The sequence below is a fragment of the Cavia porcellus genome, unplaced genomic scaffold (genome assembly GCF_034190915.1).
Source record: "Cavia porcellus strain 051 isolate PalLab524CR breed Dunkin Hartley unplaced genomic scaffold, mCavPor4.1 scaffold_18, whole genome shotgun sequence".
In the NCBI taxonomy this organism is placed as follows: Eukaryota; Metazoa; Chordata; class Mammalia; order Rodentia; family Caviidae; genus Cavia; species Cavia porcellus.
In genome coordinates, this window is record NW_026947501.1 from 28,546,192 (window position 1) to 28,690,370 (window position 144,179).

At 43.6% G+C, this 144,179-nt stretch overlaps 1 protein-coding gene across 1 annotated transcript; it reads left to right on the forward strand.

The window, feature by feature from the left end:
- Window positions 1-34,127: 34,127 nt before the first annotated feature.
- Hk2 (hexokinase 2) lies at window positions 34,128-97,311 on the forward strand. The gene is made up of 18 exons (XM_003468966.5): window positions 34,128-34,642; window positions 51,280-51,442; window positions 75,017-75,165; window positions 77,649-77,768; window positions 78,287-78,382; window positions 79,040-79,139; window positions 79,345-79,528; window positions 81,514-81,669; window positions 83,038-83,271; window positions 84,458-84,762; window positions 86,049-86,197; window positions 86,442-86,561; window positions 89,229-89,324; window positions 89,772-89,871; window positions 89,961-90,144; window positions 91,158-91,313; window positions 92,424-92,657; window positions 94,855-97,311. The coding sequence occupies exons 1-18, from the start codon at window positions 34,580-34,582 to the stop codon at window positions 94,997-94,999; spliced, it is 2,754 nt and encodes a 917-aa protein (XP_003469014.1). The 5' UTR covers window positions 34,128-34,579; the 3' UTR covers window positions 95,000-97,311.
- The last annotated feature ends 46,868 nt before the right edge of the window (window positions 97,312-144,179 follow it).

A 144,179-nucleotide genomic window follows, 5' to 3' on the forward strand; every position in this document is an offset into this window, starting at 1 on the left:
AACAAAAACCTGAGATATTCATCTCATGGGAGAAAGGCTTATTGTGGTTCGTGGTTTAGAGATCTTAGCCCAGGACTGGATGGCCCTATGGGAGCAGCATATCATGGCAGGAGGGCATGACCAGAAGTTCACCAGGAAATGAGAGAGAAGAAGAGGAAGAGACTGGTCACTTTGAGCACCTGCTTCTAGTGACAGGGAGGTTGCACTTCTTAAAGCCTTGCTGCCTCCCAAATGGTGCCACCCTGGGGACCATGCTTTTAACACACGGACCTCTGAGGGCCTATAGATCAAAACTATAGTAGCAATAGAGTGCGGTCAGTTAAATGTAATTAATTAATTAATCTTGAGGCAGGAATTTGCTCTGCTGCCCAGGCTGGTCTTGAACTTGTAGGCTCAAGAAATTCTCCTGCCTTGGCCTCCTGAATAGCTTGGACTATGTATGCTGCCATCCATGGGTTGAGTGGAATATTTTTTTGGTTTTGCTTTTGAGATGGGGTCTCCCTTGTAGTGCAGGCTGGCCTTGTCGTCATTATGCACCTCAGGCTGGTCTCCAACTCATTGCGATCCTCCTGCCTCTGCCTCTCACCTGCTGGGATTAGAGGTATGCACCACTAACCCTGATGTTTGAGTGGAATTTTTAAAGGAACTGATGGAGGAGGAGAATAATGTGTCAGACAATGAGCTAATAATTCCAAAGGGGCTTTAATGTTCAAGGAACTCACCTAAATTCCTGTTTCATTGTGGCTGGGACTATGGATTTGATTCAGGACAAACTTACAATCAAAGTAAACTTTTAAAGCAAAGACTGTCACAATGGGACTGACACATATTTTCCTGGTCCTGAGATCTAAGGGAAACATCTCATAGGGGTCCTAAAAAATAGACCTTTGATAAAGTTCCTTGGAGTCATTCGATGAAACTCATGCTCTGAGGGTTAAAACAAAATAGACCCGTGTGTGCTCTGGGCTTTTCTGGCCTGAAGACAAGACAAATCACAAGCATTATCTCCCTGGGAATGGATGATTCACACATCCTTCCACCTAGGGGTTAACAATCTTTACATGAAAAGGACAAGATACTAAGTTTTTTAGGATTGGTAGGCAATTAGATCTCAGCTACAACTACTCAAACACTGTTGTAGCATAAAGGCAGACATAGAGAGTCCATAAACCAACGAATGTGGCTGGGTTCCAGTAAAACTTTATTTTTTTATGAATACAATATAGGTTTGATGTATAAAATAATTATCTTCAGCATGGAGACTTATTATGTACATATAACATATTTTAATTCTTTTTTAAAAAATCTCCTTCTCCTTCCAATAAAATTTTATTAGGTGACACTAACATTTGAATTTCTTATAACGTCCATGTGTCATAAAATATAATTTTTTTGAGTTTTTATTTCAACCAATTTAAAGTGTAAAAATCCAAGCTTAGCTGCAAACTATAGATGTGCATAACCAGGTGGCACGTTGCGTTTGGGTCACAGGCTTTCTCTGCTTCAGGTTATCCTCCGTTAAAAAAAAAAAATTATGTTAATTAAAATTTTTTTCTTTTTGTCTCCTTTTTTTTTTTCTTTGTCTTTTTTTTTTGAGACAGGGTCTTGCTATGCAGTACAGGCTGGCCTTGAGTTCACTTTGTAGCCCAGGCTGATCTCGAACTCGCAATGATCCTCCCACCTCAGCCTCTGCAGCCTCCCAAGTGCTGGGATTACAGGTGTGAGTCACCACGTCCAGCTTTTTCCTGTCTTCCTGAGACAGGGTTTTGCAATGCAGTTCTGGCTGACCTTGGATTTACTTTGTAACGGGCTGGTCTCCAACTCTTAGCAATCCTCCTGTCTCAGCCTCCTGAGTGCTGGGATTACCGACATGTGCTACCATGCCTGGCTGGACAAATTTTTATATCTAGTTATGAAAGTGGGTGAGGGTTTCTCAGGCCACTTGGGGAAGTGTGTGAAAAATACTGTAAATGAGTACCTTATAAACAGCAGAATGGTTTTGCTTACAGTTCTGCAGACTGGACAGTCCGAGGTCAGTGCACATGTGGTGTGTGATAAGGGCTTGTTCTCTAGTTCATGCATGATGGCCTCTTCCTGCACCCTCATGTGGCCAAAGGGGCAGACCAGCTCCCCTGGGCCTTTTATAGAAGGTCACTAATCCCACAGTAGAGCCTCATGACTAAAACTGTCTTCAGAGGTTGCTAAATGTCTCCAGAGTAAGAAGTATGAAATAACTGACCAACTAATCATTATCCAAAGGCTTCAGTTCCAAATATCATCCCCCTGGGCTAATTTAGGATGTCTTTTCTTTCTTGTTTTGATTTTTTTGAGTGAGGGTGTTCAGGCTAGACTTGAACTCACTATATAGCCCAAACTACCCTCAAGCTTTTGATGATCGATCCTCTGGCCTCCTGAATGCTGGGATTATAGGCGTGTGCCATTACACCTGGCAAGGGGCTTTGGTTTCTTTGGGGTGAGGGAGACACAAGCACTCAGATCCTGGTGAAGAGGTTTGAGGTTGGTTTGGGAAACACTAGCCACCAAAAGAGACAAAATCCAAAATTTCTATGACTTGCCATGAGCGTATTTCTGTTTCTGTAAAATCCACATAGGTCCTGATGGAGAAGTGGCTCCCTTCCGAAGGAGCTCTGGGTTCTGTGTATGTTGATACCTAGCTGAGGTGATGGTGAACTTGTTTCTCAACCCTATCAGTCCAGAAGTGATAGACACACATACCTGGGTCACATTTAGATGTTAGGGGGTAGGTAGGGGGCACCCTGAGAAATACATTACCTGGCACATCTGCCAGTTTCTGGCACTGATGCTTTCCTAGAGAAGGAGGCTCAAAACTGTGTTGGGTCCCTAGATGTCCCTGCCATGTGATGTTCTCCAAAAGAACTGGAGAGTAGATAATGATACTGGTCAAGGTAATTCTGCGGGCCAAGCTAAGTGAAGGGAGGACATTCCTCTATAAAAATTAAAGCTACTGCCCAGGCCACATACCTGAGATCAGGGAGGACCCACGATTCTCTCTGGTAACCACTAGTGTATTAGACATATAGCAATTCAAGCTCCAACACATAGGTGGTAGAAACTTCGGCATTCTTCACTCAAAAGCATGATGTAATGCATTTGATCTGGAATACTTCAAAGAGCTGTGATCAATATCCCAATATGGGTACAAATATCAATTTAAAAAGAGCCCAGGGAATATATAATATGAAGCAATGTGACCTCCTATTGAAGCTTCCAGAATATACTCATCTTGAAATGTCAGCCTTAGCACTAGTTACAGTTCAGGCTCTTCACAGTTAATGCACTCTGGCAAGTCACGGTTCTGCACTGTGGTGGGCTGCCCTGTACAGAGGATGTCAGTAGCGTTCTCTGCCCACCTAGTTTGCCAAGGTACAGATGTTGCCAGATGCCTGCTGTGGGACACAAGGGCCCCAGGTTGAGAACTGCATAGCTGAATGACCGAAGCTGTTGAATAACATTCTCAAATATGGCTAAATGTTGCAGAATCAAAGCCATAACTGATGCTGCTCTAGAATGGCTAATCCTGGGCAATCCCTTCTGACAATGTGGAGTTGGTACTGGTCGTTTAAAAACTTCTCGTGGTAAATGATATTAACACTTCTTGAACAGTATAAACAAGCCAGCCACCCCTTTTTAAAATTTTTTTCCAATTCTCCATAGCAGAAGGGCATTCAGCTATGCATCTGAAAATGGTTTCATGTCAATGAACTTAAAGTAAATAAATAAAGAGTATGATACTGGGGCTGAAGGACACCAGAATTAACTTGCTGGAGACGATTCCCTAATTTGTCAGACTGTTCCTATGCATCTTGACTTTGGAAGGCCTTCTAAGTGGCAGGTTCTGAACATATGTACACTGTTCAGAGCCTTTATCATGAGTGTTTTCTAGGCTGAGGCATCACTGACAAGAGCTGAAACCAGATCATTCCTGGATGCTTGGCCCACAATGTGATGAGAGTGCAAATGGCCTCAAAACTGGAACAAAATAAACAGCAAATGTTAGCTGTTGTATTACTCACGGTTCTCCAGACAGACAGAACCAAGACGGTACACAGGTAGGAGGGTGAGTAGGTTGGTAGGTAGGAAGATGGACAGACAGACAGACGAGAGATGAGAGGGGATTTATTAGGGAAATTGTTATGATTATGGAGGCTGAGAAGTCCTATGGTGGCTTCTCTGAGGGCTCAGATCAGGGAAGCCGGTAGCACCCCTCCTTTTAAGTCTGAAGGCCTCAGAACCAGAGAAGCTGAGTGTGTCATTCTCAGTCTGGGAATCTGGGGATACTGGTATGAGTTTCAGGGTCCAAAGCCCAGAGAACCTAAAGTTCTGATGACAAGGGCAGGAGAAGGAAGCTGTTTCAGTTCTAGAAGAGTGAATGCGAGCAAACCTGGCTTTAATTTGCCTTTGTGTTTTATCCTGGACCCGTCGATTGGGTTGTGGGTCCAGGAACCAGTAGTCATTTACAGCCCCACCCCAACGGCTTTGATGGGCCGACAGATCTGTAAGTTATGACTATGACCTGGGTTTAAATCTCACCCAGCTTCAAAGCTAGACAGATTCCAGGTGAGATAAGGCAGGGCTGTAAAATGTGTGCTTTCCCTGCACGGGTGGATGGGCTGGCACTGCGGGAGCAATGTGGGCTGAGGCCTAGACTTGACGAAAGTGAGGAGCACGGTATAAGGTCCAGGAAGTCGGAGTCCAGTAGGGAAAATGAATGAAGAGAATCCACTCCAGGACAGTCTCCTAAGCACAGGGATGAGCTCAAATCCTTAGGGTCTGCATGCTCAGAGGAGAAGTGAAATCTCATAACTGGTGGTGCTGGTGGTGGTGTGAGTTCTTTAAGTGTTGTTCAAATTCCCTTTAAGGTTCCGAATTTGCCCATGATGTCCAATGTTTAGGGCAGTGGTGGCGAACCCCTGGCACACATGCTGCAGTGGGCCGTTTACAGCATTGAAAGCTCTAAAAGGTTCACCATCCTGGCTTACGATGTGCATATTTCACCCTGTTCAAAAATTCTTCTGCATGCTGACTTTTAATATTTAAGAAGCACTAGAGATAATGACACAATGTTGTATACCACTGAATTGTTTACTCAAACATGGTTGAAAAACTTTATTTTCTATCTGTGCGTGTGTGTGTGTGTGTGGTGCTGAGATTGAACCCAGGGCCTTGCATGTGCTAGATAAATACTTTATTACTGAGCTGCTTCCAGCCCCTATGTAATGTATGTTTTACTAAAAGGAAAAATAAAGAAAAACATGAAAGAGCATATTTTATATTTGTTTTACTACCACAAAAGAAAGAAGGAAGGAAGGGAGGGCGAGAAGCAGGGAGAGAGAAAGAAAAAAAAAATAACAGAAAGAAAGAAAGGACAAAAGAAAAGGAAAAAAGGAGGGAAGAAAGGGAAAGGAAGGGGAGGAAGAATCATGGAGCAGGGCTAGAAGATGAAATAAAGGCAGCTATATGTACGAATGCAGAGTGTTTAAAGAATTTTCTTGTAATTCGCTAAAAGGAGAATTAGAAAATGCTGCTCTGCAGGATTTATTCTATTCTGGCTTTTTTTCTTTTTAAACTTTTTATTATGGAACTCTAAATCATACTTAATAGTGACAACAATCAACAGTGAATCACTTTTGAATCCAGCATCCAGCTGCAACAATGTTTATGTTTTCTGTTCTTGTTTATGTATCCCTCAATTTTTTTGATCCTCTCAGTCCATTCAGGTCTTCTCAGGGAAGCTCTGGGAAAGCTCCAGCAGGTGTCCAAGGCAGGGGCAGGTGACGTCGATTCTCAGGGAGACAAACGTAAAGTGACCTGAGATGTGACCAGGCTGAACACAGGCAGTCAGTGGGCAGTGGAATCCGGTGGGGAAAGTTTGGGGAACAAGTGGAGGCCTGAGGCTGGAAGGTGGGGTGTTTAGGGAAATGGCAGGAGCTGGGGCAAGAGCTTGATAACCCAGTAAAAGAGGTGGTGTCTGGGGAATCCTTCCTCTCCAAGCCTTTAGCCTCGGCTTGCCTGGGAGCTTGTTGAAAATGCAAATTCCCAGTCTTGCTCCAGACATCTTGAATGAAAACTCTTAGATAAGGCCCAGCTCTGTGTTTGAGCAAAACCAGCACGTGCTTCTGTGTATGCTGAAGCCTGAAAGTCACCACTTAAAGGATTTCCAAGTTGGGTCACTTCCCGTTTCCCCAGGGGATAGCAGAATGATCTGTTGATTCATCCTCTTGTGGGTCCCCTGGGTTGTTTCTCTAAGCTCTGGAGAAGCCCCTTTCTCAGTCACAGTGGTGGCCAGGTGGAAAATAGTTATTTATAGGCTAAGAAGCTCAACAAGGGGCAGGCAGGACTCATGGAGTTTGCTCAAGTACAGCTGCTTCTCTGTCAAGTTAAAAACAAATTTTTGAAGTAACCCAAAAGAGGTGCTTAGGAGGCACTGGAGCAGCTAGTGCTAGGATTGTTACAATGTGTTCTTTGCTGTTTGCTCTCCTCTGTTTGTTCCCATTATTCAAGGACAGAGCCTCCCACCCTGCTTTTCCCACAAAACTAAAATGTCTTGGGTGCATTAAATTGCTGGGAAGCCCTCAGGGCCAGATCTACCACGTTTGATCCACACCACCTTCAAATCCTTCACCTGGAACAGCTTCTTTCTCCTGGACTTTCTCTGCTCCCCAAATCTACCTAGAATTATAAATAGTCCTTACATTCTTTGCTGCCTAACTGTAAGGAGCCCAATAACTGTAAGGAGCACAGCTATTATTATTGCTATTATTTTCTATTAAATGGGGAGACAAGAGAGGAAAAGCATCCTAGGAAGAGGGAACGTCAGGCCAGCCTACACTAATTTGTGGGTTGCGGTGCAAAATGAAAGGTGAATCCTGTCTAGAAGTGGGGGCGGGGTCCTGGGAAATCAAACTCCCCTCAGGCCCTTCTCTTGACTTATGTCTGACAGATGACCCACGAGTGATTGCAGTCTCTGTGTGAGGACCTGCTTAGAACTGGAGTAGGTGACAGGCCACTTGCCATTCACATCCCCACCAGGCCCCAGGGCAGGCCTGGGTGCCACCATATCCTATGAGAACCAGGCCCACCTCTGACCTTCTCTACTGAAGCACTTGGCCCTGGCTGGGGCTGGAAGGCAATGAAGGAATGGTCTGGGTGACACTCATGCAGTGGGTAGCAGCTGTCATAGCAGGAGAAGGGGGTACAGGGTTCCTGGTTTCAGGGGCAGTGACCAAGAACTCATCTAAGGGAAGCAGTGGGAGGCAAGACCACACACGAGACACCTGACCACATCACCTTTGCATCTTGAGCCAGCTTACGAGTGTGTGACCTGCACAGTCACATGAGCATGCTCAGAAGGGACCTGTGGTTGGTTTAACGCTTGTTGTTGTCTTCTTATAATTCTTAACAATTTGAATTTTGAGTTTGGGTTTAGTTAAGTGAAGTCTGGTAGGACCATAGCTGCATGTCCATGAACAGAGGCCAGGCCTGGCTGCCACATCTGCTGACAGCACTCGCAAGGTCCCATGGGTACAGGACTCGGTGGGGATTCAGTGAGGCTGAGGAAGATCGCTTGACTACAACGAGGTAAACATCGTACATCTACAGCAAGTAAGTGGGTACCTCAATGGCCACAGGAGCCATTTTTCATGCCATCTAGAAATTTCTTCAAATGTAGAAATAATGGATTTTGAAAGACAAAAACAACCAACAAAACTATCAGATCTTTCCTTACTGTGCTCCCCCTGCACTTGTGCTCAAGAAGACAGGGAAGGAAAGGAAACCTTGCACAGCTCAGCTTCCTTTCTTTTCAAACCTCCTTTACTGAGCAGCAAGGCAAAAGCAGACAGTGTTGGTGCATATATCTGGAAGTAAAAAAAAAAAGTGTTGAATTAGATTTGTGTGGCGTTTCCACGGTTCTGGCATGGAAACACATGCATGTCTTCAAAGTATGAAGTATAAAATGTGTAATTCTGATGGTTTCCAAATGTGTTCCACCTTTAAAACGAATGTTGCATAATAAATATATATATATATATATATATATATATATATATATATATATATTTGGTACCAGAAATCAAACTTAAGGCCTTGTGCTTGCTAGGCAGGTGCTTATGTCATGGAGCTATATCCTTGGCTTAGTATGGTATAATGTGACAGTATAATATAACCGTAAAATCCATGATAATGTAAAATTGTAGCTAATCTGTATTTAGGATGACACTAAATAGCAAACAGCAACATAAACTGAGAAAAAGAGAAACTCTTACATTGTAACACATTTGACCAAGGAATCCTGCATTTGCATTTTGCTCTGGGACTTGCAAGTGATGTAGCTGACTACACCTCTCATCTGGGGCTCACCTTTGTGGTCCTCATGATTCTTCTCCACCCTAGAATGTAGAATGGATCAACCTCATTGCTGAAACTTCCAGGGTAGTGCAAATTGTGGATTGAAAGTGAAGGAGACAACCAAGCTGTGTCTTGACACAAACTGGAGTCGAGCAGCAGTGCAGGGAGACAGCACAGGCATTCCAGGGCGATGAGGTGGGCAAGAAACAGCACACAGGATGAGTCAACAATCAGAGACAGCAACAGCGCAGCGGAAATGTGTTTTTCCTCAAGTGGAAAACAGAAGGAAAAGCCCCTTCAGGTCCATGAAGCACCCGCATTTATCAGGGATCTGCCACTCCCAAGCACTGAGGATGCATGTGAGTGCAGGGAGAGAGAGCTCAGTGGGGTGAGGTGCTCTGGCATCAAGGAATGATAAATATGTCGGGGACACATGCACATCGATGAGTGCTTTCCCACAGGCTTTGTCCATTGTAGTGACGCCTATTCAGGGTGGAAAGTGGAGGAAAACTCAGGTGGAGGGGATTCCCAGCAGACAGAAAGGGCGCGTACATGAGTAAAAGAAGGTCCAAAGAAGGCTCACTGAAACCCAGTTTTCACTATGCTGGGGAGAGACCAGACTCGCTGCAGGGAGAGTTTGTGTCAGGAAGGAGCCAGGGCAGGGTGGAACAGGGAGAGTGATGAATAACAATTTAGGCAGCTTGCACTTAATCCTGTGGGTGTCGGGGCTTGATCAAAGCAGGAACGTGGCAAGAGATGTAGGTGCATAGGATGGTGATATGGACGCAGGAAGGTGGCTGAAGCCTACGGCTCCTGAGAGTAGTGGGAAGACTGGTTCTTGAGCAATAGTATGAAGGACTTGGGATGATAAGCTAAAGGGATTGAAGTTTATCTTTCAAACTAGTTTGTGGAAATTTTTTGCTTGTTTGTTTGTTTTTTTGACAAGTTCTTGCTACATAGTTCAGTGGGGTTTGAAGTCATTGTGTAGCCTGAACTGGCCTTGAACTCAGGGTGATCCTCCTGCCTCAGCCTCCTGAATTCTGGGGTGTGCCACCCTGCTCTGCTCAAAAAAAATATTTTAACCTTCAATTTCCTCTCCCTTTTGTTTGTTCAAATAATCTCAGCGGAAGTCCAACACACCAAACAGATACAAGCAATTGTCAGGCATGTCCAGTTTGGAAGCCTTTGCTGGTGGTGATAGGGGTTCAAGGAAATTATAATGGTAAATTCTGATGGCTGGGTCAGGGATGTAGCTCAGTGGCACAGTGCCTGCCTGACAAGGGTAAGGACCTGAGTTTGATTCCTGGCACCTAAGGTAAGTTCTTGGCTCCAATCAGGGAGGAGATGTTGAAAATGCCTGGCCCAGTTTTGTGTGGCCTCTGTTACAGATGGTTGCTTTGTTTGTACGGTTCTGGGACTCTATGGAAATACTTCTGGAAGAAGATCTGGATTTTTTCAGATGGTTTTCTCCCACTAACAAAGCATCTGAGACACTCAATTTGATGAGGAAATGGTTTATTTTGGCTCATGGTTTCAGAGGCTCTGGCCTAAACGGTTAGCCCCATTGCTTTTGGGTCTGTGGTCAGGGAGCTGGTCAAGGCAGGAGTGTGCTGCAGAGGAAAGCTTTGAGGAAGCAAAGCAAGAGGCCCTAGGAAGGGGCTGGCCAGGGTCCAGGGTCTCCTTCAAGGGCTCACCCTCATCCTCAGTGACCTAATTTCCTCCCACAATGTCCAGCCTCTGAAAGTGCCAACCTCTCCCAATAGCGCCCTGGGCTGGGCACCATATTGTAACACATAGGCCTTTGGTGGGTGTTCCAGATCCAAGTTATTGCACACAGTCTAACAAGCTGAAGAAGTAAAGGAGCTCTTCTGTCTGGGCTATCAGCAAGATTTTGTTTAAAAATTTCCTGCACAATTGTTGATAATGCTAACCCTGTTCTTGAATTTATGTTAAAATAGAGGATCGTGACCACCAAGAATTGTGACCAGAAGTCAGAGGTAGTGGCACATGTCTGTAATCCCAGCACCCATGAGGCTGAGGCAGATGGTCACCTAAATTAGAGGCCAGCATGGGCTGCATAGTGAGTTTAAGGCCAGCTTCTACTACCAATAGAGACCCTGTTTCAACAAACAAACAACAACAACAATGAAAAAAAAAACCTCCAACAAAACAAAATAAAAATAAGCCAAGACTGCTGGTCAGAGACAAAGGATGGTTATTACTCTGAGTAATAGCAGTAGGCAGAGGACCACCATTTTTTGAATTGGTTCCTCAAATCTCAGTTTCCACAGAGTGATATGAAAGAGTCAGGAAATTGTGCACGTAGAAGGTTACATTATAAGAGGAACCCCAAGCTTAGAGAACTTGTTATTTATAATCTACAATAGATCTTCCTAGGTTTTATGTTGAAGAAAAATACTCTTTTTATTATACCAAGACAGGAACAAAATTGCCCCCTGCTCTGGAGGTAGATATTGTCTCTATCTTCCAAGGCTGTTTGTCACACAGACATCCCGAGAAGCTAGTCTGGAATAAAAGTGGGAAGAATATGCCAAAATGCTGAGACCTATGAAGAATTATCTCCTCACATGACAAGACATGAGTCCTTAGTTTTTTGTTTTGTGGGATCTATAATACATTTGTGACTTTTTAGATCTAAAAGGTCAAATTGACAGGTTTTCCTTTAATGTGGCAAAGAAGCAAGGGCAGAAAAAGAAAAAAGGACAAAAGGAAAAACTGGCCTTTACTGCAGCACGGGAGGGCTACAGAGGAGGGCAAGTTCACTTGGGACAGACAAGCTGCAAGCATTTATTCGGTTAGACAGGCGGTGGAGTTTGAAGGGGCGGGCAGAGTGATGTTTCGACAGCTGATTGGGGGAACCTCCCAAGAGAAAAAAACAGGGACTTCAATTCTCCGGTTTGCAAGAAGAATGCGGAAGTGTTTTGAAGGGAGGCACCGCGCCATGTTGAGCAGGGGCCCCCCTGAGCCTGGTAGCGTTTCACACGGTGGAACCCATTATAAACATTCTATCAGATTGCCACTCTTCAAAGACCTGACTACTAAGATCTGAAGTCTACCCTAGAGGGAAGTTCTACTTGTCTGCACATGACTAGTTCAAGAATCCTGTGCGGACCAGGTTTTTATGCTACTTTGATTCTTCTTACATCAAATTTCTTATATGCCTTACAACTTGAAGTGTTGCAGAGCTGGACCAACTCTGTTTACCTAGATCAAACGATGAGCTCATGATTAAAAAATGTTGAGAAACTGTCCTAAAAGATTTTATCAAGTTCAAGAAAAATAAAATGCAATAGAATTTTTCATAAAGGAGCTGCAAACCACAACAACCAATATATGTCCGTGAAAGGCATTTATTGACAATAAACTTACATATTCTGAGATTCTTTTAGGATACCAGTCTTGTTTTGTAATCTCACCAGACTGAAGTGTTATACTGTGGTACCTTTAGAGGAGGATGAGTTACCATAGTTCTGCTGACAGACTTAAGAACCATCGTTCCTTCAAGCCACACCTCTAAAGAAGGATGTACCTTATTTGGCCCTTCTTGAGGCTAGAAGCTGTGGGTGGAGACTGCATCATGCAGCAGTGGCCCAGCCATGTCTGTTGAGTGAAACTAACTTTGTGTCCACTTCAATAATTGCATTGCATATCAGAACTCAATTCATTGTGAGGTGGCTTGGAGAAAAACTCCTCTCACTATGGTAAACCCATGCTGGATGGGACAGACAAGCACAAACAAATCCTCTGTATTGAATACTATAAATGTCACATATACAAAGAGATGCTGGCAGAGCCTTAGTAAATAAAGCTACTGGTGTCTCAGTTCTTCTTGAGGCCTGCTTGTCATCCAAATTTGGAATATATTGGAACTCAGACAAATTGAAGAAATAAAAATAAATAGATCTCGGGCTGGGGGATTTAGCTCCGTAGCATAAGCGCCTGCCTGGCAAGTGCGAGGTTGTGAGTTTGATCCCTAGTGCCACACACACACACACACACACAAAATAGATCTCGCATGCCCCTCATTTTTGTTCCTAACCTATCCTTGAAATGTTATATAGTAACATTGTTATGCCTTAAAACAATAAAAACCTTTTAAATCAATGTGTGAACAGATCTAATATTAGAGGTAAAGAGGTCGAGAATAAATCCCACATTGGGAGGTTTGAGTCTCTGGACTCAGACCCTGGGAGAAAAAAGCATCATGCTTAGCACTGCACAATTACTGAGGTGCTCAAAGACCTGCTGGAAGGAGAGACATTTAGCATCACTGCTGTAGATCTAAAAACAGAGGTGAAGATTTGCTTCCAGCTGATTCAGAAAACTAGTGTATATTGTAGTCCACAATGTTTGAGAGATTGCCACATTTCATACCCATTAGAAATAGTAGCTTCTTTGTCTGGGCTCCCTTAGTCAGGGAGTTCATCCTTTCTCATGGCTCTAAATATAGTCTTAGGCTGACAACTCGCAAATTTTATCTCTAGTCACATTTCTAATATGAACTGAAACTCACATAAATGGTTATCTATTTGTTGTCTACACTTTGAATTATACCAGCGTTTCAGTTGGAATTCTGGATCTAATCTTGAATCCTATTCTTTCCCATATTTTCCTGTCTCTCAATAAATGGTTCTACCCATTTGCTTAAACCAGAGATCTGGAGTCATTCCTTACTACTCACATGCAACCCACCAGTAAATGGAGTTAGTTCTGTCTCCGTAATATGCCTTAACTCCATCCACTCTTTTTCCTTTGGGTAGCCTGCATGCTGGTTGGCTGGCATCGGCCACATTTTCCTGCTTAGAACATGTTTCATACTTTGTAGTACATGCTTATGTATTATGTGACATTTTACTTTTGAATGCATCTCCTCCCTAGACTCTAAGCTCCATTCAAGGCAAGGATCATACCTGATATATATTTGTAGCTCTGGGCTTGGTGCAGGACTTAGGATTTACCTTAGCTATTTTTCTCATTGCTGAGACAAAATAACTGACTCACAAGTTAAAGGAGGAAAGGTTTGTTTCGCTCATAGTTTGTAGACGTTTCAATCCATAGTGGGCTAGCTCTAAGGCATAGTGGCATGGTGAGGAGTATTGCAGCGGAGAAACAATTCGTGACAAGGAAGGCAACAGGGCAGCAGAAGTGAAGCAAATCTCCCTTTTCCTTTTATTTCATCCAGGCTTCAAGCCTTTTGGGTTGTGCCACCTACAACCATGGTGAACTTTTCTATTATTCATACCCAGAACTATGCTGAACCAATCAATCGACTAATTTAGTACCACACATCCTTAATCCCAGCATCACATACACCAATTAATAATGGCAAACATTTCAGAATTTTCAGTGCTACAAAAGCCTGCAGTGGTATATGTATCATAGGTTCAGTGCTACTATCCTAAATCCAACCAGCTCTAAAAAACCCCACCTGCTGGATGTGGTAATACACACCTGCAATACTAGGACTCGGTAAATTGAAGCAGGAGGATCATCATGAGTTTGAGGCCATCCTGGGATTCATAAGTGAATTCAAGGTCAGTCTGCACTACATAGCAAGACTCTGTCAAAAAAAAAAAAACCTACAACAAAAACAAAACAAGTGCCACCTATGAGTGCATGAGGCTTTGGGAGAACAGTTGCGGTAACATTCCTTCCTGGTCCCCAAAAGACTCATATGCATCCCTTTCTGCAAAAAGTATTTAGTGCATCTCTAAGAGTTAACAAAGTCCTTACAGTTCCAGCACTGCTAAAAGTCCAAATATCCTCTGAGATTTAAGGCAAGCGCTTAGCTGTGAGCCCTTATATAAATGAAAAGAAATTTAAACACTTCCAACACACAATGACATAAGATAAGATACAAATAGGGAGAATGGAAAGGAATGGGATCAAGGCAATTCCAAAATCCAGTAGGGTAAATATTAAGTCTATAGCTCCATGTCCAGGATCCTGGACAATCTGTGGCGAGATAAAACTCCAAAGGGCTTGGGTGGTTCCACTCCCATACCACTGCCTGTAGTTACGGCTTCTCTCTTATGCCAACTCAGCTCACTTGAATTTTCCTCTGATAATCCACATTCCTGGCTTCTCCAGTCTTCTGGGTCTCCATTACACCTTGGGCTTCACACTTCACACACTGCCCTCTCAGGGGCACACTGCCTGGCTCCCAGGCCTTCTGAAATATGAGTGGAAGCTTCTCTGACCCTACAACTCTTGCATTCTGCATGTGCCTAAAACCAGCAGTATGTGGATGGCACCAAGGCCTGCTGCCTGCTTCAGCAGTAGCCCGGACTTCTTTCTCTTTTGATGATAGGGGTTGAGTATGTAGATTGCTGAGCTCTGTAAACCAAACCTAGAGGAACAACTTCCATAGGCTGCTGCCATTCTGGAAACTGGTCCTTTGGCACTCTCTTCTCAGTGCAGTATTTTACTTTTGCAATTTTGAGGCTGCAGTGGATGGAGTCCTGCATGTTCTCAGCCCATTTTTCCTGTTGTCTTTTTCTAAAATACTTGGCATTTTGTTGCTAATTTCTTCACCAGTCAAAGTCTCTTTCATTCCTCCACTACAGCTTTACTGGAGTTTCCTTTCTGGCCAACCTCAAAATATTTTAAACCATTCTTCTGGGCTGTTTACTCTTGATTCTGAAGGTACAGCCAGCCAGAAGCCCCAAATAGTAGTCATGCCACTGCCTCAACATTAGATGGCCTTGAAATTTCTTCTGCCAAATTAATTATTCTGCTGCCCCTAATCTCACTTTCAGGCAAAGTTTCTGGACAAAAGCAAAATCCAGACAAATTTTCTGCCAAAGCATAATATACATGTTCTGGCCTCTAATAGCTAGTTTAGTCCTTGTTCCTAACTGAAACCTCTAATCCTGGCCTTTACCATATGCATATATTTTAGTTTTCTAGTGTAATCTCTGAGCTCTCACCAGAATCTCACATTAAGTTCAGTTTACAACATATCAAAGCAGCTTCTTCAGGGATCATATCCACACCTTTCCATATTCTTCCCCTAACCAACTGTAAAGACTCCTAAGTCACATGACCAGATAATGTCATAGCAACAATCCTATTCTCAGTACCAAATCTGTTTTTTGGTAAACCCATTCAGCCACACTCAGAACTATGCTAAATCAATCAGTGGATTAATTTAGTACTACACACCCTAAATTCTAATATCACATACCCTAAATCTAGCCCATTCTGCAAAACCCCACTGTGAGCACACGAGGTTTTGAGACTATGTTATTCACTTTTCTCTTTGCTGAGGCAAAACACCCCACGTCCAAAGTTAAAGGAGGAAAAGTTTATTTTAGCTTACAGTTTGTAGAGGTTTCAGGCCATAATTGGCTGGCTCCAAGACAGGGTGGCATGACAGAGGGGCACCAAAGAGATGAAACAGTTCATGGCATGGAAGGCAGGGAACAGCAAAAGCAGCAAGCAGTGGGTGACAAGTGATTCCAGTAGCTCTCCTTCTATCTTTGTATCCTATCCCTTAATCCTAGGATCCCACCATGAATCAATCCCACATGACTTCCTTGATCCCAGGATCACACACTTTAGATCAGCCCCCTCCCAAAAGCCCCACCTATGATCACATGCAGCTTTGTGAAGGGACATCTAGCTACAGGCCATAACAGCATTGTAGGTGCTCATTATATTCTTGCTGAATGAATGAGTCCAGTGCAAGGGTGATAGGGTCGTATGGGGCTGGGTATGGATGAATCAATCAGGAGCTGGACACCAATCCTGATAGTACTCCAGGCTTATTTGTGATATGTTGGTGCTGCTCTAAGAGACTCCTGTGTCAAAGTCCTTAGAGCTGTGTGTGTGTGCTGATCAAGGTTTTCAGTGGTTCAAGGGGGATAGCCAGGTGCAGAGGTCCTATAATCCAGGGAGCCTGAGGCAGAAGGCTCACTGGGAGTTTCAAGGCCAGTCTTGGCTACACAAGGCCAAGTTCAAGGCCAGTCTGTACTACACTGCAAGACTCTGTCTCAAAAATAACTAACTAAATAATAAAGTGGAGGTAAATATTAACACATCATAATTGTTTGGAATGTGAGCTTAATCTGTGTATGACTTGCTGGAGGCCCTATCTTTGATGTGACCACCAGAATTCAAAGACAAATGAGTATTTTCTGTCTTTTTATTTGAGTATATGCCTTTTCCATAATCTGATTATCTTTGACCTTTCAAGTTTCTAGGTTCTCTCTTATGTCTGCCTATCTATCTATTAATCATCTCTCTATTGATCATCTCTCTATGAATCAATCTTTCTTGCTTTCTCATACCCAGAAAGCAGCCATTTCTTTTTGGCCTCTGTGTTCCAGAAGGGTTTGGAACATTCTAGCTCTTGGCTGTGGGGCATGACTGCTGGACCAACCAGACCCTCTGCTCAACTCTGGATTGGAGAGGCCCCACTGCTTGCTTGACTCACTGCCCAGCACAGAACCCTGTCCCTGACCCTGCCACCTCTGCGATCCAACACCCACTCTCGGACACTCCTTGCAGCTCTTTCTCAAGAGCAAGGGAGAGCCACTTCCTATGCCCTTGTGTTTGAGGAAACAAATATTTCTTCATCATGAAGTGCTTAGAAAAACATTCTTCTAAAACAGTTCCCTGTCTCTGTGGCCTCTTTCTAGTTCCCTTTTCAACTTCCCCTTTTCAGGGAGAGGAGGTTATGTACACGTTACACAGAAATTAAAACTGTAAGTCAGTGGACACTGCAGTTACTGCTGAAAAACTACTGGTAGCCTTTTTCCTGTGTGTGTATCAGTTCCAAATTTGTTATATCACACTCTAAAATCCAGTGGCAATAAAAGATGACCATGCAATGGAAATGTACAGTCTCCCTAATGTGCCTACCTTTCCCCGCTCTGTAAGTGCCTGGCATCTCCTTCCAAAGATGTTCAGTGCAAACACACAGGCAGGCAGCTTCACTGTCCTTCTCCCAATTTTGCATCTTGGTCTGTTCTAAAAGCAATATGTTCTGTATTAAGAATCAAAAACCTTACTAACTTTTTATAGGTGAGTAGTATTTGGATGAATCATAATTTACACTGAGAAAATGAAGTATGTATTTAACACATATTCAAGCATATGTGTGAATAAATTCTTAGACAAAAGGTATTTTGATTTGCTAAAGACTGTCAAATTGCCCTCTAGAGTGATTTATAAGAGTGGTATCTTGCCAGATGTGATGGGGCACACTTTTAATCACAGAACTTAGGAGGCTGAGGTAGGCACTGCTGTGAATTCAAAACCAGCTTGGACTTGGACTACATAGTGAACTAGTGAGCTAAGCCCAGCCAGAACCATAGAAAAAGATGTTATCTAAAAAGAGAGAGAGAGAGAGAGAGAGAGAGAGAGAGAGAGAGCGCGAGCTGGGCAGGGTAATGCACACCTGTAACCCCAGCACTCAGGAGGCTGAGGAAGATTGTTGCAAGTTTGAAACTAGCCTGGATTAAAAAGTAAGCTCAAGGCCTGCCTGAATTGCATGGTGAAACCCTATTTCAACCCTCTCCCCCACAAAAGATTCTCTGTCAAAAAACAAAAAAAAAGAGCTAGGTGTGGAAGCACACGCCTATGAGGTCAAGGCCATTCTGAACTGCATAGAGAAATCCTGTTTCAAAAAAGACAAAAAACAAAATAAAAAAAAAGAGAGATCTTTATTGGTAGTTTACAAATGTTTTATCTCTGAAACTGAAAAATGCATTGTTATTATAACTTTAATTTGCACTTTATTTAATCTCAACCACGTATTTGGATGTGTAGAGAATTTGTTTTTTTCTCTATGAAGGCTTCATATTTTTGCCCATTTTCCTAAATGTGAAGATCATCTTTTTCTTAGTGATGTGAACAAGTTATTTATATTTTAAGAAAGTTCATTCATGTCTTGAAGAATTAAAAATTTTTAACGTAGCTAAATTCGCCTTTTTTAAAAAAGACATTTAGGTTTGTTTATAGAGTTTAGAAAGACTTTATTCAGAGATTATTATAAAAGTTCTCTCATTTTTTCCCTAATGATTCAATTTTTAAATATATAACCTTATGTTCCTTCTGGAATTTATTTTGTTCTAAGCAGTAATACAAGAATCCAAATTCAAACTGGATGTGGTGCTGCCTGTCTGTAATCCCAGCACTTGGGAGGCTGAGGCAGGAGGATTATTGTGAGTTCCAGACCAGCCTATGCCTACAAAGCAAGCTCAAGGCCACCTGAACTGCATAATGAGATTGTCTCAAAAAGACCAAAAAAAAAAAAAAAAAAAAAAAAGAGAGAATCCAAGTTCATTCTTCTTCCCACGTGGTCACTTTGATGTTCTATCACTTACTGGTTAAAACATCTTTTCTCCACTTATTTGAAAACCCAAAACTTTATCACATTCTAAACCTCTACAAATCCCTGGGTCTGCTTCTGAGTCTTTTCTTCTGTCTGCTGGGTCTGCTCTAATCATGTCTGGCCTCATGTGTTAAACTCTTTTACTTTTATTTCAAAGGGGTCAAAACAGTTTTTAGGACTAGTGTGAGGGGCAGAGTTAGAGTCTAGCAAAGCTACTCAGCCCATGTAGAGACGGAGTCCCTACCTTTGTCCTACAGAAGTCTTTTTTTTTTTTTTTTTTAATCTTTTTGAGACAGGGTCTGTCTATGCAGTTCAGGTTGGCCTTGAACTCGCTTTGTAGCCCAGGCTGGTCTTGAACTCGCAATGATCCTCCTGCCTCAGCCTCCCGAGTGCTGGGATTACAGGCGTGAACCACCATGCCTGGCTTTCTACATAATTCTTTGCTTATCCCGGGGCCAACTACTCCAAGGCAGGTGCTGACACTTGAGCACTGGGCTGGGGCTGTCTGGGCACCACACATCCTGCTTTCATTTAAGCCTCACAAAGACCATATGAGGTAGTGTGTTCTTTGGTTATTTTGGTTGCAAGAAACAGAGGCCTTTTCAAATAATAAGGGTTATTGTGTATATATGTGAATCTCAGCCACCTCATCAGGAGAAACCACACAACAAGACCTCACAGGAAGGCTTCTTCTGTTGTTTTAATTGCACATCATTTATGTAACTGACAAACACAAGCATACAAAACTCATTTTGTGAGTTTGATTGTGTGTATATTTAAGGACCTGCTTGACATAGTTGAATGCTGGCCAGTGAAAAGTCCTGGGAAGGGAAAAGGGTAGAAATATTGGGACTGAAGTGGACAAAGAAGTAAACCACAAATACTGTAAAAGGATCATTTACTGAGTAATGAGAATGTATTATGTACTTAAAATATGTGCTTTGACAATTAAAAGTAAAAAAATTAAAAATCAAAATGTAAGAGCTCAGATGTTGGAAACTTGGAATGAGAAATAGCAAATTAAATGGAGGAGAACAAACTTGGGGCAATACAGGTGGGGATGTAGGAGAAAGCAGATGATTGGAGGAGAGAATATTGCATTTATTTATTTGAGATAGGGTCTTTCTATGCAGTTCTGGCTGGTCTTGAACTTACTATATAGCCAAGCTGGCCTTGAACTAGAGGGGATCCTTCTGCCTCAGCCTCCCATGTGCTGGGATTATAGACATGTGCATCATATTTATCAACGATGTTTTAATATTGTATCAGTCAGGATAAAATAGGTTACACTGCAGTAACAAATGACTCTAAAATTCAGTAAGTCAGCGCTTGTGCCACTGAGCTAAACTCTCAGCTAAAAGGTAATTTTCTTACTTAAACTACTTATCCATTACAGATTGGTAGGGATTCTGCTACATGTCATTTTTAAGCTAGTAGAAGCTCTATGTCTTTTGGGGACAAAGCTCAATTTGTGTGTGTGTATGTAGGTGTGTATGTGTGCAGTTGCTGAATTTTTCATTAGCCCAAGTAAGTCACACAGTCTCATTTAACCTTAAAGGGACAGGGTTATGCAATCCTACCAGGAACTTAGAGGGAGAAGTAGACATACTTGGTAAATAGAACTACTGTGTTGCCCTGAAAATAATCAGCCTTGAAAACTAGAGATCAAAAATGTCAGCTCCTCAAAAATACTGGTGGGGCTGTGGGGAAAGGGAACCCTTCTCCAATGTTAGTGGGAGTGTAGACTGGTTAGCATGAAGATTTCGCAAAAAGCTTGGACTAGAGATTCAACTCACCAGCTATTCCTTTTCTGGGCAGCTTCCTGAAAGAGTTAAAAAGCATCACAACACAATAGTACACGCACACCTAAGTTATAGAAGCACTGTTTGTAACAGTTAAATCTTAGAAACAGCCCAAATGCCCATCAGCTGATAAATAAAGAAGATGTGGGGTTTTTATATAACAGAGTACTACTCAGCTGTAAAGAAGGATATGTTTCTAGGTAAATGAGTGCACCTTGAGACCATACTCTTAAGTAAAATAAATTGGACACACGCGTTGTCAGATTTTTGCTGGTGTGAGAAACTAAAAGTGTAAATAAGGACCAACGTATATAGTAGATATTGTGAAATAGGAAGAAAATGTTCACATGGGAAGGGGAGCTACAGAGTGGGGAAAGGGGAAAAGAAGAAAGGGAAAAGAAAAAATGTGAAGAAGGAAAAAATGGAAACAAAACTTTTGTAAATAGGGAGGGCAAGAGGGGTTGCAAGAATGGGGAAAAAATCAAGATATAGCATATCAGTACAAATTCCCTGTGATGAATGTGATCATTATGTGTGCCTGATATGTACCAATAAACTTAATTAATTTTAAAGCATGCTGCCAGGCGTGGTGGTGCATGCCTGTAAATTCCAGCACTTGGGAGGCTGAGCCAGGAGGATCATCGTGAGTTGGAGGCCAGCCTGAGCTACAAAGTGAGTTCAACAAAACAAAACAAAGCACAAAGTGAGTTCAAGGCCAGGCTGAACTGCATAGTGAAACCCTGTCTCAGAAAGATAAAAAAAAAAGCTAGCTCCGATCAGCATATCCTTGTCTTTCCTGCCTTACAGAGAAGCCACCAAGCAAAAGAATGGCAATGGCAGGAAAGGCAGGAATAGACTGTTTGGGGCTGGCATTTTTGTCTCTAGTTTTCAAGGCTAACTATTTTCCAGCAATGTCTTATTTTGGGCGAATGGATAGAGATTACACAGGTAGCAATGACAGCAAACCTATAGCACACGTGCCTCAGTGGCACTCAAACCCTTCTCTGTTAGTGTACAAGCCAAGTGGGTCCAGCAGCCCAGCACTGGATAACAGTTGTTTTTTCTATACTAAAATCTCTGTATTCAGGTTTAATTGCGGTGTTGGCACTTTGTGATAAACAAGTAGGTTTTAGGCTGCAGTTTGGGCACTCAATCTCTATAAAAGATTTTCCACTGCCGGGTTAAAAGGGTGCAAGCCATGGTGGGTTATGTTTGGAACTAAAATGCTCTCACAAAGTCCAGATAATGGTTTGGGGGAAGTGATTGGATCATAGATGCACAAACATCATTAATGGATAAGCCATTGACGAGTTCACAGGAGAATGAGCTCTTTGGAGATAGGGGTAATTCAAAGTAATAGACTGTAGAAATTGGGGGACTATATCTTGTCTCTGATGCCACCCTCTCTGCTCCTTCCCTCTCTGTCTCCCAGCTCCCATGAGGTGAGCTACTTTCCTCTGATGTGATAATTCAGCTTCTTCCACAGGCCCAAAGCAAAGAAGTCAATTGGCCATGAACTGAAACTTCTAAAACCATGAACCAAAGTAAACTGTCCCTCCTTTAAGTTGATTTTCTCAAGTATCTTGTCACAGCAACAAAAAGTTAACGTACAAGGTGAACTGACCCAATTGTAAATTTTGATAAAAACTCTAGAGTCACATTGGCTTGCAAATCATCTGGTATCCACCGGTGAGTAGCTGCAGCCACATCTGTACTGTTTTTATTTACTTATTTAAATTTGTTTGTTTATTTTATTTTAAAATTTTAAAATTTTGGCTTTTGAAATAGGGTCTCCCTACATAGCCGAGGTGAGCCTCGAACTCGAGGTGATCCTCCCACCTTAACTTCGGAGTGCTGGGCACACACCTGTACTGTAAGCACGAGTAAATGCTGGAGATTTTTCTAAAGGATTAGCAATTAGAAATATGTACAACTCTATATAATTCCTAGGATGGTATGCATACCCTGATCTTTGCTCTAGAAACTTGTCCTCTAATTAATATTTATTTTTCTACTTCCAAAGAGATATTGGATAAAAAATAGTGTCAGAAGAAAAAAAAAAACCAACAGAGATATATTGTTCTTCTGGATGTTTTAGCTGATACTTTAATCTTGACTCCCTGAACTCCCATGTCTCCTTGGAATACTAACCAGTGTTTCAAACAGGAGCAGCTAACTCTACATTTTCCCCGATGGTTCAAACGCTACCATTTTCCTCTCTGATTTAGGGAAGCAATTTTGTAGTATCCTTGGACTGACTAGTAAGTAAGTGTCCTGTAACCATTTTGCATGCCAGATTTTTATCTCTTCAGAAATATAAATCTTATCAAGAATGTTAGCTTCACTGGGTTCCAAGACTGTATACCCATTTAATCTATACAGTGAGGCCACCATTTTTTTTTTGAGACAAGATTTTGCTATGTATTTTAGACTTGAACTCACTGTGAAACCCAGACTGTTCTCAAACTTGCAGCGATCCTCCTACCTCAGTCTCCCAAGTTCTGGGATTACAGATGTGCACCACCATACCTGGTTGAGACCACCAATTTTTAAATTTCCAATTTAGGTTACTCTGTAGGAGACAGGTACTAGCCTGGCACTCGTAAATCAATGAATAGAGAAAACTGTTAGCTGCCTATCATGTTCTTCCTTCTTTCTGAACAGGTAGTATTATTTGAGATCCATCCAGTAACCAAGAGAAGTGACCCTATCTTCAGCAATAGGGGTGGGTCTTGGTTAGCCCAAGCTAGGTTATTTTAGTCTTGCCACTACTAAGATTTTAGGCTGGTGATTCATTGTTGTGGGGCCTGTTGTATGCTTCAGAATGCTTATCAGCATCTTACTGGTGGCATTCTTCACTCCAGCTATGACAACCAAGAATGTCTCTAGACATTGTCAAGGGTTTCCTGGGTCTCACTGGCTGTGGATGAAAGCTGGACACCATGCAGACATGAAGCCAATTTGGGGAGCAAGGCAGAGCCGAGAGATTCTCAGAAAAGTAGGGCCAGATCCCTGCTGCACGGGCTTGGCACCTGGCCCACGGCTGGGCAGCTTTTTATTTGCAACAACAGATATGCTTATTGTTGGAGGCAGAGTGTTCTGTTACTTGCATCTGAAACCATCCTAACAGAAATCACTGGGAGCGGAAGGTGCAGAGAGAGGCATTGTCAGTTTTGCCAAGGGGGCCTTGGCTCTGCCTGCTGGGACAAGAACCTGCTTAATTAGAAGCAACGCATTTCCCATCACTGCTGTGACAGGAGGTGAGGGAGTTTTCTTGGAGTTTTTTGAGAGTTCATTCTCAGTAGAAAACTGAGAGCTCAGGGACCAGGCGCCTACAAAGATAAGGATGAGATGCTGCTGGGGCAGGAAGAGATAGGAGCCTCTGAGACTGGCAAAGGGGTCAAACTGGTGTTGAGGGCCCGAAGGAGTTAGATTTAGACGTTGAGACTGACACAGATTCAGCTGACCTCCAAACCCTGAAATCAAAGCACCCAGAGTCCCGATAGAGCTCTGGTTTCCCTGCTTGGCTACACACAGGGGTCACTGGGGGAGTTTTAAAAAAATACTGATGCCTGATTCCCATGCCAAATGTTCTTGATATAGTTGGACTGCACTGTGGTCTGGGCATCATTAATATATTTTCAAAATTTTAGCTTTTTGATAGATTCAGCTGTTTTTATCCCCAATTTTCTGTTCAATTGTACTGCCTTCACACTAGTAAGGTTTTTTCCCTCCCTTAATGTAATGCCATTTTTTGGTGACTGGATAGTGCTTGTACCTGATACAAAACTGCACAGGAAAATCTGCCTGCTCGCTCTCCCAGTCACCCAGTTTCTGCAACTTGGTCATTTATGCTAAACACAGGTAGCATTTATTTTATGCACCAGTGGTACCTTTCTACAATATTGTTCCTCAGCCTGCTTTTTTTGACTTGGTTGCACCCTGTAGATTATTCTCAATTACCTCTTGCAGAGCTTTCTTGCTTTTGTTTTATATGGTGGGCAAGTGCTCCCATTGTGGAAATGTGCTCTAATGCATTGAACCAGTCCTCAAATAATAAAATAAAGACTGGGTGGATCCTGATCTTTCTATGGCAAATGGAGTTGCAGTGAAGACATTTTTCCAGCGTGCATGGATAAACCTGTAAGATATGGAATTACAGGGCCCTTACATTGGTAAGAAGTCAAATTGGTCTCATGGATGCTAAGTTCTCCCACTGATGTGTTCTTTCTTCACAACAGTGAAGGAAGCTCCAACTGCATGAACTCAAAAGACTAGCACGAGAAGTTTAATGGTGCTCCATAAATTTCATTTCCTTCTAGAGAAATTTCTTCATGTTAATGAGTGTTTCTTGAAAGTGGTTTGATGTGATTAGGTCTGTTATGATTTGATTTTTTTCTACCCTAAAAGTAAAGAAAGAAAAGCACATCAGAGTAAATTTGCATTTACTATTGTGGGTGATATTAATCTTCTTTTCATATGTCAAACAGCTATTTGTTCTTTTCCTGTGACCTCTTTAACTGTGTCCTTCACACAAGGGTTGGATTTTTTTCCTTAATAATTTGAAGAAGCTTTTTTTATGGTAGGAAAATGAGCCTTTCGTATGTGATAAATATTTTTGTCTAGCCATCTTTCAACTTTTTTTTTTGTCTTTTTTGAGACAGGGTCTCTCAATGCAGTTCAGGCTGGCCTTGAGCTCACTTTGTAGTCTAGGCAACAATCCTCCTGCCTCAGCCTCCCAAGTGCTGCGATTATAGACATGAACCACCACACCTAACTAATTTTTTTTTGACACAGGGTCTCCCTAGGCAATTCAGGCTATTCTTAACTCATTATATAGCGTTGGCTGGCCTTGAACATGCAGCTATCTTCCTGCCTCAGCCTCTTGAGCGCTGGGATTACAGACCTGTGCTACCACACCCAGTTTGAGTTTTTTTTTAAAAAAATGGTATTTGGTTTTTAGTCTTTCCTCTAAATGGTTTCATCATTATTCATTTAAAAAGTGAGTGACCTGGACCTGGTGTCACACATCTGTAATGTCAGTATTTGGGAGGCTGAGGCAGGAGGATTGCCAGGAGTTCAAAGCTAGTCTGGGCTACACAGTCACAGGTCAGTCTGAACTACATAGGGAGACTGTCTTTTTTTTTTTGGTCTTTTTGAAACAGGGTCTCACTATGCAGTTCAGGCCAGCCTTGGGCTCACTTTGTAGCCCAGGCTGGTCTTGAATTTGCAATGATTCTCCTAGCTCAGCCTCGAAAGTGCTGGGATTACAGGAGTGTGCCACCACGTCCGGTTTAGGGAGGCTGTTTTAAAGAACTAAACAGTGAATGAAAGCAGGGCATGTGTGATCCATATCAGTAAAACCCTATGATTTAAGAGGGTGAGGCAGAAGCATTACCATGAGTTTGAGGCTGGCCTGGGTTACACTGTGAGCCCCTGTCTAAAAACAAACAAACAAACAAAAAACTTCTAAAAAGTGAATGAATTAAAACTGGGCATGGTGGCATGTCCCCATAATCCTAGCACTTGGGAGGATGAGACAGGAGGATCATTGCAAATTGTAGACCAGCCTAGGCTACAAAATGAGCTCAAGACCAGCCTGAGCTGCATAGGGAGACCCTGTCTCAAAGAGACAAAAACAAAAACAAAAACAAAAGTGAATGAACTAGCTTCCTTCATGATTTGCAGCAACTTTCTGAGTAGTCTTATTTACTTTTTCACATGGATGTTTGAATAAGCATTTTTAAAAAGTTCATTATTTTAGATGTAGTGTGCTTACAATTTACAGAATAATCTAAGAGAAAGTGAAATTCATATAAAATTATTAGGTCTCCCTATTTATGCTAGTCTTCTAAGTTCCTTGTATAGTTTAAGTTGCTCAGATTTTGACTTTTGCTTCAGTATTCTAATGGAAGGAAAGATGTCACTAACATCTGTTGTTAATTTGGCATCAGTGTTATTTAAAACTCTCTAGGATATCTGGACCTAATAGGTATACCAGGAACAAGAGTGAGGGGTTCCCTAGGATCTGTTGGTTGGAATCTGGAAAGGAGTATTGTGTCACCAAACTGTTTAGAATTGTCAGCAACTGTGATAATACAAAACCAGTTGGTTTTATCCTCCCTTACAATTTCTTTATGCCTCCCCCATCACAGGCAGGGCTCCCCCCGTGCCTTGCTGAGCCCTGTTCCAAATAACACACAAGGCTGCGAATAGCTTGGAGTCTTCCAGCTCTGCCTACCCCTCACATTCAATCACTTACACATGTCCTATTCAGGCAAATGCTTACATTTTTCTCACTTCTTTCACTGCTTCTCTGTCTTTCTGCTGTGAGTTTAATAGAAACCTCTAAACAGCATCGTTTCTCAGGCTCTGGGGAAGCCCTACCAGTCTGCGTCCAGCTCATATGCTGGGTCATCAGCTGCTGGTGGGATCCTTTTGCCCCCTCCTTTCCACTGAGCCCTGTCTACCTGCCCAGGTGCCCTCTGGCCATCTCCTCTGGAACCACCTCCAAGATCAGAGTTCTGTATTTCCATTTGGAACAAACCAATCTTTCCCATTTCCTGAGTGTACTTACTACCACGTGGGCTGTATTTTTGCTCTGAGTTCTTATTTCCTACAGAACATGGTATGAATGATGCATTTAGAAAACTCGTATTCAGGTTCTGCTAGGTAATAGGCTTTGTGCTTTCTAGTTCATGATTTCTAAAGATGGGAAAACTAGAGTTCAGGAAACCCAAGATTATACAGGATTCCCATGCCAGTCTCTCGTGCCCTCATGGCCTTCTCATTGCCCTGTGCCCATCAGGAGGAGACAGTCAGACATGTCACCCTCAAGTTAGGGATGGCCTTGGAGAAGGCCTCTGATGATGTACCCTAGAGGCTGTGCTCACATCTACTTGACACTGAATGCGCTGGTGTACAAGTACTGGGCTACAACTTGCATGTGCAGGGGTTAATCATCAAGCTCCATGCCAGTTCATTCACAGTCAGTTTTTCTGATCTTAATTTGTATACAGACTACTTTTCCCCAGTTTAACTGATGAGGTAAAGTTATCCTACATTTTCAATGGCTTTGATGTGTCTTGGACTTTAAGAAGGCAGTTTGTCAAAGGGTTTTGCTCTGGAGAGATGATTCCAGAGAGGAATGGTAGGAGCGAGGCTGGGGAGGTTGACAGGGCTCAGCTGAAAGGAAGGAGGTTAACAGATTTCCATCAGTGCCAGAAGACACACTGCATGGGCTAGCAACAAAGAGGAGGGTAGATGAGTGGGAACTGACTCCAGAGTCCTGAGAAAAGTTGCTGGAGGCCCCTATCAGGCTCAGAGCAAACATACAGAAAATCAGTGACAGAAATGAGACAAATATAAGAGGTAGCATGACTGGGTATTTTACACTTTGCTCTGTAGCACATTCAGTAGTTGTTGTTACAAGCAACTGAGCTAGTTAGAAATATTATAGGCAGGCAGACAGGGCTAGGCCCTTGAGGAAGCCGGCACAGAGGAAAAAATGTCTGGTGATCCTGGAAGAGACACACACCTCTTGCTGTGGGCCAGATCTCTAGACATAATGCAAAACAAATGCAATCACACTCTAAGCATAAACATCAGAGATTAGGTACAGATCACCTTGAAAAGTCAGGAGTCACGATCCCAATCCCCCGTGGTAGAGTCACTGATCCCTAAGAATGCTGGCTTGCTATGTGATTCGCTTCCCTATTTGTCCCTAATTTGGTCAATTCTACCTGAACAATTAATCTGATTGGTTGACTGTAGTTCTGTCCCACCTCATGCCCATCTGCCTCCTAAGTTCCAAGTTTTCCCTATTTTAGATCCACCTCACCTCAAGGTTTCTCTAAAAATCCCTAGAAAAGACAGAATCTTTGCAACCCACCCTGGGACTCTTTGTCTCTCTCTTGGACAGAGAACCCTTTCTTTCTCTGAATAAATATTTCTGCTCTTAACCTCCATTGTTCCTAAAAGTTCATTCTTTGATTTTAGAGAACATGAACTTGTACTAGACATATAGTTGGTTGGGGATTTCATTCCCCTATATCAGTTGGGTGTGTAGATATTTGTGAAGTTTGGTATTGGGCCCTGACCTAGATCCCCAATCTCTCAAATGAGTGTACCGCAAAGGCTTAAATAAAATGAGACAAGTGATATGATTTTAGGGCTCCAGGAGGGTCAGAACCCTTTACCTGAGTTCAAGATTATGAGGGCTAAACCGAAGACATCTCTGGACTGCCCATTTTTATGAGGTCCAACAACAAAGGGTGGGGAAACTGAGGAAAGTGCAGGCAATGAGCAGGACCTTGGGAGTCAGTCACTTCAAGGATGTCTTGAAGTAATGAATCAAGTCTATTCAGTAGAACTGTCTTATCAGGAAGACATGGTAGAAGTGAGACTGTAGGAGTAATTTCTGCAGCTGTAGTCTCTATCTACTTAAATGATGTTTGAGCCAAGTGTCCGCAAATGTGGCTTTATCTTGCCCATTTAGGTATCTCTGGCCTCACAGACCACTATGGGCCTCAGCCAGGGCCAATGATTCATAGAGGTTATTTACTATGAATCAGCTCCCATCATCAGGTAAGGGGCTCAGGCCTAGGACAGACTCACAGATAAACATAGAAAGCCAGTTAGTTAATTTTAAATCCTACTCAGAGCTGCTTCATAGTGGTCTCCAACAGTTTTGGGGTTTCCCATCTTTCCAGTGTCTTTTTTCTGTTTTGGGGGAATTCTCTACATTAGGACTTCTGAGTCCCTGAACCACTTTCTCAGCTTCCCTTGCAGGTGAGGTATGAGCACATGACTCAAGCGTTGCTAACCAGGTGCACAATAGCAAGTTGAAAGTAAATACCATAAAGATGGAGCTACTCTGCAGAGCTCTTTCAAGCAGTGATGCCAGGAGACAGACATCCTGCTGTTGAAAGCAGCTGTGACACAAGTTGGCTATAATATTCTATGCCTAGTAACAGGAGTGTGGGCAGAGACACAAGCCCAATGGCTATAGCAATACCATTCCCACCAGTATGTTTCATGGTCTATAAGTTGGGTATCACTCTCAGTAGACTAAGCCTCTATGCCTCATTCTCTGGCCCTTCTGAAGATCAGCATAGCTCTTAAACTTCTTCAACAAATTTCTCCTTTTCCTTCCTCTTTTTTTATCTTTTTGAGGCAGGGTGTTTTTCAGGTTGACTTCGAGCTCACAGTGACCCTCCAGCCTCAGCAAGGTGCTGGAATTATAGGTGTGCACCCCCATGGCCAGCAATACTCCTTTTTGCTTAAACTAGCTTGGGTGGGTTCTGTTTGAAATTCTGACAGATAACCTAAAGTTGTAAGCTTTCATTTCTCTATTTTTAAATGCTTTCAAGGGTTCCAGGTGTAGCTCAACAGTAGAGGACCTGCCTAGCATGCCAGAGACTCTGAATTCAATTCTGTGCTAAAAACAAACCAACAAACTCTTAAATGCCTTTCTTTCCCAAATTTATATATAACTGTGTAACTGAACTATGAAATACAAGAGATTATTCATACCATTAGGGCCCAATATTAGAGATAATAAGATTTGAGGAGTTGTATTTACATTCAGGTCCTCTCCATGCTGTTTTAAATTTCTCTGCCTATTCCCATCACTCAGAATGTGCTGCAAACCTGGTGAATCTTAATTTAAAAAAGAAAAATATTTGGTAGTCATAAGTCTTCTGGCAAAGTGGTGTCTTCCCCGGACAGTTCCCTGATGCCCAGTGGCCAGGCTTAGGTCAGTCCTGTGTGGGGCTAGTGCCAGCACCAGCCTTGGCTTGCAGCTAGAAAGCTGGCCCTCGCATCTACCAGATCTCCACTGACTGACTCTGGCCTGGGGCTATAACTCTTCCTCTCCCAAAACCCTACCACATATACAGACACAGGTGTATTTGGCTTTCAGTGACAGACTTCTATTTTGTATTATTTGTTTTATGCATTAGCTTTACATTTCCAACTAAACAGCTAATCCCAATGGTACAGGAATCATATCTTATGTTTCCTTTCTTATTCCTCATGGCACTGAAATGTCCTGAACATTGTAAGGGTTTAATAAATATTTGCTGATTGATTTCTTTTATTGGAGCAGTGGAGTGTAAATTACGTGACTGTGCCATTTCTCTTTAATATCTGTGGGTGTCTCTGTGTGGGGGTACAGTAGTATCTGAGCATTGTAGATACCCTCAAGGCATGGAGTGGGCAGTCAGAAAAGCCAAAGATGCACATCTCCCCCTGGGTGAGTAGCTTCCCTGGGTTTGTCATATAGAAATTAGGGGCATGTAACAATACCCACTCCAAACATCTCCCAGGATTATTGGGAGCTTTGTAAAAGATAACATGTACTTAAAGCACTTGTGATTATTATCTAATCAACATGAAATGGGACAGATAGGGCATTAACATTAGTATATGCGAAGGGGATCATTGTTGACTCCACTGATTTTGGCCCCACCTGCTAAGGATAGTGGGTTTTATTGCACTGATCTGTTATCTTTCTAAGTGTTTCTAGGCAGCAGGCCTACGTAACCTTCCTCTTCATCCCCCACCCCAGGCCAAAGCCACCAGTTCTTCCTCAAACTTCATAACATGTCAATTCAGAATCCAACTCCCTGCTCCACCCTCCACTTGGCTCAGGTCCCTATCTTATAGTTTCTGTCTCTTCTTGCCTCACATGGACTGCAGTTGTTGTCTTAGAAAAGCAAGTCAGATCACATCACCCCCCACTTTAAGCTCCTTTATTGGACTCATGGTGTATCTATATGTAAAGAGGAAAGCCCAGTTATGAGGATTTTGTAATCAGGAGAGAGGTATCGTGTAATCAGGATGTATGACCTGCGCTAGAGAGGTGGAAAGATTTGAGAAATACATAAAACATATAAAACCAACCTCTCTATGTTTGTGCATATTGTTATAGGCTATGTGAATAATAGCATAATTATATAATCTTGAATAATAGTATAATTTCTTCTATTAACCTATGCAATAAGTATCTTCCACACATTTATCATTCTAGGGACTGAAGATATGAGAGAACAGACACAGACCATAATCACTGGTAGCTTGGTCTTTGAGGAGAGGCTGAATAGGCATATAGATAATAAACAGGAAGTCAAGCAGAGGCAAATGTTAGTGAGGTAGGAACTTCCTGAGATAAAGGGGAAACACCTCTAAGGAGGTGATATCAGGAGCCAGTTCTGGAGAATAGTCTATGTAGAAAAAAAAAAGTAAGAGCACAAATGTTTGAGAGGGCAATCGTTTGGTATATTTTGAGAAAAGCAAGCACATATGAGTGCCTCACAGTGCACTGGGGCAAGTCTTATAGGATGGAGCAGAGAGGGAGGCGGGGACCTTAAAGCCTTTGCAGTCATTATGAGGGGCTCTCATTTTATCATAAGTCAGGAAATCATTGGGTGGCCTTGAGCCAGGGGAATATGTCACAGCACTATTTATTTATTTATTTATTTATTTGAGACAGGGTTTCCCTATGCAGTTCAGGTTGGACTTGAGCTCATTTTGTAGCCCAGGCTGGTCTGGAATTTGCAAAGACCCTTCTGCCTCAGCCTCTGGAGTGCTGGGATTACAGGCGTGCACCACCACGGCAGGCTCAGTTTGTATTTGGAGACTACAGGGCTCAGGGTGGAGGTGGGCAAGACCTGAAGCAGGATGAGGGGGCATTGACTCTCCTGTGCTCCTTGGTGATATGGATAGGAGGTGTCAGTGCGGAGAGAGGTGGTCAGCCCCTGGATCTCCAACAGGCCATACAGACTGCTTGCTGCCCACTGATGGGTGTGAAGGTGACAGGCAGCAAGGAATCAAGGATGGCTTGAGTTGGAGGGAAATGTCATTTTCTGAGACAACTGGAACAGCAAAAGATTTGGGAAGAAAAATCTACTTCACCTTTGCATTAAGTGTGACATGCTAGTCACTTCAGTGAAGATGACAAATGTCAGTTGGAGGGATAGGCTGGAAACTCTGGGAGAGGTTAGTTGTAGATTTACTTTTGTGAGTCACCCATGTGTTGGAGATATTACCAGTCATAGGGCTGGGAAGGATCATCCAGGGAGAGCCAGTAACCAGATCAGGGAGTAGGGTGGAAGGCAGCTTTGGAATTCTACAGCACTTTTCAGCAGAGACCACGGGGCTGAGGAGCTTGGGGGAGTGTGGCAGGACTGGAACCCAGCAGAGCAAGAGCAAGGAAGATGTTTCTGTGTCTGGATGGAGGATGCGGTCTCGTCCCCACTGTCACCGAGAGATGGAATAATGCCAGGATGGGGAAAAGACAGCATAAGATTTGCAGCGTGTAGGTCATTGCAATTAGGAACAAAGTACTTTGGACCCCATCCTGACAGGCAAGGGACGGAAGGATGGGTATTTGGTAAGTTTTGCTGAGAGGCTGAATCATGGATAGTTTTCCCTGTTTACCCATATAGTATTGTTGTTTTCCAACAAAAAGCATTTATTTCTCATGTAAAAATAATGTCTACACATATTGCAGAGCACTCCACTGAGAAAAACTCTTCTGTAGAACACGGCAGACCTTTCCTTCCTTCCACTGTGACTACTCCAATCCCAGGCTTATCTTTCTCCACTAGTATCAATCTCGTGTTTTCTGAGGTTTGTATTTCGTTGCCACTCCACCAACATATTTCCCTTTGGAGTTGGGTGCCAGGCACTAGGTCTGGCTGGGGCTCCTGGTCTTCGAAGCATCTGTAAGCCACCCCGCCCAAACGAGTCCCACACATGCCCAGATCATCCAGTTACACACATACCATACACCTAGTTTCACCCACTTATCAGCCCCACAGCTGCAGACAACGTCTCTTTCCCACCATCTACTTCCCTGGCTTCTAGAAAGACGTGATACTATAAAGGGGAAGCGATAGAGCCTTACATCAGAGGCATATGGGTCTTTTTCTCCATCTGCAACTTGCTGGCTGTGTGATGTTGGGAAAATTTAACATTGCTGTGCCTCGATTCTGTATTTGTAAAGCGGGGTTGATGAAACTCACATTCCTATCAGCGATGTGAGGGGTAGATGGCCAGACCTTTATAATCTCGGTGTAGAGTAAGCAGCAGCTAAGGCGGCTCACTTTGCATCAGCGATGCGTGGACAGGTCGAGCCAGAATAGGCTACAACAAGGATGCTTCAGATGTGTGATGGAGCCCCTCATGTGATCCCGCGACACCAGACGGTGTATCTCTGCACAGGGTGTGTGCTAGTCCAATGACTTGTCTTTCCAGTAGTCCCACCTCTCCTGGGTCGGCGATCACGCGCCCCCCACCCGTAGCTGGGGCTGACGCGGCTGTGGCTCATGCGCCTTTGCGTCCCAGCTTCATGCCACGGAACACACGTCCCATCCTGAGCGCCAGACCCCGCCCAGCGCCCCAGGCGCGCCTCTCAAGCCAGCCGGCTCGGGTGTCGGAGTAGCCGCGCCCGCGGGTCGTGCGCGCTGATTGGCTGTGCCGCGCCGATGGGCGGCCCGCGGGCGCACACACCCTCTCTGTGCAGCCAATAGGAGAGCGCACGTCACTGAGCGGGCGGCCCGCGAGCCGGCAGCCTTTCAATAAGCCACATTGTTGCACGAAACTCCAGCTCTAGAGTCCCGGGCCACTAGCAACGCGGTGTCACTCAGCTAAGAAGATTCGCTCGCTGGGGCATCGTGCGAGCGAGCCGGAGTGGTCTGACTGCCTCAGTGGAGCCTGGCTGTGATTCTCCCCAAGTGACCCTGTAGCTGAAGTTAGCGGCTCGACACTGGATAACCAAACAAGTCGCCTGGAGTGATACTTAGGCAGTTTCTAGCAACCGTGACTCTAAAAACGAGTTTCTAGAGACCCGAAACCCCACCAGCCGGCCCGCAACCGCTATTAGCCTGCTTGGGCGCCGCCTGGGACCCCGGTTTCCCGCCAGTCAGCAGAGCCCGGGTACAAAGCGGTCGGACCGCGCCACTCTCCTGCCCCGCAAGCCTCTGCGCCTCGGTTTCCCAACTCCACGCCGTCTGGCCGCAGCAGGATGATCGCCTCGCATCTGATCGCCTGCCTCTTCACGGAGCTCAACCGTAACCAAGTGCAGAAGGTAAGTCAGCATGTGTCGCTTTCTACAAAGTTGTGTGGTCTCCCGGAACTCCCGGGTCCTGCTTCTTCCTCATTAGGGTTTAGGGACGCGGAAAAGTCGGGTATCTGGGAAACTCCGAGGCAGGAGGAGCCACGTCCGCTAGGCACTGGCAGGTTAGCGCGCGCGTGCAGTGCCTTCTCGCCCCGCGGTCCTGCGCGCTCTCCCCATACTTTTTCCCCCCCTTTTTTCTGGAGGGGCGCCGGCCGGCACGTAGTCAAGGACTGCTGGGCCCACGTGGGAGGAGCCCCCCTTCTGAAGCCCGAGTTCCGGCGAGAGCACGTGGGGAGGATCCTGGCTGGGGGAGGAGGCTCTGTGGCCGCGTGACGGCAGCTGGGGGCCTCCAGCGCTTAAGGACGCATTTAGGAAGCGTGCGGTTTTCCTGTGGTTCCTCATCGCCCCGCGGAGGCGGACCAGAGGAAAAGCAGACCCTGGAAGGAGCGGGAAAGGACGCAGAGGAATTCTGCAGACGCGCCCCCTCCCCGGAACTGAGGCTTCCGGAACTGAGCCTTGGCGAGGGGCGTCCTTTCTCCCGCGACCCGCCCCCCAGATCTGCTTAGGGACCGCCCCGCGTCGCGTCCGGGAGATTTGCCCCTCATCTGGGGGCGGATTTTGGACACTTTGATTAGCACTTAAAAGTTACTTGGAAAGGACCACTCCCTCTACCTCAGCTCCCGTTTTCCCAGATTTTTTGAGATTTTTGTTCTGAAAACGAGATTTTTTTTTTTTTTTTTTCCTGCTGGAGGCCCCAACTGTCTGCTGCTACCTGGCTCGTGCCACCCCACTCAACCCAAGCTCACACTGCGGCCCGCCGGTCATTTACATAAGAAAGAAGAGCCTCAGGCCTAGCCGGGGTTCTCACACTCCGTGCCTCAGGGTGTGGAGATGAGGGTGGGTCGGAGCCAGGCTCTGGGCTCTCAGACCCGAGGGGGAGTTCAGATTCTGAAATGCCCAGGATCCAACAGTCAGCCGGAGTATTGGCTAGGGATTGAGGAAGGGGTTGGTGGGGGATAGAGGGGTAGGGTTGGGGATTATTTTAGGGCAGTGTGGCTACTAGTACTGAGTGTTGCTTAATTGCGTACTTGAAATTTCAATGTCTAATGGGAACACATTTTAGGGAAAGTGTCTGGACATCATGCGGTGGGTCTCTATCTGCTATATACTCCTGGTGGTCCTGGTCTCGTTGGCGAGTATGAGGAGTTACCGTGTTGATGTTTCCAGAGCGGTGGAAGATAAATCTCAGATTTGAAGGGAGACTCCTGGTTTAGTTGAGTTTTACCATTTATAATCTGTTACTCTAATTTCTACTGGCGATGTGGCCCTGCACTTCAGTTTATTTAAAATGTGTCTTGAGCTGGCAGGATCTTGGCAACTTCTGTATGTTACTCTGCCCAAGATATGAGTTAACTCTTGGGGGGAAGACTGTCATCTCTTGGCAAGTCCTAACGTACAAAGTGGAGGATCATTAATACCAGGGAGGTCTTCTAATTTGGGTGGATATTGCTCCGGGACATTTAAGTTCTTTCACAAACTGACTTATTTACATTACTCCTGTGTGGCCGGGGAATCCTGTCTCAGACCCCGTGTGGAAATAGTTTAGTTAGGGTACCTGGAAATGCTTTATAAGCTCCATGCACAGCAGGACCATGTCACCTCTTTGGGAGTTCCATTTCTCTTTGCGAAACTTAGAGGACCGAATCCTTGTCCACTTTATGGGTCTGTGATGGTTGAGTACAGTGATGTGAAAACATCTTTCCTGGAGGCATCTTTTCTCTAAGACACTTGCTGTCAGCCACCTTTCAACCTGTGAAGTTTCCCTCAAGACACTTGGATGTATTTCTTCTAAGTTACCAATGGGGGCAGGATTGAATAAGGTCTTTAATCATCAGGATCAGGCCTGGGATTTAGACTCCCAGTGTAGGTGAGTAAAACAGGCTTAGATGTGCAGAGCTGTTTGATTCCAGCTCAGTGAGGAAGATGAGAATAGGATATTTTGGGAGTGTCCTGATGAGTTGCACCTGGAAGGAAACAGGGATCACCAAAGCTTGACTTTTTTAGTCTTTCAAAAAGGCCTCAGTTTGGATTCTTCTGAAATCCGGTTGTGATGACATCAACATATAGTCCGAGGACATTGAAGGTTTAGGGAGATAGTACCATCTGGCTCCTAGGGGATCAGCCCAACGTTTCGTGGCATTGAGAAGACAGTGTTATTGTTGTTTTGCCAGTTAAAACTTTGGAACTCAGGAGCAAACACAGAGCATGTGCTGTGTATTGACATGAGTCCGTTCATTAACATTGAAACAACTCCATATTTTGTGCATCCCTGTTTTCCTGTGAGGAACTGAGGCACTAACTTACCCAAAGTCACCGGTTTTGATGAAGAACACTGTTTATTTTTTCTCTTTTGTAAAACACCGTGCTCCTAGCCACTTGCTCACCTGTCTCTGGGGGCATTAGGGGGCACCTGGTGTGTGTTGCTCATGGGTGCTGGCAGCATTTCCACCCAGTAGGTCTGGAAGTGAATGAGCTCTCCTGGGTTGGTCCCTGGCATCAGTACCCACTAGCTAATTCCCTTTGGAAGCCCTGGATTCATTTTCACCATCTTTCCTTTGTCACTGCTACATCTTTATCATATGGTATGTGGGTTACTTCAGAGGCTTATGTGGCTTCTTTTCTAGTCTCTTTCTGGAGCCAGATTATTTCAGAAGCCTTCTATAACTCTGTTGGCTACTGCAAGCCACATGGCTCTACCCCTGTTCTGTCTCCTCTCATCTTCTGTCTTTTCATGCTCCAGAGGCTTGAGTCACCATTCTTCTGTTACACCTATTCACATGAGGTCATTCTGCCCTTACCCTTTCTGTGGCCCTGAGTGTTCAGCCTGACTTTTATTCCATTTAATTCCCTCCTCTCAAAAGCTGCTTCCTCTTTCAGTTTTCGGTTTCTATTTCACCTGGATGCCCATGTTGCTGGACTTGAATCTTTCAAGACATTTGTTTCATTTCGGCATACATTAGAGTTGGTAGTGTTCTGTTCTAGTTGCTTCCATAGGGCAGGGGGAATCCTGGCTATTCAGCTGTGTCACTGGTGGGTTCGAGGATAAAGGAAGGGATCTTTGTGGAGAAAGAAGCAGAGCAAGGGATGAGTGTGTAGATGCCGTGAGGGAAAGCAGTTCTCAGGGCTAGTCCCTGAAGCGCCCCCTGAGAGGGACAGAAAGGGAAGGGGAATGATTCCTTCTCCAACAATCAAGGCTTGTATCCTGTCTGTGTGTATTAATTCACTAACGTGAATTAGTTCAAGATGCAAGAGTTTTTTTGTTTTAGGAATAAGAATCAGACCCGAGTAAACCACAGAAGTGAAACAAAATGTGTAATCCTTTCTTTTGCCATTGATCAAACTAGTGCTGAAATCTGGAGGGCTTAATTAGGCTCTTTACTTTCTACTAAGGGTTGACCTTTAGCTTGCACTTCTGTGGGGGCTGTCTTAGGAGCAGAAAGATTCAACGCAGCCTCTAACAGTCCAGCTGGACAAGAACTTTAAAGTCTTTTGAGAACTTACTAAAGGTTCAAGGCCCTCTGGGTGCTATGTGAAAAACAGAAACTAAGATGCCTTTCAGATATCTAGAGAGTTAAGACTCCAGGAAAGATACCTTTTGGCCACTAAGTCTAAAGAGGGCACATCATGATGGCTTGATGGAGAGTTAGACCTCAACAGAACCTTGATACATTTGAACACACAGTGAATGTTATTAAAAGTAGTAGGAGTAATCAGATTAAAATCTTGAGATTACTAGGATAGTGATTATTATTTTGAGACAGCATCTCTTGTCATGTAGTTCAAGTTGGGTTTGAACTCCCAATGTAAGTGAGGCTCCTCCTGCCTCAGCCTCCAATCCAGCATGCACCACCATGCCTGGCTAAAAGCCATAATATTATTTTTGACTGGGTTAGTTTTGGCTAGGTGAAGTGTCATTGACAGGTATAATGTGTCATTTGTTCAATTTGTAACACCTTACTTAGTGTCTTTGATACTACTCTTTCCCCTCCTCCAAAGGTACTACTCTTTCCCCTCCTCCAAAGGTAATGGATGGTATTAGGAATGTTTGTAGCTCTTGCTAAACAACCATCTTTTTTAAACATCACTTTTCATGTTCGTGTGTGTGTGTGTGTGTGTGTGTGTGTGTCTGTCTTTTTGAGACAAGGTCTCTCTATGCAGTTCAGGCTGGCCTTGAGCCCCTTTGTAGCCCAGGCTGGGCTCTAACTCACAGTGATCCTCCTGCCTCAGTCTCCCGAGTGCTGGGATTACAGGCGTGAGCCACCTTGGGCTCACTTTGTAGCCCAGGCTGGTCTTGAATTTGCAACGATCCTCCGGATTACAGGAGTATGCCACCACACCCAGCAAAACTTCACTTTTTGAACATTTCCAGCGCCCAAGCAGTTCAAGAGCAGTTAGTGGGCCTTTTCTAAGGAAAATCAGAGCAATATAACCACAGAGTTAAAATATGGCAGTGGGAGTGAGGAAATAGGATGTGCCAAAAATTAGGGCACCCAAGAAAATGAGCTTCCTTTGTTCAGACATTTCCTGTTTAAAAGACCAACTCTTTGATAAGAGGTTGCTCATTATCACTGGAGTTTTATTCTTTTTTTTTCCTGGTACCAGGAATCGAACTCATGACCTCAGTTTGCCAGGCATGCACTTATGCAGCTGAGCTAAATCCCCAGCCCCATCACTGGAGTTTTAAAGTCAGCAAATTTGGTTTGTTTTCTAATACTGTGTATTGACTGTCACGGCCACTTTAGAGCAGGAGAGGTGAGGTGTGGTTAATCAAATCCGAGTTCACTAGATGATAACTAATCCTACAATGCACAAGGTAGCCCACTGGGTTAGCCATGATGAAGTAACTACTAATAACAGCTGAGAAGAAGAAACTTTCGTTCACTTTCCTCTGGGTCCATTGCCCTGGGCCTGAGTTGAGGTGGAAGAGACCGGCTTGCAGGAAGGGTGTGAGGGAGGAAAGCTGCTCACCTCTTAGCAACTAGGAAGTAGAGGAGAAGGGCCAGAGAGGAAGGGGCCAGGGACCAGGTCCAGGTATAGTTCCCCAAGGTCACACTTTCCCTGTGCCCACTCCCTTTAGCTAGGCCCCACCTCCCTAGTCGCTCATCAGACGAACTCAGTGGAGTTAGTGATCTAAGCACTTCCTCAGAGTCCATCAGCTGGGGAACAATTTAGACCCAAACTATCATCCCTCACCACAACAAATAATTACCTGTTCCAAAATGCCTAAGGGGTGGAGGTTGATCAACTGCATTTGAAGAATGTAGCCTTTTCCCTGTTCGGTTTTCAAATACATCACTTCCATTTATATAGCTAGTTGGTAGCTCCAAGTGGGACCAGAGCCCTCAGCTCTTGACAATGAATGTGCCACATCATGGGACATCATGATGGGAAATGGCCTTTGAAAAAATGGATTGAAGGTCAGGATGGCCAGTCCACAGTCAGCCTGCCTGTGGTCTCTCACTGAAAGGTCGGTGTCCAGGAGCAGGGACTAGTCGATGTTACTGTGTTCTCAATCAGAAAATTGTAGGACCAGAAAATTGTAGGACGTGTCAGAGCTCTGGAAAGGCAGCAGGGAAGGCTGCCCGCTTGTCCTCGGGAGACTCACTCTGGCTGTGTTAAGAGTTTCTATGGAGACTGGGCATCTGCTGGGCTTCTGGACAGGGGAGGCACATGAGCAGGAGAAACGTGAGTTCTGGAGCTGCCGGGGCTGGGGAGCAGAGGGGAGAGGCCAGTGGTACCCTTGAGGGTTACGGACAGCCCTGCAGTGAGACATAGTTGGCTCCTTGGGGTTGCATACTGGTTTATCACACAATAGCCTTGGGCCAGTTATGAAACTTCTCTAGGCCTTAGTTTCTTCCTGTTATAAAAGGAAGAGATTGTGGAATAGCACCGTAATAGGGGAGTTTGAAGGATTAAGTGAGAGTTCATATGTCAAGCTCTTACAATTGTTTCTGACATAGTCAAGTACTTTATTTATTACGTATCACAACGGGGGGGAAAGAGGACATGCTCTTAGGGATTCTGTGTCCTATCCACCTGCACAGGGGCAGAAAGACACTGCATCCCCTTGCATATTGCTTGGGGGCATTTTTGTGAGTATGTGGGTCTAGGCTCATTTGTGTTCTGCTGTCAGATGAGACTGGTGCGCCCATAATCTTTAGCTCATTGCATGGAGGTTCCTGGCCTCCTTGGACCTCAGAGCTCTTTGTCCCTCATCCTCAGACTTGAGGTGAGACTTTTGAGTCTGACCCTAGGATGCCTCAGGTTTTGACAAAGCTCTGGGGATTATATGTGCGGGACCTAAATTCTCTAGCCTTTGAACAACTTTTGTCTTATTCCAGTCAAGAGCCTTGGCTCTGTTTCTGTGACTAGAGAATCTCATTTCTCCTGAAGTGGTCACAACCTTGACTGTCTTTTCCTGAAGGGACCTGGGTCAAACCTGATCTCAGAGCCAACCGGGGGAATGGGTCTGGGCCCCAGAACCTGGCCCTGGAGCCCTTGGGGTGTACCCAGCCACACTTCCTGCCTGCCCTGGACGTTGAACATACCTGGCCCTGGATACAATCTGAATTCTTAAAAGGCTATATTCCCAACCTCTTTATTTTTATGTTTTTAAGTTAAAGATGAGCTCCAGAATGGGCTAGTTAGGCCCCATTGAAATCATGGGCAGCTGTTTATTTTTGGCAGTGCTGGAGGTCAAATCCCAGGGCCTTGCATATACTGGGAAGTGCTCTATCACTGCAGCAGTGAGCTACATCCGAATACCTGTTCCTAGCCTCTTTTTGGCATTTCTCTCATCTGATGAGGGAATTAAAAAAAAACCACTTGACAGCTTTAATTAGAGTTAATTGAGTGCATCTGAGGCTCTTTCCCTTCTTTCCCTTTGAAGGGCTTCTTCCTCCTCCAATGCATCTTTCCAGATTTCTCTCTCTCTGTCCTCCAGGACGCCTTCCACATAAGGTTGTGTCCCATCAGTTGCTTCCCCACAAAGGTCTCCGAGATGACAGATAGCTGCAATGTTAAGAGCTGACCTTTGCTAATACGCTCCACATGTGCAGTAACTCAGGCCACCATCAAGCTGCCCTCCAGGGCGGGCACTTTGTCTGTCATTTGAATGAAGACACCAGGCACAGAGAGGGACACCATTCTGCCCAAGGGCAAGCTAGAGTTCGGGGAGATGGTAGACAGTCTGACTCCTGAACCCATGCGTGCACGTAATCCCTGCCCCTCGTACAGGGTTGCTTAGGCCAACTGCAGATTTCATGGGGTTGTGAGTCAGGTGTCAGCTGCGAAAGGACCTTTGGGATCATGTAATCCAAACTCTTCAATTTAGAGCTGAAGAAATCTGATGCTCTGTATTTCAGGGAGCAGTCTGGTACTCAGAATAGGTCGCAGAGCTGGAACCCAGTTTCCTGATCTCTGTCCGGTTTCCTTTAAACACCCATCTGTGTAGCATGAAGTCTCATCTTTAAAGTGTGAGTTCCCCAAGAACAAAGTTAGGACTTGCCTTGTGGGCTGCCCCTGTGTGAACCATATAATTTACTGTTCAAACTGGGCTACTTTTGAGAGTTAGAGTTCAGGGAGTACTGTTCATAGCTGGGCACCACCACAGTGTAAACTTAGATGGTCTTGGGCACAGGGATGCATAGGTGTCTTGCCATGCATCCCTTATCTATGGAGAGTGGGGTTTGGGGGTGAGTGGGGCTGATGGGGATGTTGGGGCAGGCCGTGGAGCAGAGGGACTTGACTCAGCAGGCAGTCTCTTGGCAGCAGAGAGTGCAGGTGACCCTGTGGTGTTTAGGGGTGGTGGCCTCTGGTCTCTAGGGAATCTACTGTACTATGGTGGACAGGCAGGAGGATGGGGAGGAAAAGTGGCAAGATCCATACCACAAGCACATGGGCCTAAAGAACAAGAGTGGACAGAGCACTGTCAGTCCAGAGTAGCCAGCTCTTCCCCTTCACTGAGTTGTTCCTTCTTCCAACGCCAACTGGCATTTCTGTACCCTTGTAGGGAACCATGACACATTTCTTGAGCACCTACTACATCTTGAGTTTTGAGAGAGCTGCTGGAAGCCCAAATATAAAGTTGATTTAGGTGGTGCCTGTGGTCCTCTGGGACTATGGAGGACAGAAATGAGATGTTAAAAGTGTGTTGGCATCACTGGCTGGGGAGAGGACATTAATACTGAAATCGAGTGGGAATTTTTTTAGGTCCAAGGAGAACATTTTAGGCATGGGAGTCAATGCATGCACACATTCCTAACATTTTCAAGACAAATATTGCTCAGAATTGTAGTGATGTATGTGTCTGATGTAAGTGATCGATAAATTCATATTTTATTACAGTGTATAGAACTGTCTGCCTCACCTTCAGTTTGTAATTACACTTTGGCATATTTCCTTCTCACTATGGATGGAGTCCTTTGCTCTGGTGTCCTTGGAGCGCAGTCCTGGCATACTCTATTTGGTGGTCAATCAGGATCCTTGAGTAAGTGTACAGAGCCAGGATCCTGGACAGCTGGGACAAACTACTCATTTCCACTGCTGCCCCATAGTCAGAGCAGAATCTGAAGACAGGAGGCCCCAGGGCTAGATACCTCAAATGCCCATCTCCTGGACCTGGGACAGGTGCTGCTGCCTGAGGTCTGTCTGGCTGTAACCTGATGCAGTTGAGAGTGAGAACTGGAAGAACAGGAAACCCTGTGACTCACAACTGTGCAACAGGATCCTGGAGGAGTGGCTCATGTGCTCCTGATCAGTGCCACACTCACCACAGGCTTGTGAGTACATGGTGCGTCAGCACCGGAATCTCCCTGAGGTGGCACAGTGGACCCCGAGTGAGGCCTCTTCTTCCTGTCTGCAGAAAGTGTGGTGGCAGCTGTTGCTTTCGATCTGCTGGGTTTCAGAGGACGGGTGTTCAAAGAACCCTTGTGAGGGTGCTGTGTGTCCTCTCCAGCTCATCTCTTCTGCCTTTATCGGGAGCATCTGGCCGTGCCTTGGCAAGGGTACAGGATAAACTTGCTGCTCTTTGCATAGCCGTGGCCCTCCCAGGAGTCTGTGAGGGCATTATTATTAATGAGGTCATTGATAGCAGTAGCCCAGCTTTCCTAGGATGGGCACACCTGTGCCCCAGGTTGGGACACTTGGCTGGTCACCGGATGTTGTGGGTGCTACCAGGGACAACACTTGCGGTTTGCTGAGGCTTCTCCAAGCTTTGGTTTCCTTGTCAAACTTTTGTAGTAAAACACTGTGCAAAGGAAAAATGCAAAAAATATGAAATTCTTCTGAAACTTAGTAGCAAAGTATGTGTCATGTACAGTCACTGGAAGGCTGCATGTGGCTGGATTTTAACTGAATCTCCCTTTGGGATTGCCCTCTGGTTTTTTGAGATATGATCTCACTTAAGTAGTTTAAGCTGTCCTGAACTCACTGTGTAGCCCAAGCAGGCTTCATACTTGCTGTGATCCTCCTGCCTCCATCTCCCTAGTGCTGGGATTAAGGCGTGTGCCACAGTGTCCAGCTGGGATTATCCTCTTTTGACCTCTGATCTCCTTTGGTGATGTGACCATATGTGCTAAGTAGACGATGGCCAAGTTTGGGATCCTGGCATTTTTTTCTTCCTATATTAAAAAAATTGAAATAGGGTCACTGCCACCCAGATCCAGTCACAGTGATTGCCCCCGCCAGTCTTACTTTCTGCCCAGACACTCCTCCCTCCCCTTCCCATACAACTAAGTGTAACCGCTGTCATGGCTTCTCCACCAGCACAGATCTGTTTTTGTACTTACCATGAATGACTCACTTTGAGTGTGTCCCCTTTTGTGTTTGCTGCTTTCAGCATCACCTTGTGAGATTCACTCACGTTGCCTTTGGTGACGGGTGGTGTACCTTTCTCCTGTCTGTCATGCAGTGCCTCGCCACACCTTGCTTTGTCTGTGGTTGATGTAAAGTAGACTGGGCCCTTCACTTTCAGGTAGCATGGCCCTTCCTAAATTTCCAGGAGGAGGGTTGAACTATTAAGATACCTTGATTGTATCTTCAGGACAACAACCTATGTGTTCAGAAAGCTGAAATTTGATGAGTTGGTTTGCTTGGGATGTAGACGCTAATAGGTAACCGTTGATTAGTGTTCTTCCAGTGCCATATGGAGAGTATGTTCTAGGTATTTACAGAAATGCCAACTTCTGGAAAAGAGTCAGATTTCCTGAGTATCTCTGAATCCTTTGCTCTGATGCTTTTAAGCTTATACAGTTCCTTTCTTATCGTATTTGATCACTTGAATTCACCTTTCTTCCAGGAGGGTGTGTCTTGTAGAAACGACTGGTGAGCATTTTTGCTCACTCATGCATTATTTATGTTGTACCTGCTTACTGAAAGTCTTTGGCAACTTGAGTCAATTTTCAGTAAAAGGCATTCTAGAATAAAAGTCATCATCAAATGGGCAGGTATGATGACCCCTGCCCCAAATAAAACAACAAAACCCCTCAATAACAAAAAAAAAAAATAAACTTTGATTAAAGATAGTTTATTGGAGTTGAGGACAGAACTCTGAGAATCCTGATTGTTTAGGCAAGATGACAACTCTCTGTGAGTAAATATTTTCACCATGTTGGCCATAGCAGGGAACATGGTATATCTGGGCACCCAGACTTATACACTACCCTACAAGGAACTGAGTGAGCAAGGAAGGGGGAGGGGGAGCAGGATGGCAGCTTTATTCCATGTGGTGAGCTTTACAACCCTGATTCTTTGATTAGAAACAATAGAATTACCCTGACCAGTAATACTGTTTGTGCGAGTAGCACCTGAAAAATTCAATATTATGTTCTTTTTTTGACCTGCTGTGGCCTGTTTTTAGATTTCTCAGATTCTACATTAGACTGATTGGTTATGGGAGGCAGATGACAAATAGCCCTTAAGAGGAAAAAAAAAAAAAAAAGGTAGAATTAAATCATTCTAAAATGAAGCCAATCAGTAGGGAGATGGGGTAATGCAGTGATCTGTGTAGCCTTCTGGCTCCTGGAATTCATAATATTTTGGGGCCTGGGGCTTGGCCACAGCTCTTGAGCCTTTTCACACCGAGATCTCCAAGTCAACATCTGTCCTCTGAGAAGACTTAGCTCAGAAGCTGTGTCGTACAGGTTGCCCAAGCCTCTGAGCTTCCATGGCTTGCTTCGTGCTTGCCTTTCTGATCTACCAAGATTCATCCTTCCCTGCACACCGAGGCATTCATTTACTGGTCTATAACTTGAGTCAGGTTCTTTGCTGTCTTTATAGTTCTAGAGACCAGGGATTTTGATTTCTTAAATATCTTTTTATTCTGATAAAATATAACATAAAGTTGACCATTTTGACCATTTAAATTATACAATTCAGTGGCACTAGGTGCATTCACATTGTTCAGCTGCCATTAGTATTAATTTCCACAGTGGATTTCATTTAAAATTATGTTTCTATGTGCAGTGTGATTGAAAAATATGGTGACCATTTAAATTAGAAAAAAACCAACAACTATATTACAGTGAAAGACACATTATCATTAATCTCCTTTTAAAATATGCTCACTTTGAACACACTTATCCCCTGATTCTTGCTATGTCTAAAGTAGTCCTCTTTTGTGAATGTATTTAGTTGCATTGTTGAGGCTGCCTTAATGTCCTGGATTGATTCAAAATGTTTACCTTTCATGGTCATTGTGACTTCGGGGAAGAGCCAGATTTGCCTAGTGCCAGATCTGGTGAGTAAGATGGATGAGAACACACTATAATGTTATTATGAGCTTGTTTTGTGCTTGGCATTTGGCAGCGTTTATTGTATTTTTGTATCACTGTATTTTTTAACCTCACTTTGTTTCAGAAAGTAACAAAAATGATGTAATAAAGTGTTTGGAGTGAGGGGAATTTGTCCATGGCAATATGTATTTTACTGTAATACATTTTAAAAATTTAAACATTGTATATTTTGATCACCCCTATGTACAGATTTTTTTTTGAAACGGGTCTCATCATGTAGCCCAGGCTGGCCTCTGAACCTTGCCTATTATCCTCCTGACTCAGCCTCCCAAATGTTGAGATTTACAGACATGAGCCACTACGCCCAGCTCTAATCTCCCTATTTCTTACTGTGTTTTATTTTGCTCTTTGTAATTTCCCCTCCTTTAGTGCTAATCTCCGGAAACTTGTTATGGGGAAAATGAAATTGACCAAAATTGCCTAATAAGGAAGTTCTAATCTCAACATTGCTAAGTAGATTTCAGCTAAAACTGCTATATCGTTCTACCACACACCCTTGCCTCTAGGGCAGGCAGACAGCTTTCCCAGACTCCAGCATAGCTTTGCACTGGCCTGCCCCTGGGTTCTCTTTCTAGCCTGGAAGAGAGCCCCTCATTTCCTCTGTTGGCCCAGATAAGAGACTGAGAAGCAGCTTTGTGTGATAGGCCCACCAATATGGAAAGATGGAATAATTTGGGGAAAGTCTTTGCCTGGTTAACTCTTGAGTATGACTGAGTGGGGTTGAGAAATGTCTTTGCTCTTCAGAGGACGCCACTAGGCAGCAATAAATCTAGCAGAAAGAGGAGAAAGGGTAGAAGAGGGCTGTACAGTGCTTCAGGTTGGTGCTTTTAATTATGCTTCTGTCTGTGTGTAGGGCTCTTTGCCCCCACTGTATAGTGAAGAAACTGGATGGGACTCAGAAGTGTGAGTTTTCCAGTGTTGCCCATCTGTGTAAATGTTACAGGTAGGATTTGCTCACTGATTTTTTTTTTTTTTTTTTTTTTGTACTAAAGCCCTTGCTTCGCTACCCCCAGCAACAAAAAATTGAGTGTTAGCCTGAATCATTCTGCTTTGATGGTTTCCAACAACTTAAATCTCTTTCCAGCAATTGTAGGGTTTGTCTCTCCAGCTCCCGGCACCCTGGATCAACACGGGATTATTTCACAGGGACACACTTGGCCTCATGTCTTTCACTATTGGCTTTCAGAGACCCCAGGCAGAAGAGTAGTAACAATTACCCTAAACATGTTGACTAGGACACAGTCACTCATTCATCCATCACTGGGAGATGGGAATCTGCCTGGGACAGGGGATGGTGTCACAGCTCCCTGCTGTAGGAGTGCTCATTTGGTTAGTCTGTGCATGGAGAGATACTTGGGATTTTTAATGCCTTTTAAGAAAGGCCCTCATGATTCTGATATGCATTCAAGTCTAAAGGTTTTTTTTTTTTAAATTAAGCTTATCGACACAGTGTAAATCCAAATATTGATCAGATTCATCAGAGGGAACTTGTAAGTCTGGGAACTCTTATCACAAGTGGCAAAATGGAGATTGAGCAGAAGTCACCACGGTTATTTGATTGAGGCAAAGCTTTTTAACTTGAGCTTCTCTTATGGAGCTTACAGAAGTAGTGAGCTTCTCATGCTTGGAAGCATTCAAATCTGATCTGGTAACTATTGGAGTGGGAGAGAAATAATGTCAACAAAGCCAGATGCTTTATTCACTGGGACTTTGAACTAGTGACCCCAAAGGACTTTCATTTGTTAAGATTAGATATTTTTTAGCTGTCTTCCACTGCCATGTGTCCACTTGGCAAACTCTTTGAGTGGCTGTCTTCTGTGACTGGGCCAGGTGCTCCTTCCTTCTGACTTTGGTGAAAGCTGATAGGATTCTGGAAACTGCATTTGCTTCCTTCCTGATGTGAGAAAATCATTGTTGCTTGAAGGCTGCATCTTGTCTGACTTCTGCTTTCTTGGCCACTGTTGACCCAACACAACACTGTCCGCCCAGCCAAGTGGGCACCTGTGGTAGCTTCAGGAAGCTGTGGCATTAGGTGATTAATTGTCCCTTCATAGTGGCCCTAATAAACTGCATCACGCCCAGGTGCCATCTACTCAGGCGTTGAGAGTTCAAAGAACTCCAAGGTGAAAGAGGGGAAGTTTGGGCCAAGATACTGGGCTTTTGAATTTTAGAGGTGTTCTGGGTCCTTTTGCTTAGTCCCTCATTATGGAGAGGAAGCCAAGGTCATGGGATCATCCAAGAAATGACAGGGCAGCAGGGTGGGAGTGGCTGCCCACCCTAGAAAGGCCCTGATGGACAGGTGAGGCTCTGCCCCTTGGCACCTGAGTGACTGTAACCAGGGATACGGAAGTTTGGCAAGAGAGAATTTAGATCATTAGTGCTTTAGACACGTAAAGTAACGCACCAGATAGGTAAGAAATGTTGGTGAACATTCAATGTTCAGTTACCATCAGCTGTCATCTTTGTCACTGTGTTTTCATCTGACATTGGACACTAGGAAGATGGTTATAATCTATTGGGCAAAGGGGAGCATGACTTGACTAAAGGGTTACTTGTTTGAGAGTAAGGATGAGAGGCATCTGCCTGGATTTCCAGGAATCCTCATGGTAGCAAGAGATAAACTAAGAAGCCCAGCATGGTGGTGCATGTCAGTAATCCAAGCCCTCAGGAGGCCAAGGCAGGAGGATTACCACTCTAGGCTACAGAGTGAATTCAAGGCAGCCTAAACTATGTAGTGAGATCCTGAATTAAAAAATAAAAACAAAATCCCAAACCACCACCAATAACAGAGACAAAACAAAACAATACAACTGAAAACAAAGATAAGCTAAGAATAGCAGGGGTAGAAGCTGTCCTTTTGTAGACCTGAGTTATACCTCAGGACCGGTGACAAGGCCTTAATAGCTGTCTTTGCTTTCCTGATACCTTTTCGGATGCCTAGAGCTGAGAGGGTGGGTGGGACTCTCAGCCTTTTGAGAAGAGTTGAGTGAGAGGTCTGACTTTGTCATGTGGCATGCTTGTGACATTGAACAGAGATATATCTGCTGCCCTTGGCCTGTCAGGCTAGGACTATGGCCTGCTGTCTCTGCTGTCTGCTCCTCATATCTGCTTTGGGGGGGGGGTCACTGGAGCTGAAGGCCATCTTTTTAAGAGGTGTGGCCAGCTTGGTCAGCTGCAGTGTCACTTGGCTTCTATGAATCTACTGTAATCGAGCAGAAGAGGGGCAGTCAGCTAGCAGAGCACGTGAGGACACAGGCCAGCCAGGCCGCCCTGTGCAGCCCCGTGGGGCCCTTTAGGTCCTCATGATTGGCACATCACTTTCCCTTTCTGTGGAATAGAGGTGTTAACACTACCACCTCTGAAGCAGTTGTGAGGATTGAATGAGTTAATGGCTACAAAGCTTTGGAGCTGGCACTAAGCAGGCGCCATGGAAGGACTCGTGTTAATGTGGCATCCAGGCGTGTCCTGAATGTGACCTGTTCTGGGCCTCTGATCCCCAGGTGGTGTAAGACTTACATGTGTGCACCCTAGTATTTAGGAAGTAGCCTACTATTTAGTATTTAAGAAGTAATTAGGCCTGGGAGGGCAGAGCTGGGTGGTTACTACCCTGCACCCCTAGAACACTGAGGCAGATTTGGAAGGTTAGTGGGCACAAGGCAAGTGAGATACCAGGAGCCTGAAATGAAACACAGTGACAGCTGGATTCTCCCCAGTCAAGACCAGTGGACCCAGATAGTCCAAGGGAGCTTTCTAATATGTGACGGCAGCAGGAGATTTTGGGAAATCCGCCATTTATGCATTCCCATTCTCTGTGGGTAGGGGAAGGATGGGAGAAAAGGCTGAAACCCGCTGAGCGGGAAGAAGCTGCCCCATCACCATTCACCGTCTGTTCCTATTCTGTCCTTACCCTGTCCTGGGATCCGTGTGTCTGTGACCCTTGTCTGGCATGCAGGGAGGAATTGGCTGGTCCATTGTGGACTCTGTTCTCCTGCTCACGGCTGCTTCCATTGTTTTACCCCAGAGTGATTGTTCCACGTTTGGAATCTTGGAAGAATGATAAAGAATGGGGATTGGTGAGGGCTTCTGAGGGTCAGTCCATTATTCTATAAGGCAGCAGTGGTCAGTCCCAAACAGAAGGGTTTGCATGATCCCATGGTGAGTTAAGATACAGCCTGCAAGAGAGAAGTGAGTAAGGGGACTTCTCTCTTTTTGTCACGAAGGAGTGCACTAGTGTCCTTAGAAGATTAAATACCTTTTGCTGCTTTGGAAACCCTAGGCTGCAAGTCCTGTTAAAAATATTTGAGGAATTGTGGCCAATGCCCCAAATCCTAGCCACTTGGAGGCTGAGGTAGGAAGATCACAAGTTTGAAGCCAGCATGGGCAACTTAGTGAGCCTTTATATCAAAATAAAAAATAAAATGTTCTAAGATAAAGTGCTATGAGGTCAATCCCCAATGCTGCAAAGGAAAAGAAAATCAAGAGGACTTGATGAAAATACTGGAAAATCTGCTGGAGGAGGAGGAAGAAGAGGAGGGTGATGATGATGATGGTGGTGGTGGTGGGAGTTTCCAAGAAGGGAACCCCAGGATTGTTGTTGTTTCTCCAAAACAAAGGCTTGTCAAATCGATTTATGCTAATAGTCTAATAATCACCTTCTGTCCGTGACAGATTTTGCCTCTGAGTGATATGCCATGACGCAGAACTATACTATCATAAATTTAACCCATTGTTCTCTTTTTGGTTTCCTGATTTTAGGTTGACCAGTACCTCTACCACATGCGTCTCTCCGATGAGACCCTTCTGGACATTTCTAAGCGGTTCCGCAAGGAGATGGAAAAGGGACTTGGGGCCACCACCCATCCCACTGCTTCTGTGAAAATGCTGCCCACCTTTGTGAGGTCCACCCCAGATGGGACAGGTACTGCACCAGGGGGTGGCTGGCTCTGACTGTTCTTGACAATTTGGGTGGCTTTGCTCAGGGACCCAAAGACTTGTGTGTCATTGAGGGTCCCTAGCTTGGGACTGGGAAGCTGGTAGCCATGGCAGACAAGGTTGAAGCGTCTCTCTGAGCCCTCACAGGGCATTGCTGGCAGCCATTCCCTTTTTATCCACCTGCCTGGGATTTTATAGCCCCATAGAGATCTCCTACAGTGGTGACGATGGGCCATAGTCACCGGGCCTATGTACATGTCCTAACTGGCGCATTCTGTAGGCATATTGGGAAACATTGCCCTCGACTATTTCATGACGTTGAAAAAAAAGTGGGGGAAAATGTGAAGATCAGAGTGCACATTAAGGTATTAAAGGCTTAAAGTTCTGCGATAAGAGCTCGCTAAGCTTTGTTTAATCCCGTCTGGATACTGTTTTCACTGTGTGCCACCCAGCAAGTGATTTTCTCATGGGTGGCCACTACAGTTGGAAAGGTGGGTAAGGGCTGGTTCCCAGAAGGCCTTGCATGCCAGCCTAAGGTGTAGACTCGTCAGGGGGCACTGGGGACCATTGGAAGTTTCTGAAGCGTGTGAGCACGGCTGTCTTACTGATGCTGCAGCAGCAGCAGTAACAATGGGAGGAGAGGTGGGGGGATGGGAGAGCACAGGCACAGTCCATGCGGGTATGGCGGGCAGGGAAGAGCAGAGTCAAAGGGGATGCCAGGACGGGGAGCTCGGAGCCAGGATGGAGCCTTCATAGAACAGGGGACAGAACAGAGCTGTGTCGGTGCTTTTACACAACTTGTTTGATTGATGCTTCACAGTAATCCTGCTCCATTTTAGAGATGGCACCTGTGAGGCTCATGAAGGGTGGAAGGTGGGAGGCATCTTAAGGATAGGAGAGAGGGCCCAAGGGGCAGCAGCTGTGAGGGTGACAGAAGGACCTGAAGGAGGAGAAAAGCTCCAAGAAGCTGGTGGAGTAGGATATCTGCAGAAAGGACTGGGCTAGAGCTGCTGCAGGGAATAGGAAAGGGTTTGCTTACAAGCCAGGTGGTGCCCATTTCTGTCACAAGTTTCCTGAGAGTCTCTAGGGGTTTGGTTTGTCTAAAAGCCAGTGTAGTTCTTAACATGAGTGTATGTTTGCTGAAGCCTTGGGACATAGCATGGGCTCAGCATGACCTTTTACAGGATTATTCTGCAAAGACTCCACGTTGCCTGGGAGTTCTTTCTCTTGGGCCCTCTAGATCTACACATTTGCTTCAGAGAGGACCACACCCAATCCTGTTGATTCTGTTTCACTTTTTTAGTTTGAGTCAGGGTTTCCCTCTGTAGTCCAGACTGGCCTTGAACTCATTATGTAACCCAAACGGGCCTTAAACTCAGTTATCCTCCTGCTTCAGCCTCCCAAGTGCTGGGAATTACAGCGGTGTGTGACCATGCCCTGCCTTTGTTTGCATTCTGATGAATTTATCTGCTCCTGAGAAAGTCTGTATTATGGCACTCACACAAGTGCATAATGCAGCTAATGAGAGGCTAAGGCATAAATCAAACTTCTATTGGGCCCAGTTGAGGCATCAAGACCACACCTATCGTGTTGGTGTGCTTGTGCCTGGGTGAGCCTTTGTATTCAGCACTAGGGCTCACACTACATGCTCAGCTAAAGTTTTTCAAGGTAACGTGGGGGCTTGTGCTTTTGCCCATGTGTTAGGCAGGTACGCTCTGAACAAACTCCCATGTGTACCCAAGGAGACATGTCCAGAAATGTTCATAGCAGTGTTGCTTGTAGTGACAGCATACTGGAAACTGTGTGGCGTATTCAAATGACAGCATGTTACAAGAATGAGCACATGAGCTGGGTGTGATGGTACATACCTAGAGCCCCAGCACTTGGGAGGCTGAGGCAGTAGGATCACCAACAATTTGAGGCCAGCCTAGGTTATACAAGTGAGTTCAAGGCCAGTGTGAACTACATAGAGACCCTGTCTCAAAAATAAAAACAAATAAAACCCCAAAGAACAAGCATATGTACATATAGATACATGTCAAAAATTGTGAATGAACCGTTGGGGGAAGGCATGTATCTCTTAGTCGTAGTTGAATGTGCATTTTATAGAATCCCCCAAAGCAGCACTGTATGTGGCCTGTGGCACACACAGGCAGACACATCCTAGAATTATTGGTCTTGATGCTGAACATGCCCACCAGACAGCTGATTGGGGCTGTTGCTGGAGACAGAGAGGAAGGTGGAACGAGGCAGATGAACATGAGGGCTTGAGGTGTCAAGTGACTGATCATGGTTTTTAAGTTCTTGTTTTGCAAACTGGTAGTGTGAGTTGTGGAGCATGGCAGCAGAGATGGGGGCTCCTAAATTGATAAAGACTAGCCAGAAAGAGGGAAGAGTCTTCTTTGTTGTTGCTGACAACTCCAGGAGAGCTGAGAAGAAAGCCTGGGGTCAGTGGTGGGGGACGGCCTGAGCCTTCTCCAGGAGAGCTGAGAAGAAAGCCTGGGGTCAGTGGTGGGGGACGGCCTGAGCCTTCTGCTTGGTCTAGTGGCACGAAGCTGTGGGCCTCACCTGTGCACCTGCTTCTGTTACTGCCCCTGGTGATTATGTGTCTCCACCACAGGAGTCCCCACGCCTTTGCTCCAGTGCTGCCTGTTCCACACAGTTTCTGGCAGAGCCTTGATTCATTTCCAGCACTGTTTATTAAATCTGAGGAATTAAGCCTTGGAATCTAACCTCAAATCAAATCTAGAAGGACCTAATCCTTAAATCAGTAGCTTTCTAACTCTTTTGGATTATATCTTAGAGCAAGAGACTCTTACACAAGCTGTAACAACAAATGGCCCGCCCCCCACTCAGTATACTTTAGTTGCCCAGGTAATAGCTACTGTTGCTGTTCTGGTTGCTTCTGTGTCCTAGAAACGGCTGGTCACTGTGATGCACATTGTCAGAACCAATCCCCAACTGACCAGCCATTCTGCCTCTGTACTTCCTGCTTGCTTACCCTATAATAAGCCCTAGATCACCAAAGATCAGAGCCTGATATTTTGGGAATGATCATGATCAGTGTCTGAAGACATAAATCTGCCTCCAAATTCTGGGGCGGGGGAGTGTTTCAGTGTTTCTGCTTGCCATTACAATACATAGTTATATAAAATGACAAGAGATTCAGGAATTTACTCTTAAATGTGATACAGTTGTATTTATTTCCCATTCTTTAACAAAATTGCTGGCCAGAATCAACGAAAGGTTTTTGTCTTGACACTTTGCAAGTTGCTACCTTAACGAGTTCAGCTACAAAAACCTGGTTGTACAAGAAATACTACAAAGAACTAACAGATGGGGTCACATCAGATTTAAAAGCTTATGCACAACAAAGAAAACTACCCAATGAGTGAATAGACAATCTACCCAGTGGGAAAAGTTTACCTTTTACTCCTCAGAGGACTAATACCTAGAATACATAAAGAACTAAACAACAAAACAAAACTCCTCAAGTTTAAAGACCCAGTCAAAAAATGGGCAAGTGAAATGAACAGACACTTCTCCAGTGAAGAAGTAGAAGCACTACATGAAAAAGTGGATAAATAAAATGGAGTGCCCTGCCATACAGAAGGATAAACTTGAGCCCTTTGTAGGTAAACAGATGCATCTTGAGACCATAATCTTAAGTGAAATAAATCAGACATGCAATTTTCTTTTTTCTTTTTCTTTTCTTTTTTTTTTTTTTTTTTTGGTCTTTTTGAGACAGAGTCTCTATGCAGTTTAGGTGGGTCTTGAGCTCACTTTGTAGCTCAGGCTCATCTTGAACTTGCAGTGATCCTCCTGCCTCAGCCTCCTGAGTGCTGGGATACAGGCGTGAGCCCCCATGCCCGACAAGACTTGCAAATTTAAATATCACATAGTTTCTGAGAAACACAGATAAAGAGCAAAATGGAGGACGGATACTAAGAAGTAGGAGGAACTTTTTCAAGTAGGAAGGAGAACAAGAGATAGGGGAGGGGAGAAGGAAAGGAAAAGGGATTTAAAGAAAAAGCATTGAAGGAAAAAAATGGAGGTGCAGCTTTTGTAAATGGGGAGGGGCAGAAAGGTTGGAGGGAAGAGTGGAAGGGGACAAAGGAAGAATTAGGGTGTGCGGTGTGCATGAACAAACCCCCCATGGTGAAGTCATCGCATGTACTACAGACGTGTACAAGTTTAAAAAAAGAAACCACTGCCTTAAAGCAACTCTGACCGCAGTGTTCCAGCAAACTGACAACCCTGATATCAATAGCTGCTTGACAGGCATAAAATGTAGTATCTAGTTCTTGTGTAGGGTCAGGGTGAGGAGTAGAACTCTAGGTTTAAGTGGATTTGAGTTCAGACTGTTCATTTTGGCTGTGATCTTCCATTTCTGCTTTGATAAAAAGAGGGAGCATCAGCCTGATTCTCTGAGACATAAGGGAGAACCAGCTGTGTGACCTTCACATGTGCCCTAGAGTTCCGGTGCTGTAGGCCCAGCTCAGCAGGGCTAAAGAGGTGCTGGGTGCAGATTTTACTGAGAAAGGGTGACCGGGCCTCCTGGGCCTTTTCTTTCGAAGGAGACTGGTGTGGAGCTGCGTGGGGGCTCATCCTCAGAGGGCCTGCATTTTGGAGCAAGGGCCAGGCTCTGAATCTCATACGTGACCCAAACATCTAGTGATAATCAGAGTCCAACTAGAAGATGTGGGAGAGAATTCGGGAAGTCTCAGGGCATCCAGTTTTGGTGGGCTCTCATTGCGCTAGCGAGAGGGGAGCCTCTGTCTGAGTCCTGGTTTATAGTCCATGGTGAGGAGGCAGGGGGCGCCCACAGCCACTGAGCTTCTTCAGAACCCGAGGTGTTTGAGACCTGTATGAATGGGTTACATGTGTGAAGTAACACGGTTGGCAAGTGCAGTGATGAACATGCCCAAGAATATCTTAGACAGAATTTAGTGTTAGCCAGGGCGTATGCAATTTGTTTAGAGATGGAAATGTTAACTGCCCAGATTTGCTCATTATGTACTGTATGTGTATTGAATTTTAACATGGTAACCCATGGATTTGTACAATTTTAAAAACAATTTTTAAAATGCATATAAAAGAATGTTTTCTTTTTTTGCTTTTCCCCCAGTTTGACAAAATTGAGCCGTGTGTGGTGGTGCACTCCTGTAATTCTAGCACTTGGAAGGCAGAGGCAGGAGGATTGCCATGAGCTCAAGGCCAGCCTGTGCTTTATGGAGAGACCTGGTCTCAAAAAGACCCGATCTTCTACTAGATACATCAGTCTTTATCATACTCATCATCTTTTTGCTTTCCAGTCTATTTTGTGGTGTTTGTGTTGTGAAATAAATTACAGAATTAAGCTTATTTCAACCAAAACTGGAACATTCATAGCATTCAACTATTTGTTCTTTTTGTTTTTGTTTACTGAGTCATGTTTCCACTCTGTAATTTGGTAGCCCAGGGTGGCTTCAAATTCACTAATCCTCCTGCCTCAGTCCTCCCAAGTGCTGGGATTGCAGGTGTGCACCACCACGTCTGGCTGTACTTTTTTAAAATCAACATACAATGAGAGCATATCATTTGAGCTGGCAGATATACGTATACTTGTTTAGTTCAGTCTTCATCAGTACCCTCCAGAAAGTTCTGTGTCCCTTCCCATTTAATGCTGGGTCTCCACCTTGCCATTCTGACAGTTTAGTTTGTCTCTTTATTGTGTAAGGGTCAGGACCTTGAACTCAGGACCTTCATGTTGGAAAAATCCCTATTTTTATATTATTTTTGCTAAGTTACCAAATTGCCAAAATGGGCTCAAACTTGCAAGTTGCCTGCCTCAGCCTCCCAGCGTGCTGGGATTACAAGTCATGTTTGAACATTCCATGTGTATTAGCTATGTCTGTTCTAGGAGTTCACGTATATAGACTCATTATTTTGTTTTAATGCAAATCTATTTTTTGTATTCTAATGTGAGATTTATCGATATTGTATATCAGTTTACTCTCGATTTCAGGGTCTGATGAAATCACTCATAACATGAACACTGATGGTTATCTGGGCAGTTTCCAATTAATAATACTGCTATAGTATCACATATGGTGGTACATGCCTGTAATCCCAGCACTTGGGAGGCTGAGGCAGCAGGATTGCTGCAAGTTTGAGGCCAGCCTGGGCTACAAAGTCACTACTGCATAGTGAGACCCTGTCTCAAAAATCAAAACCAAAAATAAAAAAAATAAAATAGTGCTATAGACATGGTTACACGAGCCTTTCGTGCTGGTGGTGATTGTGGTGGTAAAAATTGTAGACTTATTAAATGCCAAGTACTGTGCTAAGCACTCACTAATTCTCACAATGATCCAGTAGTAGGTACTCTAAACCTCATACATACACACACACACACACACACGAAACTAGATTTAGAAAGAGGCAGCAGCTACGCAGGTGGCAGATTGGGATCTCACCTCAGTCAACTGTGTGCCCATGCCTGGACCCACAGTGCTAGTGGCATGGTTTGTGTGTGAACTTCCTACACATCGAGCATGTTTCATTCTTTCGGTAACTCAGGTCTAGCTGTTTGGTCCTGAGTCTGGGTCCCTGAGAAGGAGGGGTGTGCAAAACCTGCCTTGTGCACCCTGCCTTTAAAGAGTGAAAATTGTCCTCAGAGAGAGAAAATTTGTGCAGCTGAGACTATTAGAGAGTGATTTCTGGCCGTATACTGTAAGCACATGATATAATAAAGGAGACGGGGCTGGTGACAGGCTGCTTGGAAGCTGGTGATGCTGTGAAAGAAGCCTTATCTTGGTTGCTGTGCATTATAGCAACAGCCATGCAGTGGAGACTAAATCAGCACTGAACATGCAGGAAGTTAATAAGTGGACGGATGTGGCACTGATAATATAAACCCAAGATTGCAGATAGCCTGCATGTAATAGATGGTATTTACCTGCATCGAGTTTGTGAAAATGCATTACCCTTTGTGGTATTACGTTTTGACAAACTATGCACATGTACACCTGTCAGTCCCAGTTTTCTGGGTGTTGGCTAGGCAGGAAATGTTACCCATTTTTTAAAAGATGATGAAGCTGGGTGTGGTGGCATACGCCTGTAATCCCCAGCACCGGGGAGGCTGAGCCCAGCCCAGGCTACATAGGGAGACCCTGCCTTAAAGCAAACAAACAAACAAAACATGATGCAATCTGAACGACAGATCCCTAGTAAATTATTCAAAGTCATGTGACTAATAGTGTTACATGTTAAAACAGGATTTGAGCCATGTCTTCCTCCGGGAAATTTTAAACACTCTTTAAGCCTCTACAGAACTGAAACATGATCATGTTTTAATTCTTGGAAGGGTGGTTTCACATCCGTGGGCTAATGTAACAACTCTGAGATAAATTTGGAGCTTTAACTTTCTGGAGAAAGCACTGTCTGAACACACCATGTGCTTTGTGCCCTGGACTCCACCCTTCCACCGGAGCAGTTCTCTTTCTCCACCTCTTTGTTTTTGAATCTGCATACAGTATTATTTGGGAAAAGCAGACTGTTTCTTAAAAATGGCTTAACAACCAATGCCATAGAAAATCAGATGACCATATTCCCTGACTACTCACACCAGCATTTACTGACTGTGACCGGATGCCTTTAGTGATGCAGAGTTAATTTTATCGCTGAGCTGTTGAGTGGAAGCCAGTGTGCCTGTCACGGAGTGACACATCCTGGACTCTACGAGGTTGTGGATGTGGCGTTGTTGGTGGTCATTCCACGTACATGTAAAATACATGCCTCCCCAAGACCTGGAGATTTATCTTTTTTTACTCCTCCTTTCAATTAGAGCCTTACATTCTTAGGACAGGCCATCAGGACAGGCCTTCACTGCTGTGTGCTACCAACGCCCTCCTAAAGGGAGAGCAGGATGTTCAATGCAGTCCCTTGGAGCCACTGAAGTGCTGTTATAGGGCAGGAACAGTCAGATCCCTTTGAAAGTGTCAGATTATTAGAGCTAGTTCAGGAACCGGATGTGGAAGTCTGGATGACTTAGCTCAAAGTTTAAGGTATTGAGTAGCAAGGAAGGGTTGAAAAAGTTTTGTGGTTGCATTCAACGCAGTCTAGCCATGAAGTTTGTCTGAGACTTTGCCATTTCCACTCACTGAAAACCCCATATTGTAGGAAACCCCTCCATCCCGGTCAAACCATGATGTTGACCCACCCTCCATGGCCCGAGGTCCCAGGCCTTTACTGCTGGTTGACTGTACTTCTAACCAGACTGGCTGTAGACCTCCTCTTTAAAACAGATTTCTCACCCCCTTTTTTTTTTTTTTTTTTGGTGACATAGGGTCTTACTATGTGGTTCAGCCTGACCTTGGACTCACTTGGTAGCCCTGGCTGACCTCGAACTTGCGGTGATCCTCCTGCCTTAGCCTCCCGAGTGCTGGGAGTTATGGGAGCGCACCACCACTCCTGGCCCCTTTGGCCCTTTTGAACATAGGCCTGGCCTGAAGAACCTAAGCCTTAGCAAAGGCATCTGCTGTATGCTTGTACTCAGGTCATGTACGCCTTACATTGTGCTCTCTGGTACTCTGGACATACATGCAGGTTTTGGCAGCCACAAACTGGTGCCATCTCATATAGTGTAGTATCCTGCCTACTGGACACCCAAGCACACCATGGTCTTCTACCCAGGTCCTTTATATGGCCTTGCTTTTCTCTTGAACATCTTCGTGCTCACTCAGTCCTGGCTGTCTCATCTTGCCTCCTGAGCCCCTTCCTTGTCTGAGCAGACTGAATAATTTCTTCTATACCTACCTGTTCCTTCTCTCATGGGCTGGGTTGCATATAGCACCAGGCACCAAGAAGATTTCAGCAGTTGGCTTCTATGCTCAGTGTTGAAACAACAAATGGCTGAATTAGAGGTATCTTGGTTGCAGATCTGGGAATGGATTCAGGTTTTGATTCTTATAATTTTTCAAGCAGTTTTTGAGAAGGATTTATTTTTCATTTGTTTCAAAGTGGATCCCAGCCCCATATTTAATCAAATAAAATCTGATGTAAAACCTCATGTAAATAAAAGATAGAGGCAGGAAAAAAAAAAAAAAACTGGAAGTGAGCAGTACCTTAATTAACCTTCCCCAACCTTTACTAAGGACAGACACACCTTGCCATCTAGATGCCTAGAACTCTGGAAATACATACCACATAAAAACCATTTGTTTAGGAAGAGGCTGCCGGAGCTTACCGTTCTGGACAAGCCTATTTAATTTTCTGGGGTCCCGGTGGATAAGTGGCTTGGTTCTAGCTTCAATCTTAGGACGCTGCAGTTTAAACATACAAAACTGTTTGTAAATCACTCAGGACACTGGCACACTGCTCCGAGTGCCCTATGAGAGGAACAGGTGGTGATCTATTTTAATTAGTGGCAAGTATCTAATGATGAAAATAAACCCTGTTGGGAAATCCAATTGATTCTTGCTCCTCTCCCTTCAAAAAATTTATAGATGGAATCAGGTACCAGGCCACCTGTTCACAGACACTTCTAACAATGGTGGTGTGATGATTTATTCCTGTAGTAACTGATGTCATATCACTGAGGCTGACATTGATTATTATGTGCAGGTGGTTAATCAAATACCCTACCAGCCCTGGGCCTTTCCTTGTGACAGGTGAGTTCCCAGGAGAAACTGGAACTTCTTTATCTTGCTGACCTTATGTATTTGATAAGAGTGGAACTGAAAGTGGGCTGACCGGAGTCTAGGATGAGAAAGCAGATACCAAACAACTGCCAGAGGGCATCACTTCAGGAGGTGGTACCACCTGACATTCCTTCAAGAGCCAGAATTTATTGAGAGAGATCACACCTGAGGCAGGAGGGCCCCTGAAAGTGGGTTGCCAAGGAGCCCATTTTCTGAGCAAGTTTTATGGAACAAAGTCATGAGATAGGTACAGAGTTAAACTATAACCAACCAATAAGATTACAAGTTTAGCTGCTTAGCTAATACTGATCCAATAGTAGCAAGGACATATGGATGACATCTTTAACCTTGGTCCATAATCGGTGGTCTTGACCTTAGTCTTAACTTTTTGGTCTTAGTAGTTTTAATTTTAGTTTTAGTCATAGTGGGTGGGAAAGGATGGCCCAGCCCTGGTGAAAGAACAGTTGATTTATATGAGAAATCTCAAAAGCGTGGTACCAATAACATCAAGCTTCCCTTTGGGAAGTACGTAAGTTTGGCTGTTACGACTTTGATCTTGTTCAGATGCGCCTCCAGCCACAGCTGTAATGTGTTCTCGTCTTCTGCACTGACTCCTGTGAAGGCCCAGCCCTGTGTTACTGCCTATAATGTTTCTAACTAACTTAGGTGTCTGTAATATTTCCCCCTCTGAAGAGGTCCCCTAACTGCTGGGAGGAGGCAGGGATGATGACTGCTCCAGCTATTTCTGGCTGAAGGGGGTGGTAATTGATTGACAGTGAGACGAACTCTCCAGGGGGTCTACCTAAAGACCCCCCAATAGCCAGGCATTGCTGTCTTGGGTAGGCATCTAGTTCCAAGTCTGGAGAAGACCAGGACGCCCAGTCCTCTTAGTTGTGGACCAGCACTATATCTTTGAGTACCTTTATTTTCTTTTAGTAGAAAGCCAGTGCCCATCTCTTGGAAGGGAGTAGGTGCCCTGTTAATAAGAAGGTTCTCTAGAGAGAGGATTTACAGGATGTCCTGTAAGGCAGGAAGGAAGGTTTGCTGTCATTATATGACACAGCACCAAGTTGAGCCACTAAAAGGAGCCTATATCTGCCAGGTTCAGTAGGTCCTGCCTCTCTCCTCTTGCTGGTGGCTGAGTACCTGTCATTTCATTTACCTCTGTCCACCCTTCCACTTACCCCTGTCCACCCTTCCACTCCATATAGAAAGCTGCGCATGAGGTGGCATAGCCATGTCATAAGGGGGATGGACTGTGGTTACTGATAAAGGTTAGGGTGCCTGCGCTTTTTTTTTTTTTCCTTGCCTCTTTATGGCTTCCAGAAACCAGGGCTGCAAAAGATGAGGGTGTGGCACCAAAGGACAGGCACAAGCTTCGGAGTCAGATGGACTTGCTTTCAAAGCCCTGCTCTGATTTACCTCTGCATGACTTTAGCAGAGTGCCCAGTGACTCACCCAGCATCACTTCCTTTCATGCAGCCAGCTCCAAGGCTGCTGTCACTGTTTGGTCACTGTTTGGTCTTTAGAGAGCCAGTGAGTAAAAATTTGGATATTGGTTGGAATTGTTTCATCTGGGCCTTATTTGTTTCATTTGTAAATTGTGATTATGATGCCTGACGAGGTTGCTGAAGATCTGTGAGATGCTGTTTTCTAAATAAAGTACCTGCTGCTTAAGAAGCCTCAGTTTTTCTTTGAAGACAGGTAAATATTGGGCCATTAATCTACTAAATATTGTTCCCACCTGCCTCTGTCTTCTCATGTTTTATCACCACAATAATCCAGATGTAAGGGAGAAAGTGAACTTTGTGCCAGGAATAACAGAGACCAAGAGAGGGTCTTTGATTTTATTTTCTAAAAAGGTCACAGGCAAGCAAGAGAATTTGATCCTTTAGACAAACCTGTAGGATACCTTGCTTCCTTTCATTACCAGTAGCTGTGGCAGTGACCACATTTAGGAGGAAATAGAGAACTATACAGGCTGACAAGTGAATACAGTCTTCTCAGAACTTTTCAGACATCATAGTAAAATTGTGAAACCATAAATATTTTGATGACATAAAAAATCAAACATTTCTGCATGGCAAAAAGAGGCAAAGATGAATACCCAACTGGGAAAAACATAATTGCAAATGCAAAATGAACAAAGCTATTTTTCTTAATGCACAAAGAGATTCTTTGGAGTATTAAGAAAATGAGAGTATTTAAAAAAAGACAAGGGGAAAACAGGAAAAAGATGATTCATAGAACAAGAAACGAAACTCAAAAAGCCAATCTTAAAATGTTACTTTACACAAGTAAAAGAAACCAAGTATAAAGCATGAGGTAGCAGTTTGACCTAGCAGGTTGGCACAGATTAAATTGCTGTTATCACACAGCGTTGGTGAGCAAAGCATATCTGTTGGTTTGAGTGAAACTGATGAGAACTTTTAGGATAATCTGGCAATATCTTCTAAATTAAAAACTCATCCTCAGAGCCACAATTCTCTATGCTTACAAAATGTACCCAGGGACACCAAGAAACACGATTTGGGAGGGTGTGGAGATGAAAAGAATTTTCTTTTTGTCCATATATGTATGCTTTGAGCTTTTTACCAGGTGTTTGTACTTTTTCATCTAGAGATAATAGCATACTTCGCAATCAAAGAAACCTCGCTACTGACCTGATGGTTTCATTGAAATCTATTTTTGTGGGTTTTAAAAAACGTTTTATTGAGCCAAGTGTAGTGCATGCCTGTAATCCCAGCACTTAGAAGATTGGTGCAGAAGGATTTTTGAGAGTTTGAGACCAGCCTGGGCTACAAAGTGAGCTCAAGGCCAGTCTGAACTGCATAGTGAGAACTTGTCTCAAAAAGAAAAAAAAAATTTTTATTGATGCATTGTTCGATATACATAGTAACATTCATCATTATTTGTATCTGTACGTGATACCCCATGCTTCTTTTTTTCATTCCCCACCTCTCCCCTCTCTTCAATTTGTCTTCCCCTCCTTATTTACAAAAGCTTTATTTCCATTTCTTTTTTCTTCCTTTCTTTCCTCCTCCCCCACTCTCATTCCCTTTTGTTTTAAACAACTGTTACCTATTTCACAATTTTCCCCTTGTTTCCATCACCTTTGAACATTTTCTTCCCATTTCCCAGTATCTATTATACATTTTGGTCCTTATTTATACTTTGTTTCTCACATCAGAGAAACAGTGTGATACTTACACATGTGCCTGATGTATTTCGCTTTAAAAACCTCATCTTCCTCATTCATCTGATGACAGGCAGTTAGGCTGTTTCCAAAGTTCAACTATTACAAACTGCTTCTGTAAACATAGGTGTGCACATGTCACTGTATTATGATGCTTTTAATTCTTTTAGAAGAAACCAAGAAGGGAAGTAGCTGGATCAAATGGAATCTCTAGTTTTATTTTTCCCCCTCCAATCAGATTTTATTGGTACATTGTAGATATACATGATGATCATACTCATTAGAGACTTTGTACCTGTACAGGATATAATTTGTTTTTTTTTCCCATCCCCCTCCTCTCCCTTCAACCTCTCCTCCCTTCCCTATTTATGAAAGCTTTGTTTCCATTTTTCCTTCTTATGTTTTTACTTTCCCCTATTTTCCATTCCCTCATCCCCTTTCTTTGTTTCCCTCCCTGTTTGAACATTTTCTTCCTGCTTCACAATACTCATTAGACTTCTGGTTTCTCACACTAGAAAAGCAATGAGACATTTATGTCTGATTTATTCCCTTTAGAGAATGGTCTCAAGTTTATATCTACTTTGTAAAACTGTCAAGCTTAGCTTTTATGGCAGAGTAGTACTCCATGGTATGAAAGAACCACATCTTTTATCTGTACACCAGTTGATGGACCTTTGCGCTTTATCCAAGTTTTGGCTATAACCAGCTGTGCCACTTATAAACATCAGGGTACATATATTGCGGTAGTATGATGCTTTTAATTCTTTCAGAAAGATACTAAGAAGGGGAATAGGTAGGTCAAGTAGAACCTCTAGTTTTAGTGTTTTGCGGAATCTCCACATTGACTTCCACAGTGGTTACACCAGTCTACACTCCCGACAGCGAAGAAGATTCTTTTTGCCCCACAGCCCCACCAGCATTTGTTAATGCTTGATATCTTGATAATAATAGCCATTCTTTCTGGATGAGATGGAATCTCAGTGCTATTTTCATTTGCATTTCTTGAATGATCTTATTTATTTGAGGCAGGGTCTGACTGTGTGGCCTAGGTTGGCCTCAAACTCACAGGAATCCTCTTGTTTCAGCCTTCCAATGCTGGAATTACAGGCCTGCACCACCACGCCCAGGGTTATGTATTTCTTTGTCATTTCTACTACTTCATCTAAAAAGTATCTTATCATTTCAGATGCCCATTTTTGTATTAGATCTTTAAATTGGGGGAGGGTCTTTTTTGAAAATCTTTTTATCGGTACCGGGTATCGAACTCACGACCACCTGCTTGCAAGGCAGGTGCTTATGCCACTGAGCTAAATCCCCAGCCCCTAGAGGGTCTTTTTTAAAAGTTCTTTTTATATTCTAGATATTTGTCCTTTGAGGAACAGCTAGCAAAAAACTTTCCCCACACTGTGGGTTGTCTGTTCATTCTGCTGGCAGTTTCTCTTGTGTGCAAGAGCTTTTTAATAAGATTAGATCCCAGTTGTTGATTCTTTGTGACAGTCCCTGTGCAACTGCGATTTTGTTCAAAAAGTCTTTGCCTACACCATTGTTTTAAGAGTTCTACCTCCTCTCTCTTCCAGCAGATTTAGTGTTTCTGTTTTAATATTTAGATCTTTGGTCCATTTTGATTTTAGTGAATTGTGAATGGTTAAAGATAAGGATCTAGCTTTAATTGTCAGCTTGTGGAAAACCAGTTTTTCCAGCACTATTTACTAAAAAGGCTATCTTTCTTCCAGCGAATGTGTTTGGCTTCTTTGTCAAAGATAAGGAGGCTGAGTATGTTTTGAGTTGTTTTTCTATCCTCTAATCTTTTCCATTGATCTTTGTCTTTTTGATGCAGGGTTTCACTATGTAATTCTGGCTGGCCCTGAACTCACTTTGTTGCTGGGGCTGGCCTTGAACTTGTAGTGATGCCTGTGACTCAGCCTCCTGAGTGCTGGGATTATAGATGTGTGCTATCATGTCTGGCACTGTGCTGTTTTTATGACAGTAGCTTTATAGTATAATTTCAAGTCAGAGATTGTGATGTCCCCTGCCTTGCCCTTGTTGTTCAGAATTTCTTTTGCTATTCTGGGTCTCTTTTGGTTCCAAGTGGATTTTAGAATTGTTTTAATTCTGTGAGATATGCTTTTGGAAGTTTGATCAGGATTGCATTGAATCTGTATAGAAATTTTGGGAATATGGCCACTTTAACTATATTGGTTCTTCCTACCGAAGAGCAATGGATACCTTTCTATTTTTCTGATATCTTCTTTGACTTCTGTTTTTAGAGTGCTGTGGTTTTCAACATAGAGCTCTTTTACTTCCTTTGTTAGACTGGTTGCTAGGTATTTCATTTTTTGGATGGTGTTGTGAAAGGTGTTTTCCTCATTTTTCTCTTAGTGAGTTTGTTATTTGTGTTTATTAAAACTCATTTTTGAGTTTGTGTATGCAGCTTTGTGACTGAGTTTATTTAATCTAGAAGTCTTTTGGTAGAGTTTTTGGGGTCTTCTATGTGGAGTATCATGCCATCCTCAAATACTATTTTTTCTTCCTTTCCTATCCTTTTTCTTTTTTTCTCTTTTCTAGTTGCTGTGGCTAATATGTCCAGAACTATATTGAATAAAAATGGTGATAGTGGACATTCTTCATTTGATCCTGATTTTGAAGTGAAGACTTTTCAGTTTTTTTACATTTAGTATGACATTGGCTGTTGGTTTCTCAGATGGCTTTTATCAGATTGAAATAAAGATCATCCACTTCAGTGTTCTGTAGGTTTTTTTTTTTTTTTTTTTTTTTTTTTTTAAATCATGAATGGGCATTGAACTTTGCCAGATGGTTTCATTCCATCTTTTGAGATGATCTCAGGGTTTTTGTCCTGGGCCATGTTAATATGGTATATCTTACTTATTGATTTGTGTATCCCTGTAATCCTGCATCTCTCAGGTGAAACTTGCTTGGTTATGGTTTATCATATTCTTGATTATTGGCTGCATTCTGTTTGCCAGTATCTATTGAAGATTTTTGTCTCTATTCATCGGCCTATAGTTCTTTTTGTTGAATCCTTCTCTGGTTTTGATATCAGGGTAATGCTTGCTCCCAGGAATGAGTTGGGAATATTCTTTCCTTTCAGTTTCATTAAAAAATTTGAGAAGTGCCTGCATTAGGTCTTCTCTAAATTTTTTATAGACTTCAGCAGTAAATTCCTCAGGTCCTGGACTTCATTGGTAGATTTTTGTTGTAGTCAGGGTTCACACAGGACACATAATTTATAGGATTATTTTATAATATTCATCCAAAAAAGTCAAATGGAAAAGAGTACAGGAGAGAACAAAAGACTCCAGCTGAGGGCCTGGATCCCGTGACAATGTCCTTCATGAGTCTGGCTGAAGACCTAGAACCTTTGGCAGTGTCCCTCACAAGTCTAGCTGGAGGCCTAGAGCCCATGACAATGTCTCATGCAAGTCTGTATCAAGGATCTGCATTGAGAAAGCCCAAAGGTCAGTGGTGGAAGCTAGAAAGCCTGAGCCTGCAGGATGAAGGATCTGTGCCAGCAGGCTGAGGGATCTGCACTGGAGCCAGGATGCCAGAGCTCTCTGAAGAGAACCACAGCCACCCACAGCGTGAAGACCCGAGCTCCTCCATTGATGAGAACAGCTGAGTCCACATCAGGAAAACCAGCATGCCAAGCTTCTCCAGAAGAATCAGTGCTACGTTGTCTTTTCCTCTAGTGTTCTTTTTATACTATTGGCAATAATTCTCAATGGGCCGTCTATACCCCAAACCACTGATTCAGTTCAGCTAGGTGTTACAAAGTTGACTTAGTTAATCCACCACAATTGTAAAGCACGTTTTCAGTTTCATTGGCTGATATTTATTTAGAATTTTTATATCTTGATTCAGCTTTGGTAATTCATATGTATTAGGAATCTGTCTGTTTTTTCCTGTGTTTTCTGTCCTATTAGAATATAAGTTCTTGAAGTAGGTATTGATTATACTGGATTTCTTCAGTATCTGTTGTGATTTTACCCTTTTCATTCCTAAATGTATGGATTTGACTGTCTTATCTTTCCTTTTTGGATAAGGTTGGTTAAGGGTATGTGAGTTTTATTTAACCTTTGAAACAACCAACTCTTCTTCAATTCATTGACTCTTTGTGTCATTTTCTTAATGTCCATTGCATTAATTTCTGCTCTCATCTTTTATAATTTATCCCCTTGTACAAGTCTTGGGCTTGATTTGCTCTTTTTCTAGAAGCTTAAGGGTCAACATTAAGTTGCTTATTTGGACTTGCTCCATTTTTGCCTCCTCCCCCTTTTTCTAATCAGATTTTATTGGTACATTATAGGTATATATAATGATCACAATCATCACAGAGCATTTGTACCTGTGCATGTAGTAACTTCTTTTTTTCTTTCATTTTTTCTTTTCTTCATTCCTCTCATCTCCCTTTTAACCTCTTCCCCTTCCCATTTACCTATTTTTCTGATATGGGAATTCATTACCATAAATTTCCCCTGTAGGACTGCTTTCAGTGTGCCCATAAGTTCTGGTATGTTTTATTGGCATTATTCTTAATTGTAGAAACTGTCTAATTTCTTCTTTAATTTCATCTGTGACCCATTGGTTGCTCAGAAGGGTGCTATTTAATTTCCATGTGCTAATGAAGTTTTTGTGGTTTCTTTTGTCACTGATTTCCAACATCATTGCACTATGGTCTAATACTCATGGAATAATTTTCCTTTGTATTTACTTAAGCATTTTCTCTGTGGTCTATTGGAGAATGTGCTATGTGCAGCAAAGAAGAATGTATATTCTGATATTCTAGGGTGGAATGCTCTAGATGACGTATATAAGTCCATTTGTCAAAAGTTAGGTTCAGTTCTCTTTTTTTGGAATTTGTCTATTTGATCTATTTGTGACAGTGGGTTATTGATGTCTCTCACTGTACTAGTGCTTATTTGATTTTTTATATCCATTAACATTGGTTTTTATACAGTTGGTTGTGCTGGTATTTGGTGCATATATATTTGTGATATCTCTTCCTCTTGGATTATTCCCTTTACAAGGATGTAGTGACCTTGTCTCTCTTAAACATTCTTGACTTGAAATCCATTTTGCATTTAGAATAGCTACCCTAGCTTGTTTATAGGTTACTGTCATATTATTTTCTATTCTTTTAACTTTGTCTATGAATTTCTTTTTGAGTTAAATGTGTTTGTTGTATGCAGCATGTCATTGGTTCTTGCTTCTTGATCCATTTTGACACTATGCTTCTTTTAAGATTGCTGATTTAAGCCATTTACATTGATAGTTATAACTGATGTCGTGACTTAACCTTGTCATGTTATTTTCCTGTTATTGGCTGCCTTTTCTTCCCCCGCTGTTTAATTACTTGCCTTGCCTTGTGAATTCATTCTGTTGGGTGTTCGTGGAGTTGTAGTCCTTGTTATATCTTTCTAGAATGTCCTTCAGAGCATTTTGGAGTGTTGGCTTAGTAGTTCTGTATTTCCTCACGTGTTCCTTGTCATGGAAATGTCTTTCTTCTCCATCAATTTTTAAAGGTATTTTTGTGTGTTATATCAATCTAAGTTGGAGGTTGTTTCCTTTTAGGGCTTGGACTAAGCTCTCCTTGACTTGAAGATTTGTGTTGTGAAGTTTGTTGTGATTCCAATCCTTTATAGATGATTTGTGCCTTTTCACTAACAGCTTTTAATCTATTCTTGTGTTGATTTTCTGAACTTTGATTATTACATACTTTGGTATAGCTTTTTTTTAAAAGCATGGGTAATTGGAATTCTGTATGCCTCACTGTGAGTGTCAAATTTTTTTTTCATGATTGGAAAATTTTCTGCCATTATTTCTGTGAACAGAATTTTTATGTAATTTGTGCTATCTCCTGCTTTTTTCATTGACTCTGATCAATCTTATGTTATTTTTCTTTGCATCTTTTAGCAGATATTGGATTAATTTGTTGTTCCTTGCTATTTTTAAGAATATTTCTTTTCATGATCATTAACCTGTTGTGTATACTTTCAATAGAATTTTTAATCTCTTTGATATCTGTTTGAAGTTGTTTCATGGATTTCATTTCTTTGTTATGTTGGGGATTCATGGTTTTCATCATTTTCCCAAGTCCTACTTTTTTTTTTAAATCCACATCTGCTCTAGGGTAACTAACCATGTTAGTCATTATGATCCCCATGACTGTACTTATCTGAGAAATTATTTCTGATTTTTTTTTTTTTTCCCTAGAACCTGATTCATCTGCATTGTTATTCCTGTTGTTACCACTTCAGAGTCTGGGTGGGTGGTTCAAATTGTTCCACCTCATTGCTCCCTGAATTTGCCTTTGGTGAGCTTGCAAGTGTGAGGTTGCATCTTGGTTAAATGTCTTCTCATTTTCTATGGGTTTTGAGTTTAATTCCTGGATTGATGCTTGTAAACTACTTACGGCAAATGGCTTTATTGCTAGTACTTGGAACCCTGAGGAAATGAGTACTTCTCAGAAATGTCTTCCAGGTATACCTATCTTCTGATTTTTGCAATATCCTACCTCTTTAATTATTGAGGATGAGAAGTTGCTGCCTACTAGGCCTAGCCAAATAGTACTTTTTATGACCCATAGCCAATCTCAGTCTTGGCATAACATGAAACTGATTAGAACAATTATGTCACCTTGGCTAAAGTAGTACAATCAGTAACAACAATAGCATCAAATATAGCCAAGAAAATAACAAACTCGTAACTATTAATTTGCCACCTTTAACTATAAAAACTATATAATTGTTTGCATTGATTATGCCCTCAGAATTTTACCCTTAGTGGAGAAAATTTAAAAGGGATTGAGGGGAAAAGTAGAGGAATGGAAAAAGAACGGGTTAGAGGCAAGACTGGAGGCTTATGCTAACTTTGGACAAGTGAAGAAGACGGGAACGAAAAGACAAGGAAGAAATAAAAACAAGAACAGAACAACAACAAAAAGCTAGAAAGAATGTTTACATTCATGTAAAAACAAGTACAGACAAGAAAGAAGAAAGCAAAAATAAGACAAGGAGAAAAAATAAGAAAAAGTTTATTTCTAGGTGATATGTCTCTGCTGTCACTGGTAGACAAAAGTGCGCATAGTTCAGATCCATGTTGATTAATCCCCCAAGTCAGCTGTACCATTGCAGTGGGGTAGTAGATGACCCCAGTAAGTCTGTACCTTTAGATCCACTGAAGTTCAGGCTGGTTTCTGGCTGTGTGGCTGGAACCTGATTTGTTTAGCCTGAAACACTCCATGCACCTCCAGCCAGCTTGAACTCGCTTCCCTGGTGGCTTGAACTTAGTTCCTTGATCTCCTGCTGACTTGATGTTCTTCCTCACCCTGACAACTGGGAGGCACTAGAAAAAGCCAGTCCACAATTGCTCTGAGTTTCTAGCTCAATTGGCCCCTTTCCAAGATGATTACTGGCCAGTTGCCCTCTCTGGGGGGATGCCTGAACCCAAATAACTCACCAGCCACTGCAGTCTGCTGTGTCCACTGTTCTGTTCCACTGGCACATTTTCCCGTGGAGGCCTCTGGAGTCACCCGGCATCTGCAGGTTTGAGAAGCCTCTTCTATGCAGTGAGTCTCAGAGCTCAGGGAGAAAGTGCTGTTTGCACCTCTGATTTGTTGAATTCTCTCTCTTCACTCTCTGTGTTGGCTTGAATTCTCACTGTAGATCCTTCCTGGGTCGTGGAGACCCCCTTCCCTCTTCTCTAACTCACGTTGCTGCTGTATTCCAGCATCTGGATACCAAATCTCGGGGAGGCTGTTTCTCAGCTGTTCACTGCTCAGCCATATTCCTGGAAACCCTGATACATTTTAATAAATGAACTAACAGTGGGCAAATTGAGCATGAGACAGTTTCCTCAAAAGTTGCTTAAATATCAATTACTTACAGAATGTTCTGTCTGATCGTATTGGGCCCTCTGCTATGCAGTTTTGTCCTTAAGGAACTTGTCCTTGGTACGTTTTCATGTGGTCTTTATCCTGCTTTGTCAGGTCTGCAGATGCATCTGTGCTTTACACCTAATGGTATGCTCATCAGCTCTACTCTGGGCTTCTGGACTGTCCTACAAAGTTCTCAGTGAAGGTAGCTATTGAGCTACCAGTAGGAGTAAGTAGGGTTTGGAGTTGCCAAAAACCCAGGAGAGAGTAGCTACATAACAAGACTAGAATCATGCTGATAATAACATTTCAAGGATGTTAGCTATTTGTTGATGGCTAACTACATTGATGGTAAACCTTATAGAGCTCTCAGTTGTATGAATGGCCCATTGTGGCATGCATGTTATAGGTTTACCACCTCTGGCTTACATTATGAAATGTACCTAAGGGCACATAAACACATTTAACATTTTCTGTATTTCACGTGCCTTCTAACTGCTGGGAGGAGTTGACACTGAGCTGTGTTCTGCAGGCAGGGTGACATCCTAGAGATCCTTGTGGCCTATGGCACACAGGTAATGAAACAGCTGAGCTGGGATTAGTGAGGCCTGCCTACCCTGTCTTACTTCATCATGGCTTTATGGTGGACTGTCACGTATAGTGTAGGTGTGGGGACGAGGAGGGCATCTGTTCAATGCCCTGAGGGATTGCGTTGAGATTTCTAGATTCATGACGCTGGACCTGCCTGAGACTCTGGACTCAGGAGTGCAGTCCTTGGCTATGGCAGCTGTCATGCATTTGTGGAGTGGTGCTGGAAGAAGGGATGTGGATGTTTGTTCCAGAGGAGTCTGGGGTTACTTTCTGGGAATTTTTGGCAGACCTTTATTATTTGTCATTTCCTTTCAGTCCAACAGAAAATACGGCAAAACCACATTCCTGGGGGAGCTGTGCCCCGCCAGTGAATCTAGCTGGGCTGTCCTTGGATGAGAACCAACCAGGGATGGCCTGGCTGCCCCAGTCCCCCGTGTTCACTGATTCAGCAGATTGTGTGTGTCCTGGGCCTCAGAGTGCTGATGAGGCAGTTCATCTTTGATTTGCCTTTTCATTCCTCATGACAGCCGCCACTCAGTGTGTCCTAGAATCTGGCTGAGGTCCCACTGCTAGGGATGTTCAGAACCAGTGTGTCTGGAAAAGTCGCCCGTGGCCACGATAGGGGCGAGTCCCCCCAGATGGGGTGGTGTTGCTTTAGTGAACAAGCAACTGTGCTGAGGGGGCCACCTCCAGATGCCGGGCAGGGAATGGAAAATTAGTGCTCCTCAGGAGGAATGCTGCAGGCACTGGACTGGTGCCAGTGGCTTTTCTTGGATAGAATTGTGTAATTTCCCTTGCTGTTTGGGCCTGGGAAACTAAAGTGTCAGTGTGGGGCAAATTTGCAGGATATACAGCCTGGGTCATACTTTCTGAGCACGTCTTGATTTCTTGGTTCAATGCTGGCTGCTCAAGGCCTGTTATCTAATCTTCTACCTGACAACAACCCTGGGATGTATGATGTTCCTGCAACAGAGATGAGGCAGTGAGACTCAGGACCCAGGAACTTGTTCCCACTAGTAAGGATTCTCACATAGGTAATTTGGGCTCCATATCTGTTCTCCCAGGTTGCCTGACAGCTGGCTGTGTATACAGGTGAGTCCTCTGGAGTATCAGGGGATGAGGATTGCTCCAGGTTTCCTCTGCACCCCAGCAACTAGATCACGTTGGCACAGAGATGCCAAGATGTGGCTTTTCCAGGGCCAAAGGGCTAACAGTGCTGGGGAGACTGGACCCAGAGTAAGACCTTTGGTTCATTTAGTTGGAGCCTGTGCCTGGGTTTCCCATCCGTTTTGCCTTATTTCCGTGGCAGCCTCTGGTTGGAGAGGGGCTGAATGCTAACATGCCCCCCAGGTGGACACCCTGGGAAATTCTCGCATCTTTAGAGGTGCTCGGGCAGCCATTGGCAGTTGAGGCTGTGGCATGGGCGAGCCGCCTCATCTCCTGGCCTTTGCCCACCCGCCCGCTCGCTAGCCAGCCACAGCCCTGTCTGTGGGCTCTGCGCCTCTTCAGCACTTTCATTCTGTGCCATACAATGGGGCACTTCCCTGTAGCTGGGTATTATTGTCCTGAATCTGGATGTTTCCTGTCTGCACTGCTTATTTCCTGGCGGGAAGGAACTCTGCCTTCCTGGTGTCTATCTGTGGAACTTTTGAGGAGTCCCTTTTCACATTTTTTTCATAGCTCTGTGACTCAAGTGGAGCAGCTGAGGTGCCCAACTAGTGTCATACACTCTGGGGTCAGCATCCTCTTCCTGTCTAGCAAGCCTGAGGTCCTTGGGGCAGGTGGCAGCAGACATTATTTGGAAGGCTACTGAATTGATAGGCATTGGATTCCATTTTACTCCGTTATGTGACGACATCACCATCGTAGCATGGAAAATTAAAAGTCAGTTTTGGACAGGGATCACAGTGTGGCAGCAGGTCTGGTGCCGACCGCCCTGCAGAGCAGTAGGCTTACTGGAGCCCAGGAGCCCGGGAGGACTTGGTGAAGGCGCTGAGCACCTGTCTCACTGTTGAAGCAAATTGGAAAAGAAACGTTAAGTGCTTAGGGTTAATAAACCAAACATAAATGTGTAAAAAAATAAGTAAAATCCAGTAATCACTTTATTTCACCATAGATAAGCGTTACTTATGGAAAGACTCAGGGTTTTACATTCTAATCTGTCCCTGGGAAACAACTTGATCTTTCCTTTATCTACAGAACATGGAGAATTCCTGGCCCTGGACCTTGGAGGGACCAATTTCCGTGTGCTCTGGGTAAAAGTGACAGACAACGGACTCCAGAAGGTTGAGATGGAGAACCAGATCTACGCCATCCCGGAGGACATCATGCGAGGCAGTGGCACTCAGGTAGAACCCTTTTCTCAGGAGAGCCACTGCTGGCTACACATACGTGTCTGGGGATGCTTTTCTGCACCTTTTTTCCCACTGCTCTTGACCTGTGGAAAGACAATAATCAAGACGGTCCTGGATACTAGCACACCTGGAGGGTACCATGTCGGCTGGACCTCTGGGTCTCCCTACTGGGTTTTATACCTAATGGGAGGAGAAACATTGACATAAGATGCCTTGATAGCATTGTGGTGTCATGGGCCTTAGGGCTTGGGAGAAGTGAAGCCTTTAGTTTTCTAATTGCTGTTCTGGATCTCATGAACCAGGGCATTCCTGGAAAAGGAATTCCTGATGATGAGATCAAGTGAGGGAGATATATTTTGCTCCTTTGTCTTTGGGGCTGGCTTTGAGGATAAACCTGTTTTCTTGGTTTTAAAACGAGTTGGAGAAGGAGGCTGAGTCCCAGGACTGTGTTAGTGGCTCCAATGGGTAGGACTCTTCCACTGTCTCTCCACACTAAGGTGCTGAAGAGGTTGGACCTGTATTCAGTGGTCTGGCTGAGTGATTCTGGGCAAGTGGAGACATCTGGCTGAGCGTAGGTTTATCCATCTGTAAAGAGAGAGATGCTAGCACCAAGATTGTGGTAAGAATTAGAAGAGGTTGCATGTTGAGTGTGCTGCACAAACCTGGCACATGAACTGGCACTTTCACTGCTTTTCCTTAGGAGGTTTTATCTGCTCATCTGGCTGCTTCCTCATACCCTTCTGTTGTCGCTGTGGCCAGCCATTCCTCATCCTGGGGGATGCAGTCACCTTTTTTCCCATTGACTTTATCTCCATTCTGGGCCCCAACCCCAGATCCCAAATATTTGAGAACCAACAAGACAAAAAAACTAAGAAGTTTCTCAGTGGTTGTGGAAAGCTGAATTTTAACTTTTAATAGTGACAGATGGCTAGTGGCTAGTTTGTGGGCCAAGGCAGTAAGTATTTTAGAGCTTTTTTCTCCCCTCTGCCCCTCTCATCTTCCTAACAAAAGAGTGGAGCTTGCTGGATAGCTTTCTAGAAGCCCTATTTACACATTAAACTTTGTCAAAGGAGTAGGCCCATGTGTGTGCATGACCCCTTTTGGTAAGAGAACCCTGCCCAGCCTTGAGGATGTGTTACTTTGGTGGTTTAGTTTGCTGTGGTTAACTTTGCAGGGATCCAATAGAGGAACAGAATCCGACTCTGGAGCTTGGCTAAAGCTGGCCACCTCCCAGCCTGGGCTGGCCTTGTCTCCCTGGACACCCTCTCCATTCATTAGACATCTGGTGCCAATGGGCATGTCACCTCCCTTCCTCAACCTTTTATTTCCTGTGTCAGTGTAAATAAGGTTCTGAGGTTTATGCCAGCATCAGATCACCTGGAGGGCTTGTTAACAGATCCATGAGCCTCCCAGAGTTTGTGCTACAGTAGCTTGGGGGAGGGGTGTGATTTACATGGTTAACCTGTTCCCAGGCAATGGTGGGGCATGCTGCCGGTCCAGGATTACCACTTTGGGAAACTTTTCCTGGAATCTACTTCTTTCTGGAAAGGAAAAGATACTTGTTGTCTTCCACGCCTCTCTTCTGTGGCCTTTAGATACTGCCACCTCATCAGCCTGCTCCTGGGAATCTGCTCAGGCTCTTTGGCCTCTGCTTACTTTCTGCACCAGAGTGCCCCCTTCTCCCAGCATCTGGGCATCTGGAGAGGCACCAGTTTTCTTTGAGGGTGTCAACTGGGCCAGAAGGAATCCTGCAGGCTGTGGCTTACTGTGACCAGGTTTCTCTGCGGCCTGGGAGCGTTAGGTCCTGCTCAGTGTGGTCACGGTTGTGAGGCTCCAGCCCATAAAACACTGTTCTGCAGCACTTGGAATGCAACGTTGGTCTTCCTTTGTGAAACAAGGAACAAAAAGATCTTCTTGGAATTGCCCCCAGGGGATTCATTTTCTAGAATGGAGAAATATTTTAAAAAGTTGCTTATTTTTGTGAAGTTGGTTCATAGAATGAGAACAGAGAATTTCCTTTTTCCCCTAATCATGAGAGACAGGGATGCCAAGCCACTTCCTGGCAGAGAGGTGGGCTTACCTTTCCATGGGATAACCAGCTGGGTACCTGGGATAGGGTCACCAAACATGCTCTGTTCTCAGGGCCTGTGTTGACTTCTGAGAACTTTGGTTCTGATTCTCTCTGCCTCACGGGGGTTATTTGGAGAGGAACTTTGATGAAAGCTTTTCCTGGACGATACCATTTAATGAGTACTAACTAGTGTTAAGCCCTTATTTGTACTGACTCCTCTCATCCTTTTGGTAACTGTGGAAACAGGTTTAGTTGTCATACCCATTTTATAGATCACCATAAGAAGACATCAGAGGGAAAGATAAAGATCTGACACAACTAGTTTCGTTCTGAGTCAAAAGTCCCTGCTCCTAACCTCTGTGCTATTCTGTCTCCCCCCTCCTCTTCCCGTGGCCTGTGTCCTTAGCTGTTCGACCACATTGCTGAATGCCTGGCCAACTTCATGGATAAGCTACAAATCAAAGACAAGAAGCTCCCACTGGGCTTTACCTTCTCCTTCCCATGCCACCAGACTAAACTAGATGAGGTAAGGTGGTTCTCAGATGCTTCCAGTGCATCACTCTCAGGGCTGGCAGACCCCGGGAAGGCTCCTGAGCTATGGGCTTGTGCTGTGTTAGTGGTGGCACAGCATTCGCTATGGGGAGTTGATAGTTCTGGGGGGTGGGTTTGTAGGTGGGGGTGTGTGTAGGGACATATGGACTGTGCCCTTGTTGCTCTCCATATGCTTGTAGGAATTCTTCAGGTCTAAAGTACTATGAGAAAGATCCTTATAAGAAGGTTGCCTGGCAGTTGATGGTGTGAGTCTCTTACGTTGGCAGTTTATAACCTGCTTTTTCCCCTTCTTAGGGGCAGTGGATCATGAGCCTGAAGCCTATGTTTCTCCTTCCTAGGCCTAGTGAGAGGCAGTTTATAAATTCAATTCTGACCTTAGCTCAGTGGTAGAGGTCACTAATGGAGTGACCTCCCACTAATGAAGACAGTTGGAGGAATGTGCTCTGTGGTTTAGTGTGGGGACTCAATATTTACTGCTTGGTTCTTTTCTAGAGTTTCCTGGTCTCGTGGACCAAGGGATTCAAATCCAGTGGCGTGGAAGGCAAAGACATTGTGGCTTTGATCCGAGAGGCCATCCGACGGAGAGGGGTGAGTGGGGCAGAGGCTTGGGGTCTGCAGGTTCTGTTGGGCTTGCTCTGTCCTCACACTCAACCAAGAAGGTTTTGGAGAAGTTGGCTTCTTCCCTGCTATCCTGTGTTTACCCAGGCATTTTGTATGTGATTAGATGCCTTTGAGGTTCTGAGATTAGCACGATGGAAAGTAATCAGCCTTAGTGCAAGACAAATCCTTCACTCCTTCACCACGAAGAAGAGTTGGCTATTATTTTTCAAGTAAAAATGTTACTGAGATGATAGTAGAACAGAGCAGAGAGGGGACAGTCTGTCATAGGAAGAGATAATGGGGAGCAAGAGGGAGAGGAAAAAAAGAAAGAAGAGAAAGAAAAGAGGTGAAGGGGGAGAAGAAAGAGAAGCCAAGGTGAGTTCTTAGGGCAGTGATGACTATGAACTAGACTGCAGGGATGTTATCAGGAAGATTGTCTTCCATGATGGAGACAGCTGGTGGGAGCGAGTGGCTGCTATTTGATTGAGTCTCAGCCTAGACTCCTAGCTCTAGTCTTCCTTGGCTCTGCATTGGGCTGATAAAGGGGCGTCCTGGTTACACTGGAGCAGTGTGTTTCGTTACTGTTTCTCCTTCTTCATATCTGTGTCCCTTCTGTGATGGTGTGCCCTCCGTTTGATCCCACAGGACTTTGATATTGACATTGTAGCTGTAGTGAATGACACAGTTGGGACCATGATGACCTGTGGTTATGATGACCAGAACTGTGAGATTGGCCTTATTGTGGGTGAGTGAGCACAGAGTGTGAGGGCAGTCCAGTGTCCAGGGCTTTTGGGTGTGGACTATAGAGGAAAGAAGTTTCGATGTCTGGGTATTTCTTTGTACTTCACATGTGAAGACAGTGGTGCGGTCATTTTGGTGGGGAGGAAGAGGGAGATGAGGTGGGGGAGGACAGGGATTTCCAGTGTTGACTGGTCCTCTGCTCTGGCCAGGCACTGGCAGCAACGCCTGCTACATGGAGGAGATGCGCCACATCGACATGGTAGAGGGTGACGAGGGGCGGATGTGTGTCAACATGGAGTGGGGGGCCTTTGGAGACGATGGCGCACTCAATGACATTCGCACCGAGTTTGACCAAGAGATCGACATGGGCTCCCTGAACCCTGGGAAGCAATTGTGAGTGTCCTTTCCTGTGCGGGGGATGCAGGGGAAAGGGGTTGGGGCTGGCCGGGGGCTTGTTTTCATGTTTTCTTTATAGTTTTAACATTATCTACAAAGGGTTGCCAAAGGCAGCTGTGATGTGGGGCATGTTTGTGACTGTAAATCTCTGACATGGCTCTGAAATTAAAGTGGGTAAACCAGATCATCATTCAGGCAGTCGCTTTAGAAGGTCATGTTCTAATTGTGTGATCCTTGTACTTTAAATTTTCCATAGAACCTGTGAGCAACATGGAAAAGTCATATATAAATGTTTAAGATTAGGGTCTCTGGAAGTCACATGGTAGCTGTCGCCCCACTAGTGCCCCAGAAGACAGCTGTGACAGGTGGCTACTCATTTCTGAGTCCCAGTGCCAGCAGGTGAACAAGACCTGTGGACAAGCTTGTGAAGGAGCCTTTTTGGCTTCTGCCTTGAGCCTTGGCTCAACCATGTGCCAGGGTGGATTGGAGGAGGGCCCCGACCTTTCGCACCCTGAGTGCTCTGCACTGCAGCCTGGTTAGACGTGGGTTTTTTTAACTTTTGATTCTTACACAACATCATCTCATTTTCATGTTTGCCAAATGTTCTTGCTGAGGAGCTTGAAGCAGGAACACAGCAAGTGTTGAAGACTGTTCAAAACACCCTGAGTGTGCGGCACCTCTGTGGTCTTCTCAGTGCTGTGATCATTTTTGAAAGCTTTTAGGGCAGATCTCTACTTGGAGAGGAAACCGGATCGGCACTGGGTTGCCTTTCTCTTTACCAGAGAGCCCTTGCGTTATTCGCAGGATTTCTTTCAGTTCCAAGCCTCCCTCATATGTTGAAATGCGAGTCCACTTACTTGAACGTTCTTAGGACACTGTGTCTGCCACGGGTGATGAGAGGTTTATGAGCTGAGAAGTCACTCACTCAGTGCCCGCCTCTATTAGTGAGACACACACTCATCATTCTGAGGAGCCCTGTGTCCTTTGAAGTGTCCAAAGGGAAACTTGCCAGCCACTTGGCCACATACCCCTGGCCTTTCCATCTATCAGACAAAGGTTGGAAGGACATTTCCCAAATCGCTGGCCATGACAGCCCTGAAATCATGATAGATAGCGTCATGCTATGCCCCCTCCCTCCCAACACCAGGGTGCTTTCAGGGGAGAGGATGTTGAAGCAGACATGTGAGGTCTTTACTGTGGAGGCCAGGCAGTGCCTGTATTGGCACTTTGCATTTCTCATGCACCCCAAGTGCAGGGCAATGCTGCCAGCTCTCCCTTAGCTCTGACCCTACTTTGGGCCGTGAGCAAATATCTTTCTGGGGTATGAGTTTTCTCTCTGGTCATTGATGTCCAAATCCTTTCTACAACTCTTGTTAGGGTCCTCTATTCCTGTAGCCCACCCTGGTTAGTCCTGGCAGGCTCCATGTGCCACTTTCTAAGACCCAGATCCTTTCCAAGAGACCTTCTTTGTCAAAAAGAAAAAATGGCCAGGCCTTTCCTCTGTCAATAGTCCTAGCAAGAAAGCCCAATTTCTAAAGAAAACAGTGTCCCCTAGTGTTGGAAAACTAAATCACTCCAGGTGCCTTCCCGGTTTGAGAGGGACATCTTCTGCCTCTTCTCATCTACCTGCTCACAAACTTTTAGTGTGTTTACCCCCAGATTCTTGAACTGTTTTTTTTTCCTTGAAAAAATATACCAGTGATCTACGTCACATTTCGTAAATGACTTTAAAAATCATTTTCTTGCTGAAGAAGTTGTAAAAATCATTTTCCTAGACAAAACTTACCTATGACTTAGATTGTTCTAGAACATTCCCTGCTTGGCTTGGATGTTTCATTTGGCTGCTGAGGGTAGGGCTGTCAGCACCAGGGACAGCCCTGGCCCCACATGGGATTGCTTGACGGTGCCAAAGTCCTTTCATGCGCTCAGGTGTCCCCGCATTCACTGACGGGGCATTGTTGTTCTGCCTGTGTCTCCTACAGGTTTGAGAAGATGATCAGCGGGATGTACATGGGGGAGCTGGTGAGGCTCATCCTGGTGAAGATGGCCAAGGAGGAGCTGCTGTTCCAGGGGAAGCTCAGCCCCGGGCTCCTCACCACAGGCAGCTTCGAGACCAAAGATGTTTCGGATATTGAAGAGTAAGTTTCCGCTCACTCAGCCTCTGGATGGGGAACAGGTGTTAGGGGGTAAGGAAGATGCATTGGCTCTGCCTTTTACACAGAGGGTCTCACAGGTTGCTGCCTGTCACTATACTCCACTCCCTGGGCTCCATGCTAGTTGGTGTTGAGAATGAAACTGAAGAGACTCAGAGCTGTTATTGGTTGACTCCCAAGTGAAACGCCCCAAGAGGGTGTTTTACTGGCTTAAATGCTGAAGGCATCAAAGAAGGCACTGTAATGGTTTGCTTGTGTCAGCTTCCATTTCTCTATCCTGAAACTCCGGACATCTCATTCCTCATCAGCAGTTCTCTAAAAGGGCTATCGTAGCCAGGCATGGTGGCACCCACCTGTCATCCCAGCACTCTGGGCAGGCCAAGGCAGAAACGTTGCAAGTTCAAGCCAAGCCTAGGCAACTTAGCAAGACTGTGTCTCAGAATTAAAAAAAAATGTACACACAACAGCTGAGGTTATAACTTAGTGCAAAGGCCCTGGGTTCAAACTCCCAGTACCAAAAAAACAAAACAAACAAACAAATAAAAACAACAGAAGGGCCCCATCCTGGCCCCTGCTTCCTAATATATAAAAATAGGGCCTCAGATGCCCAGGGATAGACCCACCATTTACAGCCTATCAGGGCAGGAGTGAGGTCCAATTTTTATTTTTCAGGAAACAATATCACAAGAGTTGGGCCTAGGCTGTCTGTTCTTGAGATTTCCTCTTTAGATGGAGGCGGTCCTGTTGATTCAGGGGCCAGATGTAGAGAGGATGTGGTTATAAAACAGAAGGGCACAGCGAACAAGGTTTAAGGATTTTGTTGTAAGTGGAAACCCCAAAGGATCTGTGCCTTCCTATTGCCAGGCCCCAGGAGAAGAGTGTTCCCACTCCCTAGGCATTTCCTCCCCTGGGAAGGGAGCTCAGCCAGATGCCAGCTCTTTCCCAGCAGCTGCCAGCACAGAGAGGCTCTGAACACTTCAGGGGAAAAACAGCTGAATCTCCACGTTCAGAAGTGGCTGGGGATGGAGACAGACTCTGTCTGTCTGTGCTGATATGAGCACACAGCCCAACTCACGCTCAATAATTCATGGTGTAAAGCACCATGAACAAGGCCTTGTCCTCACATTGTACACACAGAGAAATGCTAAGTTGTTTCTATTAGAGGGAAAAAGGAGCACTAGTGGTATGGGAGAGAAGCCTGAGGTGGCTGTGTTATCCCCATGCCCCTCTGCTCCCTGCCCACCTACACAGCAGTGAGGAGGGACTTTGCACCAGGACACGGAGTTTTCTGGATTCCTCGCCAGTCCCCAGTGGCCACACACTTGTCTGCAACCCTGTCTTTCTGTTTCCCAGGGAGAAGGATGGCATCCAGAGGACCCGCCAGGTCCTGCTGCGGCTGGGCCTGGATCCCCTGCAGGAGGACTGTGTGGCCACCCGCCGCGTCTGCCAGATCGTGTCCACACGCTCCGCCAGCCTGTGTGCAGCCACACTGGTTGCTGTGCTGCGGCGCCTCAAAGAAAACAAGGGCGAGGACCGGCTGCGCTCCACCATCGGGGTGGATGGCTCTGTGTACAAGAAGCATCCTCAGTGAGTCAGCCCCCACCGCCTGCGGGTAGCGGGGGCCTGCCAGCACCTGGGGCTGGGGACTCCATGGGCCAGTTCAGCATGAGTTCCATGGGTTGAGGGTCTGTGTAGAGTAGACCTGGCCTTGGGGGCAGGTGGGAGCTGGGAGCTGCCATCCTGGTGTGAGAAGAGGTGATTTCTGCTGGGTGCTCTCCCTGCTACCCTCTTCTTTATGAATTAGCTTTTGGTTCTTTACTGTTGTGTGACTTAGTGGCTGTGTCCTCTGCCAAGGGCCATCCTCAACCTAGTAGGTAACCGTAATGGGTTATTCTTTGGCTGACTTGAGTATTAAATTGATTCCACCTTGTCTATGTTTTGATCCTTCCCATCGTATATACCCAAATGCTCAGATTTCAATTGAGACCTGGAAGATACCTCTCGGTTGTGCTCATATTTTTCCTTCATTTTTTCTTAATGTGAGTGCCACCTGGTCAATGGACCTTCCTTAACTAAACGGATTACTGGGAAAACTTTAACCTGGAGGTACCTGGTCTCCCAGTCCAGTGCCTCAAGAACTGTAGTATATACATGAATCATACGGGGAACTTGTTAACAGTGAGGTGCTACCCACAAACCACACATGCATAGCAAGACCTTGGCACAAAGTGGCTACCACCTGGAGAGTTTCTTGCTGAATTTGCCTGTTGTGTTCAACTCTTTGGACACTCTTGGAATCGGCAGAAACAGGCCCGAAGAAGGGCATTACTAATACTGTTCAGTGCCTTTCCCAGGCAACAGCAAATGAAATGAAGGATAATCATGAAAATACAAGGGTAACAGAGCCACCCGATTCCTTTGGGCTGCCCTGGCTGAGATTGATTGCAGCTTACTAAGCAGAGGAGCTGGTGCACAGACCAGCTTGATGAGGAAGAGGAAGTCTTGTGTGACTGTATGCAGGGGACAGTGGTTTGTTAGAAGACTCCTTTCCTTTCCAGGGGGGATGAACTCAGGCAGGGTGGTCACAGGTGAATACCTGGGTTTTTGCATTGTGTCCCCCTAATTTAGGAGATTGAAGAGAGGAGGTTGAGGATAGCATCTGCACCCACACGAGTCTCCTAACACTTGGGTCGAGGCAGTTAGCCCCTGGGCAGGCCTCTGCACCACAGCCCTTAACTGTGGACACCTGTCTCACCCCCTTTGGTGCCTGCAGTTTTGCTAAGCATCTTCACAAGGCTGTGCGGAGACTGGTACCCGACTGTGATGTTCGCTTTCTCCGCTCTGAGGATGGCAGTGGGAAAGGGGCCGCGATGGTGACTGCCGTGGCTTATCGGCTGGCTGACCAACACCGAGCCCGCCAGAAGACCCTTGAGCCTCTAAAGCTGAGCCACGAACAGCTGCTGGAGATCAAGAGAAGGATGAAGGTCGAAATGGAGCGAGGTCTAAGCAAGGAGACACACACTGTTGCTCCTGTGAAGATGCTGCCCACCTATGTGTGTGCCACCCCCGATGGCACAGGTAAGCAGCAGGGGCCCTGGCCTGGCGCTGATGCTCAGCGGGCCTCCCTGGGCAGAAGCCTGGGTTGTTTGCGTCAGAATGTTTCTTCAGCTATTTTACAGCCAACCAGGGCTTCCTCTGCTAAAATCAAACAGCAGTGTTACTCAGTAGTTACTGAGTGCTGACTGTTAACACACCCGCTGTCTATTAATTCATTTAGTATTTGTTAACTTTTAAAACTTTAGAAGTTAATTTCCTTAATTGGTACACTGTCATGTTTGAAGAAAACAGAGGCATAGAGAAATTTATGAACCTCCCCACAGATCATACAAATGGTAAATGTGAGAGCTGGAATTCAAACTAAGACTTCAGGCTCCAAAGCCATCTCTCACAACCATCACAATTGTCTAGATCTGAAGTCTGAAAACTATATTCCATGGGCCAGGTCGCCCCTTGCCTATTTTTGTGGATAGAGTTTTTCCTAGTGCACAGCCATGCTATCCATCTATGCAGAGTTTTTAGCTTCATACTACCTGCTGAAGTTGAAGGGTTGAATCAGAGATTACATGGCCTGCAAAACTTATATTTCCTGTTTGTGTTTTTGACCTCTTGTAGAGGTCTGGTAACCTAAAAAATTAGTCTTTTCCCTGTTCAGAGAAAATGATTGATAAGCAGATCATTGTTGCCTGGCTAGTGCGGTTCCAGCGGTTGAAGCTGGGATTTGCTCCAGTTCTAAAAAATGTTCTGCTCAACGTTTTCTAGCACCTTAGCCATGAGCAAGTGATTGCCAGTTCAGCCAGATCTTGGTCATCCATGAGAGGAACGAGAAGCTTCCTTCCCAAAATTGCCTCGGGGTTGGATGAGGACTATATCTGAGGCATTTGGGTCACTGGAATTGCCAAAAAAGGGAGGGGTTCTCACTTTAGAAGAGTTCCCTTCAACCTCTTTTAAAAAACTGTGCTCTCTGTTTCTTTTCTATTCTGGAGTCTAATCCAGTGTGGCATTTGACTTGGCACAATGGTGTATTTAGATAGTTTTAGGTGCAGTGTGTCAGCATTCCCCAGTGTTCTGCAGAGCTCATTCTGATTTTCGGACCCCCACCAGATGGACTTCTTTGAGGACCACTAATAGCCAACCGGGATATAGCCTGGGTGTCTCATTTTCTTCTCCATTAGGGGGATCACTCCATTCCCCTCTGAGGAATTAGGAGCTCTAGGGAAACCCCCTCACCACCTTGAGGGGAAGGAGCGTGAACTCTGTCCCTCTCCACCACCCCAACTCATTATTTTCCTGGTTTGGTTTTCCAGAGAAAGGGGACTTCCTGGCCTTGGACCTTGGAGGAACAAATTTCCGGGTCCTGCTGGTTCGTGTGCGGAATGGGAAGCGGCGGGGAGTGGAGATGCATAATAAGATCTACTCCATCCCACAGGAGGTCATGCATGGCACCGGGGAGGAGGTGAGGCAGGCTGGCACCCCAGGAGGGCCCGGTAGAGTTGTTTCCTTCATGGACAGCACTGTCTGCTCAGGGAAGGTCCCAGGGAGGGCTCAGTGGCCCAGGATGTCAGTCTAGTTTCTCCTTGGGTCTGGGACTGAGCTTGGGTTTCCTCTGGGTAGAGACCTTGAGCTTGGGCTCAGGTCCTGCTGGAGGCAGCTTGCCCTAGCCAAGACCCTTCGCTGAGTGCCCCAATCTGTCCCTACAGCTCTTTGACCACATCGTCCAATGCATCGCTGACTTCCTGGAGTACATGGGGATGAAGGGTGTGTCTCTGCCTCTGGGTTTCACCTTCTCCTTCCCATGCCAGCAGAACAGCTTGGATGAGGTAACACTACCCCCCTGGACACTGTCTGGGGGCTTTTATTGACTAAATGAGCACAGGTTTAGAGGCAGGTAGAAAGCTGAGCTAAGCAGAAGGGAAAGAATGGCCTGAGTGACCACTGGGAAGGGAACTTCCAGGTGGTGATGAGTTAATCGAGGCTGTTGGAAGTTAAATAAGTTAGCTTGGCTACAGTAGTCTTTGGAACAATAACAATGATCAAAAACAAAATAGCACTCAAACAATATAGGCACATTTTGCCACAAGCTACGTTGGCTTTCTCTATGCATGATCTCCTTTAATCTTCACAGCAACCCTCTAAGATGGGTGTTTGTGTGTCCATATTGTCTGGATGTGGCTGCCCGGGCTCTGCAGGGATGTGCTTTTTTCTTTAGAATCTGACACATCCAGGTTGATAAAACGCCAGAGTGATTGGCACAAAGCACTGAACAAGTGTTGGAGGCACTGTTGCAGGTGGGTTAGCCTCCCAGCAGAGGATCTGGCTATACCCACAGTGGTTCCTCATGGCTGACAAAGTATGTTGTCTTGTTCCTTGTTATGGCTCAGAGCTCTTTGTTGTCTCTTGCTGTGGATGCTCTGGCTCTTCTCTGGTCCTGTCTTTGCTTTTTTCCTCTCCAACTTGCCTTGGGTGGATGAAGCAAGTAGGTATAGGTCTGGTGCTCCCAGATGTTCTTTCTCAAAAAGTAGAGGACTGAGTGGGCAGTGTTTGGACCAGGGCTGTGGACTCAGAGTACGGTTTTTCGAGCAGTCGCTCCTCTCTGTCAGTCATGTAGAAGGAGCCCACGCACAGGCCACAGGTGTATGGTTTACTATGGATGCAGTTGCTGCCTTTGCTGCCTTCAGAGACACTGGGTTGAGGAAGTAAGCTCAGGGGAGTAAGAGCTGCATTTTGGGACATGTTGGATGGGATGCTGCAGCCTGAAGGCCACAGAGCACATGTTTGCAGGAGCCCAGAAGAATGGGCGGTAGGTGGGAAAAGTCTGGAGAAGGTCGTTTTGGATAACTTTTCTTTAAAAATAATACTCTTGAAAGGCTTGGGGGTTAAAAAAAATCTCTTTATGTTATAGACAAATCTAAAGACCAGTTAGTAGGAAGGTAAAAGCGTGACACTCCCGTGTGTATACTTGCAGGCTTTTCCTACCGAATTGCATTTTAAGCAAATGCTATCTTCCCGCATCAGCAGGCGTATGTCCTTTGTCTGTTTATCAGGTGACCTAGATGCCTTACTTTAATCTGAATTGTAAGATCATAGATCATCTCGCTGGATTTTGTTCTATGTGTTTCATTATTTTGTAAGAAGTACCTGTTAAGTCTAGAATTGTGAAAAGGAGGAGCACAGTGGGAGGCAGTCCATCTATTGGCTCTGGTGAGTTCATTCTGCTTGTGAGGCGTCAGCAAGTGGGGTGCTGAAGAGGCAGAGTCCCGGGGCATCCAGCTGTACGTGAGCACCTCGGGCTGTGGGCAGACCTCCTCAGCTGCTGGGACTTGTTCTTGTCTTGTTACAAAGCTCATTTACTGAGCTGATGTTACTCAGACATTCTGTAGACTTCATTGTCTAGTGCTGAGAATGGAACTCGGGGCCTCACGCGTTCCCTTGTCAGGATGTGGGTGTTTAAACCAGGGCTTCACAGGGCTGATGTACTTTGTTCTGAATCTTCTGGGACACACCTGGGTTGATGAAGTGCCAGGCTCTTGGGCATGAACCACTAAAGACATCCTGGAGATGGGAGTGGGTGGCAGTGAGCCCACAGCCTGCTGCTGGTGTGTGCTGGCCTCTTGGGAAAGGGACCAGGGATACCAGGGCCGGTTTCTGATGACTGCCATAGAACACAGGGCTCCGGAGGCAAACATGTCTCTCAGGTACAAAGCCATCCAGGTGACTTTGGAGGAGGACCACACTGAAGACAGGTGCACAGAGGACTCTGGGTGGTGGAGAGCTTCCCCCACTGAGAAATGTGAGGCGATGGCAAAGTCTGGTCATCCTTTGCTGTGGCAGGGGCACTGAATAGTGTCAGAATTAAGAGACGCTTGACTTTTCTAACAGAGGGCAGGGACGGAGTTAGCTGCTTTGTCCAGGACAGGAAACAAATGTGTAGGAGTGTTTGCTCAGTACTATGAGCCCATTCACTTGTGTCTGCGTGCCTGGAAGAGAGTCCTGCTCCCATCTGCAAACTGTAGATCATAGGCAAGTTATCTCGGCGCCTCAGTGATTTGTAAAGTGGTGCGATTGTGTAAGTGTTCCACAAGGTGGCTGTGAGGGTTAAATGAGTGCTTAGCCTAGGACATGGTGCACAGTAGGTACTCAGTAAATCCAAGTGAGTACCTTAGAAACAGATTAAGATCCCAGGACTGGGGAGGCTGAGGTAGGAGGATTCCCGAGAATTTGAGTCCAGCCTCGGCTACATAGTGAGTTCAAAGTTAGCCTGATCTACATAGTGAGACCTTGACTCCAAATAAATAAATAGGTAGATAGATACATTTTTTTTTTTAAGGAAAAGAAAAACGGGCTTCCAATCCTTTGTGGGTGAGTGCAGGGAATCTGATCTGTGAGGTTGAGGTCTACAAGTACAGCCAGCCTCCAGGAATGACACAGGAGCCCTTCTCTGACATTGTCTCTTCACATGTGTGAATTTCTTTTTTTTTTTTTTTTAGAGCATTCTCCTCAAGTGGACAAAAGGCTTCAAGGCCTCTGGCTGTGAGGGTGAGGATGTGGTCACCCTGCTGAAGGAAGCTATCCACCGTCGAGAGGTAGGTGAGACACAGTGTGAGACCTCCTGTGTCAGATTCTTTGGTCTCGAAACATACTCCATGAGTGGGTGCAACACTGAATTCAGTTGTTTAGGTTGGAGGGCAGTGAACTTAGTCACTCAGCAGCGGTTGAGTGTCTCCTGTGCCTTACTCTGCTCTGGACAGAAGGATTCGTGAGTGACCACTAGATCTAGTTTGATAAACAAAACCCCCTGACTTGGTGGGGGGTGCTGTCAGGGCTATGGAGAGTGATGAAATGGATAAGGACAGTGTTCTTAAGCAGGGCAATCAGGGACCAGGTCTCTGAGCAGGGGACGTTTGAGCTGAGTCTTAGATGAGTGACCATAGCATGAGTTATTTTATGTACATGCAAATTTCCCTGGCAAATGTCTGAGAGTTGACTGTCAGGTTCATTTGTGGACTGGACATCTGCTTCTGCTCTCTCAGGAGTTTGACCTGGACGTAGTTGCAGTGGTGAACGACACAGTGGGAACTATGATGACCTGTGGCTACGAAGACCCTCACTGTGAAGTCGGCCTCATCGTTGGTAAGGACACCAGCCACCCTTCCCGCATGGGGATGCTCGGCCTCTCCTGGGTGGAGGCAGGTGTGAGTGAGATGCCCTTGTGATTGCAGGCACGGGCAGCAACGCCTGCTACATGGAGGAGATGCGTAACGTGGAGCTGGTGGACGGAGAAGAGGGGCGAATGTGTGTCAACATGGAGTGGGGGGCCTTTGGGGACAATGGGTGCTTAGATGACTTCCGCACAGAATTCGATGTGGCTGTGGATGAGCTCTCCTTGAATCCAGGCAAACAGAGGTAGGCACACATGCGAGAACTGAGGCCCAACCAGGTATGGAGCGATCATAGTCTTAAGCACAACCTCCAGGATGCTTGCTCTGTTGAATTGCTACTGGGTTTCCCAGAAGCATTTCTTGTCAGAAATACCTGGAAAATTCTGAGTTAGCAAATGTAAGCAGCACTCTGTACCCGAGGCCCTGGAGAACAGGAAGGAAACCATTGAAACTCAGATTTTGAGAGCCAGTAAATGGAAAGTGAGACCACCTACTGCCCTGGGAGAAGCACTGTTGGGTTGGCCTGGACAGGAAGGACCAGCCATCCAGCATCTGGTACCCTCTGTTGCCAGTGTAATGGCACCCAGTGTGTAGTGGCAGAGTGGTGATGGAGAGGTCCAAGAGACTGAGCTCGAACACACGTTCATTAGGAAGAAGCTGTGTGTAATGATTGCTACCTGTATTAACTGGGGACACTAGTCCTGCAGAATGCAGTTCATAAAACATGTGTCTGTCATACAGTTCCCAGACTAAAATGCCTCTGGGAAGCGGCTGCAGTAAGCTGAGATGGGGCAGTGACCAGGTTTTGGTTGACTTTGGGAAAGGCAGAAGACCCTCAGTCCGTGTCACAGCCACTTCCAGCTCCAGTGGCCTCGATGAGGACCTGCAGCAGGCACTAGTTAGTTAGTTGGGTGATACTGATCGGGTATTGGTGATACTGAAAGCATGCTACCTGCCTAGTGGAGTGCAGGATTAAGACTCAGCGTTCCGAGGCATGGTGGAGTTTGCTGTGTGTTCTTTCCAGAGCAGCGGGAAATAAGCCCTGGAAAGGAAATGAGCCTAGGAGATGGGGTCCATCCAGGGAGCCTCCTGGGTCTAGGGCACCATGGTCAGGTGGTGGTGGATCACCATGGGAGGCCCCCAGGAAACCCACCCTAGTGAATCAGTGGCACCTTTCCTACCTAGAGGAGGCTGCTGCTCTCCACTTTGTCCCCCTACCTTCCTGCTTAACCTTCATGAATGTGATTTGAACTGCAGGTTTGAGAAGATGATCAGCGGCATGTATCTGGGCGAGATTGTCCGCAACATCCTCATCGATTTTACTAAGCGTGGACTGCTCTTCCGTGGCCGCATCTCGGAGCGGCTTAAGACAAGGGGAATCTTTGAAACCAAGTTTCTGTCTCAGATTGAGAGGTATGAATCTGTGGGCTGGTGCAACTGTGTGCTCCCTTTTTCCTGTGTAAGACAAGCTGAAGAATTTCCACAGCAACAGTGAGTGAGCTCAGGGTGTGGCTTAAACAAAGGTCAGTTTAGTGGTCAGCACCTCGGTATGTAACATTCTCTTGAAAGCTTCTGTCCAGCGTGGCTTGAGCCCATGAAAAGTGATAGTGTTAGAATTTAAACCAAATAACAAAGCTAGAAAGAAATCTGCTAACAAGATGGAAACAGAAATGGGAAGTTATAACAAAGTGTCTGTGTTGTGCTCGGAGGTCCTTCCTAACTGCTGGCTGCTGTAATCAGACAGCCAGGACTGAGGACAGGTGGGGTCATCAGGCAGCAATGAGCCACGAGGCGGCCCATTCGAGCAAAACCTTGCTTCTCCAGTCTAATGGCAGAAAAGTGGGCACCAAATTGGAATGGTGAATTTTAGAGCCCTTTAAAAACTAATGCTGTCATTACTCTCAGGTAATAGACTAGGAACTTGACACGAATAGACCTCTCGGGCCTCCGTACCAGTGAATACAGAGGGTCTACTCTAGCTTGCATGTCGTTTTGTGTGCAAGGAGATGAATCCAGGTTTCTAAAATACTTCACTGCATATAGTTGTGTTTATTTTCTTGCTGCAGTTTTATTTACATCTCTATCCTAAATAGTGCACAAGCAGGATATAGATCACCCAGGATTGGGAGGGGAGCCTGATGCTGGTTAGGTGTGTCCACATCCTGCAGACCCCTGGGTGCCAATGAGAAAGGATACGAAAGAGTTTTGCAATTGGAAACTGCCACACACTGGCATGAGTGGAATATATAGACAGTGAGCCTCCTTCGAATATACAGTGAACTACCTTTTGTTTTGAATATTTGTTTATATGGCAGTGCTACCTTGTGTGGCCATGTGTTTATATTCTTGTCTGTCTCGGGAAGAGTCAGAGTGATACCATGCCATGGGCGGTGTGCTAAGTTCAGGAGCAGGGCCTGGACCCTGGGAGCCAGGCCCCTGGGGAGCCTCTATGGGTAAAGGAGCTGGGCCTGGAGCCTGGACTGCCAGCCTCTGACTCACCACTCGCTGTTTCCTTCCTGCCAGTGACTGCCTAGCCCTGCTGCAGGTCCGTGCCATTCTGCATCACTTGGGGCTTGACAGCACCTGTGACGATAGCATCATCGTCAAGGAGGTGTGCACCGTGGTGGCGCGGCGGGCAGCCCAGCTCTGTGGTGCAGGCATGGCTGCCGTGGTGGACAAGATACGAGAAAATCGTGGGCTGGACACCCTCAAAGTGACAGTGGGTGTGGACGGGACCCTCTACAAGCTACATCCTCAGTGAGTACAATATCAGCCATGCCAGAGTGTGTTTAATGTTTGTAGTTTGAAGGCTAACAATCAGAAACAGGTCGGGGTTTCACCCTGCAGCACTGGAAGCCTCCTTGTGAGCCCCTCCCATATGCACCCCCTTTTCTCTGCCAGGGACTAGAGCTGGGGTGTACCAGTCTCTTGCTTCAATTTCCCCCTGTACCTAAGTATAAATGTCTGCTATACTTATTTTTGAAACTGCTATGAATGGAATCATGGGGTATCTGTGACTTTTTTCACACAGCATGTATGGTTTTTATACTACTTTTTCCTTCCTTCCTCTCTCCTTCCTTCCCTGTCTTCCTCTCTTCCTTCAGGGTGAGGGCTCCCTATGTTGCTCAGGCTAGCCTCACAGACCCCAGATTTAAGCAATCCTGCCTCAGCTTCCCAAGTAACTGGGACTATAGGTGTGCACTATTGTGCCCAGCTTGTATTTATGATTTGAAGAGGTAACCATATTGACATGTGTAGTTATAGTTCTTTAATTTTGTATATCATACCTTACTATGTCATTACATCTGTTGAGGTGACATTTGGTTCATTTCTAGATTTTGACTATTACATACAGTGCTGCTATGAATATCCTGTAAACATACACTGTAGGACTCAAACAAGACATTTTTCTATGGTCTAAAGCAGAGGTTTGACAACACCATTGACAACTTTAGTAAATAAAGTTTTATAAATAAAGTTTTATTGGAACGCAGCCATGCTCACATTTGTGTATTGGCAATGGCTGCTGTAACAGGGAAGAGTAATTGCTACAGACTGAGTACTTGGCCTGCAGTGATGAAAGCCGCCTGCTCCTTTGAGCCATCCTTCATGATAGAGATGCTGAAATTTTTTCATTCTACTTTTTCTTTTCTGTTTCTTTCTGTTTTTCTCTCTCTTGTCACTATTTTGCTTCTTTCTTCTTCCCTCTCTTGTGTATATTTTTTTGAATAATTTGTTTGAAAGTCAAGAAGTGCCAAATACTCTGAAAGTTTTTCAGCTAGGAGTCAAAGGGGTAGACTTGTGCCCTGGCTGGCAGTGTGCACAGGATGGAGGGGAGGACAAAATGCCCTGGTGGAACAATGACCTGCATTCCATGTTTATTCTGGGGAGTTCAGAGTCTCTCCTAGAGTCCACACTATAGTGAAAAGAGGGGGGCATAGAAGATCCGAGCCCCTTGCCTTGATGATTGGTGTCACTGTGAAAATAGGAGCCTGGGTTACAGAAATGGGTTGGGAGATGGACTTGTTAGTCAGCTTTCAGTAACTGTAATAAAATATCTGAGATAATCAGCCTATGAAGAGAGGTTTTATTTGAAGGTTGTGGAGGTTTCTAACCATGATTGGTTGGCACTGTTGCTTTTCAGCCTGTGGAAAAGCAGGACATCCTGGCAGAGTGTGTATAGAGTAAAGCTGCACACTTGTGGCTGCGAACTGAAAAAGAGAATGAGAGACAGGGCCCCAACTCATAAATGTTCTACTGTCTCCCCACAGTGCCAAGCTAGAGACCAACCTTTTAACACATGGACTTTTGGGGAATATTTTGGACTCAAACTATAGCAGAGATGGAAACCCAGCTACCAGCCTTAGAGCTTGGTGTCTGTCCTTTATAGGTGGTAGGATATCCCAACCCTTCTGTGTTGGGTTGGCTAGTGATAGTTTTTTTTTCAAAACCCATATGGAAAAAATCTGATCTTTCTAATGTCCTAAGAGCAACCCTATACACCCACCTCTTTTTTCTTCAATTGCATTTTGAAGTAGACATGGGTCTAATATGAAGCTTGGCCCTTGGACAACATAAAACTGCACACATGGGTCTTGGTGTTCCTCTACAGAGTTTGTAAACAGCAAAGTGTGGGTGTAGGACTCACAACCTTTTCTCTTTCACTGATTAGTTTTAAGAGCAGAATTTACCAGAATCTCCAGGCATTTATCTCAGTCAAATCTTAATCTTTGATGACCCCACGGTGATGTAGAATTTGGGCATATTACTAGTATCTCCCAGTCTTAATTTTCTGGTACCCAGGACATCATGAAGGGTTACCACATGGTAGCTGTCACCCTTCTCTGTATTATTTATTCCTGGATCTCCAGCACTTCTGAAGACATGAATCAGTGCTTGACTAACATGCTTTTTCCTGTGTCCTTTTTTTTTTTTTTTTTTAAACTTTCTCCAGCTTTGCCAAAGTCATGCATCAGACAGTGAAGGAGCTGGCCCCGAAATGTGAAGTGTGCTTCCTGGAGTCAGAGGACGGCAGCGGGAAGGGAGCGGCCCTCATCACTGCCGTGGCCTGCCGCATCCGTGAGGCTGGACAGCGATAGGGTCCCTGAGATCATCAGGAGCATCTCTGCTTCCCCTCTCCTTGTTTTAAATTATACAGTGTCTACTCCTTGTGTCAGAGACAGACCCCTTAGCTTTCCTTTGGCAGAGAGAGGACCCCAGCGGACTAGTTTTGTCTCTGAATATGCTCACTGTAGCGTCTGCTTCCTGAACCTTGCCTTTCCTGAGCTACAGAGTTCACTATGGTCACAAACCGTTCCCACTGGCTGACTTTTAGATGCAGTCCTTCGTCACGCTCTGGCCAAATTTCGTGCCCCTGTACAATCCTACTAGTTGGGGACCGTCCTGAAGATGTGGTTGCCTCACCTTGGAGCCGAACGTGACATTTCTAGATAGAATCTCCCTGCATGAACAGTGAGATGGATTCTTCACTTAGTGGTCTAAGAGATTTCCACTAATGATGTGAGCCTGCTCCTCCTGAATGCAACTTGGAAGGGCGGAGGGGTGCCAAGGGGAAGAAAATCTCATGAGTATCCCTGGGGCATCCTTTCTTGGACATGTTTCAGAATGTTGCCCAGTGGATTCCAGCATTTACTATTCTGGAATCAAGGAATTCCCCATCCAGGCAGTGAAACCAAAGCCACGAGTTGACACATCCTGTGATTGGGTTTGTCTCTGCATCTCAACTGTGGGTGTGCAGATCCTCTGTGAGCATTGGACCTTTGGGGAAAGGGGAACCTTAGAGTTTATTTTTTAATATTTTCCTGCAAAAGTGGAAATACTGTATTTTCATTTTAATTTATATGTGAAACTTACTTAGTTCATCAAGTAGGTCTGCTGTTCATTATGTGATCAATTGTATGTAATATATTTATATTTGTTAATTTGTTATATATATAGATAGCTATACACGGTATCCTCAGAATTGGCTTCATTAATAGATCAGTTTAGTTTAGGAGGAAAGGTAACGATGTTGACTAGCTTCTAGAAATACCTCATTCGCCTGCAGGAAGAGAAGGGAAGCCTCTTTGGGGTGAGTGAAAGGCAAAGCATCAGCTTTCTGGCTGCTCCCTCTCCTGCAGTCTTGAACATATATGGAAAGCATAAACAGAGACTAAGGCTGGGCCCATGGATTGAAGAAACCACAGCACCTGACTGCTCTGTCCAGAGACTTCCCTGGGGCAATATGACATGGGATGTGAACCAAAGGAAACCAAAGACATCATTTCAAGTAGACTCATTGCCTGGATGTCTTTATTTTTATTCTCAGGGCGGTCGGTCATCTGTCTAACAAGATAAAGGAAGCCACCACCAAATTTTTAAATAATTCTATCTAATTGTCAACCTCAAACCAAAATGAAGCAATTAATGAACCAAACAAATAAAGCCTCAGGGACAACATTTTTGGTGTGCTTGTGCCCTCCTAGCAAATCTCTCCTTGTAAATGTCTTGTAAATGTTTTCTGACAAGCGTGCTTCCCTCGGCTGAGCTGGCATTGGTCTCCAGGCCTGTTGTTTTTTATACATGGTATTTATTTCATGGCAGAGACTGAAATGCCACAAAAGCCTCCAGGTTTCTTTTCAAGAGTGCAGTTGAATTTGAATCTGAAAGCCCACTTCTGCCCCAAAATAAAAATAATCATAAACATTAAAAATCTTGATATACTATGACAAAGGGAATGGTTTTGTAACATTATTAAATAAGATACAGAAAATAGAATCAAACAGACAAATGGGCAGAAACTCACAATTCGGTTGTAACTTAGTTTTTGTACGTTTTCAAACTAGAGCTGAGGACAGTGTCTTGAACAAGTTGGGGTATAAATGAGTGAGAATGGCCCAGATCTTCCTGGGAAAGAAACAGGAAAGGGGACATGGCCTCGTTTGTTGCAGCCTGGCTTTGCCTGTCTGAAGAAGCTCTGCTGCGTCCATCTGCAGTTATTATCTAAAGTGTCGCTGCCTTCAATTACAACAGAAAGTCAAAAGCCACCAATAGACTGTCAACCACTAAAGGACATCCATGAAGCACAGATGAATTTTAACTTAATTTTAATGAATTTTAACTAAAATTACATGTTTTAAATGTGTGTGGCTATTAAAGACGTGTTGTTGGTTTCTAAGCCAGAACTCTGGACACAGTGCATGTTGACTGTGGTCCCCTGGTTGCTGCTGCCCTGTCTGGTGTAAATAAGAGTGTACCTCAATCTTTGCCTGGGGTGTGCCAGATATGCATCACCTCAAACCCTTGAGCACTCAGTCTGGTGAAGATGTTGTCATTGTGTACAATAAAGAACTAGTTGAATTAACTATGTGATGTTAAATATTATTAATAAATTTTAACCTTTTTCAAAATACTCAGTGTGTCACCTGGGCAAAATATTCGATGTACATTTTTAAGATTGTGGTTATCTTAGGGACATACTAGTACTTTCTGAACAATCTGAGTAGTTATGTATGTCTTAGATTCTGAGTGTACAGTCATCTCTCAGCCTGCAGAGGAGAGGAGAGAACCCACCCAAAGGTACCATCTGTGAATTTCATTTGTTTCCCTTATATAAAATGAAGTAGTGTAGTGTTTTTGTAGTGTGTATGTGTGTGCGTATATGCCTGATACACTGTAAATACTAGGTAAATAGTTGTATGTTTAGGAAATAATGGCAACAAAAAAGTGCACGTTTCTTGGAGGTCTCTGGTGATACCCATTGACATTGATGCTGCTGCATCAATGACTAAAATTACATGGTTATTAATAAATTTTATTAAATTTATTAATAGTGACTAAGGAAAGATGATTGTTGCAAAGAGGATGGGAGAGCCCAAAGGTCAGTCACAGGGGGCGCAGCTGTAGTCCCAACACTCAGGAGGCAGAGGATTGCTGCCAGTACGAGCCCTGCCTGAGTTCAAGGCCAGCCTCAACTACAAAGTGAGACTGTCTCAAAACAACAAAAAACCTGAAGGAAGAATTACAATTAGATTTAGATTTTAGGAAGTGTAAATTTGTACAATCTTATTGTATAGTGGGGGGAATGGTCCCAAACAGGTTTTATATAGTTTTCTAGAAATTTCTCCTAAAGAAATGTGCATGCTTGGGGACTAATTTAACTTTAGGGGTTTGACTGTAGTGTGGTTCATACAGAAAGCTAAAAAACACTGTCTATATAATGGGTCTGCCCAAGCAGTTTCAAGGTCTGGTCAGGAAAGCAATTCACTGTAGTTATTTCAAACATTTTGTTTATTTGAGACAGGGTTTCACTAAGTTGTCAGGTTGGTCTTGAATTTAGTAATCCTCCTGCCTCGGCCTCCCAAGTGCTGGGATTACCCAGGAATGTTCCACCATACCCAGCATTTCAAACATTTTAATACAGCAACTTGATTATACAGGTGATGGAAGAGCCGAGGAACCACTCAGAGATTACAACATTAGGAGAAGCTGTTTGTGTCCCTCTGGGACACTGACTCCTTCAGAGTCAGTCTGAAAGCTGGGGGTGTGGGTGGGGCTAGGGACTGGAACCACAAAGCATACTAGATGAGAGAGATATCGTGTTTTCTCTCCCACCCTCTAGTTTTCTGCAATTTCTGGCTGAACCTACATTAGCAAGGGGAGCTCAGGAAGAGGGACATAGAGCAGGGTAGCATGGCATGGATCTGAATGTTAAGGAAAGTAACTCAAAGTAACAAAGCACGTGCCCTATATGATCACTGCATAGTATCATGGTTGTATCTCAGTATGTATAAAGACATTATTCCATACAAGAACATAATTCCCTCTAATAAGAGTATAACAGCTCTGCACATTGTATTAGGTATTGTGTCATCTAGAGAAGATTCAAAGTGTATGGGAGGATTTGCATAGGCTATACGCAAATATACTATTTTATATAAGTGACTTGAACACCCATGGACTTGGGTATCCTGGGGGTGGTCCTGGAACCAATCCTACACAGATACTGTGGGAAGATTGTGTCATGGTCCTATTTTCATTAAGAACAATGCCGTATGACACAGGTGTTCATGAGATTCCCTTCAGTGTCCCCTCTGCCTTACTGAGCTGCTGTAGAGGTCACGGCTCGCTTCCTTAGCAGCTGTCCTCACCTTGCCTGCCCAGGCTGCATCCCATCCCTGTGCCTCATCTCCAAGCCTCTGCCCAGCACAGCATTGGCTCTTGCCCTCCCTAGTTCACTGTGGCCCCAAAATCTCGGAGGAGCTGCCCTGCCAATTCTCCTCGGGGCTCTGGAGTGGACAGACACTTGATTCCCCACAGTCACCTGTCTTGGAGGAGATGCTTGGTGGAGGGTCTTGTCAGTGTATGATTTAATGTGAATTTCTGTAAGATGAAAACTTCAGTGCCCAGGTTCCAGCTCGCATGTTTGCTGGTGCTACCTCTCAGAACTCCTACCTCTCCTCTCACCGGGAGAAAAACCACAGCTTGGAAATAGCTTTCCTAACTTAAGCCCATTGAGCGTCTTCTGGTACTTTCGTTGTTGACTTGTTTCCTTTAGCTTCATACTCTGCCCTGTCCAGGGCATTTCCCAGGCTTTGGACAAACCCTTCTAACTTTCCTGTTTTCACTTTTATTGCAAACTCTCCCCATCCAATCAGCAACCACAGTGTGCTGTGTGTATTTACTTCTGTATGTGTCTTGATTAAGCATATATTTTATGTTTGTGTGTGTTTTCCGTGCTAGGGATGTAACCTAGGACTTTGTACATTCTAGACAAATACACTACCACCCACGTTCCCAGTCTCTGTGTACCTCTGAAAACATTATGAAGTACTATTGGTTAAAGGTCTCTTTCTGTCCTCCCCAAGCCCTCCAAAGCACCATGCTTTTAAAACCCCACAGATGTTTCTATGTGGACATCTAATTCATTACTTCTGGTTGCTACAAATATCCTACCGCGTGCATGTACTTGTTCTCTCTATGTATTGTGCATGTGTGCATTGATTCAATTCTGGTTACACAAACACCATGGCAATGAGAGTCTTTGCAAGGAGTATTTTTGTACATGTCCCCGTAATCGTCTTTGTGGTAATCTCTCTGGGCCTGTACCCAAGAGTAGGATATCAGGGCCACAGGGTGTGCACTCATTGCATTTAGCCCCCACATTATCAGATTACCTTCCTGAGAGGCTGCCCTGCCCTCAGTCCCACCAGCAGCAAACCTTCTCTAACCCTTGATTATCCAGGTGTCCAATCCTTGTTAATCTGCTCAGTGTCAAGTGGGATCTTACGGTTATGTGAAAATGCTTTACTTACTATAGGTTGAGCATTTCTTCCTATGTTTCTTAACCTTTTGGATTTCCTTGAGAAAACTGCTTTTTCCTAGCCATTGTTGATTTTTCAGTTGGGTGCTTTCTTTTTCCTTCCTGATTTACTGGAACTCTTTATTTATTCTAGATGTTAGTCCATTATGGACTTTAAATATTTGGATATAACATCTCCTAACCTGTTCATTTCTTCCATGGTTTTCTTTGCTAACTAGGAATCCCAGTACAAGGGATACAGTCAAAGGATGAGAAAAGAGACAGAGACAAATTTAATAATGCATGACGGGATGGCGAGGTCAGTGCTCCTCCCCCGACCAAATCCCCTCTCCTCCCTTCAGCTCTTCTTCCCCTTATTTACAAAAGGCTTTATTTTCATTTTTTCCTTCTATTCTTTTTTCTTCTTTCCTTCCCTCCTCCCTGCTCCCTTGTTTTCATGCAAATTTTAGAATAACTTTAATCTCTAAAAAAATTTTGCTTACATTTTGAATAGAGTTTTCTGTGATTTACTGCTGAGAAGAGTAAAAGGAACATGTAACATATATACAAGAGTATTGAATGGCTCTTTGCAAATTTGTAAATTTTTTCCTGCCTTTTATCAGAGTTTGAAAGTTTACGATTTTGTCAGTTCTTTAAATTAATGCCCAGACATTTCACTGTTGTTCGGCACGGACCTTGTTTTTTGTAGTTGCCGGCTGGTTGTTGTCACGGTACAGCACTTTTCCAGCCTCAGTATCCCTGCTTTGGTGTGGGGGTGAGGCGGGACGAGGGCAGCTGTCCTGTGCATTGTAGGCTGTGTTCAGCAGAATCCTTGGCTTCTACCCCATCACATGCTAGTAGCATCTCCCACCACAACTGTGACAAAATGTCTTCAGTTGCTAAATGTCCCCTGATGGTGTGAATGACAGATTAAGTATAAGCAGTCTTGTATTTTGTCCCAAAAGTTACGTAGGACATACTTATACTATGATAGTTTTGACCTGAAATTCTAATTTTGCTAAAAAGCCCTCTTTTTTTGTTTTATATAGGAGATCAAACTCATGACTGTTTGCTTGCTGGACAGGTGTTTATGCCACTGAGCCAAATCCCCAGCCCCAGGCAGTCTATTTTTATTTCCTAATTTTTTTTACCCATATCTGAGAACCAAACCTCTTCTGGTTAAGAACCACTGGTATAGAGAAATGCTGAAGAGCTCTGAGTCCTATTTCTGAGATGCTTGGAGAATTTTACTATTGTAATAGGTACGCTGTTCTGTTCATTTTTCCATTTAGTTGGCCCTCATCACTACAATTAATGATGGTTTTCCTTTCCTTTCCTTTAAATTGCTAAACTTATTCTTTTTCTTCTCTTTTATCACACTGGTTAGTACTGAGGCACATACTGTGGTAGATGTTATAGAACATTTTTGCCTTTCTCAATCTTAAAAGGAAAGTGCCTACATTTTCTCATATGAAAAACATTTGTTTAATATAAATTTAAGAAATTTCTTTTCCACAATTAATGTTTTAGTTTGCTATAACGAAAGTACCATAAACTGGCAACTGGTAAACAACAGACATTTATTTCTCAGTTCTGGTACTGTGAGCATTTGAGAAGTGGGAGGTAAGGAGTCCAACGTCAAGGCCCTGGCAGATTCGGTGTCCGGAGGGCCCACTTTCCTGTTCACAGAAGGTGTCTCCCCTCACACGGTGAAGAAGGAACTCGGGTTATTTCAGCATCTTCTGAGGGCACTAATCCACTCAAGAAGGCTCTACCTCATGACCTAATTACCCATCCACCTCCTGATAACATCACACTAGGAGTCGGATTTCAACGTAAGAATTGGGGGGAGGCCACACATATGAGGTCCACAGCACCTGGTTTGCTAAGATTTATAGTTGTAGAATCTTAAACAGCTGTTGAATTTTATTAAATGGTTTCTCTGTGTCTACTGAAATGGAAGCACATTTCCCCTTTTTCACTCTTTATTGTGATGGGAGGATATTCTCTGTTAAACTTTTCTTTGTATATCGGGATGACCCAGGTCTGTCTTTCAGACCATTGCTGATCAGTTCATCTGATATTTTATTTAGTATTTTGCAGCCTAATATTATTTGCCCTGTGCTTTGTTCCAATTTGATTTTGAAATGAGACTGAACTGGCCTCACAGAGAAAAGGTTGGGTGTTTTTCTTTCATTTTTCATTTACTGGAACTATTATGATGAGATAAATAGTATCCATCTCTTGAACATTGGCAAGAACACATTTGTAAAACTCTTGGGAGTTAGGGACAGGAGATGTAATTACAATTTAAATTATTTGATGCTTGTTGATCTTCTAAAGTACAGATGCTCTTTGACTTATGGTGGAGTTACTTTCCAAAATACCCATTATGAGTTAAAAAAGTTGAAAATGCTTTTAAGATACGTAAGCTACCAAACATAGTCACTTAGCTATCCTACCTTAAATATGTTCAGAACACTTACACTAGCCTACAGCTAGGGGATATCACCTACCACAAAGCCTATTTCATAAAGTGTTGAATATTTATTGAGTATGACAGTGAAAGAAATCTTTAAGAGAAGGATTGTTAGCTCAACCTGCCCACCATGCCATTACCTCATCATCAGATAATCATTCCCCAATATCAAAAACCCCCAGTCATTTTTTTTTAAAGGCTTGTCTACTTGAATCAGAATCCAACAAAATCTAATACATAGCACTTGGCTGACAAGTCTGTTAATGTCTCCTAACCTCCCGTCCCCTGCAACTCTGTTTCCCTTGCTTCTGCAGAAACTGGGTCATCTGCCTTAGAGATATCCATGATTGTGTGTTTGACATCCTCCAGTCCTCTGTATTCCATAACTTAGTACTTAATTCTTAACTCTTGATAGATTTAGATTTAACATTTTAACAAAGCTATTTCAAAGAGGTTATTGTTATTACATTATTCTTTCATTTTGTTGTATCTGGTGTTGTCTCCCTGAGGTGGATTAAAAATAAATAGGCAACTTGAAGTGCCCAGCTGAGCTGAATCAGTGTAGTTCTGGGTGTGGAAGGCCCACCTGAAGATGATTGCAAACAATATAAAATGAGAATTGGAGGGGCAAGATGGTGTGCTGTTGATTCTCCTGGAGAGGCTTGTCACACTGGTTTCCCTGATAGGAACTCTGCTGTTCTTGTTGGAGGACCTTGCTGTCGCTGAGGAGGGCTGCAGGTTTTGTTGGGGGAATCCCAATCCTTACCCTGAGCATCACTTCCTGGCTCCAGTGCAGATCCCTCATCCCACTGGCGCAAACTTTCTGACTTTCATCTTTGGCCTTCCTTGGATGGATCTTAGATACTGACTTGCATGAGACATTGTCATGGGCTCTAGGTCTCCAGCTGGACTTGTGGAGGATATTATTGTGGGATTCAAGCCTTCTGCTGGATTTTTTGTGTCGCTAGTGCATGGACAGATCTCCTGCACTGTTTTGCATTTGACTCTTGGGTGAATATTATAAAATCCTGTAAACTGGGGCTGGGGATTTAGCTCAGCAGCATAAGCACCTGCCTTGCAAGCAGGCAGTCGTGAGTTTGATCCCCGGTACCGATAAAAAAAAAAAAATCCTGTAAACTATGTGTCCTGTGTTAAATACTGTCCCTGTAAACCCTAATTACCACACTCCTCCTCTTTTATTGTATACTTAATCTAATTGAAATTTTTTTAATCTAGAAATTTATTATTTATTTTTTGTCCATTTGAGAGAGGATTTCCCTAGGCAGTTCAGGCTGGCCTTGAACTTATAGTGATCCTCCTGTCTCAGACTCCAAAGTGCTAGGGTTACAGGTGAGCCCACACCTGGCCTAGAAATGTTTCAATGTAATGCATATAGATATAATAAAGAAAATATAAAAAAGTGCTTTTTTATATGAAAAAGTAAAACAAATTTCATAACAAAATAATTAGAGAATAATAATAACTAATATACTGTGTGCCATTATCTTAAAAGAATGGCCAAAATCTTACTCAGAGTACAATCATAGACAAAAATGATTCCTCTTACTCAAAGAAACAAACACAAAACTTTTCAGTGAACTAAGGGATGCTAGTAGTATAAGTGAAACAAATTAGCAAATATAGTTTTGAAACAATGGAATAGATAATTTAAGGGATTATTTGATCTTTCTACTTCCTATTTCTCTGTCTTCTATTTTGTTCTTTCTTATATGTATACAGTTCGAGTTTCTCCTATAAAGGAAACCATGACACCTAGAAAGGGGATAGCTGGGTCAAATGGAATTTCTGTTTTTAGGTTTTTAAGAAATCTTCACATTGATTTTCCTAGTGGTTATAGTAGTTTACATTCCCATCAACAATGTAAAAGAGTTTGTTTTTTCCCAAACATCCTTACCAGCATTTGTTATGATTCAATTTTTGATGATAACTATTCCTTTGGGGGTAAGATGATATCTTAATATTTTAATTTGCATTTCCCTTACAGACATTCATGTTGAACATTTTTGTGTCTTTATTGATCATCTTGACTTCTTCTGAGAAGTGTCTACTCATTTTTTGAGTTTTATTTTGGGGGTCTAATTTTTTGAGTTCTTTTCATTTTCTAGATTTTAGTCCTCTGTTTGAGAAATAGCCGGCAATTTTTTCCCCTCATTTGGTAGACTGTCTCTTCAACCCATGTGTTTCCTCTGATGTGAAGAAACTTCTTAATTTGATATGATCCCATTTGCTGATTCTCAGTATTATTTCTTCTGCTATTGGAATATTGTTCAGAAAGTCTTTGCCTACTCCTATGTCTTATTTTGGTTATGGCTATTTGGAGTTCTGTATGCTTCACTGATCTGTATGTCAATTTCCATCCTCATGTTTGGGAAATTTTAAGCTATTATATCTGTAAATAGCCTCTTGATATCATTTGTGTTGTCACATTCTTTGTTGTTTATACCTATCAGTCTTTTTTTAAAAAAAAATTTATTTTGAAAGTGGTAAAATACAACAGAACAAGACAGAATAAAGCCAACTAAGATCGTACAGTGAAATTGGTACAGAACTTCACAGCAGGTTACCGGGATAACAGTAATAGGTATCACAGTATATTTCATTTTCTTTACAATAGTTGTTCTTTCAATCATGTATATCAAAATAAAATGAAATACAGAACATTATAGAACTTACCAAGACAGAATATTGAATAGAGCAGTAGCATTAATCAGAATAAAGCAAAACAATAATAAAAATATTTGCCCTCAAAGAGATGGTAGAAGGAAATCCCCCTTATTTGCTATGGTCAACCTGCCAGGAGACCCTCAGATTTCTGGTTCCCATTTGCTAATGGGGGAGGGGGGCACAGGAGAAGCCGGGTAGGGGAAGTGGGATATTTGACTCTAGGCTGTGCATCAGTAGGTTCACTATTGCTTAGCAGGGAGGCAGGCTGGTTGGCTTCCCAGCGTCCTAAGTTCCAACATGGCGCAGATCTCAGGAGCTGCTGGTGGTTTTCCCCCACAGTCTGCCACACTGCCAGCGCTTACCTGGGAGGGGAGGTGTGCACTTGGCTTCCCAGCATCCTAAGTTATACCTATCCGTCTTATATTGTTCTTCTTTGCATCATCTTGTAGCTGTTGAATTGTTATTTCCTGATTCCTTGTTATTTTTAAAAGATCTTTCCTTTCCTGTTCACTAGCTGCAATCTTGTCTTCAAGGTCTGAAACTATCTTCACTTGCACTGAGGAGGTTTTGCCAACTTTCGATGGAATTTTTTTTTTTTTTGGTCAGAGGAAAACTTATTTTTTTTTATTTAAGGAGAAAAGAAAAAAAACAGTGAAAGGGTACAAGTTATACAGATTTACAGAAGAAAAAAATGAACAGTAGGAAATCATTAGTTAATGGATTACATATTGACATCTTAGAAATAATTGTTCAAGTCACAAAATTAAAGCTTGTAGAGTGGACATTCCAACAATGATACTGCAAACAGTTCTGCTCAATGATCCAATAAAACTCTGTGATATCATTTTCTATCTTATACACTTAAATATACATGCAGTTATATAGTTTAGAGCACTTTCTTTTCCTCTCTTTTGTACAATGACTATTACACTTTTTGGGTTTCATTGCTCCCACGGTTCTTATTGCTTTTTTGGAAGAGAGTAAAACCAAATGAGACATAACAGAACAGAATCGGTCAAGTCAAAAGGGTGGACATAATAGATAATATAAAAACATAATATAAGGTGATCAACAATGGTTACCATAATGCCTCCCGCTACCTCTAATAGAATTGCCTATATCATTAGTTATAATACAATTGAACAAAACAGTAAAGAACAAAACCGACAAAACCAAAACATTGGAGACATTGTAGGTCTTCAAAAGTAGATAAAAGTCAACGAGAATGGGCGTCATAATGAATCTCATTATCTTCACAGCTGATGCCTAAACTTTCGAACCTGATACTATCCACGGAATAGGGGAACATCAGTCAAAAACAAGATGGTGAGAGTAATACAGGGCTTCAAATCGAGATAATAGAAAGTCAAAGTGGGTTACTATAATATATCCTGTTATTTTTTTCCCTTTAATTAAACAAATAAAAATAAAAAAGTAAATAATGGAGTGGAGATTGAGAAAAAAGAGGGCATAACAGCGAAACAGCGCAGATCAAAACATAACCATTTAAGCAGAATAGTGTTTCACCACCAGATAATTCCGACCCAAAAGTAGTTACCATATTGACTCTTTCCTTGAAGTCCTTGAGTACAACTTCGTATACTGTAGCATTAAGTATATCAAAACAATGTAAAACCATTTTAGAGGAATGACAGCATTATAGAGTATTTAGAATCGACTAACAGAAAATGAACAATGGTTTCTGTATAATCTCCTTGTCTTTAAAAGGTTTTTGCTTATACTATCGTACATAATAAAATCCAATAAGATACAACCTGTTTAGACCATTGGAGACAGAAGAACAAAAGCTAGATGAGACTTCAAAACAAGATGATACTAAATCAGTATTACCTATTAAGATGTCATTTTCTCCAAAATAGCTGTTCCTATCATCCAATCTTCTCTGTCTCATTTCTGTTGAGCTCCTTTTCTGTCAGTAGCTGTCAGTTTGTCTTCTTCATTTTGTTCTCTGCTCCATTCGTTGTGGCCTCCCCACCACTATTTCTGGGTTCTTTGTATTTTTCTTTTTTTAGAATATCCTGCAATATTTTCTGTAGAGTTGAATTGGTGGTTGCAAATTCCCCCAGTTCCTCTTTATCCTGGAAGCACCTTGTTTTTCCATCAATTTCTAGGGACAGTTGTGCAGGATATATCAATCTTGGCTGGAGGTTATTATCTTTCAAAGCTTGAATTATTTCCCCCCATGCTCTTCGTGATTTGATGGTTTGTGCCGAGAAATCTGCTGTAATTCTGATGGGTGTTCCCTTGTAAGTGGTCTGTTTCTTGTCTCTTACAGCTTTTAATATTCTGTTCTTGTATTGAATTTCTGGAATTTTTATTATTATATGCCTGGGTGTTTCTCTGTTAGGGTTGTAGGTAGCTGGGGTCCTGTATGCCTCATACATCTGAGTATCTTTACCTTTCGCTAAATTAGGAAAATCCTCCTGGATTATTTCTGTGAGTAGCTTTTGTAGTTCACTTGTTTGTGTCCCTACTTCTTCTTTTATGTTCTTAATCCTTAAGTTATGGATCCTCTTATCATCTTCTTGTCTTTGTATTATTGCTGTTTGTTTCTTTGTTATTTTAAAGAAGTTTTTCATTTCATTCTCCCATATTACAAGTCTGCCCTCCAGTTCAGATAGTCTGTCCTTAGTTTCTTTCAAGCTGTTATGCCAGTCTTGGATAGACTTCTTAATTTCTTGATAGTCCCTTTGAACCTGCTTCATGTACTCTATGCTTTCTCTGTTTTCTCCATCAAACAATTCTCCCCTCTTTTTCTGTTCTTCCATTCCACCATCTGTTTTTTCCTGGGTGGTGCTTAGCATTTCTCTAACTATTCTGCATACTTCTAGCTTCAGGTCGTTGATAACTTCATTCCTGAATTGGTCTATGAGGCTCTCTATATGGCGCTTAATGTCTATTGGTGCAGTGTCTGCTATTGCCTGTTTCTCAGAATTGGGGGCCGAGGAGCCTTTCTTGTTGCTTCCCTTCCCCATATTCTCTGTTCCTTATATATATGCAAGCTTACATAGGAGGCCCAGCTTCCCTGCCTGTCAGCCACAGCCTGATCAAATTGCGCTGGCTAGGTGTTCCCGCTCACTGCTGCACACCAGAGAGTTACGGACTAGGCAGCCTATGCGGGAGTCAGTCGCCCCTCTGGGCCACCTCAGGCTCTGGGATCTGGGTTAGGCCAGCCTACCAAGTCCGCCCGCAGTGTCACGCAGGCCAGGCACTTTTCACCAATCCCGTCCGAGAGGAGAATGTGTGGCTGGAGTCGCCACTGTGCCCTGCTCTTACAGGACTGCCCGAGCCCAGAAAGTCCTCCACTGGAGTCAAACTGTGGTAGGGGGTCAGTTTCTCTCTCTCACCTCGCCACAAGTCAGTGTACGCCTCCTTGTCCGTCCTGTTTTCGACTCCGTTCGCAGACTCCCATTCCCAGAGCTTCTGCGCGTCTCTCCTTGCCGAGCTGCTGTCTCGATGGAATTTTTGATTTCCTGTATATCTCTTTGAACCTGCTTCATGTGTTCTGTTTCTTATATTGTTCATTCAAAGTTTCCATCTTTTTGCATTGTTCCTCTAATTTTTAAACTACGTGTTCATTAGATGTGTTCAGCATTTCTTTCATTGCATTTATCATTTCTTTTTCTTTTTTTTTTTTTTTTTTTTTTTTTTGAGACAGGGTCTCTATGTAGTTCAGGCAGGCCTTGAGCTCACTTTGTAGCCCAGGCTGGTCTTGAACTCACAACAATTCTCCTGCCTCAGCCTCCTGAGTGCTGGGATTACAGGCGTGTTTATCATTTCTATCACACCCGGTTTATCATTTCTTCTTTTACCTGTGCGATTATTTCTGGTCTGAGTTCTTTTATAGCTTCTCGGAGTTGTTTCTTTATTTCAGTTGCTATCATTTCAGGTATTTCAGGTGTCTGGCTTACATTCTCTTCTATGTCCATCTCTCCGAGGCTTGCTTGGAGTGGGCTGGTAGTTTGAGATTGCATTTTGCTCTTTTGCTTTAGCATTTTCCTATATTTCTGGGCTCTGAGCAATGTTCCAAGGCTCCTCCATGCACTGGAAATTACCTCATGCGCTTTCAACTTTGTGGTGGGATACAGGCAGCTACCCGCAGTCCCAAGCTGTCCACAGTCCTGGGGTCACTGGGCGTGGCCCAGGTAGGCCCTCAGTGTGTGGCCTGCAATGATTTGGGAGGCAGGGCAGGGTTTTACCAGCTCTGAGAAATGTCCTAAATCTTCCCTATGTGCTGAAAATCCCTACTCCTATGTCCTCAAGAGTTTTACTGATTTTATTTTCCAGGGAATTGTTTCTGTTTTAACGTTTAGGCCTTTGATCCATTGCATTTAGTATATCGTGAGATATGAGTCTAGACTCAGTCTTCTGCATGTGGATTTCCAATTTTCTCAGCACATTTATTAGAGTCTATCTTTCTTCCAGTATACTTTTTTGATCTTTTTGTAGAAAATCAGATAGTTGGATATATCTGAGCTTGCTTCTGCTCCTTCTAGTCTGTTTTATTGATTCACATTTTTGTTTTTGTGCCAGTACCAGGCTGTTTTCTTTTTTAAAATCATTTGTAGTGAAAGGCTGTAGCTCTAGTGTTCCAGGAGGGAAGGAAGGTGAGAGGATGAGAAAATAAAGATGAGACAAATGCTGGGATCAGGTGGAGCTCCTACTCTCCTGATGAAGAGAAGGAACTGCTCAACCACTGTACCACATCTATTTATATACCCCAAAGAAGAAGGTCATTTTCAACCCTGCTGCCTAGCAACTTGTTTGTCTGGCTGGCCTTGTCCCTGGCCTTCTTGCTGCTGGAACAGCTTGTTTATGCAGCTTGTTTTGGGCTCTGTGTATTTTCAGGGCTGGCCTTGCTTTAGCCCTCCACACATGATCAATCTCCAGCTTCAAAAGCTGCTACAATATTATAGCTTTTGAATATAACTTCAAATCAGGGATTGTGATGTCTTCTGGTTTGCTATTGTTATGCAGAATTGCTTTTTCTCTTTGGGATCATTTCTGGTTCCATGTGAGTTTTGTATTGTTTTCTGTGGTCTGTAAGGGAGGCTGTTGGTTTTGATTGGGATTCCATTAAATCAGTGTTAGAAGTATTTTGACTTTATTAGTTTTGCCTTCCCAGGAACAGGAGGTATCTTTCCATTTTCTGATGTCTTCTTCAATCTCCTTTTTCAGTGTGATGTAATTGTCATTGTAGCGCAGCATCAATACACACTGATAGATATTCAGTCCCCAAATATCAGGCCCCCAAGGCTCAGGGAGGGAGCTTTTTGGGGATTGCAAAGGAAAATACAGAAGCTGAATGGCTTGTCAATTGAGGATTGGTTCTTACAGTGTGTATAATACGAACAGCCATTTCTGGGAAACACAAGTAATAGGAACTTTAACAGGAACTGAAGTAAACTGCAGCAAGTTCAATATTAGTGTAATAGGAACATTATTGATTTTGTGTGTGTTAGTTTGTATTCTGCTACATTGTTTAATTTGGTTATCAATCATAGTAGTCTTTTGGTGAACTTTTGGGTCTTGTAATACAAGATCATGTCATTTGCTAACAGTGATATTTTTACATTGTCCTTTCTTATAAATATCCTGTTGGGGACCACATATTCACAGTGACTGGTTTTGCATATTTCCCTGAGGGATGAAAGGAAGGGTTGGGATTGTTGGTACCACCCATCTGGGATTTCCCATTGACTCTTCCAAGCATAAGATCATCTATGCCTCTTTAAGTCATCTCAGGATTATACTCAAGAACAAGATACTTCTAAGCATAAGATCATCTTTGCCTTCTTCAATCATCACAGGATTATACTCAGGTCAAGATACTTCAAATTTAAGATTATCTAAGCCCTCTGGAGTTGGAGTCTTTGGATGAATTGTAATCCTTTGCCAGGCCCACATATCACAGTATAGACCAAATAAATAGTGGCTACATTGGGAGTGGAGGAAGTCAGATTCAGAGACATTGATTTCCCAACCATTGTTGGAATATGATACTTGTCTCTATTTTTTTTATTTTTCTCGTGACATTCTTGAGACTGACAATTGAGATTCTTGCTGAGTTCTCGATATTGACAATTGGGACTGTTGACCGAGTTCCAGATCTTACCCCTTTTATTTCTTTCTTTTGTTTAGTTGCTTTGGCTGATGTTTTGAGAACTGTGTTAAGGAATGTGATACTAGATATCCTTGTCTTGCTCCTAATTTCAGTTTTTTTTGCCATTTAATATGATGTTGGCAGTAGGTTGGTCATAAATGGCTTTTATCAGATCGGGATAAATTTTACTACTTTTATTTTCTTCTGGGTTTCTTATTGGTGTTGTTGGATTTGGTCAATGGCCTTTTCTGCACCCATTGGGATAGTCATATGATTGTCCTTGTTTCTGTTTGTATGACGAATTACATTTCTTGATTTGCATATGGTATACCATTCTTGCATCCCTGGGATGAACCTTACTTGGTCATGATATATGATCTGGTTGATTGGTTGTATTTTTTTTTTTTTTGCCAATAGCTTGTTGAGGATTTTTGCACCTATGTTCATTAGAGAGTGACCTTTAGTTCTCTTCTTTTTCATTAGATCCTTCTCTGTTTGGGGGATGACAGTAATGTTAGCTTCCAAGCATGATTTGGGGAATACTGCTTTCTTCTCAGTTTCATTAAAGAGTTTGAGGAGTGTTGGCATTCAGTGTCCTCTGAAGTTCTTGTAGAATTTGGCTGTGAATCTATCAAGTCTTGATCTTTTCTTAATTGGTGGGTTTTTTCTTTTTGTCTTTTTCCTTTTCATCGATACCAGGGATCGAACTCACGACTGCCGTTTGCAAGGCAGCGCTTATGCTGCTGAGCTAAATCCCCAGCCCCAATTGGTGGGGTTTCCATTACTGCTTCAATTTCATTGTCTGGTATTAGATTAGTCAAGATTTTAAAGTCTTCCTCATTCACTGTTGCAATTTATTTATTTTCCTATTTCTTGATTAGTTTTACCAGAATTTTAGTGAATTAATCTTTTTAAAAGTTATCCATTTGGTCACTTAAAATGTTTTCTTTGGCTGGGGATTTAGCTCAGTGGCATAAGCACCTGCCTTGCAAGTGCACAGTTGTGAGTTCAATCCCCAGTACCAAAAAAAATTTTTTTCTTTCTTTGTCCTTTTCTCTAATTTTTGTCCTTATTTATTTTTTCTTCTTGTTTCTAGAATTCACTATATTGCTTTTGTTCCAGATTCTTGAATCAGCAGTGTAAGTGGTATTTTAACTCATAAATCTCTACGTATGGTGTTGTCTCACAAATTTTGATATACCGACATTCTAAGTGCTTAGTAATGTATTTTCTTTTTCACATTTAAAAATTCAATAGTCTTTTAGTTTTCAGTATTGTTCTACAAATTTTTCTTTTGTTACATGTTTATAATTTTTTGGCATTCTGGTCTGAGGCAATGATCTGTATGATATGGATTCTTTGGAATTTATTGAGTAGTCCTTTGTGACTTGGTAAATGGATAATAGCATAGCCTCCTCATATTTGCTTGAAATCTGTGTTTTCTGTTGTGTCGAGTTAGAAAGAGGGAGAAAGAAACACAGAGGTACAGCGACTGAAGATGTATTTCAGAATATCAGCAGACATTTTTTTCCCTGGGACTCTTAGTGGAATTACAGTTTCTCCTGAGGTAGCAGCTCTCTTGAAAACAGAGAGTTTTCGTATCATCTTGTTTTGACAAAGGGTAAATTCACCACTGCAGATCATCTGGGTGACTCACTGTCTCTGTCTGTTTTGTGTTGCTATGGCAAAATACCAGAGGGTAGCATTATAAAGACAAGAGGTTTATTTAGCTTGCAGTTCTAGTTAGACTGGGTGGTTGCATCTGGGAAGGACCTTGAGTATCACAACATGGCAGATGGATCACATAGTGGGGGTATATGCAAGCGAGCCAAAGGAGAGAGAGGAAACAAGACTGTAGGCAGGAGCCAAGCTTGCTCTGTTGCAGCAACCTCATTGGAACTAATTCACTTCCTCTGGAAGATGCTGATCTCTTCATTGGGAAGACCCCAAACCCAATTATATCCATCTCTCAAAGCCCACCACTTCGCCCTATCGTTACACTGGGATCGAGTCTCTGTCTCATGAACCTTTCCAAGACAAAACATAACCAAACCGCAACCTGCCATCTCCATCTACAAAACGAGAGGACTGAAGCTCCCACTCAGCTTGAAATTTATGTTCTGTGTTTTATTAAACTCCATCTGCTGCTGGTGTGGTGACCTGAAAATCTCTGGACTATGGAGCAGAGCACCAGCAGGCTCACACCAACAGCCGGGGGTCATGAACATCACCCTGGAGGAAGTGAGCAGTCCTGCTCGTGTGGGGTGGGCAGGGATGGCACTTTTTTCACTGCGGTATCATGAGGTGAAGTGGTCTTTCCCTGATTTTTATTTAACAGTAAACACAGTTCTTTTTCTTGCCATGCTTTCTGCTTTCTAGGCTGCAAGCCCATTTCCATGGAAAGCAGACAAGAAACATGCCAAGCAGAGCATTAAAATAAGCAGGAACGCTCATCCTTGGCAGTTCCTGACCTCAGGTCCTCTGAAGGACAGAGGTGCTCCATTTTACTAAACATTTCCATCTAAATAAACAGTGGGAAGTGCCAGGACCATCTGTGGCTGCCTGCTGACCTGGGGGACTGCCCTGGCCCAGGGAGTGTTTCTATTTTCCCACTGTCCTCTGGTGCCGGGAGTATCCTTATTGTTCAGTGCCAGAACTGCCCCAAGAGACTGGCTCAACCTTCGATCCTCACAGGGATTCTCTTCTGCCAGGACCAAATGACCCCTTCCTTGGCAACTTTCCGCACACTTCTAGCCCAGATTTTGCCCTAAGGCTATTTCCCCATGTTCTATAGAATGAAAATGCTGGGGAAACGGTGTGTGCAATGTCTGTTATTCAGTTTATAGACATTATGCATGCAGCAGTGTGAGGCTGCTGCACAACTCCTTCGGTGCAGAAGATGCCATAGCACTGAAATCAAATTAAATCTAGTTCTGCGTCCTGCCTCACCAGAGAAATGAGGTGTCTAATATCAGGTGTTCCTCAGGATGCAGCCGGAGTCCCTGAGAAATGACACAGGACAGAGCTGAGGAAGGACCTCCCATCTTCAGCCCATCGAGCTCCCCCTGACATCTGAGCCCAGATGGCCTGTTGGAGCGCTCTGGTGCCTGTCAACCCACGGCAGCCTCTCGCACACAGGTAGTCTGTATCCACCCCACAGGTGCACAGGTGCCGGCCCAGAGATGCATCAAGAAGGCGCCCCTGGAGGCAGCCCTTAGTACTGCAGTTGGCAAATGTCCATCCCAGAGATCATCAGCAACTCCGCCTCGAAGCGCCCTCTTGTGGCTGTGTACGGGAACTGCCTCCTCTGCCGGAACGCAGCGTTTTTTCTCTCTCATTCTCTGGTACTGCAAACAGCAAGCAAAAACACCGGACCCCTAGGATTTGCAGGCAGATTTATTTAGGTCGATGGGAACTGATTGAGATCACCCCCAAAATATCAGACCCTGATCGCTGGTGGTCTAGGGTTTACATGGTATAAGCCGGCAGGAAGAACAGAGGCACAATTGGGTATTGGTTTATATAATGTGCATCACAATGACCATTCATTTCTAAGGCACAGAATCAACGGAACTGTAATGGAAACTATTACCTGGGCAGCTAAGAAACTGAAATATACTAGCCGGGGGCCCTTTTCTGTTACAGTCCAAAAACAGGATCTGGCCTTTGACTCACTGGAAGCCTGGAAGTTGCTCCAGCCTTAGACACTGATTGGGTCTTCTTGATTGAAATCCTTCCACACAAACAGATTTGTTTAAAATCATGCTTCATTTGTTTCCTGGGTGTATTTCAAGGACAGAGAAGAGGAGGGATGAAGTAGGAGGGGAGGGGGCAGAGAGGAGAGGGAAGAGCTGGAGGGCGAATGTGCTCAGAAGGCTCATCCTCTCTACAGGAAGGACAGGGGAAGGGTGTGGGTGTGGAGAGAGCTGGGGAGAGCAGGCACAGGGCTTCCCAGTGCATTCAGGGTGCACCTGGTGGACTTCTCCGATCTTTCAGGGCCTCTGTGTCCTTATTCTGCATAGATTACCCTCAAAAGCTCCCACCTAGCATTAGAGAAGACAGATTCCCCTAAAGAGATGATCAGACTCCCACCAGGCAAATGGTCAGTCTAAAAGACAAGCTGCATTGTTTAGCTTTACTGCAAGCTAGAGATTTGTATTGGCTGCATGAACACCGTGCTAGCAACAGAGACCAGGTCGGCCCCGGGTGGTGTACCGGGAATTATGCACCTGGACACCCGCACCGCAATGCCCCCAGATTCTGCTGGGATGCTTCCAGGGCCTCCCTTAGCTGTGTGTGTCATCCAGCCAAATACAGAGACTTCTGGGTTCTGTTGTTCTCTGGTATTTACAGAAGCCCAGGAGGGCTCATTTCTCTCCTTCACATTGTTTATTCATCTTTATGTCATCTTCCTCCGAGCTCTCTAGAAGAAATGTTCTTGCTTACGGTTCAGGGCTGTATCCTGACTTGGCTGTAAAATTGATGAGGCATCTTTTGTAGAAGACTAGGAAAAAACACTTTAATCACTTCGCTGGGGCAACAAGAGCTCCAGAATATTCTCCAACTGGCAACGTCTCACCAGATAGAGTGAGGTCAAGGCGCCAATACCCTTCCCCAAAGAGAGGTTAACAGAGAGGCTGAAGCCCCTCACGGACCCAGTCAGTTGCCCAAAGCTCACTGTTGCTGGACAGAGGCCTCTTCACGGAGCCCAGCCCAGGATTTTGCCTGTTGAATCCAACATCTGATCCAGTGGGGTCAGCAGGAAGTTTACCTCATTAAGACCTGACTCCATTAGTCAGCATACAGAACTGCCCTCCCTGGAGGCCTTGGCTTTTACATGGCACCAGCATCCTCAGATTGTACTTTCTTTCTTTCTCTGACCTAAGCCTTCACTCTTCTCCTCCACTCAACCCTTCCTTCCCCTGGGTCCCCCCCCCCCCAAACTCCATAATCAGCAAATTATCTCTGCTGCCCAAACTCCTCTCTTTGTGCTCCTTTTTGCCTTTGCCTTAACACACTCGTCCATCTAATCACTCAATAAACACTGCTTGAGTTATTACGAGGACTATCGTGTCCACTGTTGGGGATATAGCAGTGAACAACATAGACATCCTACCCTGATCCTGTGAGAAAGAACACGTAACATACACTATATCCTGTGTGCTTAATGCGATGAAAACCAGCAGAGGCTCAGGATGTAGCTCAGGGATGCAGCACTGGTCTAGCATGCCCAGCTCCCTGGTTTGATCCTTAGCACTGCAAAAACAGCAGCAACAACAAAAAGCAAACAGGGCAGGGACAGAAGTGTGGGCCCGGGTGGCTGTTTTTACAGTGGGGAGAAGGAAGGTCTTTCTGTTAAGCTGAAGACAGAGTGGATATGAGGAGTGGGGAAGCGCTTTCCAGGCACGGGGAGGGCAAGCGCTGTGGAGGAAGAGAAAGCGGGCAGTGTGGTTGCACAGAGTGAGCACAGCGAGTGGAGGAGACAGGGCTGGGAAAGCCGGAGGCCAGACTGTGCAAAGATTCTTCTCCAAGCAAAATGAGATGCTAATGGCTTTGAGCAAAGGAGTGCCAAGGTCTGCATTATGTATTTTTTCAAAGGAGTGTGTTAGCTGCTGTAGAGAATATCAGACACAGAAAAAACGGTTATGAGGCTTTTACAAAGAGCTGGATAAGAGTTGACAATCCAGGAGGTGGCAGTGTCAGGACCTAGGCACGTTCTGAAGCTAAAGCTGGCGGCAGGTTTTCCCTTACAGCAGGCTGTGAAGCGAAGAGAACGTGAAGCTGAGGATAAATAAGGCTTCTGAAGAGCACTGATGGCGAATTTGGGGGTCAAGGAGTTCTTTTTTTACTGGAAAGATCGTAGCACGTATATTTATGATTAAATGCAGACAAAAATTGCTCGTGCATGTGAGAGAGGGGCCAGGTGATGAAGTACTGTCCTTGGGTGGACACGGGACGGGACCCAGGGCACAAGCAAGAGGGGCTGCATCTAGGAACACAGCTGTCCCTCCTTCCAGGAGAGGAGGCTGAGGTGTGAGCACAATGGGCTGTGGTGATCCAGGGGGCCTGGGGGGGGGGAGGGTTCTCCTAGAAGGTCGAGATTTTTCTCAGGTCTAAACATGTATTATCTCAGAGACAAACTTTGCATTACAATCTTGTCCTCAGCCCTTTCTTATTCTTCATCTTATAGACACAAGTAGTCATAAAGTCACTATTCTGCAATTCATACTGCTTTTTCGGTTTTGATTTTTGTTTTTTCCGCTCACGATATTTTAGAAAACACTCCTGCCCACACCCTGACCTGGCAAGGTGTCCGGTGCAAGTAGTGAGTTGTCCTGCAGCCCTTCGCCGACCCCCCTCCCGGGCTGGGATCCCACGCCGCTGGCTCGGTGCTTCCCAGGCTGCCTGTCCGCCCTCCTAGGGCTTGAGGCTTTTCGCTTTCCTGAATTCTCGGTGGCTGGAACAGGACCTGGCACAAATAAACGCGAAAGGAATGACGGAGTTAGCACTTCCCTCCGAGGCACCCGGCCCTTGGCCTTGAACATTGAGGTGTCTGTTGCTAATCTATTTTTTTCTACACACCACAAATGGAAACGAGATGTTTTCATCTCTTCTCACGTGGATAGCAAACTGACTCAATGTTTAAAGCATAAACAAACGCACGAAGCAATCCGCTCGTGCAGATCTCGAGGTGGCCTCTAGGTGGCGCCCGCCGCCCAGAGGTACCGGGCGCGCGGCCGCCGCTGGGCGCCCAGCAGGTAGTGACCGCGGAGCCCGCCCAGCGCAGCAGCCCCAGATGGCGGTTTGTGGGCAGGGGCGGCGAGGGACGCAGGATTGACGTGCCACCTCCCCCGCAGACCTGCACCTTGCGTCAAAGGTGCGTTTCCTCTCGGTGCTCTTGGGCCTAGCTGCAGGTATTTTAGAAATCTTAAAAGAGGGGAGAGGGTTGCCCCTTGGTGACACCTAAGCCTGTGGCGCCAGCTGGTAAAGGAAAGTCATCTCTGTGGGCGACAGCCCTAACATGGGGTCGTGCAAAATGTTCTTTACCTGTCCTAAGGATTGTAACTGCAAGCGTGTGGCATGTCCAGAACTAACCTAAACGTGCTATACATATGGACTCAAAGGTATACAATAGGGTAAAAACAAACAACAAACAAAAACAAATAAACCTCCTTTGTACAGTGAGGAAACTCTGGGAAGAGGCTAAATAATGCACTGAGGCAACTCATTTAGCAGCAGCAGAGGCCTGCTGTCTGTTCCAAAGTCTGCAGGCTCCCTGCTCCCCCCACCACTCTGTCTAGCTGGCTAATCTCCATTGAGAATTTGACCGGATTAAGAACTAGAGAGGTGATTGAGCACGTTGTAAGCCTACCCACTCACAATGGATGAACCCTCTGATGAGCTGCAGTGAATTGCCTGTTGGAACGTACAGCCTGGTTGGAAAAGTGGGCGTGACTGAAGGGATGGACCTCGGGAACTGTCTCTGGAGCCTGGCCCCTTCCTCTCAAGGTCTTTCCCTGAGCTCTGTTTCTTGATGCCAAGAGATGAACAGCCTGCCTTCGCCACACCCTTCTGCAGTGCTGTTTCCTCCAGGGAGCCAGCTGACTGTGAACTGTAATCCCTGAAACTGCGGGCCAAAATAAACCTCTTCTTTATGTTGCCGGGGACAGACTTATTTTCTGTACAACAGGAAAGCTAACACATGGGTGACTTCTAGATGTCCAGCTAGCGAGTTCCCAGACAGTTTGATGCTCACTATTATGATCTACTTTGTGTTGAGCTGAACGGGTGAAGGGAGACAGAGAGACCAGGAGCCCCCAGCTGTCAGGGGAGACCACAGTTTTGGGAGGACAGTGTGGCAAGTGGGAATGAAGAACAGTGTATGCGACAGCTTCCCACGGCGACGTGGAAGGAGGTGCTGGCCTCTTCTCTGCCTTCTCAGGAAGTCAGCCTGGCTTATTTTGGATCCCTTTCTAGTTTGCCTTCTTTTGGGGCAGTCATTGTTCTGTTCCTGGTGCTGCTCACCTGCCCAGGTCCCAGGCCCTGCAGGGTACAGATAACCAACACTCCCTAAACAGTGCTGTGTGCCTTTGTCCTTAGTGACCAACTTCTCTGGCACCCTGTCTGCCTCGATTTCTGAATATTATGGATCATGCTCCATTTGCTTGTGGATCTGTCACCAATGAGACACCCCACCCCATCCTCCTGTAGCTCCCACCCCCTTCCTGGCTCCGCCATGAACGATCACAGCTTGCTTGGTCCTCCATTGAGTCCGTGTCCAGCCCCAGCCTGTCCATCTGTTCCTCCTCTGGAATCATGCTCTTCCAGTTGCTAGACCACTGGCTCAATCACACATCTACCAGTGTCTACCTCTATTCCAACTAGTGGTGTGTAGAAGACCTGCAGACCTAGATCCCTTCTCTTTGGATCAGTCACTCTCCTGATAGCTTTGCTTCTTTGCCCAAAGATACCATTTAAGTTGGTTACTTGAACCCTTTCCTTGCCAGGCCCTTGATTTTTCTGTCTCCTCTTGAGAATTCCTCAGGCTGGATCAGCTGGGGCTAGTTTCTCTACCCTTCAACTGGGATGCTATGGAAATTCATGCAGCTTTCGAGTTGGTGTGAAATAAACATGTGAGTTCCTTGTTCAAAAATTTAAAATACTGGGGGGCTGGGGATTTAGCTCAGCGGCATAAGCGCCTGCCTTGCAAGCAGGCAGTCGTGAGTTCGATCCCTGGTACCGATAAAAACGAAAAAGACCAAAAAAAAAAAAAAATTTAAAATACTGGTATTCTTCCATAAAAAAGAATAAACGTGAGTCATTTGTGGATACACCTTGAGACCGACCACAATGTTAAGTGAAATAAGACATGCAAAATTAAATATCACATAGTTTCTGTTATATCAGTAATCCAAACCTACAGAGCAAAAGAAAGGATTTGTACCCTGGGAAAGTCTCTTGGAGCACCTGGCCTGGTAGATGAAAACAGAATCTCTTTTTGCCTGTGCAGCTAGTGCAGGTAGTGGCAGGTTTTGAGACGAGGTTGGTGTGAGTGCAAAACCCTGTAAATCTCCTTTTCCTGAAAGGACTGGGCGAGGTAGTGATACTTAATCACTAATCAGTTCCCGCCTTTCCTGCTCCTCTCCTTTCCCTGACCTCATGACATTGATTATCTCCTGGGAAAATTTAACCTCAACCTCAGAACCTACCGCACTGACAATTCTGTTTGCTGATGAGAAACATCACACAGCTTTTCAAGAAGCAAAAGTTACTCAGCTGGTCTCTGATGATCCGTATTGACTTGAGCCTCACCTTTCTGTCTCTGGCGAAGCAGTGGGAGAAGATTCTCCCTTGCTCAGCACTTGCCCTTGGCTTCATGAGTCATAGGCACCACCCACCATTTCTTCTCCATTGCAACCTTTAACACCACCAGTCCTGGGCACAAAAGGGCTCACCTGCGTCCTGTCTCATTTCTTGCCCTTTGGATTGTGCTTCTGCAGTTGCCTCTCCCAAAGCAGATGAGAGTGATATTGAAGAGATACTTGGAGATGAGATCAGTAGTGATATGAAGTCATTTTTATCTAGGAGAGTTAAAGGTATTGAGATTACATTTTAAGAATGTTTTTAATAATTATATTCTGAAATATTAATTGATGAATCCAAATGACCTTTTGGGTTTGATCCAAATAATATGGCAGGGAAGAAAAAAGTCTGAATATGGTTTCATTATTGCTGAGCTTTAGTGGTGAGTATATGTGTGCTCACTGTAATATTCTACCTACTTTTGCATATATCTGTATCCTGCATTATTAAATAAATTTTTGAAATGGTATTGAAACAAAGCACAGTAAACTCAGATTATGGTTTGTGTCTGGATGTTCCCCCAAAGCCTCATACTGTCATGGGGGAGGGCTTTTCTGAGGGGACTGAATCTAGAGTTTGTGACTGCTTCATTGTCTAGTGCTAAGATTGGCAGCATGACTGTTACACACTGCCCTGTGGTGGGTAGCTTGCATACAATCTACGTGAGGGAAAGAGGCTTGTTCTTCTCTTTTGGTCCTTTCATTTTTATTGTTTTTGCTGTCTTCTGCTGCTATGAAGTCCTCTGCCTTCTGCCATGCCAACCTGTCTTGGAACCAGCTAATTATGGACTGGCACCTTAATGAACTATGAGCTAAACAAATCTTTTCCTCCTTAAATTTTGGCATTGGATATTTTGTAACAATGAGAGAAAAATAACTAACAGAATTTGATACCAGAGAAATGGGATCATTGCTGTGACTATACCTGACCATGTGGTTCAAGGACCTTTGGGAATGGCTTATGTTTGGAAAGGTTTGGAGATGTTGCCTGGTGAATAGCACTGCAATGCCTTAGGCTGTTCTGTATGGGAGATTCTGGTTAGAGCTCTGAAGACCAGAAAGCTGATAGAAATCTTGCTGGTAAAGTCCAGGCTTATGTATTTTCTGCTGGGAAGAAGGACTTTGGCATTGGCTGTTGGACTCCAGATGATGTGCGTCATGGCTTGGCTAAAAGTTTGTCTGCATTTTGCTCATATCCAGAGACTTTGATTAAGGGTGACTAAGATTAAGGGTGGCAGACTAATTAAGCTGGCAGAAAAGATTTTAATGTGGTTGAATGTTGAGGTGGTGACATGGCTATTGGTGGGAGCTTTTAGCCAGATCTAAACTGAGCCTGAAGAGCAGAGAGCCCAGCAGAATTATTTAAAATGTTGTGAGTTTGGCTAGAATGGATGCTTCAGCAGAGCTGTGAACTGCAAGGTAAAGCTGAAATGCTCTCACTTGAAGGAACAGGAGAATAGAAAAGATGGCCTGAGAGTATCACAAGAAGCAACAGGTCTCCACCCTTTGCAGCCTCAAAACTGCAAAGCTGAAAGACTTTGCTTTGAGAAGAAAGCCACAGAGCACCATGTTCCAGAATGAGGGCAGCATAGAGAATTTGTTCCTAAGAACTGAATGCAGAGTGCTCAGTGATCCAGGCACTCAACCCCTTGGCAACATCAGTGTGGCTCTGGTTTTAGGTGCATGCAGACTGCAAGAGTTATGGGGTTGGGCTGGGGATTTTAGCTCAGCGGCATAAGTGCCTGCCTTGCAAGTATGCGGTCGTGAGTTCAATCCCTGGTACCAAAAAAAAAAAAAAAAAAAAAAAAAAAGAGTTATAGGGTTAAAAAGTCTTTCACCTAGATTTCAGAAAGCAGTGTTTCCCTGTGAGGGCAGTGTGTGAAGCTGTGAGTATGAATCCAAAGGTACAGTAAAGACTCCAGAAGTTTGGAGAAGCCAGGAATGTGGATCTTCTGAGGAAACCTGCAAGGAGGGAGCAGACTGGGTCTAAGAGAAAAGCTGTGGGAGCTACAACCTTGAGAAGCACCTTAGGGGCAGAGCCAAACAAGCCCTTTGGAGCTCACAACTTGCCACAGGTTTAATCAGATGCTGCACACAGAACTACAATGACTTAATATTTACCTGCTAGATTTTGGACTTGCTTTTGTCTCAATCCTTTGCATCTCCCCGTTTGTAATTTTTAGAATGGAAATGTATATCTTGTGCCATTAAACACTGCAAGTGTTTAACTTAGTTTTCGTTTGTACAAGCGCTCACAGCTAAGAGTTTACCTTAGATCTTGGACTTGGACTTTTCAGCAATGCTGAGCCTTTTAGGACCTTGACAACTTTTAGAGACAGACTAACGGCCTTTTGCATAAAAGGATGTGCATGTATCTTTGGGAGGCTAGGGGTGGAATGTTACGGCTTGTGTCTGGATATCCCCTCAAAGCCTTACGCAGTCATAGGGGTGGCATTTTCAGAGGCAGCTGAATCTGGAATTTGTGATTGGTTCGTTGTCACACTCACACTTCTGAGATTAGCAGTGTGAGTGTGACACACTGCCCTGTGGTGGGTAGCCTCCGGTTTTGTTGCTTTTTCTGACTTCTGCTGCTGTGCACTCCTGCCCCTCTGCTATACCATGCTGTTTTGGAGACAGCTGATTATGGACTGGCACCTTAATGAACTGTGAGCTAAATAAACCTTCCCTGCCTTATTTTTGGGCATTGAGTATTTTGTTTCAGCTGTGAGAGGAAAGTAACAAAGACAGCTCAAGAGCTTGTGTACATAAGAATTGGAGGAGTGGGGCCTGGGGGCTTAGCGCAGCAGCACAAGTGCCTGCCTGGCAAGCATGAGCTTGTGAGTTTAATCCCCAGTATATTAAAAAAAAATGTAAAGTGGCATTGCCTTTCTGCTTTTCCAGATAATAACTCTTCACTTTTCAGTGACAGTTATTCCAATCATAATGAGTTCTAGTTTTCAACTGATTCTACTCTGTGTTCCAGCCTCAGAGGTACCAGGCGGCCCACTCCTCCTTGGCACTCTGTTCCAGCTGAGCACAGCTCCTCTTCCAACCTTCTAAATTATTAAAACCCTAATCTCTTCCCATTGTTTTCCAGTCCTAGATGGCTGCTTCCTACAGTTACAGGTTCTGTGTCTGTCTTGATATTCCCTTTTCGCCTGTTCAGCTTCTAGTCTCTACTTAACCAACTGCCTAGATGAGATTCTCTCTATTGAAGTAACTGACATGTTTCCTGCTTTCCTAGCTAGGTCTGCCTGACACACATCTCTTGGAGGCTCTGTCTGACAAACACTTGAGGGTGTAACCTCACCTTATTGGGCTGCTCTCAGGACCTCAATCTCAGAAACCCTGCCACGGCCCCAGCAAGTCCACTTCAATAGCAAGGAATTCACAGGGACTCTCTCATAGGAGAGTCCCTTAATCTAAAGCAATGTTTACAAGCATGGGAGCAAGGTTTCATTTGAGAAGGCCAGTAGGGATCCTAAATCTTTTCATCCCAATCAAAGCTGTCAGAGCCAGTTGGCATCAGAAGTTGTCAGGTGTCCCCAAAGCTGCCTTCTGCCCAGCAGCCTTCCTGTTACCAAGGAAACCACACATGGGTGAACAGGGCCCCCAGGAATCAGTTTGAAGTTCAGTTTCCTGATGCGTTTGTCATTATTAATATTGCCAAAGTGCAGCATATTTTTTTTTTTTTGCAAGAACAGTCCTAAGAAACTTCTCCTGCCTCAACCCCTTGCTGTCTTTTGTTTCACAAACTGAGACTACATCTACCTCTGAGAAAGGTGTGTGCTGACAGGTAAGACGAGCCCTAAGAGTGGTCACTTGTGCACCCAACAACAGATAAAGTGGATTGTTTGCTACACTGGCACCAGGACTAGCATCCTTGGTGCAGTACCACTTAGGTTTGCAGGACCCAGTGTCTGCTGGTCATCAAGGCCCCTGACCAACAGTCACTGAGTCTGTCTACTTTCTCTTGGTAGCAGGATGCTCCATAGTGTTCTTCCAGCTACCTGAGTTGGTGTTTAATATCCTCACCATGCAAATGTGGAACAAACTCCCATTTTATCACATGAATGTGATAAAAGAACTCATTCACTGAATAGCTTCTATGTGCCAGGCACTAGAGATTGAAGCTAATACTAATAATTCATTAGTGGTGGAAAGGCCCAGGGGTTCCTTAGGTAGGATGGTCAGGCAGGGCATTCTGAGGAGGAGACACATAAGCTGTATTCCTGTTATTTATTGCTGTGCAACAAACCACCCACACTTCATGGGTTAGAACAATGACTGTGACTATTTTGCTTGTGTATCAACTATTTAGGGAGGGCTGGGGGAGGAGCAATGGTTTCTGGTTTTCAATAAGATAAGTTCAAAGAATTTGTGGATGTGTATTAGGCTTTGTTTTATTTTACTTTGTTTGTTTCTTATTTGTTTTTTTTGAGACAGGATCTCACTTTGAAGTTCAGGTTGGTCTGTGTGATCCAGGCTGGCCCCAGACTCACAATGATCCTCTTCCCTCGGCTTCCTGAGTGCTGGAATTACAGGCATGATCCTCCACATGGTGTGTTTTATGCTTTAAAGCTATCAACAGCTATGGCCTATGGAAGAAATTAGTGGGAGGGAATTTCAGGAAGAGACCAACATGTAAAGTCTCTGAGGGTAGAAAACAGGTGTGTTTAAGGAAATGAAAGTACAGGAAGCAAGGTGTGATGTCTGAGATGGGGAGAGGTAGACAAAAGTCGTATCAAGTTGTTACAGGATGGATCCTGGGAGTGGTATTGGAAAACTGAAGACTTATGTACACACCTTAAAAGAACCATTCCAGATGCTATGCACAGGGTGGACTGAGCTGAGACAGAAATAGAGAAAACCAATGAAGACATTATTGGAATGACCCCAAAAAGAGACAAGTATGGTTTGGACAAAAATATTGACTTTGGAGATAAAAGTAGATAGGCTTGAGCAATAGTGGCCATAAATGCAAGACTTTTCTAATGGATTGATATGAGACTGAAAGAAAGAAAGGCAGATAACAAGGACACCAGGCTTTAGGCTTGAGCATCCATGTGAACAGTGGAGTGATTTCTTCTTTTAGAAAACAGAAAGAGAACATGCTGATATAATGAAAGGGATCAAATTGAGAGGTAATTATTAGACACATCAAATGTGAGATAGACTAGTGGAAAGAAATAGACAGGTGGATACATGAGCTTGAAACTCAGGACTTTGGGACTGGATATATATATACATTTGGGAGCTATCCACATAGGGGTGATTTTTAAAGCCAATGGTCTGGATAAGATCACCTGGGGAGAAACTAAAGTAGACCACAGACTGTGAAAATTGAGCCTTCCGTGAAGGGTAATCTGCAAAGGAAACTGAGGAGTGGCCAAAAAAGGTAAGACGGGAACTAGGATAATGGATGTTACAGAAACTGGGAAATGAGGTTTGGGTAAGAATTGGTCCAAATGATGCTTAAGGCTCCTCCAGATCTGAATTTCTATGGTTTTATAAATGTCTCAAATTCCTTCAGGCTTAGAAATTCTGTGACTCTATTGCATTTTTTGAAAAACAAATTTCCTGCTAAATCACTAAATCTCTCCAGAGACTAAAAATGACTTCTTAGCAATGTGGGATTTTGTTGTTTAGGGGCTGTTTAGCCTAAAAATAGATAAAGTCAAGCCCAGAACAAAATTGGGACTCAAAGGGAAGCTAAAAGTGACAATGTAAGTGGCAAAATATAAGTTGAGTTATCTGATCTCTTGTAGTAGTGCTGGATCAGCTATGGCAGATCCGGACCAGAGGTTTGGGAACAAAGCACAGCCCTTGTCTTTAGCTAGGGGCTTGCATGGACCCCAATCCTCATTTGCTCTATTTTGGAGTGTTCTCAGAACCTCTACTGCAAATGTGTGGACTTGATCTGTCTTTGAGAATGCCAAGATTTGTACCAAATGGAGTCATCTAAAGGCTTGGTGCTCGGCCGTGGTCAAGGCAGCCAGGTCATGAGATCTCTCTTGCTGGCTGATGACTCTGGACGGTGGCAGGACTCTTTTTTACCTTTTACAGCCTGTCTCACTTACTTTCCTCATTACTGAGACAAAATACCAGACACCCAAAGTTAAATTTGGAAAAGTTTATTTAGCTCACAGTTTGCAGAGGTTTCGATGGCTCCACAGCAGGGTGGCAAATGGCATATTGAGTTCATGGTGGTGGATGACAGCAAAAGCAACTTTGGGGGAGGAAGGGACATAGAAGGAAATAATTTTCATATAGACACTAAGGTTTCAAAGAAATGAAGCTGTGGAGCAAGAAAAAGCTGAACCATGGAAGGACTTCAAAAATCCTGCTTTTTCAGGGCAAGTCATCAGGAACTCTGTTTATATGAGTAAAATTAGTATCAAGGATATTAATAGTGAGATTGGGCCCTAGAACACACATGTACTCACTTATACAACTGCCATGAAAATGTGCCATAAACTGCGCAGGTTAAACTACAGATTTTTTTTTTTTTTTAATCTCATAGTTCTAAAGGGAGACATCAGAAATCAAGGTGTCTGTTCCTTCTGAGGGTGATGAGGGTAGGGGCTCTCCTTGGCTTCGGGATGGCTGTCTCCTTGTTTATATGGCATTCTTTCTGTATGTGTGTCTATCTCCACATTTCCCCTATATAGTGACACTAGTCATATTTGATTTAAGCTCATCCTAATGAGTTCATTATTATTTAATCATCTCTCTAACAAATATTCAAATAAGGTTACATTCTGGGTACCGGGTGTCAGGGCTTCACCATGAATTTGGGTGTGGGGCATAATTCAGTTCCTAGTAATTGGAATCAACGTTCCTGAGAAACAAGAGGAGGACAGAGCCTCCTCCAATATCTGTAGAGGAAAGAATCTTCTAAATAGACAAGGAACTCTCTTTCTATAGAAAAGAGCTGGAGTTCTTCTAGTCCAGGACTTGAGTGAATTTATTCTAAGGTCCCCAAGTCAGGAAAGAGGACAAAATAACAGCAAAAAAATTGTCACTGAAGGATATATGCTTTTCCAGCTCCCAACAGCAGCGAGAGTGTGGGTGCACAAGTCCCAGTGGCTGAAGTTGCCCTGGTTACCCTTTGCAGGGGCGCCAGGGGCACAGCAGAGGCACAGTGGATTCAGAAATCAGAAGTACACAACCAGTGTCTCCTGGCGCTCAAGCTGCTTGGTTTTTTCAATCTTGGCAGCTGTGATCAAATTTTTATCCCAATTGGGTAGCTCACTTGCTGGTTCAGGTGAGAATTAAGATCTGTAGGAAAGAAAAAAATTTAGAGGAATGTGTTAAATAAATTGGTAGGAGACTGTTTTGTTCATCTTCTGGTCTTTGACCATGGAGCACTCAAAGAACTGGAGAAGGCAAAGAACTGGGTAGGAAATCTCATTATTTCTCCCATCGAGGTTTTTCTTGGCTTATTCTTTTCTACTCTCACCACCTCATAATGTATCAGTCATGTATCATCATTAATCATGCAATGTCTTTTCGTACGTGCATGTTGAAGCTTTAATCTCCGCTGTGATTATATTTGATGATAAGTTCTCTAAAAATTTTAATAATTTTTCTTTTTAAATTTCTGATGGCAAGTTCTTAATGGAAGTAATTAAGGTGAAATGTAGTCATAAAGTTTGGGCCCAGATCCTGTAGGATTAGTGCTTTTATAAGAAGAGACACTGGAGAGCTCTCTCGGTCTCTGTCTTTGTCTCTGTCTTTTCTTTGAGCAGGTGCAAGGAAGAGGTCATGTTAACATACAGTGAGAAGAGAATCATCTCTGAGCCAGGAAGAAAGCCCTTACCAGGAACCAAATTGACAATACTTTGATTTTGGATTTCCCAGCATCTAGAACTGTGTGCAGTGAATTTCTGTTGCTGACACCACCCAATGTATGGAATTCTGTTACAGCAGCCCCTACAAGGGCTAAGACATTTTATTTAAATTATGTCTCCCCATTTGAAGCAGAAACTATGCATATCTATTTCCCCAAATACCACAGTACCCGTTGTAGTGGCTCTCATGTGGCAGGCAATCAATATTTATTGAATGAATGCATGCTTGGTAAATCCACGTCATAGAAGGTATTATTATGCATATTTTAACTCTAAGTTTTGTGATGCTGTGGGTTGAAACTATTATGTTCATTTTAAAGTGGAGAAAATCGACAGTAATGAAAAGATATTTAATACCCAATCTGCGGATGCAAATGACATTTCCTAGGTGAAAGTTAATCATATCAAATAACATCTTCAGACACAAACTACATTGAATTGCTTTAGTTGGTCAGTTAGGAAGGTTATATTTCCTCTGATTTATGTCTAGTGACCTCTTCGTAATTGGGATCAGAGATTTGTCAATCTGTATCTGACTTTTTCCTTGTAATTCAGTGATTTCAAAGTGAGCAGCCAAATACAAAGCATAGAATAATTGTATGGCCAGAAGCAACATAGAGTATTAGAGGACAAGTACTTGACTGTCTCTGAAAGCCTGGCAGAGTGGCACCACTTCTGACCAGGGGTGGCCTTTGCCTTTCAGGTGTAGAAACAGGGCCTTTCAGCCCAGTGAGTACGGATCCGTCTCTCAGCTTTAAGTCTAATTAATGAAGCTCAGAGAGCTGATGCATGACACTAGAATGCCAATTTATTGATTCATAGGAGGACTACAATCGCCTCTGTGTCTGGAGAACTTGTCTCTGCTTGTACATTCTTTCACTGAAGGCAGACTTCCAAGGAAGGCAAATCTCAGAAAGCTGCTTAGTTAGCATGGATTGAATGAAGAGATTTTATAGGAGTCAAATGTTTAATGGCACTGAGTTGGGTGAGCCTGACACTGGCACTTTTATTATAAGGAATCTTTCCAATGATAAAAGCATATTCATAGCTATTGATTGAGGTGCCACCTCTAGAGGTCGGCTCTTCAAAGGGCAAGGCTGATGTTCCCTGTCACCCTGCTCTTTGTCTTATGCTTTCCTGCTAACCTAATCCCGTTTGACTAGGTCTTCTTATTGTTTTATTTGCTAAGCTTTCAGACCAATTTTTTGCTTTAAGATGACTCTCTCTGCTCTGATATGTAATGTGTAGCTGTACAGATTAATTCTCAGGAGTTAAGCCTTGTTTGTTTAAAGTACACATACTAACCAAATTCTCCAGTAGTCAGAGATAGGTGACTTCCTAATCCAAAAGTGTCATCTAAAATAGATACTTCTCAGATTAAAAAGCAGAAATGGCAAATAACCATATGAAAAAATGTTCAATGGCACTGTCATTCAAGAGATGTAAATTAAAAAAACAATGCCGAGATTCTATGTCAACCCAGAAGAATGGCTGTTATCAAGAAATCAACCAGTAACAAGTGCTGGTGAGGTTGTGGGGGGAAGAAACCCTTCTCCATTGTTGGTGGGAGTGTAGACTGTTGTAACCACTGTAGAAGTCAGTGTGGAGAGACCTAAAAAAACTAAAACTAAAGGTTCCATTTGACCCAGCTATTCCCTTTTTTGGTGTCTTCCTGAAAGAATTAAAAGTATCATATCACAGTGCTGTATGCATACACAAATTTATAGTTGATTGGTCATAACAGCTAAATCTTGGAAACAGCCCAAATGCCCATCAATTGATGAATAGCTAAAGATGTGGATTTTTTATATAATGGAGTACTACTTGGTTATAAAAAGGATAAACTTGAAACATTTCTAGGTAAACTGATGCACTTTGAGGCCATACTCTTTACTGAAATAAGTCAGACACACATGTATAAATATCACACTGTTTCTTTGGTATGAGAAACCAAAAGTATAAACTAGAACCAAATGCATAACAGATATTGGGAAATAGGAAGAAAATGTTCAAATGGGAAGGGGAACGAGAGAGAGAGGAGGGGGGGAAAGGAAGGAAAGGAAAAGAAAAACATGATGAAAACAGAAGGAAAAATTGGAAACAAAGCTTTTGTAAATAAGGAGGGGAAGAAGGGTTGAAGGGCAGGTAGGACAATGAGGAAAAAGATTGTATAATGTACAGGTACAAATTCTCTATGATGAATGTGATCACTATGCATACGTAAAACGTACCAATAAATTTAATTAATTTTAAAAATCTTTTGCCAAAAGTGATAATCCAATCAATAATTGAAAGGTTTGATTTCATTGGAATGTGAAATCTGTCCTGTAGGGTAGCTGTCTGTATCTGGAAAGTAGAGGAAAGGGCTTTGCACAGGGGTTGGTCTTTGTCTACCGCTGGTCACTTAACAGTTTGTGTTCTAGCCAAACTCCAGAGCTCTGTCTCTATGTCTAGTGCCTTAGAGGTGTAGCATTTCCCTCAAGCCCAGACCCCGTCACTCTCCTACTGAGACAGAGCTGCATTCTCGTGTTCTCCTTCCCAGACACCTGAGATGCTCAAGCTGCTCCTCTCTGCCTCCCCAGAGTCAGTCTTACCATGGTCACCCCAACAATTTTTTTCTTTCTTAGTTTTAAAGATAGTAAAATCCAACAAAACAAGACAGAACAAAGCTAATCAAGACAATGCAGCAAAATTGGTACAGAATTCCAGACCCGGAAAATAATTATAGCTACCATAGTATATCCTATTATCTTCACAACGGTTGTCCATTCCATCAGGTATAGCAAAATCAAACCAAAACCAAAATACTATAAAACCAATAAAAACAGAATATTGAATAAAGCAAAACAATCAGAACAAAGCAAAGCAATGAAACCAATGTTGGACTTCAAAGACAAGATAGAAAGAAATCCCCAATATTTGCTATAGTGCATACTGTTATCCTCCCAAGAGATGCTCAGACTGCTGACCCCAGGTCATCATAATCAACCAAACAATACAAGCATTTAGTTGCTTTATGTATCTTGGTTTCTATCAAATCAGGCTAATCACCAAAGGATCCGGTTGCTAAGGGGTGGGGGGTGAGGTGCTTCAGTGCTTGATTCTCAAGGAAGGTGCTGTCTTTTGTTTCCCCAGAACACGAACTGCTTACACAGTTTACCAGGAAGGCTGACTAGTTGATTTTCTGGTTGCCCCCAAGTCCCAGTGATATAGGGGAACAAAACTCCCAACCTACTATATGTCCTGTACAAGTTTGAGTTCATGTTCCCTAAAATCATAGAATGAATTTTAGGATCAACGGAGGTTAAGAGCAGAAGTATTTATTGAGAGGAAGAAAGCTTCTTCTGTCTGTGAGAGAGACAGAAGGGGTCCTGAGTGGGTTGCCAAAGATTTTGTCTTTTCTAGGGATTTTTATAGAATAAAAACCTGAGGTGAGGCAAGTCTAAAGTAGGAAAAACTAGGAACTCACAAGGTAGAGGAGCATGAGGTGGGACAGAACTATGGTCAACCAATAAGTTTAATTGTTCAGGTAGAACTGACCAAATCAGGGATAAATGGGAAAGCAAGTCATGTAGCAAGCAAGTATTCTTCCTGATCAGTGAGTGACTCTTTCCCTTTCCAAAGGGGTTTGGGATTGGTGACTCCCAGCTTCTCCAGGTGATCCATACCTAAATGCCTAAGGTTTATACTTAAGGGTGTGGTTGCATTTGTTTTGCCTTCTGTCCTGAGACCTGGCCCACAGCAAGAGGTGTGTGTCTCCTCCAAGGTCACAAGACATCTGGACTTCTGTGCCGGCTTCCTCAAGGGCCTAGTCCTGTCTGACTGCCTATAATATTTCTAACTAGCTCAGCTGCCTGTAACCCCCGCATGGTGGGTTCTCAGGAGACCCTGGCTTTTCTCTCCCTGGAGGTTAGGTGGCTTGAGCAGCTTACCAGGAAGGCTAGCTTTCCTGGTTGGTCCCCCAACCAGGGGAGACGCTGGCTTTTTTATCACCACAACAATTTTGTGTATCTTTCCATTAGTCTGCATCTGCCTTAGTGGAGATCCTCATTACCTCACCTGGGCAACTGCATTTGCTTACTAACCGACTTTCTCATTTTTTACTTTGCTCCCTGTTCCTAGGGTCAAGAAAGCTTTCTGAAATACAGTTCTGTTTTATTCATGCTTAAGGCCATTCAGCCACTTTGCATATCTATCCACAGATTCCTACCATGAGCCTGTTATTCACTAGAGTTCCCATTCTAGAAGTGGACATGGAAGCATGTCCATTTCCTTACCTGACTCTTTAGACATGGGTAACATGTTTTAAGGCTTATAATCATGCTGCCTTAAGAAACTGGAGGGGCCCTGGCCAGGAGAAAAGTTAAGGGCTACTGTTGTTTTGTTTCAGAGGTGGGGCATGGTGAGTGGGTACACACTAACGGCAAGGGATCAGTTGGGGAGGCATTGCTGTAGTTGCTAAGGTTACAGGTAGCCAATCCTTTGCCCAGCTCTATCCCACCAGCAGGCATTGGTGGGCATTTAGCACAGAGGAGGGTGGTTTCTGTAGTCTCAGGCCGTCTTAGATCCTTTTTATAATAGACCAGCTGAGGGGAATCTTAACTCTTTTTAGAGGAGATTGGGTTATCAGCAGATGGTGTATAGTTGGGATCTTGAATGCCTTCCTAAATCCTATGTCCCCAGCCTATGGTAGTTTTGGGAGGTTGTGAATCTTTAGGAGGTGGGGTCTAGAGGAAGGAAGTCAGGCACTGGGGCTTTTTGGGACCCCATTATCTTATTTCTTTCTTTGCTTCTCAGCCACCATGAGGGGAACAGGCCTACTCTGCCACATGTTCCTGCCATGATGTCTGGGGCACCACAGGTCCAAGGCCACAGGCCCAAGCAATCATGGACTTTGAAACTGGTACCCAAAGTAAACCTTTCCTCTTTTAAGCTGATGATCTGAGGTATTCTGTCATAGTAATGGAAGCTGCCAAACATAACATCCTTTAAAAATAGATACAGATAAGCCAGTCTCATACTTGTAACCGATATATGGACTGGAGTATTGTTCTAGCCAATTTTACACGAATGCTGTAGCCTTCAACTATTTCAGGATAGTATGATTATCAGAACTCTCCAGGTTCTCCAAGGTTTCTTGTGTGAAACAAATGAACTCTTTGTACATAGATTTTTACCAAAAGAAAGGGCAGAGTAATATTGGCTTAGAATAACAAGGTCTGGATATTAAAGTTGGCCTAGTCACAGGTTAGATGTATACAATTTCATGTGTTCAGTTATTTAATGAAACAAGTGGCTGCCTGAGGGGCTGATCTAGAAACCTTAGAGATAAAAACCAAGTGTGACATAGATCCTTGGTGAGAAGAGGGTAGGAAGGGAGGTATAGAGGACATAGGAATTACAAATGATTTAAAACATGATGTGATTCCGAAACAGTGTACACCTCATTTATTCCATTTACAAAGAGTCAAAACCTTGTGAGAACTATTATAGGAATCAGTGTAGTCGTTATGGAAGAAGGAAGAGCTGTGAGATGTTTTGTGATTTCTTAAAGCGTATGTGCTTACAGAAGTATATTTGATTTGTGAAAATTTATTGAGGTAATAAATCTATGCACATATAATTCATGTCCTTTGCTAATTTATACTATCCTTCAATTAAAACTCTTTAAGAATAATTGTGAGAAGTATTTTTATACAAGTAAGAAACCTTAGTGATTTATTTATATGGAATAAGATACTGTGTAATTGAAACATGTATATAATACAATAACATATAATATGCCATTCTGTGGGGGTATTCTATGTGATAACTCAGCTGATGAAATGAGCTCATCAATTTGATAAATAGTGCATTTGATTAAAAACCCCATCAGTTTGATAAATAGTCCATTGATATAATTTTTTTTGCACATCTCAATGATATTTAAATTCTGTGCTTAAGGTCTTTGTGGGCATGCTGGAGAATAATTTAATTCTAAGTTAATCAGACAACCAACTAAACACAAAGTGTTGGTTAAGCAAGTACTTCAAAACCATCTGTTAGGTGCTGTGTGAGCATACCCAAAGAGTATGATATTATCTGTGCCTCAGGAACTTCCTATTTTGGAGAAGACCCAAGTGAAACTCAAGAAAGCGATCAAGGGACAACCTAGGACATTTGTAGTTTGCTAGGATTTTCAAAAGTAGAAAGAAAATTGAGGGCCAGGAATATAGCTCTATGGCACAGCACCTGCCTGGCAAGCGCAAGTTTCTGAGTTTGATTCCTGGTACAAAAAAAAAAAAAAACAATAGAAAGAAAATTGAAAGTCACTTGGTTGAGAGAAAGCTATGAAAGAGCTAGCATGAACAAAGACAAACGTACTTGATTTCTGCTTATCAATATTTGATTAATATTTTTGTCCTTAATTACACTTGTTTGATTTACACATCAAAGTATGAATGTCTTTTAAAAAGCAGACCAGTAGGGCAAGTCAGCAGGAGAAGAGTTGAGTAGGGCCAGAGTTTAGGGCACCACACCCAAGTGACAATTATACAGGTGAAGGTCAAGTGCAAAGGGCTGACCATTTGCAGTGACAGGCAGGAGCCATGGAGGGAATGTTACAAGCATTTGTTTTAAGAAGCTAGAGCAGGGGCAAGATAAGAGGTGAATTTAGCTTTTGAGATGTGCTGGAAACCAGATCAAGCATCAAGGTTAATACCAAGGGAAGCCAAGCGCTCCTAAAAGCAAATCTTTCCTGATGTTAGTACCAGGGGCTGCGAGATAAAGTCTACTCCCTCTGTGCCAAGAACTGTCCTCCTCTCTTCAGCTCTGCTACTGATCCTGTCTGTGGGCAGTGCTGTGGGCTGCGGTATTCACAGATCCCTCAGCTTTATGGACTCTCTTTGTTCCATAAGATACCACAGAAGCTCCCTTCTCATCAGAAGTCAGGTTTTCGGCCTGCATCTCTGGATTGAACTTTGAAACTCTAGCTGTCTTCAGACTATTTTAAAAGAGATGGTAATTATGATATGAAAAAATAGGGCTAGTTTTTTATTAGAGATTTCATGATCTTGAACAAAGTATTCCCTTACTTCCATGGGGAAATCTTCAAAGAGATTTCTTTTAAAAGGCAAATATAATTTTTAAAAGACATATGGGATATCTTAATGAGATACTTTAAAAGGTAGACTAGAGTAAGATTAATGTTCGTGGAATTCCTTTTTTCAATATATTTATTAATCATAATATTTTCTGTTCAGGCACACTGCTGTTTCTCACACACCCCTCCTCAGACCCTGCACAGCAAGTTCACGGTGATTAATCCATTCAGTTCAGGGGATTCCGGCTTACAGAACTGGGAGGTAGCATCTTTAAGGGTAGTAAAGAGTCTGCCTTCAAGATATTCTCTTCTTAGAATCTCGGAGTCAAAGAGGTTTGTAAAGACCCCTGCGTGCTAAGGTAATTATCTTCTTATTTATGTCTGGCAAAGTCAGGTCCAATTTGCTCTTAGAGTGATAATGTGACATATCAACATCCTGCAGGACCTAGTCTAGTCTGGAAGAAAGAGATGTGTTTTACGTCTATGAGTTTTGATCTTCGTGGACCTGTTTATTTACTGGCTTACTCTGCTGATGTGCAAATGCAAATTCATACCCTTGGTTGTTCTTTGTGACAGTTTCTTCTTTGCAGTCCTCTAGTGGGACAATTTTACTTTCTTTTTCAAATTAATTGTATTATTATTTTAAATTGCAAGAGCAGCATACATTTATTGTAATGAGAGAGAGAGAGAGAGAGAGAGAGAGAGAGAGAGAGAGAGAGAGGGAGAAAGAAAGAGCGAATGTCAAGGTCTGTAAAGAAAAAATAATCTCTGCCTCTCCAACCCTTTGTCTTCTTTGATAATAGTAACTGTTAGTGACCAGATGAGTAACTTTACACATCTCCCTTCTTCCACAATCTCTTTGTATGCATGCGCGCGTGCATGTGTGTGTGTGTGTGTGTGTGTGTGTGTGTGTGTGTGTGTGTACATGCACACAGTTTAGGGATGGGAAGTTACTGAAGGGATAGTTATTAGGCTGAAGAAATGATAAAATAAATCAAGTTACCCTTAGGTTTCTGGCTCTATGAATTTCAAGATCTTCCATTTATACTTTTTCTACTCTTTTTGATCCTGAGAACATGTTATCTTAAACACTGTGAAGAAATAAGAGGCTCATCCCTTGGCATCACCAAAGGTTCTTCAGCTTCAGCAAAAGCTGTGGGTTCGAACTACATGGGGCAGAAAGACAGTTGCTTACCAGGAATTCAGCATGAATGAACTGACAAATAGTATCAAATTGTTGCTTCTATTGCTGTAGCAATAAAAAAATTGTGAGAACCTGTATTTTGACCAGAGTCCTGGAAATAACTCTTTTATGAATTAGCTGAGAAGCTTGATCCAACCTAGAGCAGCCCACACTAGTGTCAGAGGAGAAGGCAATAAATAAGGAGCACATAGATGTCCTAAATCTAGCCTGCTAGACTATACCACATAATTAATAGATACTGGCAGGCATGCTCTCTGATGATGGGAAAACCATTTCCCATTTGATTATGGTTTTTCACACCTGTAGGGTCTATGTTGGAAAGTCAGCTAAGGAATTTCATGTCCAATGACAAAGCTTCTTTTTTGAATTTTTTTTTTATTTTAAAGAGAATAAAACCCAACAAAGCAAAACAGAATAATGCTAATCCAAGCAAAGCAGTGAAAATGGTACAGAATTTTGAAGCAGGATAATAGGAAAGAAACAATGGCTATCATAGTACTTCATAATAGTTATCCATTCCATCAGACACAATGTTTTAATTACTTTTTACTCATCATTGGGACAAAATACCTGGTGCTCAAAATTAGGGAAGGAAAGGTTTATTTCTTACAGTTCTTAGGGGTTTCAGTCCATACTCATTTGGCTCCAAGGCAGCGTAGCTTCGCAGGGCAGCCATTCATGGCTGTTGCAAACAGTTAAAGCAAAAGCCAGAAGAGAGAGACACACGTTCTTGCTGCTGTTACATCATATCCTGGCTCCATCCCTGGGCAGGAGAAACATTCACACCACCAATCTAAGAGCTAGACAACAAACCAATCACAAACACTAGCTTTGGTTGCGTCCATAATTGTATGAGACTTGAGGGCCACTGATATAAACCATGACATATAGTTAAAACAAAATAAAACAGAGTAAAACCAATCCAAACAGAACATTGAATGCAACAAAACAATAAGTTGCAACAAAACAAAACCGTGAGAACAATATTGGATTTCAAAAACAAGAGAGAAGGAAATCCTCTGTATTTGCTAACTTGCATACTATTATCCTCCTAAGAGATGCTCAGACCTCTGGCCCCAGGCCTACAAAGTCAGTCAAACGATACAAGCATTTAGTTGTTTTTGTATCTCAGTTGCTATCAATGCAGCATGTCCCCCAAAACAGCTGGTTGCTAATGGGGGGTGTGGGAGCCAGATGTTTACTTGATTTTCAGCCCGTGTGCCTGCTGAGATTCTTAATTATGGACTAAAAGACACTCCAAAGTGCCCGGTGGCTTGAGCTGAATGGCGAGACCCTTTGGTGTTCTCTTTGCTGGTTTTACTGACTTGGGGCGTTCTGCTCCAGAGAACAGGCCTTGGGGCACATTTGGTGGCCTTAATCAAGTAAAGACATGTAGAGTGAAGTTTGGGGGACACACTGTTTGATCTGTTCAAGGAGGGTGGTTACTGCACTCTATTTTTGACTACATTTAACTTTTTCTTCTTTTACATGGTTTTTGTATTTATAGTATATTGTTTAGCTAATGTTATTTTCTATTTTGTCTTTAAATGTATGCTTTTTAGTTTTTGTACTTAATATTATTTATTTTTAGATTCATTCTGTTTCTCAATCTTTTTTCTATTTTATTTTATTATGATAATGATACAATTTTGTTTTTTGGTGAACTTTCTTGATTAACTTTATTTCCATACAATACTTTATCTGGCTTCGGCCATAACACTATAGAGGACAGAGAAGTGAAACTACAGATGTCAGGACTATGAAGAAAGTGTTTGGCCGACTACATAAAGAAGGAACCTTTTTCATTTTAGAGGCTTTTACACCAATTCAGGTAATACACTCACTTTTTCAAAGTTGTACTCCTTTTCACCATAACCCCTTGAATTTGTTACCAGTAGAACTTCAGGCCTAGGAAAATAATATCTATGTTTACTGATGACTTATCTAAGCCACTGGAATGGTGGTTTAAGTTTCTGCAGCATCTGGTTTCATGGTTGGGTAGAGTAAGGCTAGAGATAAGAGGGAAAGAGCCAGAGGCAGAGCACAGGCTGTGAGAGGCAAGCTGGGAGAGACTGGTACAGTCCTATCCAGCACTTAGATAGGATGCGTACAGTCCTTGAGCTAAGGGTATAAGAAGTCTGCGCATTTGTTCATAATTAAAGCTGGTAAGGGAATTTTTACACAAGGCAAAGAGACAGTGAATACAAAGGCAGGAACCCTAACAGGGAGTGTATGGCACAAGAATTCTGTGCCACTGCACATCATATGTGAAATAATGAAAATGATCCCGTGGATGTCACTGGGTAACCCTGAGCAAGGGCTTCCTCTGAAGGGCAGAGGCACATTTGCATCAGCTTTTGGGAAAATCAGGTCCCCTTGCAGACAAAGGCATGGGAAATGGCCCCCAAGTGGGTCCTGACTTGCCTGCGAGGCTCAATTTGAGCTCAGAGCAGAAGAAAATTGGAAGTTGTATAAGCCAAAGATAGATGAACAGGATTTTGTAAACCCTATTACCCAGCTTTATGGCAGCCTCTGCTGTTGTGTTCCTCACATTTGTAACTTTATGTGCCATCAAATAGCCACTTTCCAATTTTATGAATGAAAGGTACTACATCCACATAGAGCGAGAGCACCTGCTCTGTCAGGTGTTGGAACCCAATTGCCATTTTGAGGTACCAGGGGGTGACTGACTCTGTGACCTGCCTATATAGTTCCTCCCCGTGCTGGTTAGCAGCGGGGTGGTAGTTTTTGATACAAGTCACTGGTACTGTGGAGTGTATTCTTTTGGATACATTAGTAGAGTGCTAAGGCGAGATGTATTATCTGCTCAATGGGAAGCAGCTATAGACTGGAATTCTCCTGATTCTGTCTATGGATGATGGAAGGTGAGGGGACCTAAGGAAGCCCTGAATAATACCTTCTAGAAAAGGCACTGGCATCTGGGGTTTTCCTATTCTATGCTCCCATGACAGCCTATAGCTTTCTTTTATTACCTGTAAATTGGTAATGACATGTTTGTGTACTTATTTGATTAGTATCTGTCATGTGTCTTATATTTTAAGGTATACGTGGACGGGGATTATAGATGCTTTTACTTACCAGTGGATTTCAGTGACTAGTGCAGAACCTAAGAGGATGGGTTTTTAACAAGTTCTTTAAGAATAAATGGATGAATGTTACTTCTGGTTATAATCGCTAGTTATCTATTGCTGTATAACAGATTACCCTAAAACTTAGAAGTTTTAAACAACATTTACTATCTCACAGTTTCTGTGGGTGAGTAATTTAGGAGTAGTTCAACTCAGGGTCCCTCATGAGATTTCAGTAAAGATCTTAGTCATAACACACTCATCTGAAAGCTTGACGAGGCTTGATGGATAATACTTCTAAGAGCTCTCATTCACATGGCAGTTCTTTTGCTTACTATGGATGGAAAGCTCCAATTTGTTAACAGGCGCACATCCCTACAGGAATTCTGAGGATCCTTTTGACATGGCAGAGTAAGTGATGGAAGAGGGAGAGAGGAAAAGAAGAAGAAAGGAAAAGGTGAGAGGGAGGTGGGGAAGAATAGAAAGAGATTTACAGCAGTGAGTTAAAAAATAAGCTCTTTTTTAAAATATTAAGATAAAATTCACATACTGAAAGGATTTTGCCCTAGTACCATATTACAGCAGTGGGAGGCGGACCAACGGATGTTTACCTTGAGGTCACTTTCCCCGCCCAATACAACTTACCTGGGGTGCAAAAAAGTCCCAATCAGCCGCTTGCGCATCAGCAATGCCAATAAGCACCACCCTAGTTGTAAACTCTATGTATGCCCCCCCAACCCACGTTTCCAGCAGAGAAAGCCAGGCCCCGGTAGTCATGGAATTCTCTCCACGTTCTTAGAATAAAGGCCATTTGTTACTTTATATTCCCCCTTTATCGCACCGGAAAACCCTGTCACATACCACAACATTTATCTTTTTGAGGTGCGTAATCAGTCGTTCTTTTCATCAGGTTGTGTGCAACAATCATTATTAATTCCAAAGTATTTTCATCATCCCCCAAGAAACTCCATACTCACTGGCAGGAGCTTCCCATTCTTCATAACCACTAGTCTATTTTCTGTCATTACGAATTTGTGTATTTTAGGCACTTCTTATAAATGGACTGGTACAATACATAGTCTTTTGTGTCTGGTGTCTTTCACTCTGCATAATGTTTTGAAGATTCATTCGTGTAGTGGCATGTATGGGTACTTCATTCTTTTTTAAGGCCAAACACTGTTATACTGTGTGGAGAGATCACAGTTCTTTAGCCATTCATGAACAGATGGAAATTTGAGTTCTTCTCAGCCTCTTGTATATTATAAATAATGTTTCTAAGACAATATGTATACAAGTTTTTATGTGGACGTATGTTTCAATTCTGTTGGGTATATATCTAGGGGTGGAATTGTTGAGCCAAAGGTAACTACTGCACATTTAACTTTTTAAGAAACTGCCAATTTGTTTCCCAAAGTGCCTGCAGCACTTATAGTCTGACCAGAAATGTAGGCAGTTTCAATTTTTCCACATCTCTGCAAATAGTTTTCTGTTTTTAGTCTTATTATGGCCATCCTAGTGTGAAGTAGTATCTCACTGTAGTTTTCAGATTTTTATTTCCTAATGAATAATAATATTCAGCATCTTTTAATGTGCTAGTTGGTCATTTGCATATCTTTTGGGGAGTAATGCCTATATAAATCTTGCATCCATTTTTTTTTTTTTTGTCTTTTTGAGACAGGGACTCACTATGCCATTTAGGCTGGCCTTGAGCTCACTTTGTACCCCAGGCTGGTCTCAAACTCTCAATGATCCTCCTGCCTCAGCCTCCTGAGTGCTGGGATTATATGTGTACACCATCACACCTGGCTCCTGTTATTTTTAAATTGTGCTATTTGTTATTGTAATAGTTTCTTCATCTAGACACAAGTTCTTTATCAGAGATATGACCTGCAAATATTTTGTATTTTTTCTCTTTTGATAGTCTTTTGAAGCACAAACATTTTTTTTTTTTGTTGGTACCGAGGATCGAACTCATAACCGCCTGCTTGCAAGGTAGGTGCTTACGCCACTGAGTTAAATCCCCAGCCCCGAAGCACAAACATTTTTACAAAGTCCAATTCATCTTTCATTTTGCTAATGCTTTTTCATATCTGGATCATCTTTGCTAGATCTAAAACCATAAAACTTTGTACCTATGAATATTTTATATATATAGATATTTATATATATATTACTGTTTTAGCTTTTTGATCTATTTTGAGCTTATTTGTGGAGCTGATGTGAGACAACGATCCAATTTCTTTCTTTTGCAGGTAGCTGCTATTCATTTGTATTCGCCAAAATAGTCTTTTCAACAAATTGCACTATCAAATTGCCTTGGTATCTTTTTAGAAAGCCACTTACTATCCACTTACATGTTTATGTTTTGGATTTTCAAAATGTCATTAGTTTGTATGTCTTCTCTTAATCCAGTATCACTCAGTTGATTACTGTAGCTTTGTAGTAAGTTTTGAAATTGGTATATATGTGTCCTCTAGCTTTGTATTTCTTTCCCAAAATTGGTTTAGTTTTTCAAGATCTCTTGTGTGTCCATATGAATTTTAGGATCAGACCATCAATTTGTACAAAAAAGCAAGATTGAATTTTGATAGCGATTGTATCAAAACTTAGATCAGTTTAGAAAAGATTGTTGTCTTAACAACAATGGTTTCTAATCCATGAACACTGATGTCTTCCTATTTATTTAGGTGTTCTTTAATATCCTTCAACAATTACCTATAGATGTCATAGTACAAATTTTGTGCTTCTTTTGTTAAATTTATTTCTAAGAATTTGATTATTTTGATATGATTATAAATAGAATTATCTTCATTTAAATTTTGGACTGTTCATTGCCATAGTAAAGAAACACAGCTGATTTTTATATATTGATCTTGTAGCCTACAACTTTGTTGAACTATATTTTAGCTCTTATAGTCTACTTGATCAATACTATCAAGATCTAATCGTGCAGATCTTATGGTGTCACTTCTGTCACATTATATTAATTGGAACTGAGTTACTGAGTCAATCTACATTGAAGGGGAGGAGATTTAGGCTCCCATTCTTGAAGGAGGAACATCAAAGAATTTACAGACATATTTTAAAACATCAAAATATACTATACCTTGTTGATTGCCTACTACCAAGTTGCGATTCCTTCCTAGTGCCCTTTCTCTTTACCCTTCTCTCCTTTTCCCTTTCTACTTTTTTCTCTTTCGTAAAAAAGTGTTTATCCCAACCTGTTTGGTCTCTAGGACATAAATGGCCCCACACCCTTTAACGCCTTAGGTCTCCTGCTGAAGTACTTGGCTAAAGTACTTTCATGACCTTTATTCTCCCCAGCACCTTATAACAGCTTCTCTTTATTCCATAACATAGAGCAGTTGTTTTAGTAACATTGACTCTTCTGCTTCATCAAAGATCTAAGAATGCTTAAAATTTGTAAATGTTAAATTTTAAACATTACAATAAAAGATACATGGTCATTAATCCCCCTCAGAATACCCCCTTCTCTTCAAATCCACTCATCCCATTGGTTTTCCCATCTTCAGAGGCAGTTTTGTAAGTCCTTTTTCACGTCTTTGGTTGTATTGTTGTGGTAGCTGCTTCCATGTCCTGAATCCATTTGAAATGTTTCCCTTATGTGGTCACTTTGACTTTAGGGAAGAGCCAGAAGTCACAGTTCACCGTATCTAGAGAATAAAGGAGATAAGACCCACTGTAATGTTTTATTTAACAGAACTTGCCATATATATTTTGAATAGGTTCATGGCATTGAAGCATCCACAAAAAGACATTCATGAAAGAGGACTTCCAGCACTGGTTCAGAAAAGTAACAGACAGTATGCAGTTAATCCCCTTAAAAATATATTCCCCCTCTGTTTAAAACACTGTATTCTTGCTGCTTTCTGTCTTCATGCACCTTATTCACTGGATCTCACACCACGTGACTTCTGACCTTGTCTCTATCTTTGCATGAATACTTAGTTTCATTTGCTGGAGAGGAAAGTACAAAGCAAAGATAGAAAGGTAACTATCTTTTTTAACCCTAAAAAGTCTGGAAAAAAGGATAATATTTGTAATAACATCTTTAGCTCATCTCCATCAATTGTGAAGTCTC

Excerpts from the sequence above, each read along its gene's own strand:
- Hk2 (XM_003468966.5), top strand. The coding sequence starts at position 34,580 with ATGATCGCCTCGCATCTGATCGCCTGCCTCTTCACGGAGCTCAACCGT. Across the intron at positions 77,769-78,286 it reads ACCAGACTAAACTAGATGAG|AGTTTCCTGGTCTCGTGGAC; the intron begins GTAAGGTGGTTC and ends GTTCTTTTCTAG. Across the intron at positions 86,562-89,228 it reads AGCAGAACAGCTTGGATGAG|AGCATTCTCCTCAAGTGGAC; the intron begins GTAACACTACCC and ends TTTTTTTTTTAG.